The 110,507-nt window shown below is 43.1% G+C and overlaps 2 protein-coding genes across 3 annotated transcripts; both read left to right on the forward strand.

Annotated features, from left to right (window-relative positions):
- Positions 1-28,867: 28,867 nt before the first annotated feature.
- On the forward strand, positions 28,868-36,568 carry LOC112264908 (oocyte zinc finger protein XlCOF28). Its single transcript, XM_024441827.1, has 5 exons — positions 28,868-28,952; positions 30,555-30,677; positions 30,937-31,052; positions 31,311-31,454; positions 34,824-36,568. Exons 2-5 carry the CDS (start codon positions 30,563-30,565, stop codon positions 35,532-35,534), a joined length of 1,086 nt encoding a protein of 361 aa, XP_024297595.1. The 5' UTR covers positions 28,868-28,952; positions 30,555-30,562; the 3' UTR covers positions 35,535-36,568.
- A 997-nt stretch (positions 36,569-37,565) lies between these two features.
- Positions 37,566-109,569, forward strand: LOC112264909 (histone-lysine N-methyltransferase 2B). 2 transcript variants are annotated; one of them, XM_024441828.2, is made up of 37 exons: positions 37,566-37,935; positions 50,736-50,802; positions 51,002-52,597; positions 58,575-58,813; positions 59,099-59,176; positions 59,452-59,608; positions 59,778-60,024; positions 60,167-60,228; positions 60,899-61,171; positions 61,541-61,632; positions 62,381-62,776; positions 62,957-63,070; positions 63,295-63,441; positions 63,537-63,629; positions 64,862-64,979; positions 70,174-70,287; positions 70,669-70,853; positions 71,048-71,152; positions 75,426-75,536; positions 75,784-75,860; positions 82,572-82,756; positions 84,328-84,425; positions 97,469-97,603; positions 97,955-98,113; positions 98,337-98,454; positions 99,921-99,999; positions 100,246-100,409; positions 100,648-100,806; positions 101,063-103,508; positions 103,669-103,776; positions 104,816-104,949; positions 105,116-105,247; positions 105,471-105,723; positions 105,948-106,061; positions 106,164-106,247; positions 106,348-106,477; positions 106,768-109,569. In XM_024441828.2, the coding sequence occupies exons 1-37, from the start codon at positions 37,633-37,635 to the stop codon at positions 107,041-107,043; spliced, it is 9,348 nt and encodes a 3,115-aa protein (XP_024297596.1). In that variant the 5' UTR covers positions 37,566-37,632; the 3' UTR covers positions 107,044-109,569. The 2 variants fall into 2 exon arrangements, with proteins under 2 accessions (XP_024297596.1, XP_024297597.1); XM_024441829.2 differs by having other exon boundaries at positions 37,567-37,935; positions 62,669-62,776.
- The last annotated feature ends 938 nt before the right edge of the window (positions 109,570-110,507 follow it).

The raw sequence follows: 110,507 nt of genomic DNA on the forward strand, positions 1-110,507 counted from the left end.
AAAACTTAAAAAGCGGTCTCTCATGTTTTCAAGGTTCGACATGACTTAGTCGTTTGTCGGTGATGATGAATGAGACGTTTTTCATATAGTGATTGGCCAACATTTGCATGTAGTTTACATATTGTTATTTGACGCGTCAAATTGTGTTATTTTACATGTCAAATAGTGTTATTATAGTGGTTTCTTTTTGACACGCAAAGACCCAAACGGCGTTCCATAGAATAGGCTAACTTTCTGGAATTTAGTGTTTCTTCAATATTTATTTTTTAGAGTCACGGTTGGTCCAAGACTAACACAAATGTTGAATTAAGCATACAAACCTAATGCTAAATCACTAGCTGTTCAGCCTATGCAGGGATTCAATATATAGTGCAGCACACTGGTAAACTGACGATGCAGCGTTTAAATTAATTTTCCTCGATGTACGCAGAGATCTAATTAACAATAAATTCTGCAGATGAATCCTCAATTGGAAATTACATTTAGATGTCAAGCGTGTTTAAGGGGATTGAATCCCAGCCTAAATCCACTTTGGCCTGAAACATGAGATAAGGACCAAGTTCGCCTAACCCTTAGTCGGAACAGTCCTTCTGAGATACTGTATCTACCACTACGCTAGAGTTATCTGCAGTCGGATTCAATGTGTAAATACCATTCATTTAAGTGATCAAAAATTGATGGAAATGTCCTACTATATAAAAAAATGTATTCCATGTTTAATCTGTGACAGGTAGGACTAGCTCAAGCCAGAGCAAGGGCCTCTTGTAACAAGGGAATATTCTCAATTGGGAAAAAGTCTGTCCTCTCCTTGACTTCTCTTCTTTTTTTTATCTCTCCAATTTCCTGGTATCCAATTGGTAGTAGTTACAGTCTTGTCTCATCGCTGCAACTCCCGTACTGACTTGGAAGAGGCGTAGGTCGAGAGCCATGCGTCCTCCGAAACACAACCCAACCTAGCCACACTGCTTCTTGACACAATGCACATCCAACCCAATGTGTCGGAGGAAACACCGTACACCTGGCGACCTGGTCAGCGTGCACTGCGCCCGGCCCGCCACTGGAGTCATGAGTGCACGATGAGACCAGGATATCCCTGCCGGCTAAGCCCTCCCTAACCCGGGCGACGCTGGGCCAATTGTGCATCGCCCCATGGGCCTCCCGGTCGCGGCCGGCTGCGACAGAGCTTGGGCTCGAACCCAGAATTTCTGGTGGCCTTCAACCACTGCGCCACCCGGTAGGCCAACTTCTCCTTCCTCCTCTCATCTGTGACCATGAATACCGTTAGGGCTATCGACAACTTCCTGTGAAATTGGAGGGCGCATAATTCAAATAAATAACCATAAAAGTTATGGATATTAAACATTTAGGTACATACAAGTGTCTTATATTGGTTAAAAGCTTATAAAGTCTTGTTCATCTAACTGCATTGTCCGATTTACAATAGGCTATACAGCGAAAGCATGCCATGCGATTGTTTGAGGACGGCGCCCCACATCAAAATATTTTTTAACCATAAAAATTCATAAAATCACAGATTGTGATTAAATATTCACAAACTCTTTGAACATTTCTCTGATTTGCAATCCAAAGTGTCCCAGCTACAACATACATGGTCATTTTGTTAGATGAAATCCTACTTTATATCCCTAAAAGTCTGTTTAGTTGGCGCCATCGATTTGCGTTATCCACTCGTTCAACATGCAGAGAAATTAATCCAAATAGCTACCGCTAAACTTTGTTAAAACAAGTCAAAATACGTTTCTATTTAATCCTTATGTGACGACCCTCCCACTCGGTCTGCCGAATTCTTTCTCTTTGCTCTTGTTTTCCTTAATAGAATGTCGGTGGGCGGAGCCAGGAGGGTCGTCAGTGAAATGGGACACAATCCTGGGATCGGGTGTGTCCCAGGATAAATGCACCTCTTCTCCATTCATTGAGGAGACTCTCCATGCAGACACTGATAGATTTTGGTTGTGGCCTTCTGTTTGTTTGCTTTGGCACCTTTCAACACCCCGCGTTATCACATTTATGCATGCAAACACTACTGATTACACACACCATTGTTAATTGTATTTAGTTTACTTTATTTAATAAATATATTTTGTTATTCCTTGTCTCCACGTTGTCTCCCTTTTGTTACGAACTTTGAGCCGGTTTGTGACACTCAGGTACCGTAAAATGTAATTAAACTATAATATTTCATACGGAAAGAAGTATGTTCAATAGAAAAGCAAAATTAGCAGGTGCGCGTCACGCGCACAGACTGATTTCCAACTCTTGACTCCCAGTACTAAAACTCAAAATTCTTCCTCACTTGGGAAGAAACAAGACTGAAATCTTGAACAAAGACTGTTGACATCTAGTGGAAGCCATAGGAATTGCAATCTGGGAGCTGGATTTGGATATGACCCTATACGTTCCATTGGAAGAGCCCAGGCTCTGTCGTAACCGGCCGCGACCAGGAGGTCCGTGGGGCGACGCACAATTGGCCTAGCGTCGTCCGGGTTAGGGAGGGCTTGGCCGGTAGGGATATCCTTGTCTCATCGCGCACCAGTGACTCCTGTGGCGGGCCGGGCGCAGTGCACGCTAACCAAGGTTGCCAGGTGCACAGTGTTTCCTCCGACACATTGGTGCGGCTGGCTTCCAGGTTGGATGCATTGCTGTGTTAAGAAGCAGTGCGGCTTGGTTGGGTTGTGTATCGGAGGACGCATGACTTTCAACCTTCGTCTCTCTCGAGCCCGTACGGGAGTTGTAGTGATGAGACAAGATAGTAGCTACTAAAACAATTGGATACCATGAAATTGGGGAGAAAAAGGGGTAAAAAAAAGTATTGTTAATCTAACTGCACTGTCCAATTTACAGTAGGTATTACAGTAAAAGAATACCAATCTATTTGTTTGAGAAGAGTGCACAATGTATTGCTAAACCAATTAGGCACATTTGGGCAGTCTTGATACAACATTATGAACAGATATACTGTACAATGGTTCATTGGATTAGTCTTAAACGTTGCACTGACACTGCTGCCATGGCCAAAATCGAAATTGCTCCTGGGCTGGAATAATATGTTATAGCCTTTCTCTTGCATTTCAAAGATGATGGTACAAAATAAACACACAAAAACACGTTATTTTCTATGTATTATCGTTTACCAGATTTAATGTGTTATATTCTCCTACATTAATTTAACTTTCCACAAACTTCAGTGTTTCCTTTCACATGGTATCAAGAATATGCTTCATGTCATGAGCTACAGGCAGCTAAATTAGGGTATGTCATTTTGGGTGAAAATTGAAAGTTCCGATCCTTAACTTCTTGGATATAGGGGGCGCTCTTTTAATTTATGGATTAAAAAACGTGCCCCTTTTTAAGCGCGATATTTTGTCACGAAAAGATGCTCGACTATGCATATAATTGGCAGCTTTGGAAAGAAAACACTCTAACGTTTCCAAAACTGCAAAGATATTATCTGTGAGTGCCACAGAACTCATGCTACAGGCGAAACCAAGATGAAACTTCAACCAGGAAATGGGCAGAATTTTTGAGGCTCTGTTTTCCATTGTCTCCTTATATGGCTGTGAATGCGCCGGGAATGAGCCTGCCCTTTCTATCGTTTCTCCAAGGTGTCAGCAGCATTGTGACGTATTTGTAGGCATATCATTGGAAGATTGGCCATAAGAGACTACATTTGCCAGGGGTCCGTCCTTTGTCTAAATTGGTGCGTAATCTTCAACTGGAGGCATTTTCCATTGAGATTCAGAGGAGAACGCATACTTCCATGAACGATATATCATCGAAGAGATATGTGAAAAACACGTTGAGGATTGATTCTAAACAACGTTTACCGTGTTTCAGTCGATATCATGGAGTTAATTTGGAAAAAAAGTTCGACGTTTTGATGACTGAATTTTCGTTTTTTTTTGGTAGCCAAACGTGACGCACCAAACGGAGCGATTTCTCCTAAACAAATAATCTTTCAGGAAAAACTGAACATTTGCTATCTAACTGAGAGTCTCCTCATTGAAAACATCCGAAGTTCTTCAAAGGTAAATGATTTATTTGAATGTTTTTCTGGTTTTTGTGAAAATGTTGCCTGCTGATGCTAACGCTAAATGCTACGCTAGCTGCGCTAGCTATCAATACTGTTACACAAATGCTTGTTTTGCTATGGTTGAGAAGCATATTTTGAAAATCTGAGATGACAGTGTTGTTAACAAAAGGCTAACCTTGAGAGCTAGCAAATTAATTTCATTTCATTTGCGATTTTCATGAATAGTTAACGTTGTGTTATGCTAATGAGCTGCGGGGATAATTACACTCCTGGATACAGGTTTTTTTCGTAGCTAAACATGATGAACAAAACAGAGCGATTTGTCCTAAACAAATCATCTTTTTGGAAAAACTGAACATTTGCTATCTAACTGAGAGTCTCCTCATTGAAAACATCTGAAGTTCTTCAAAGGTAAATGATTTTATTTGAATGCTTTTCTTGTTTTTGTGAAAACATTATCCAAGCCTCAAAATGAGAAGATTGAAATACTGCTAGTTTTTAATTAACTGCCTTTTTCATCAGCATGCTAGGTTATTCCACAACACTTCCGGCAGCAACTCACCCCAACGCTAGACGTCACATTTGAATGGAATCACATTTTTTTGTTATGTCTTATACTTCCTTGTGTTGTGTACTTCTTATTTTACCATTGCGTTATTTCGATTATTTTTAGCCATTGGTGGAGAGGTACTGTCTACTGATGTGTGCTAGCCTTTGGGGAGTAACAAGTCATTTATAAACATTTATAAAGTATATATAGTGAACACTTTAGATTAGGGGCTATTAGTGAGGCACTGAGGTATTCGTAAGTACATGTACTCACATTCATAAATGCACTCATTAATAAATACACCATTTGTGACATTTATAAATACATTTATAAATATGTATATAAATGGTGAGTCAAACCATTAATCAACCATTAACAAATGCCTTGACAGTAACTCCTTTATAACTGGTTTATAGTACATTAGTAGTACATTATTAATCATTTACAAATTGTGAACATACTATGATCAAACACCTCATGAACAAATCATTTAAAATAGCGTTTTTAAATGTGTAAATAACTATTTATAGATTTCTTATTGACATTTACAAATGTAGGAATAATGATTTATAAATGGTAAGTAAACTCTTTACAAACAGTTTATAAATGGTATATTAAGGGACCTTAATATAAAGTCTTACCGAACATTTTGATCCATCGATGAGACTTCATCAATACAATCCATTATCATTCATCTCCTAACTCATGTATCTCTATGACATATAACTGATGTGCTCTGTTTTTCCTTCCTCAGCCACCGTAACGCTGCGGTGAGGAGCTGCACTGCTCAGCACCTGGAGAGACTGGCTGAGGTCATGGGGACGGCTCGTCTCCTGTCGGGGAAGAAAGACCTCACTGACCGTTTCTTGATTGCCGTCAGTAAACTGGCTGTGGACCCTTCACAGGAAGTCAGGTGGGAAGTTCCTCCTGTAAAGTAGCTTGCTTCAACATAACAGTTAAGGCCGGGATTCAATCCATGGCTCGCTATAGCACTAGATCGCCGAAAATGCAGCTTTTAAAGGTAATTTAGTCTTGAGTCAACATCTGCAGCGTTTACCACGAATACAAATTGAAATTGCCTTTAAAAGCCACATTGTCGTCTGTCTACAGCATCTATGCTAAAGGGTGTCATGGATTGAATTGCGGATTTTAGGTATTCCAAAACAACCACAGGTTCTCTTGGAGGGGAATAGTAATTGAAAACAAAAAGGAAAAATTATAAACACAAATAAGTGCTACGTGGCATAGGCCAATCCAAGTCCAGGCACCCATGTGGGTTTGAAAGTTAAAAAGCCAAAAGCTTAGCCGGGATGTTTGGCCGGCAGGGATGTTCTTCTCCCATCGCCAACTAGCGACCTCCTGTGGTGGGCGGGGTGCAATGCACGGACACGGTCGCCAGGTGTATGGTGTTTCCTCCGACACATTGGTGCTTCCAGGTTAAGCGGGCATTGTGTCAAGAAGCAGTGCGGCTTGGCTGGGTTGTGTTTCGGAGGACGCACGGCTCTCGACCTTCGCCTCTCCAGAGTCTTTACGGGAGTTGCAGCGATGGGCAAAGATTGTAACTACCTATTGGATACCACGAAATTGGGGTAAAAATTACAAATGTAAATGAGTCCAAATAGTCAGTACCTGATTCAGTTTCCTTCCATCTGTTTGGTGCCTAATGAAGACAACCCTACTTGATTGGGGGTTTCACAATGGGTTGTGGCTGAGCCAAGTGCTGTGCAGATTTGCTGATTAAGATTTTCATAATAACAAGACAGGCTGTTAGGTTTTCGGTTAACCCAGTTGTTATATTGTTGAGATGATTTGTAGATCAGGTAATGCGGTACATTGCTCAAACTGACCCTCTTGCAAATTCTACCTAATGTATGTCTTATTTTTTCTCAGGTTGCCATCAATTGAGTACTGTTTTTAATCACAGACAGCAGAAATGATTTGATATGTTGCACGTTTAAGATGATATTCATATCTTTTGTCCACAGGCATCATGGTCGCAATATCTTGAGCAACATGGCCACCAATGGCGACTTTCCTAAAATGTGGGACAAATTCGCTCCGAGGAAAGAGAGAGAATCCTTGAGGGAGGTCATCTCAAAGGTTAACCTCAAAGAAAGGTACATTCTCTCTGGATGATTAGAAGAAGTGTAACAAATGAGCTGATATGATTACAGAAATCCAATCCCACTGGGCACAGACATCAGATCCATGTCTAGTTTGATTTAAATTTGGGAACTCAACAAAATGTGAAATCAACCAAAAATGCTGGTTAAAAGTTGGGTGAAAAAAATCCAATTGAGTTTTCAGCGTTGATTCACCGTCATCACATAGATTTTCTTGTTGTTGAAATGAGGTGGAAAAGTTTATTCAACCAGTTTTGGCCCAAAGGGATGAATTTAATATACTTGTCACAACTCTTACCGAAGGTGGCTCCCCTTCCTTCCCGTTCGGGTGGCGCTCGGCGGTCGTCGTCACCGGCCTACTAGCTGCCACTGATTCTTTCCTCCCCCTCCTTGTCTGTTTATTGGTTACACCTGTTGTGTATTTGCTGATTAGTTGGGCTTTATTAGCCAGCCGGCCCGCCTGCTCTTTGTGTGGGATTGTTTTGTGTAACTTGTGTGCACGTCTGTGGGTTACATGTTTCCCGTGGGTTTTGCTGGACAGTTTAAGTCCCCGTGTTTGGGGCGTTGTTTTGTTGTACGCCCTGTGTTTTCGTGGGGTTGGCTTATGTTCGCCGTTTTGTGCATTAAATTAGCACTACCCTGAACTCTCTGCTTCCTGCGCCTGACTTCTCACCCACTACACCCAGAACGTTACAATACTGTAAGATTATATCTTTCTGTCTTTTCTCTTTTTCAACAGGAATATCTGAATCATCCCCAACTTGACTATATATTTGTATGTAAATATTTGCACATTTCCCAACTTGACTATTATCCCCTCCAGCCCCCAAACTCCAATATTTCCTCTCATTCTAAGAAATTTGACACTATCATCCAACCCCCATGTAAATGCATCTTTAAACTGCATTGACTCCTTGTCCAAGTCCTGAATCCACTATAAGGCCATATGAACCACATTCAAAGCACTAAATTACCTTTCCTCGAAGCTCCTATCTGATCTACCAGCTCAATAGTGGTCTACTGAAACCATACTCACCATCTCAGGGGGTGCTCAGATCATCAACCACTGACCTCCACACCATCCTCAAAACCAGCAGTCCTCTTTTGGAGACAGATTGGTCAGTGCTCCTGTATGGCACCAACATTGTGGATTTTCATCCAATACTTCTGGACTATGGGAACATTCTTTGGACAATAAAATGAGGTAAAATGGAAGCTGGCTACAGTCAGTTTTATCCTCCAAGACAGTTTGAGGATGTGTAACAACAATACCTGTGGTTTAACTTGATGATCAGGGCCAGATTACCGAATGGGCACGCAGGGCACCTGCCCTGTGGGCCCCGACCTCCAGGGAATATCATCATAACATCCAAAACTAAAAAAATTGTGGATGTATATTACAGTACGTGGACGTTTTACATTTCGTGAGCTCGTTTCATAGTTTGTAGCCATGTTATATATAAATTTGTGCATATTTTGTAGAAATTCCTGAGCATTTAAACATTTTTAGTGGGGATGTGTGATCTTCCTGTCTGGGTTGGCACGCCCCCTTGGGTTGTGCCGTGGCGGAGATCTTTGTGGGCTATACTCGGCCTTGTCTCAGGATGGTAAGTTGGTGGTTGAAGATATCCCTCTAGTGGTGTGGGGGCTGTGCTTTGGCAAAGTGGGTAGGTTTATATCCTGCCTGTTTGGCCCTGTCCGGGGGTATCGTCGGATGGGGCCACAGTGTCTCCCGACCTTTCCTGTCTCAGCCTCCAGTATTTATGCTGTGGTAGTTTGTATGTCGGGGGGCTAGGGTTAGTCTGTTATATCTGGAGTATTTCTCCTGTCTTATCCGGTGTCCTGTGTGAATTCAAGTATGCTGTCTCTAATTCTCTCGTTCTCTCTTTCTCTCGTTCTCTCTTTCTTTCCCTCTCTCGGAGGACCTGAGCCCTAGGACCATACCTCAGGACTACCTGGCCTGATGACTCCGTGCTGTCCACAGTCCACCTGGCTGTGCTGCTGCTCCAGTTTCAACTGTTCTGCCTGCAGCTATGGAACCCTGACCTGTTCACCGGACGTGCAACCTGTCCCAGACCTGTTGTTTTCAACTCTCTAGAGACAGCAGGAGCGGTAGAGATACTCTGACTGATCGGCTATGAAAAGCCAACTGACATTTAATCCTGAGGTGCTGACCTGTTGCACCCTCGACAACCACTGTGATTATTATTATTTGACCCTGCTGGTCATCTATGAACATTTGAACATCTTGGCCATGTTCTGTTATAATCTCCACCCGGCACAGCCAGAAGAGGACTGGCCACCCCTCATTTGGGGTTTTAGGCTGGGTTTCTGTACAGCATTTTGAGATATCAGCTGATGTACGAAGGGCTATATAAATACATTTGATTTGATTTTGATTTGATTTAAGGCAATTTAGTGCTAAAGATGGCAGCGGTGTTACATCCCTTGTATGAATATCATAATGCTGCCAAAGTTTGACCAAAGAGATGACAATCATGAAGACTTGCACAAACAACAAGAAGGAAGACAGCAGTGCGATTCAAACCCACGCCTCCAGAGAGACTGGAGCCTAAATCCAGCACCTTAGACCACTCAGCCACTCTACCCTGTGCTGTCAACAACCCCACAATTTGTCACCTGTTACCTAAGCCTGCTAAGTGCCCATTGATTTCAGTCTCTTCTTTTTCCATTTTTCGTTTGTATTCTTCATTTATATCATGTTGCTTTTTCTTCCTGTGTCAACACACCATTTGTTTTTGCTGCTTTATCTGAAGAGCACGTTTATTTATTTTATTTTTTAAAAAGTACCCCTTTTTTCTCCCCAATTTCATGGTATCCAATTGTTGTAGTAGCTACTATCTTGTCTCATCGCTACAACTCCCGTACGGGCTCGGGAGAGACGAAGGTTGAAAGGTTGAAAGTCATGCGTCCATTTACACCTGACACAACCCAACCAGCCGTACTGCTTCTTAACACAGCGCGCACCCAACCCGGAAGCCAGCCGCACCAATGTGTCGGAGGGTACACCGTGCACCTGGCAACCTTGGTTAGTGCTCACTGTGCCCGGCCTGCCACAGGTGCGCGATGAGACAAGGACATCCCTACCGACCAAGCCCTCCCTAACCCGGACGGCGCTAGGCCAATTGTGCATCGTCCCATGGACCTCCCAGTCGCGGCCGGTTACAACAGAGCCTGGGCGCGAACCCAGGGACTCTGATGGCACAGCTGGCGCTGCAGTATAGCACCCTTAACCACTGCGCCACCCGGGAGGCCTTTGTAGAGCCCTTTAACAAGCTCAGAAAGGTGGCTCTTGGCCACCTTTCTGAGCGCGAACCCAGGGACTCTGATGGCACAGCTGGCGCTGCAGTACAGCACCCTTAACCACTGCGCCACCCGGGAGGCCTTTGTAGAGCCCTTTAACAAGCTCAGAAAGGTGGAGGGGCTGCTATAGAACAGGACGAGGTACTTTGTCCTGGAATCACATAGCTCATACATTTACACCTGACGATGGTAACCCATGGCATTTTTCTTCAGGAACCTGTCCTGGAATCACATAGCTCATACATTTACACCTGACGATGGTAACCCATGGCATTTTTCTTCAGGACCCTGTCCTGGAATCACATAGCTCATACATTTACACCTGACGATGGCAACCCATGGCATTTTTCTTCAGGACCCTGTCCTGGAATCACATAGCTCATACATTTACACCTGACGATGGTAACCCATGGCATATTTCTTCAGGACCCTGTCCTGGAATTACATAGCTCATACATTTACACCTGACGATGATAACCCATGGCATATTTCTTCAGGACCGTGTCCTGGAATCACATAGCTCTTACATTTACACCTGACGATGGTAACCCATGGAATATTTCTTCAGGACCCTGTCCTGGAATCACATAGCTCATACATTTACACCTGACGATGGTAACCCATGGCATATTTCTTCAGGACCCTGTCCTGGAATCACATAGCTCATACATTTACACCTGACGATGGTAACCCATGGTATATTTCTTCAGGACTTTGTCCTGGAATCACATAGCTCATACATTTACACCTGACGATGGTAACCCATGGCATATTTCTTCAGGACTTTGTCTTGGAATCACATAGCTCATACATTTACACCTGACGATGGTAACCCATGGCATATTTCTTCAGGACCCTGTCCTGGAATCACATAGCTCATACATTTACACCTGACGATGATAACCCATGGCATATTTCTTCAGGACCGTGTCCTGGAATCACATAGCTCATACATTTACACCTGACGATGGTAACCCATGGCATATTTCTTCAGGACCCTGTCCTGGAATCACATAGCTCATACATTTACACCTGACAATGGTAACCCATGGCATATTTCTTCAGGACCCTGTCCTGGAATCACATAGCTCATACATTTACACCTGACGATGGTAACCCATTGCATTTTTCTTCAGGACCCTGTCCTGGAATCACATAGCTCATACATTTACACCTGACGATGGTAACCCATGGCATATTTCTTCAGGACCCTGTCCTGGAATCACATAGCTCATACATTTACACCTGACGATGATAACCCATGGCATATTTCTTCAGGACCTTGTCCTGGAATCACATAGCTCATACATTTACACCTGACGATGGTAACCCATGGCATATTTCTTCAGGACCCTGTCCTGGAATCACATAGCTCATACATTTACACCTGCCGATAGTAACCCATGGCATATTTCTTCAGGACTTAGTCCTGGAATCACATAGCTCATACATTTACACCTGACGATGGTAACCCATGGCATATTTCTTCAGGACTTTGTCCTGGAATCACATAGCTCATACATTTACACCTGACGATGGTAACCCATGGCATATTTCTTCAGGACCCTGTCCTGGAATCACATAGCTCATACATTTACACCTGACGATGATAACCCATGGCATATTTCTTCAGTACCATGTCCTGGAATCACATGGCTCATACATTTACACCTGACGATGGTAACCCATGGCATATTTCTTCAGGACTTAGTCCTGGTATCACTATAGTACCTCAGGATCTTATTCTGGAATTGCTTTCATAAGGACTCTCTCCTGGCTTCTCTTACACAAATCACATTTTATTTGTCGCATGCGCAGAATACAACAGGTGTAGACCTTACAGTGAAATGCTTACTTACAAGCCCTTAACCAACAATGCAGTTTTTAGAAAATACCAACAACAAAAAAGGATGAGATAAGAACAACAAATTAAAGATCACCAGTAAATAACAATAGCAGAGGGTAACAATACAGGGGGTACTGGTACAGAGTTGATGTCGGGGACACCGGTGTCGAGGTAATTGAGGTAATATTAAAACGTAGGTAGAGTTATTAAAGTGATAACAAGAGAGAGTAGTAGCAGCAGCGTAGTAAGGTGGGGAGTGGGCAATTCAAATAATCTGGGTAGCCATTTGATTAGCTAATCCCCAATTTGAGTCTCATGGCTTGGGGGTAGAAGCTGTTTAGAAGCCTCATGGACCTAGGCTTGGTGCTCCGGTACCTCTTGCTGTGCGGTAGCAGAGAGAACAGTCCATGACTAGGGTGGCTGGAGTCTGACAATTTTTAGGGCCTTCCTCTGACACCGCCTGGTATAGAGATCCTGGATGGCAGGAAGCTTGGCCCTGGTGATGTGCTGGACCATACGCACTACCCTCTGTAGTGCCTTGCGAGGCCGAGCAGTTGCCATGCCATGCAGTGACACAACCCAGCAGGATGCTCTCGGTGGTGCAGTTGTAAAACATTTTGAGGATCTGAGAACCCATGCCAAACCTTTTCTCCTGAGGGTTAATAGGCATTGTCATGCCCTCTTCACGACTGTCTTGATGTGCTTGGACCATGTTAATTTGTCGGTGATGTGGATGCCAAGGAACTTGAAGCTCTCAACCTGCTCCACTACAGCCCCGCCGATGAGAATGGGGACGTGCTCGTTGCTCCTTTTCCTGTAGTCCACAATCATCTCCTTAGTCTTGGTTTACGTTGAGGGATAGTTTGTTATTCAGGCACCACCCGGCCAGGTCTCTGACCTCCCTATAGGCTGTCTCATCGTTGTCGGTGATCAGGCCTACCACTGTTGTCATCAGCAAACTTAATGAGTGAACAGGGAGTACAGGATGGGACTGAGCATGCACCCCTGAGGGGCCCCTGTGTTGAGGATCAGCGTGGTGGATGTGTTGTTGCCTACCTTCCCCACCCGGGGGTGGCCTGTCAGGAAGTCCAGGATCCAGTTGCAGAGGAAGGTGTTTAGTCCCAGTATCCTTAGCTTAGTGATCAGCTTTGACGGCACTATGGTGTTGAACGCTGAGCTGTAGTCAATGAATAGCATTTTTGCATAGGGTGTTCCTTTTGTCTAGGTGTGAAAGGGCAGTGTGGAGTGCAATCTGTGGATCTGTTGGGGTGGTATGCAAATTGGAGTGGGTCTAGGGTTTCTGGGATAATGGTGTTGATGTGAGCCATGACCAGCCTTTCAAAGCATTTCACGGCTACAGACGTGAGTGCTACGGGTCGGTATTTATTTAGGCAGGTTACCTTAGTGTTCTTGGGCACAGGGACTATGGTGGTCTGCTTGAAACATGTTGGTATTACAGACTCGGTCAGGGACAGGTTGAAAATGTCAATGAAGACACTTGCCAGTTGGTCAGCACTTGCTCGTCCTGATAATCCGTCTGGCCCTGCGGCCTTGTGAATGTTGACCTGTTTAAAGGTCTTACATCGGCTGCGGAGAGTGTGATCACACAGTCGTCCGGAACAGCTGATGCTCTCATGCATGTTTCAGTGTTACTTACCTCGAAGCAAGAATATAAGTTATTTAGCTTGTCTGGTAGGCTCATCTCACTGGGCAGCTCTCGGCTGTGCTTCACTTTGTAGTCTATAATAGTTTGCAAGCCCTGCCACAGCCGTTGAGCATCGGAGCCGGTGTAGTACGATTAGATCTTAGTCCTGTATTGACGCTTTGCCTGTTTGATGGTTCATCGGTGGGAATAGCGGGATTTCTTATAAGCTTCTGGGTTAGAGTTCCGCTTCTTGAAAGCAGCAGCTCTACCTTTTTAGCTCAGTGCAAATGTTGTCTGTTATCCACGGCTTCTGGTTGGGGTATGTACGTACAGTCACTGTGGGGACGACGTACATACGTCATCCCTCGGGTCTCCCCGGGAGCAATCAGCAAGCGGAGTTGCCATCCCTCCTCGTCGCCAAATTGTGTTAGCAATTATATAGGAAGAGAGAGACTGACTCTTTCAAACAACAATTTTATAAGATTTACAAAAACGAAGCCATCAACCATCACCAATAATGGCTCAGAGTTGAAAGCTTAACATAGTCGGGTCCTTGCTTTATTGAGAAAATACAACCCATTTCTGTATACGTGGCAGTCAGCAGATAGTATGTAAAAGGTAATTAGTTGTCCGTGCAGACTTAATATAGACGGTTGAGCCCTCGGGCTATCAAGCTTGTGCTAACTGCATTCAAAAGAACAAACACTATGTACTCCTTTCTGCAAGTTTCCATACATGTGACTTTCTGTAGATGGTAAACCTACGGGATGTCTGTCACATTCTGCAGTTGCACCCAAACGGCTCTTAGTCATAAGACAGGGCTTACAGCTACTGTTGAAGTCGGAAGTTTACATATACTTAGGTTGGAGACATTAAAACTAGTTTTTCAACCACTCCACAAATTTCTTGTTAACAAACTATAGTTTTGGCAAGTCGGTTAGGACATCTACTTCAAATCAAATGTATTTGTCACATACACATGGTTAGCAGATGTTAATGCGAGTGTAGCGAAATGCTTGTGCTTCTAGTTCCGACCATGCAGTAATATCTAACAAGTAATTTAACTTAACACTTTCACAACAACTACATCTTATACACAAAGGAATGGATACGAATATGTACCAAAAAATACATGAATGAGTGATGCCCGAACGGCATAGGCAAGATGCAGTAGATGGTATAGAGTACAGTATATACATATGAGATGAGTAATGTAGGATATGAAAACATTATATAGAGTGGCATTGTTTAAAGTGGATAGTGATACATTTAATTACATCAAGGTGGCAAGATGCTTTGTGCATAACACAAGTCATTTTTCAAAAAATTTACAGAGATTATTTCACTTATAATTCACTGTGTTACAATTCCAGTGGATCAAGATGACATACACTAAGTTGACTATGCCTTTAAGGCAATGTAGTGCTAATTCAATGTGTTCTGCACTCGTGGGTTTGACGACACACAACATTTCTTACAATATTGTAAGAATATTGAAATGCTGCAAAAGTATGGATTGAGTAAAGAGATACCCACACTGAAGCCTTGCACAAACATTGACAACATCAAAGATGGCAGCATTGTGATACAAAGCCAATCCTCCAGAGAGACTTGAGCCTAAATCCAGTGCCTTAGACCACTCTGCCACGCTACCCAGCCTCTTCCACAAAGCCAAACGTTCTCATCTGTTACCTAGGCTTGCTAAGCTCCCATTAATTTCAAAAACAGTGTCTCCCGTCATGCCGAACTTGAGGCATGACTGATAGGGACAACTAGCAGAATGCCGAATAGGGCCTAAAAAAAGTTTTTCATCCTGGAAAGTGCTGGAAAATATGTTTCAATTTCGTGACCAAGAAACGGTGTCTCCTGTCATGATGGACTAGCGGCATTCCAGATAGCGCCAACAAACTAGTGGCATAACGGTTAGAAAACAAGATTTTCGTCCTTTTAATTTAAAAAGTGCTGAAAAATATGTTTCAAATTCGTGACCTAAAAACAGTGTCCCCGTCATGCCGAACTAGCGGCATTTTGGATAGGGACAACAAACTAGTGGCATAACGGTTAGTGCCTTAAACAACATTTTCGTCCTTTTTATTTAAAAATTTTAGGCATTGTTCATGAAAGTGTGTTGAAAAAAATGTTTCAAATTCGTGACCCAGAAACAGTGTATCACATCATGCCGAACTAGAGGCATGACGGATAGGGACAACTAGCAGAATGCCAGATAGGGCCTAAAAAAGGTTTTGCGTCCTTGTTCATGAAAAAGTGCTGAAAAATATGTTTGTAATTCGCTATCAAGAAACGGTGTCTCCTGTCATGCTGAACTAGCGGCATGCCGGACAACGACAACAAAAATGATTTTAGTTTATGTTCATGAAAGTGCGCTGAAAAATATGATTCAAATTCGTGACCCAGAAACGATGTCTCCCGTCATGCCGACCTAGAGGCATGCCGGATAGGGACAACATGTAAGGGTTTTCTGGTGAAAGAGAGGCGGACCAAAATGCAGCGTGGTGGTTATTCATGTTTTTAATAAAGACGACTATACATGAACAGACTATACAAAACAAGAAAAGTGAAAACCTAAACAGTCCTATCTGGTGCAAACACAGAGACAGGAACAATCACCCACAAAACCCAACACAAAACAGGCTACCTAAATATGGTTCCCAATCAGAGACAATGACTAACACCTGCCTCTGATTGAGAACCATATCAGGCCAAACATAGAAATAGACAAACCAGACACACAACATAGAATGCCCACCCAGCTCACGTCCTGACCAACACTAAAACAAGGAAAACACATACGAACGATGGCCAGAACGTGACAGAACCCCCCCCCAAGGTGCAGACTCCGAACGCACAACCTAAACCTGTAGGGGAGGGTCTGGGTGGGCATCTGTCCGAGGTGGCGGCTCTGGCGCTGGACCCCACTCCATAATTGTCTTAGTCCACCTCCTTAGTGTCCCTTGAGTGGCGACCCTCGCCGCTAACCTTGGCCTAGGAAACCTAACGGGCCCCACTGGACTGAGGAAGCTCGGGACCGAGGGGAAGCTCTGGACCGAGGGGAAGCTCGGGAGTGAGAGGAAGCTCGGGCAGGTTGATGGATCTACCAGATCCTGGCTGGCTGGTGGTTCCGGCAGATCCTGGCTGACTGGCACTTCTGGCAGATCCTGGCTGACTGGTGGATCCTGGCAGACTGGCGGATCCTGGCTGAATGGCCGACTGGCAGATCCTGGCCGACTGGCGGATCCTGGCCGACCGGCGGATCCTGGCCGACCGGCGGATCCTGGCCGACCGGCGGATCCTGGCCGACCCTGGCTGACTGGCGGATCCTGGCAGACTGGTAGTTCTGGCGGATCCTGGCTGACTGGCGGATCCTGGCAGACTGGCGGATCCTGGCTGAATGGCGGATCCTGGCTGAATGGCGGATCTAACTGATCCTGGCAGACTGGTGGATCCTGGCAGACTGGCAGATCCTGGCTGATCCCGGCCGACTGGCAGTTCTGGCAGATCCCGGCCGACTGGCGGATCTGGAAGAGTCTGGTTGACTGGCGGATCTGGAAGAGTCTGGTTGACTGGCGGATCTGGAAGAGTCTGGCTGACCTGGAAGAGTCTGGCTGACTGGCGGATCTGGAAGAGTCTGGCTGACCTGGAAGAGTCTGGCTGACTGGCGGATCTGGAAGAGTCTGGCTGATCTGGCGGATCTGGCTGACTGGCGGATCTGGAAGAGTCTGGCTGAGTCTGGCGGATCTGGAAGAGTCTGGCTGACTGGCGGATCTGGAAGAGTCTGGCTGACTGGCGGATCTGGAAGAGTCTGGCTGACTGGCGGATCTGGATCTGGAAGAGTCTGGCTGACCTGGAAGAGTCTGGCTGACTGGCGGATCTGGAAGAGTCTGGCTGACTGGCGGATCTGGAAGAGTCTGGCTGACCTGGAAGAGTCTGGCTGACTGGCGGATCTGGAAGAGTCTGGCTGACTGGCGGATCTGGAAGAGTCTGGCTGACTGGCGGATCTGGAAGAGTCTGGCGGATCTGGAAGAGTCTGGCTGACTGCCGGATCTGGAAGAGTCTGGCAGATCTGGAAGAGTCTGGCCGACTGGCGGATCCTGGCAGACTGAAAGATCTGGCTGCTCCATGCTGACTGGCGGCTCTGGCTGCTCCATGTAGGCTGACAGCTCTGGCGGCTTCTTACAGACTGGCAGCTCTGGCGGCTCCGTGCAGACTGGCAGCTCCTTGCAGACTGGCAGCTCCTTACAGACTGGCAGCTCCTTACAGACTGGCAGCTCCTTACAGACTGGCAGCTCCTTAGGCTGGCAGCTCCGTGCAGGCTGGCAGCTCCGGCTGCTCCGTGCAGGCTGGCAGCTCTGGCTGCTCCGTGCAGGCTGGCAGCTCTGGCTGCTCCGTGCAGGCTGGCAGCTCTGTGCAGGCTGGCAGCTCTGGCTGCTCCGTGCAGGCTGGCAGCTCTGGCTGCCCCATGCAGGCTGGCAGCTCTATGCAGGCTGGCAGCTCTGGCTGCGCTGAACAGGCGGGAGACTCCGGCCGCGCAGGAGAGGAGAAAGGCTCTGGCTGCGCTGAACAGGCAGGAGACTCCAGCAGCGCTGTAGAGGAGAAAGGCTCCGGCTGCGCTGAACAGGCGGGAGACTCCAGCAGCGCTGTAGAGGAGAAAGGCTCCGGCAGCGTTGAACAGGTGGGACGCACTGTAGGCCTGATGCGTGGTGCTGGCACTGGTATGCCGTGCATACTATGCCAAGCCAACAGCTTTCTTTCTACTCTGTCCAATACATCCTCCACACTCTCAGACTCAGAACTCTGCTTCGCCGACAGCTCCAATTCCATCCATGGCTCTGCCCAGGGTCCTTGTCCGTCAAGGATCTCCTTCCAAGTCCATTTATCCAAAGAGTGCAGCCTCTCCCACTGCTGCTTCTGTTGCTTCTCCTGCTGCTGCCTTTGCTGCTGCTGCTGTTGCTCCTGCTGCACCTGTCGCTTCTCCTGCTGCTGCTGTTGCCTCTGTTTACCACACCGCTTTGTCCTTGGTTGGTGGGTGATTCTGTAAGGGTTTTCTTCTGGTGAAAGAGAGGCGGACCAAAATGCAGCGTGGTGGTTATTCATGTTTTTAATAAAGACGACTATACATGAACAGACTATACAAAACAAGAAAAGTGAAAACCTAAACAGTCCTATCTGGTGCAAACACAGAGACAGGAACAATCACCCACAAAACCCAACACAAAACAGGCTACCTAAATATGGTTCCCAATCAGAGACAATGACTAACACCTGCCTCTGATTGAGAACCATATCAGGCCAAACATAGAAATAGACAAACCAGACACACAACATAGAATGCCCACCCAGCTCACGTCCTGACCAACACTAAAACAAGGAAAACACATACGAACGATGGACAGAACGTGACACAACAAAACTGGTTTGCATAACGGTTAGGGCCTAAAACAAGAATTTTGTCATTTGTCTTTAAAAAGTGCTGAAAAACATGTTTCAAATTCAGCATAGGTCTGGCCTGGTGTTCTGCCCTTAACCCTGTATTGCTTCTCCCCCACCTCACAGACATTAGGAGAGAGAAGATAGACAACTTATAAGATACAGAAAATAATAAAAGACCACATTATGTATTTTTGTAATATCACAAACCTGTATTCCTCACTATTTTACCTGCTCAATGTCAGATTGAGTTGACAATGCTCTCCTGGGCCAGAAAACATGAGCGCCGAGTTGACCTTCTGACGTTGCCCAGCGGGCCAAGGGCATTTTCAGAAGGTCAAAATAACGCAGGGAGATTGAACGCTTTTGTCCTCTGGAGGATTTTATCCTTAAGGACCCGCATTGCTGCCTCAACAAAGTTATGTGTTGTTCCCTCGAGTTGGCAGCTTCTCCCGATAGTTGAGTGCCCAACACTCTCGACGACTGAACAGTCGATCTAAATAAGACGTGAATTTCTTCTACCTGTAATTAGGGTAAAATATGTACTTGAACAATGTCTTGTACTATAACATATTGGTTACAAAATATTGGGAAAATGTATCCAAAATAACAACATATTCCAAACATGGACTGGGCAAATGTCTTTGAGAAAAGACTAAAACTGATCAGCAGGTTCTGGTTTTATCGTAAAAAAGTTAATGAGAATAAAGCATAGGATAATAGATTGCACATCATTATACTGTTATACTACACTAACCTGGCTACAACTGGGTTTTGTTTGGCCTGCTGATAGAGGGGCTCAGCCATCTCTTCCCTGGAATACATGACGTCTTTGACAGTGAAGGGGTTCTGCCTGTCTCTCAGGTCTACTCCACAGCCACCTCCACACTGCCTGGAGTAGGTGGAAGGTGCAAACGCTCAGTTTGGCTCCTGGAAATGCCCTCCCTCCGTCCCTTCTCTGCCTTGCAGTTATCTGTAATGATGATGCGAGGACCAGCCTGACCTCTCCCTGCAAAGGCGTCCTCCCTCAGTATGTCCTTCAAGAAATAATCTCTGTGGCCGACGTGAGTAAGACGTTTAAGCGTGTTTACCCTTGCGGGCCAGACAGCATCCCTTGCCGTGTCCTCAGGGTATGCGGATACCAGCTAGCTTTAGTGTTTACTGACATATTCAATCTCTCCCTATCCCAGTCTGCTGTCAACACTTGCTTCAAGATGTCCACCATTGTTCCTGTACCCAAGAAAGCAAAGGTAACTGAACTAAATGACTTCTGTCATCATGAAGTGCTTTGAGAGACTAATCAAGGATCATATCACCTCCACCTTACCTGACACCCTAGACCCACTTCAATTTGCTTACTGCCCCAATAGATCCACAGACGATGCAATTGCCATCGCACTGCACACTGCCCTATCCCTTCTGGACAAGAGGAATACCTACAGTGGGGCAAAAAAGTATTTAGTCAGCCACCAATTGTGCATGTTCTCCCACTTAAAAAGATGAGAGAGGCCTGTAATTTTCATCATAGGTACACTTCAACTATGACAGACAAAATGAGAAAAAAAATCCAGAAAATCACACTGTAGGATTTTAAATGAATTTATTTGCAAATTATGGTGGAAAATAAGTATTTGATCACCTACAAACAAGCAAGATTTCTGGCTCTCACAGACCTGTAACTTCTTCTTTAAGAGGCTCCTCTGTCCTCCACTCGTTTCCTGTATTAATGGCACCTGTTTGAACTTGTTATCAGTATAAAAGCCACCTGTCCACAATCTCAAACAGTCACACTCCAAACTCCACTATGGCCAAGACCAAAGAGCTGTCAAAGGACACCAGAAACAAAATTGTAGACCTGCACCAGGCTGGGAAGCCTGAATCTGCAATAGGCAAGCAGCTTGGTTTGAAAAAATCAACTGTGGGAGCAATTATTAGGAAATGGAAAACATACAAGACCACTGATAATCTCCCTCGATCTGGGGCTCCACGCAAGATCTCACCCCGTGAGGTCAAAATGATCACAAGAACGGTGAGCAAAAATCCCAGAACCACACGGGGGGACCTAGTAAATGACCTGCAGAGAGCTGGGACCAAAGTAACAAACCCTACCATCACTAACACACTACGCCGCCAGGGACTCAAATCCTGCAGTGCCAGACGTGTCCCCCTGCTTAAGCCAGTACATGTCCAGGCCCGTCTGAAGTTTGCTAGAGAGCATTTGGATGATCCAGAAGAAGATTGGGAGAATGCCATGAAACCAAAATAGAACTTTATGGTAAAGACTCGTCGTGTTTGGAGGACAAAGAATGCTGAGTTGCATCCAAAGAACACCATACCTACTGTGAAGCATGGGGGTGGAAACATGCTTTGGGGCTGTTTTTCTGCAAAGGGACCAGGACGACTGATCCGTGTAAAGGAAAGAATGGATGGGGCCATGTAACGTGAGATTTTGAGTGAAAACCTCCTTCCATCAGGAAGGGCATTGAAGATGAAACGTGGCAGGGTCTTTCAGCTTGACAATGATCCCAAACACACCGCCCGGGCAACGAAGGAGTGGCTTCGTAAGAAGATCCAAGATGGCGTAGCAGTCAAGACGTGTTTGTCCTGTCGTGTCCCTTGTATATATCGTTTTACATATTTTTCGTCGCATATCCTTTCAAATATTTTGCTAAACCTCATCATCTATATACTCTACTGCAACCCGCCTCACCCAATGTGGCGTGGATCTGCTTTTTTTCCTAAAGTATTTATATTTACTTCGGATCTGGAATCCCTCAACGGAAGCTAGCCAGCTAACTACCAGATATTAGTCAGCAAACCATTGCCAGCGGTCATCAGCTAAAATTCAGCTCGGAAAGCTCTTGCCAGTTCGAACAACGTGACTCTAACCAGAGCATAATGGACCTGTTATTTTTATCCCTACCGCAAACTGAACATTTTCATCTGGATCTTCACAACTAGCTAACCGCAATCCCGGATGACTACTCCTGGCTAGCGTTTCCATCCCAGAGCAAGCACCAATTTAGCTTGAAGCTAGCCCGGCCAGGATTCCTGTGCTACCACCGAAGCATACTCCTGGGCTACAATATCGGCCTGCTAGCTACCTAGAGCTACTTGGAACCCTACTAATTCCACGACTGGTCTATCGACGTCACCGCACGAAGAGGCAAAAATAGACTTACCCCCATCGCAAAGTCCTCCCCCCAAAGGCTAGCTTTCTAGCCCCTGCTATCTGCTTGCTTGCTAACCTGGTCTGCTAACTGCTAAACTGACGGGCCCTGGTCTGCTAACTGCTAGCTTGCCTGCCTGGTCTGCTAACTGCTAGTTCTTGCTAACTGCTTGCTTGCTAACCTGGTCTGCTAACTGCTAGCTTGCCCTGGTCTACTAACTGCTAGCCCATGCTAACTGCTTGCTTGCTAACCCATCCTGCTAACTGCTAGCTTGCCTTGGTCTACTAGCTGCTAGCTTGATTAGCTCCGGCCTACTAACTGTTAGCTTGTTAGCCTGCTAACTGTCTGAATCGCCGTGTCCCCAGCTAGCCCAACCACTCACTGGACCCATATGTTCACTTGGCTACGCATGCCTCTCTCTAATATCAATATGCCTTGTCTATTACTGTCATGGTTAGTGATTACTGACTTATTTCAATGTAGAGCCTCTAGCCCTGCTCAATATGCCTTAACCAACCATGTTGTTCCACCTCCTACATATGCGATGACATCACCTGGTTTAAACATCTCTAGAGACTATATCTCTCTCTTCATTACTCAATGCCTAGGTTTACCTCCAATGTACTCACATCCTACCTTACCTTTGTCTGTACACTATGCCTTGAATCTATGCTATCGTGCCCAGAAACCTGCTCCTTTTACTCTCTGTTCTGAACGTGCTAGACGGCTAGTTTGTATAGTTTTTAGCCGTACCCTTATCCTACTTCTCCTCTGTTCCTCTGGTGATGTGGAGGTTAATCCAGGTCCTGCAGTGCCTAGCTCCACTCCCACCCCCCAGGTGCTCTCATTTGTTGACTTCTGTAAACATAAAAGCCTTGATTTCATGCATGTTAACATTAGAAGCCTACTCCCCAAGTTTGTTTTACTCACTGCTTTAGCACACTCTGCCAACCCAGATGTCTTAGCCGTGTCTGAAACCACCAAAAACCCTGAAATCTCCATTGCTAACTATAACGTTTTCTGTGACCAAACCACCACCCCTCATCACTGTCAAACGCTCCCTGAAACACTTCTGCGAGCAGGCCTTTCTATTCGACCTGGCCGGGTTATCCTGGAATCACATTGACCTCATCCCGTAAGTAGACGATGCCTGGCTATTCTTTAAAAGTGCCTTCCTCACCATCTTAAATAAGCATGCCCCTCTCAAAAAATGTCAAACTAGGAATAGATATAGTCCTTGGTTCACGCCAGACCTGTCTGCCTTTGACCAGCACAAAAACATCCTGTGGCGTTCTGCATTAGCATCGAATAGCCCCCGTGATATGCAACTTTTCAGGGAAGTTAGGAACAAATATACACAGGCAGTTAGGAAAGCTAAGGCTAGCTTTTTTCAAGCAGAAATTTGCATCCTGTAGTACTAACTCAAAAAAGTTCTGGGACACTGTAAAGTCCATGGAGAATAAGAGCACCTCCTCCCAGCTGCCCACTGCTCTGAGGCTAGGAAACATTGTCACCACCGATAAATCAGCTATAATTGAGAATTTCAATAAGCATTTCTCTACGGCTGGCCATGCTTTCCACATCGCTACCCCTACCCCGGTCAACTGCCCGGCACCCTCCACAGCAACCCGCCAAAGCCCCCACCATTTCCCCTTTACCCAAATCCAGATAGCCGATGTTCAGAAAGAGCTGCAAAATCTGGACCCCTACAAATCAGCCGGGCTAGACAATCTGGACCCTCTCTTTCTAAAATTATCTGCCGAAATTGTTGCAACCCCTATTACTAGCCTGTTCAACCTCTCTTTCGTATCGTCTGAGATTCACAAAGATTGGAAAGCTGCCACGGTCATCCCCCTCTTCAAAGGGGGTGACACTCTAGACCCAAACTGCTACAGACCTATATCTATCCTACCCTGTCTTTCTAAGGCCTTCGAAAGCCAAGTTGACAAACAGATTACTGACCATTTCGAATCCCACCATACCTTCTCCGGTATGCAATCTGGTTTCAGAGCTGGTCATGGGTGCACCTCAGCCATGCTCAAGGTTCTAAACGACATCATAACCGCCATCGATAAGAGACATTACTGTGCAGCCGTATTCATCGACCTGGCCAAAGCTTTCGACTCTGTCAATCACAACATTCTTATTGGCAGACTCGACCGCCTTGGTTTCTCAAATGATTGCCTCGCCTGGTTTACCAACTACTTCTCTGATAGAGTTCAGTTTGTCAAATCGGAGGGCCTGTTGTCTGGACCTCTGACAGTCTCTATGGGTGTGCCACAGGGTTCAATTCTCAGGCCGACTCTCTTTTCTGTATACATCAATGATGTTGCTCTTGCTGGTGGTGATTCTCTGATCCACCTCTACGCAGACGACACTATTCTGTATACTTCTGGCCCCTCCTTGGACACTGTGTTAACTAACCTCCAGACAAGTTTCAATGCCATACAACTCTCCTTTCCCGTGGCCTACAACTACTCTTAAACGCAAGTAAAACTAAATGCATGCTTTTCAATCGATCGCTGCCCGCACCGGCTCGCCCGTCCAGCATCACTACTCTGGACGGCTCTGACTTCGAATACGTGGACAACTGGGCGTCTGGTTAGACTGTAAACTCTCCTTCCAGACTCACATTAAGCATCTCCAATCCAAAATTAAATCTAGACTCGGCTTCCTATATCGCAACAAAGCATCCTTCACTCATGCTGCCAAACATACCTTCGTAAAACTGACCATCCTACCGATCCTCGACTTCGGTGATGTCATCTATAAAATAGCCTCTAACACTCTACTCAACAAACTGGATGCAGTCTATCACAGTGCCATCCGTTTTGTCACCAAAGCCCCATACACTACCCACCATTGCGACCTGTACGCTCTCGTTGGTTGGCCCTCGCTTTATACTCGTCGCCAAACCCACTGGCTACAGGTTATCTACAAGTCTCTGCTAGGTAAAGCCCCGCCTTATCTCAGCTCACTGGTCACCATAGCAGCACCCACTCGTAGCACGCGCTCCAGCAGGTATATCTCACTGGTCACCCCCAAAGCCATTTCCTCCTTTGGTCGTCTTTCCTTCCAGTTCTCTGCTGCCCTTGACTGGAACGAATTGCAAAAATGTATGAAGCTGGAGTTTCACATCTCCCTCACTATCTTTAAGCACCAGCTGTCAGAGCATTTTACAGATCACTGCACCTGTACTTAGCCTATCTGTAAACAGCTCATCTATCTACCTACCTCATCCCCATACTGGTATTTATTTATTTAGCTCCTTTGCACCCCAGTATCTCTACCTGCACATTCATCTTCTGCCGATCTACCATTCCAGTGTTTAATTGCTATATTGTAATTACTTCGCCACCATGGCCTATTTATTTTCTTAACTTACCTCATTTGCACTCACTGTATATAGACTTTTTTGTTTTCTTTTGTTCTACTGTATTATTGACTGTATGTTTTGTTTATTCCATGTGTAACTCTGTGTTGTTGTATGTGTCAAATTGCTATGCTTTATCTTGGCCAGGTCGCAGTTGCAAATGAGAACTTGTTCTCAACTAGCCTACCTGGTTAAATAAAGGTGAAAAATAAATAAATAAATACATTTCAAGGTCCTGGAGTGGCCATTCTCCAGATCTCAACTCCATAGAAAATCTTTGGAGGGAGATCCACGCCAAAGTCCGTGTTGCCCAGGAACAGCCCCAAAACATCACTGCTCTAGAGGAGCTTCTATCTCAAGGCCATCAGACTGTTAAACAGCCACCATTAGCATTGAGTGGCTGCTGCCAACACACTGACTCAACTCCAGCCACTTTAATAATGGGAATTGATGTAAAATATATCACTAGTCACTTTAAACAATGCTACTGAATATAATGTTTACATACCCTACATTATTCATCTCATATGTATATGTATATACTGTACTCTATAGCATCTACTGCATCTTTATGTAATACATGTATCACTAGCCACTTTAAACTATGCCACTTTGTTTACATACCCTACATTACTCATCTCATATGTATATACTATACTCGATACCATCTACTGCATCTTGCCTATGCCGTTCTGCACCATCACTCATTCATATCTTTATGTACATATTCTTTATCCCTTTACACTTGTGTGTATAAGGTAGTAGTTTTGGAATTGTTAGGTTAGATTACTCGTTGGTTATTACTGCATTGTCGGAACTAGAAGCATAAGCATTTCGCTACACTCGCATTAACATCTGCTAACCATGTGTATGTGACAAATACATTTGATTTGATTTGAGATCTGCATGGAGGAATGGACCAAAATACCAGCAACAGTGTGTGAAAACCTTGTGAAGACTTACAGAAAATGTTTGACCTCGGTCATTGCCAACAAATGGTATATAACAAGATAAACTTTTGTTATTGACCAAATACTTATTTTCCACCATAATTTGCAAATAAATTCATTAAAAATCCTACAATGTGATTTTCCGGATTTTTTCCGCTCATTTTGTCCCTCATAGTTGAAGAGTACCTGTGATGAAAATTACAGGCCTCTCTCATCTTTTTAAGTGGGAGAACTTGCACAATTGGTGGCTGACCAAATACCCCCCCCACTGTATGCAAGAATGCTGTTCATTGACTATAGCTCAGCCTTCAACACCATAGTAACCTCCAATCTCATCATTAAGCTTGGGGGCCCTGGGTCTGAACCCCACCCTGTGCAACTGCGTCCTGGACTTCTTGACGGGCCGCCCCCAGGTGGTTAAGGTAGGAAACAACACCTCCACTTCACTGATCCTCAACACAGGGGCCCCACAAGGGTGCGTGCTCAGCCCCCTCCTGTACTCCCTATTCACCCATGACTGCGTGGACACCCACGCCTCCAACTCAATCATCAAGTTTGCAGACGACACAACAATAGTAAGCCTGATTACCAACAATGACGAGACAGCCTACAGGGAGGAGGTAAGGGCCCTGGCGGAGTGGTGCCAGGAAAATAACCACTCCCTCAACGTCAACAAAATGAAGGAGCTTCAGCTTGGCCCCACAAACTTTTACAGATGCACAATTGAGAGCATCCTGGTGGGCTGTATCGCCGCCTGGTATGGCAAGTGCACCGCCCACAACCGCAAGGCTCTCCAGAGGGTGATTCGGTCTGCCCAACGCATCACCGGGGGCACACTGTCTGCCCACCAGGACATCTACAGCACCCGGTATCAAAGGAAGGCCAAAAAGATCATCAAGGACATCAATGACCCGAGCCAAGGCCAGAAGGCGAAGTCAGTAAATGTGCATCAAAGCTGGGACCTAGAGACTGAAAAACAGCTTCTATCTTAAGGCCATCAGACTATTAAATAGCCATCACTAGCCCATTTGAGGCTGATGCCTGTATACATAGACTTGGAATCACTGGCCACTTTAATAATGGAACACTTGTCACTTTAATAATTTTTCAATCATGTTTAGATACTGCTTTTCTCATCTCATATATACATACTGTATTCCATTCTACTGTATGTTAGTCAATGCCACCTTGAAATTGTTCAATCTAATATTTATACATTTCTTAATTCCATTTTTTAAAAACTTTTACATTTCTGTGTATTGTTGTGAATCATTTTTAGATACCACTGTACTGTAAGATACAACGGCACAGTTGGAGCTAGGAACACAAGCACTTCGCTACAACCGCAATAACATCTGCTAAATATGTGTATATGACCAATAACATTTGAATTGATTTGAAAAGTAATGTTCACTAGATCGCTATCATGGTAACAACAGTAATACAAATAACAAAAAATGATTTAATGCTCCTATTAATAATAATAGTAATAACAATATTAATACTAATATTATAATGACAATAATCCATTTCAGAAAACTTTAAAATCCAATTGTTAATTAGTCCATTCGTATTGCACGATGTTCAGTACGTTTTCCATATTGGACATGCTGCACCGTAGTATACAATTTCCTGTACATTGTGTTGCAGTAAGATGGGGGTCTATTCTACTCAGGAGCACCTCTATTTTCCAAATCCAAAGTTTACAACTCAAGGAGCATCACCGCTCTTTCTGCTGCCCTTAACTAAAGACTGGCCTTTCAGCTTAAATCCAGTCAGTTTTTGATATTGGACATACATTCTGCACCGTACCACAGGGGTGCAACTTTCACTGGTGATGGGGGGGGGGACATGTCCCCCTTCACATTCTGAAATTGCATTTTTGTCTCCCTATTTTTATCATTGGAATGTGATGCAAAACAAGGCAAATATGTGCTTTAGGACCATGCGGACGCCTCCGAGTGGTCCAGTAGGCTATTTGGAGTGTTTATCCGACTGGATGAAAAAAAATATATATATAGATGTTATGCCCCCACCCTTCTAAAACCAAAGTTGCGCCCCTTCCCTGTACATCGTGTCGCAGTAAAAGGGGTGTCCATTTTAATCAGGAGCACCTCTAGTTTCCAAATCCACAGTATACAACCCAAGGAGCATCGCTACTCATTCTGCTGCCCTTAAAGGCTAATCAGCTAAATGGTCAACAATATTTTTTGTTTGTGTACTCCTATAATTTATTGCACCATACTCAATATGTATGTCCAATATGAAAAATAAATAAAAATGAATGACATATCTTATAGAAATACTTGTAATTATTATGTGTTTATTAACTAGTATAAAATCGTTCGATAGTTCCTTCATTGCCCTAATTATTATTTTACAACGTATAGAGGACAGCACTTTTATTCTGAAGGATTCCAAAAATTCGTGACCTGGAAGTACTTAACAGCAGTGCATCGTTGGATACTTTCAAAGGTAAGCAACGGTTGTAGCTCGTTATAAGTATACATTTGTACATTTATTTTTACCTCGGCTTTTCATGTTCATACCCAAATGATTTAAAAAAACACTTTCATGAACACCTAAGACAACATTATCATACTATTTTAGCATGGTCTCGGAAAATGTCTGCTATCTTATTTTTTCCCCCCTCGCGTTTGTTTTGTCTGCAATTGCTTGACTAAAGTTTTAGCTACTTTGCTTGTTATATACCGAGTTTCTGGTTAGTTGTCATTGCCCTTTTCTTTACTGTTCTGTAAAACATATAGTGAATGTTTGTTAGGTAACTGAATATCTGATTTGTTGTACCTCTCTTGCCCTCATAATTCCGCGATGGCAAAGCCCGCCAGCCTTCCCAGCTAGCACGCTAAATCATAATTAAGTTCCCCAATAATTTGAGCCACGGCGCATTTTTATTAAATTAGTTATAGCTGGGTAGTTATTGAAACAAATACCCAAAGGTTAATTTGCTAGCTATTAGTTTCCAATTAACATTACGGGTGGGTTCGTAAATTAACTCTGGCTATAAAGTCTGAGTGCCATAGCGCAGAATACTTGATGAATTTATGAACGGCCAGAGCGCACTCCAGATTGAATTTACGAACACACTGGACTGTGTGGACCTCAGTTCGTCGTTCAATCACCCACGTGGGTATGTGATCCTTAACACCAATGAGGAGATGGGAGAGGCGGGACTTGCAACGCTTTACGCGTCACAATAGAACCAAGTTCTGTTTTAGCGCCTGGCTACACAGATGCGCGTGAGCAGTGTAGGTGCAATCAACAAGGCAGGTTTTGTCGCACCTGGACTATTGTTCAGTCATGTTATCAGGTGCCACAAAAAGGGACTAAGGAAAATTGCATTTGGCTCAGAACAGTTGGATGTACACAGAGAGCTACTATTAATGTCAATCTCTCCTGGCTCAAAGTGGAGGAGGTTGAATGCACAGAGCTGTCTGTTTGAACTACTGGCGTACAGCTCTGACACCCATGCTACAATAGGTCTTTTCACAGTCTGCAAGTCCAGAACAGACTATGGGAGGTGCACAGTACTACACAGATCCATGACTACATGGAATTATATCCCACATCAAGTAACTGATGCAGTAAAATTTGATTAAAATGACCAGATAAAAATACACCTTATGGAACAGCAGGGACTGTGAAGCAACACAAACATGGGCACAGACACATGCATTCACACACACAATAACATACACACGTACACATGGATTTTGTACTGCAGATCTGTGGTAGTGGTGAAGTAGGGGCCTGGGCACACAGTGTGTTGTGAAATCTGTTAATGTATTGTAATGTTTTTAAAATTGTATAAACTGCCTTAATTTAGCTGGAACCTTGGAAGAGTAGCTGCAGCAGCTAATGGGGATCCATAAATACAAATGATTGAATAACATGTATGTGTAAATGTATTTTGCAACGCTCGCGCACGTGACGTGGCCAGTGTGGTAAGCATGTAAGAGTAAAATAAGACCAGGCTGCAGATATGAATGTATTCCCGTATATGATTCCTATATTTTGGTTACAGCTAAACTTTTTTGTTTTGCTGGGTGGATTCAGGTGTCAAAATGGAGTTCGATAACGTTATGTTGGATATAGAGCAGGTTGTTCTGGGGGAAGAGGTGATGACCAGTACCACAGCATCCATCATCAAACCACAGACTGTCCCTGCTCTCCAACCCTGTAAGCACTCATTTTATTATTTCAGATCGTTGTTCATATGTATGAATTTCAGGTGCAGTATTGGTGCGGCAGGTAGCCTAGTGGTTAGAGCGTTGGGCCAGTAATTGGTAAGGTTGCTAGATCGAATCCCCGAGCTGACAAGGTAAAAATCAAGGCAGTTAACCCACTGTTCCTAGGCCGTCATTGTAAATAATAATTTGTTCTTAACTGACTTGCCTAGTTAATAAAGATTAAATAAGTAAATCTCCTCTTATTGCAGATCAGCATGACAGCGTACAGTGCTTTCAGTGCTTCATTACATTCTGTAATGCCAAGTCCAAGGAGAGACACATGAGGAAGAGCCATCGTGAGGAATACAAGCAGTCGCTCCAGCAGGTATGGAACGGAGAAAATAAATGCAAGAGTAGGGTGAAGTTGCCCCTAGATGCTGGTTTTGGGTGAGTTTAGCGTTTTCCTCAGTAGTGATTAAGTTTAAGATTTTGGGGGTAGGGGGAGCTGATTCTACAACTGTACGATGTACCTAGGGGAAACTTCACCCCGTAGCTGCAAAGCACACAGCAAAATGCTGTAGGCCTATATGCACAGCATAACTAAGACACTGTTAATTATTTGCTGTTTTATGTTATTCTGCAGACAGATACGCTGTTCACCTGTTATGTGTGCGATCGTACCTTCTCCTCCTCTGAGGAGCTGACGCAGCACCAGGCGTCACACAGCCTGGAAGACAAGCCCTTCTGCTGCACCCACTGCCAGGGAAGCTTCCGGACTTTCTCTCAGGTGAGAGTGGTCTTTCAATGGAAGGTGTAAAGTTTTAGTCTGTAATGACTTTTAGTTAAGTGTAAGTGCCCCAGTAATCTCATTTAACCCAGAACTAAAATCTTGCGTAATTTAAGTAATTTCAATGGGGCTTTATCCAATCTGATTTTTTTGAATGCAATTTCAAACCAAAATAATTTATCAAATTCTGCATTTCCTGCACTTTTGTTATCATTTACGCATTGCCACGCAGGGTTGCATGATATTGGCAAAAAATCTAGGCCTAGTTAATTGGTGAACTGTTGGAATCATGGAAATATAATGAGTATAGTGAGCACCACCTTGAATACATAGTTTGACATGGCAACAAATGAATAAGTCGGGGAGTTATTATTGACAGGGTAGGGACTAAAGTGTTGCTTAGTTTTTCCATGGGACCCTAATTAGATGGTACATTACAGGTTTTCTTACCTCATGTAGTTAGCTAGCTAACATATTCATGCTTCACCAATATAATTCCTATCTGATTTAAAAGATACTGTTGGAAAAACAACATATCTTGGCATACACCAGCACTGGTACTAACTAGGCTATATTAGCTAGTTACGTTTGCTCTGACTCTTAGTACATTTAGCCAGCTAACTAGCGATTAACATTAGCGGCTAGTGATTTATTTACAACTTGCTAAGACAAACTACCAGACAGTAGTTTGCAGAAAGTAAGATACACACACACAAACCAATAGTGTAATTATAGAACGCTTGTGGAAAGCACCATTGTTCTCACCAACATATTTTTGCATCTATCTGACCATGCAGGCGTCAGAGTGAACAGCAAGAAAGTACTCATGACTCCATGGTGGAGCAACTGCTCTCTCATTGAGTGATTGGGCGGGGCTAGGTGTGTGAAGCGGCATGCAGCAGGAGGAGTGGGAGAAAGGCAACTCAAGTAGCAAATGGAGTAAACTACAATAACGGACATCATACATTCCGGAGTTGCGTATCACATTTAAAAACCAAGCATGGAAATACCATTTATAGAAGGTCAAGTAAATCTCTGTAGTGCATCTACCTTCTGTTGTCCATTGGTGCCTCTGTCTCCATGTTTGTTTCCTCAAGGTGGCCTGAGCCCAGGATTTCTGTTAGCCAGTAATAGCCAACTTTTGGCTGCGTAAAAAAAAAAGCAGATAAGTAAATTTCCCGGTCAATTGTCCGAAAAAATAAATAAATCCATTGCTAAATGATGCATTTTAGCCTATTCATTGATTGAAATACCAGTTGATGTAGTGTGAGAGCTCAAACAACTTTGTTGCTGTTGGATTGAAACGTGCTTTAATATGCCCAATCATTGTGCAACAATTCTAAAGGTAAAAAAAATCCAACAACAAAAACAATGGCCACGATTAAACATGTATTTATTTTATTTCTCAAATGGTAATTGAAGCATGCTTCTCATTCACCATTCAAGTGCATAGACACCTAGTTAGGCTTCAGTGCACCACACACCACTTTGCAATGGGCTGGAGGCAGTATGCATTTTAAAAAGATATACTTAATTGTGTGAAACCTGAACATTTTACTACATATTATGAGGCATGTCTTACCTTGCTTCAATGTAGCCAAGCCAAAATCCAATAAAACGTGCGGACAATTATTTTATAGTCCTCCACATTGTAGCCTTTTTCTCTCATGTTCTACTGGTTTTCAAATAAACGTTCTTTCATTGTTCAGTATCCAAAGTCACAATCCTATTCATATTAGCTACTCATGCTAGTTGTTGCGTATTTAGATCTTCTCTCTTTCTAAATTTCGAACAGATATTTTCATCTCTGTCGCATGATGGGCATAGCCCATCTGTAAATAGCCCGTCCAATTACCTCATCCCCATACTGTATTTATTTATCTTGCTCCTTTGCACCCCAGTATCTCTATAAGGCACATTCATCTTCTGCACATCTATCACTCCAGTGTTTAATTGGTATATTGTAAATACTTGTAAGATAGCCATGGCCTACTATTCCTAGTTTTCATAGTCATATTTTTTGTCTAGAAGTATAACTCAATCATTGTTTAGAGTAGGCCTAGACTATAGGCCAGTGGTTCTCAGCTGGTTTTGCCTCGGGACCCAAATTGAACCAGGTAGTCTGCCACGACCGAATATTTGCTTTGCGAAAAAGAATCGCCAATATAGAATCTGGAAAACTATTTTTAATTCTGTATTGATAGTAAATGTAGCAATTTTATGACAGGAGAACAACATTCCCACCATTTTCAAGAATACAATTTTGACAATATTATTGATGAAGAATGTTGTTAAACTCACTGGCTTGAGACCACAAAAATATTGCTGCTAATAACTCTATACTGAAAATACTGTGATTGTGACCCTTTATATGACTGGAGACATGAGCAGAATCTTCTTTAATATGACACAAATTACAGGGTAACCTTCTCTGCTGACACTAACAAACAGATCAATAAAAACAACATTGTCCAAGTCATATATTAGGCCTATGAAAAGGAGAGACACAAATACAATTTGACATCCATCTAACCTGAAGGAGAAATTATTGTATTAAACAAGAAGTTGCACTAACCCAATGATAAAGACAGTAAATATGGACACTTACTGAGGACATGGCCAATATTCTTTGCTGGTGCCAATAAGATAGGCTACTCTTTGCTTAATTAAGTTTAACATTTTCATAACTAAAAGACAGATTGGAGACTTTTAATTGTCTTCTCTTTACAGCAATAGCCATTTGTTTTCCAAACAGTTTTTCTGCAATTGTATTTTTAAATATTATGGTATGCCTGGCTGGGTCTCTATGCTTTTCACTGACAGTCTCAACTTGTCAATCACCCAAATTGCGGGCCCTTCCGACTGTAGGCTATGTCATTTTAAACAATCAACAGCTTTTGATTTTTAAATAAGTTAATGATCCTCTATGGCAAAATCATGCTTTCTGGTGTAGTAGCCTATTTTGAATCATTGAATGTATTTCTGTATAGCCAGTATGCTAATTAGGATGTATCATTTTGGAAATTCAATTAACTTTTGGTAAAGCTCAGCTTCCCCGAGCCTTATGGATGCGCCGTCTATGTATTCTAATATCTTCAGATTGCTCATGGGAGTTCGGTAAGAATGAGGCACCCCGTTGCATGTTCTGTTAAGATGAATTACCATAAACTAAATGTGTTTTCTGTCATTCTAAGAATCGTAGGTGGAAGCCCTAATCATATTACCCAACCAATGCATATGGGTCCGGTACCTTTTTTAAATGTCGGGTAAATTAAAATGCTGCCAGGCGAATGTCTGGCGCTACATGTTCATAACGGAAACCCTGCCTGAACCTCTTTGTAATTTTTTGTCTCTTGATGTCACTCACAGTTGACAGTCCACCGGCGACAGCTGTGCAAGGAGCGTCAGTGTGCGTGCAAGAACTGTGGCATGGTATTGCGTGGCCCAAACCAGTTACACACCCACTGCCTCACCCAGCACCCCCAGCTGATGGAAGAGGAGGATGATGACACCAAGACTCATCGTTGTGGCAAGTGCGGCCGCAGGTTTGAGATGGAGGTGGAGCTTGTGCTGCACCAGGAGAACTTTGTGGGTCATCGGCATTGCGACGCAAAAGTCCCAGACAAAAAACGCGGACGCCCTCCCAAGAAAGTGTCTGTGGCTGAGCCAAAGTCTGCTGAGCGAGAGGCAGCTAATGGAGAGAAGAGTGGGAAAGCTGACGATGGGGGAGAGGAGCTTGTGGCAAAAGGAGGGAAACGACCAGGTCTACCCCATAAGGAGGAGCTCCAAATTCCCTGTCCTGTAGCTGAGTGTGACCTCATGTTCTCCTCTGTTGCCCTTCTCCGGGCCCACAAGAAGGAGAAGCACAGGCGGCCACCTCTCAAGACTCACCCCTGCTCTGAGTGTGAAGAGAGCTATATTCGACCGGAGCAGCTCAAAGCCCACATGGCCATGGCTCACGGCTACGGCCAACACAACTGCCCCACCTGCGGCAAGACCTTTGGCCGGGAGAGCAACCTAAAGGCACACCAGAAGACCCACACTGAGGGAGAAGAGGCAACAGACAAAGAAAATAGATAATCTGGGGAAAGGGGAATGTCATCATGGACAATTTATGTAATGGTTATAGGTGCATTATGCAGAAATTGCTTACCATTTTCTGGTTGCTAAAATTCTAATAGTTTGCCTAATTTTAGTTTGTGACAAAACAAGCAATGTATAGCATAGATAATCATTCTACCATTTAAACCACTGTGAAATATATTGTCAGCTGTTTGAAACTGGTGTACAAACCCAAAAGTAAAAGCCACAAAATGAAACTTAATGGAGTCATAGAAATAGCGCACATAGAACATATCTACTGCTTCTTAGACTTGCTTTCGATGAGTTGCTTGCTTTCTATAACTCATATTTCTATGTGGATTTGGTCGGGTTACCTAAAAAGTTACATGCTGCAGCTTTTAAGGGTTTGGAAAACATAATTTGGTTAAAACAGGCATTGATGTGGGTGGGTTTTTTATGTTCAAGATGGGTGTTTGGAGTATGTGACATACCATTATGGATAAGCACTCGGTTGGATCATTAGCTTGTTCCTGGTTGCTCCCACGGATTATTTTGAAATGCTTTTAGAAACCTCTAATGATGTGTACATGATCGTGAATTTCAACTGCCAGCTCCCTTCCAGGGTAGGAATCTATTTCCATATTACCTCAAATGTGAGCAGATTTAGTAACTTATCATATTGATTTTAGTAGGAAATCAATGGGTTTTATGGTTTGCATTTTAGTCATTTAGCAGATGCGCTTATCCAGAGCAACTTACAGGAGCAATTAGGGTTAAGTTCTTTGCTCAAGGGCACATCAACAGATTTGTCAGCTCGGGATTCGACCTTTCAGTTACTGGCCCATCGCTCTTAATCGCTGGGCAACCTACCGCCTTCAACATTCCACTCATCATTTAGTTTACGTTCCTGTCAAGGCATCTTCTGATCATGTAAATGTATATATATATTGGTCCGGAGAATATATGGTTCTGTGAAGGATGTCGTTGTTGTGATATGATCTTGTACTTTTTTCATCCATAATTAAAGAGTAAGGAGTGATTTTTAAATTGCAGTCTGTAATTTATGTGAATTTGAGGTTATGGGAAACTAGTGTGTGAACCTGAAATTAATGGAAAAGATGAGTACTGAGTAAGATTGTATGGTGCCTGTCTTTTCCATTTATTGTGGCTGTGGCAGAAGGAGCTAGTGAGGATGGAGAATGAGGAGGGAATCAAAAGGCAGAAAAAGGAAAAGATCAAGGGTGAATGAAGGTTAAAAAAAAAGAAGCCTAAAATAAGGCAACTGCTTGTAGTTGAGAATGGGAAAGAGGAGAATAACACCTGGAACCAGCTAAGGAGTGAGCTAGAGATTAACCTGGCTAAGAGGAGTGGGGGAGAAAAGGAGATGAGCTAAGGAGGGATGGGTCCAGGTCAAAACCATTCTGGAGAAGAGCAGCAGAGAAACAGGAAAGAGGGATGGTGCTGTGGAGGAGGAAAAGAGTAGATAGGTTTACGAGGGATTGGTCGAGAAGCAGTAGAAACAGGATATATAAGGGTGGTGCTGTTGAAGGAGATGGATGCTCTGAGAGTCACCATATAAAAATACTGGCAGGTGTTGAGCCAAATGTAAATGAGTATCATGGAGAAGGAATGCAGAGAGAGATGGAATGACATCGATTTTGAGGGGTATTTTATATTGCTGTGATCAACACTTAAGATCCTCATTACAAATAAGAATCTGTGTGGTTACCTGCACAACAATATATACATATTATGGTAAAAAGGAGAGGAACAAGTGGGCAGAAGGAATAAAAAGGTTAAAAGTTGCGAACATTTACTGCAAGTGGACTGAATACTGAATAATAATGTATTTTACTATACATGTATGTTTATGTTATTTTATTTCCTTTTAATACTTTTTTACTTAATGGAAATATAAAACACGAATAAAACAAAATGTATATGTACTCCACATTCATAAACACTCAAAAAGAATGCGGAGAATTCTGAAACGCAACAAACTCGTTTTCCCATGATGCAACGGTATTTCCTTCCTATCTCGCGCCTTTCCATCTTGTTTCACCAGAAGCGCTACAGACACAGCGCACCACCACCGTTGTTGTTATAGTAGTGAATAATGGCGGCAGCGGGAGGGGGATTATCATCTCCCGCTAATGGCGCTTGTTCCAGCACGCCGGCCGTAGCCCGGGCCCGTTTCCCGGGCCGGCCATGGACATCTCGTATTCGTCTACGATCGGAGAAACGTCCGCAGCGGGGAAGGTTGGGCTCGGAAAGTGGAGGGATAGTCACTGGAGGCCGGAGGCCCATCAACATTGGACTAACGTTGAGCGAGGACCCGTCACTGCTGCGTTTACTCGGGATTGCTGATAAACATAGGCGCCAGAGAGACGCGGGTTTCTACTCAAGCGGGAGTGGAGAGGTGAGTTTCCAAGCCGTGCAACAGACCCAATTAACACGTGTATGTTCCACAGCCTTCGCGGTGTAATATAGATTATATTGAGAATCAAGTGTCTGACAACGTTCGTTACCTGGCTACAGTAGGTATCCAGCTATACAATTGTTCAAACTTGAATTCTTGCTGAACCAGAATCTGGGTTTACAGGTGACGTTCTAGCCGTATTCAACGCCTCTTTATAAATCCAGATTGTGGTTCAGATGTTTGCTAGTTACTGTACCAATCCACTGTACTCGGAGAAAAGTACACGTTAGTAGCTAACAGTGAAAACATCTCCTGACAGCCTCTTAGACTGACATTAACGTTACCAGGATCTTTGATAATCTCTGATTTTAGGCGGTGAAATTGGCGGTAGCCAACATTACTATGTCTGGATACAAGTTTTTCTGCCAATTTAACTAACTATACTAAAACAATGTATTTAGCAAGTGATGCTATCTAGTTAGCAACTTTTGCAACAGTCACATTTTCACACATCCACCATCACTCTACGTAGTATCAACACATAACATCTTTGGTATCGACGTAGCCCATGTTCAGTCAGATTATGCCAGATCAGTCAGATCTGTCATTTGGTCCACTCCCGACAGCCCCCATCGTTCGTGAAAGATGTCTGGCCTGTGGAACAGAAACGATTTTGAGACATTCCACTGCATGCTTTAAGTTGGCTACACCAAAAGCTTGGCCCGTGTGTCATTTAAACTACGAGCAGTTTGTTCTAGCTTATATTTAACTTAACTTCTCACACCATAGCCTACTAGTATTGACAGTTATCTTTAATGTGAGCTTGTCTTCGCATTCTCAATCGAATTGGCGCTCATGCCATGCTCACAACAACTAGGCTAATTGCTGCGTGACATGCCCCATTCGGCAAGCAATGTAGAACTAGTCTACTGAGACCAGTGGTCACCAACCATTTCTGAGTGAAGATCACTTTTGAGTCAAAATGCAAGCCAAGATCTACCAATCAGAATACATTTTTTACATGACTTAAAAAACGTAAGCCTATGCAACATTAACGTATTAAAAGCATTACTCTAGAAATGAGGTTTGTGAATCTAATAGGAACCATTATGATGTGTTGCTAATATGACTAGGATTGTGCCTTTGGATTTCTGGACAATGAAAGAGTTGATATGAAAATAGAACAGGAGAGAAATGCTGGTTAATTGCATGAAGAAGTCTTCATAAAATGCCTCCACGTTTCTGCTGATGTATTTTTGCAAGGCAACTTTGAAGCAAGGTAAAACGGGCCTCATTATTCAAATCAAGTCAAATGTTATTTGTCACATGTAAGGTCTACAGCAGGTGTACATTTCACCTTTCAGTGAAATGCTTACTTACAAGCCCTTAACCAACAATGCAGTTTTAAGGAAATCTCTAAAAAAGCAAGAGATAGAATAACAAACAATTAAAGAGCAGCAGTAAATAACAATAGCGGGGCAATATACAGGGGATACCGGTACAGAGTTTGTGTCAAAGTGCGGGGACACTGGTGTTGAGGTAAATATGTACATGTAGGTGGAGTGATTAAAGTGGCTATGCATAGATAATAACAGAGAGTAGCAGCCGTATGGGGTTGGGTTGGGGGGGGCGGCAATGCAAATAGTCTGGGTAGCCATTTTATTAGCTGTTCAGGACTGTTATGGCTTGGGGGTAGAAGTTGTTTAGAAGCCTCTTGGACCTAGACCTGGTGCTCCGGTACCGCTTGCCGTGCGATAGCAGAGAGAACAGTCTATGACTAGAGTGGCTGGAGTCTTTAATTTTTTTTAGGGCCTTCCTCTGACACCACCTGGTATAGAGGTCCTGGATGGCAGGAGTCTTGGCCCCGGTGATGTACTGGGCCTTACGCACTACCCTCTGTAGTGTCTTGCGGTCGGAGGCCGAGCTGTTGCCATGCCAGGCAATGATGCAACCAGTCAGGGGTGCTCTCAATGGTGCAGCTGTAAAACCTTTTTAGGATCTGAGGACCCATGCTAAATATTTTCAGTCTCTTGAGGGGCAATAGGTTTTGTCGTGCTATCTTCACAACTGTCTTGGTGTGCTTGGACCATGTTAGTTTGTTGGTGAACGTGGCGGATGTGTTGTTACCTACCCTTACCACCTTGGGGCGGCCCGTCAGGAAGTCCAGGATCCAGTTGCAGAGGGAGGTGTTTAGTCCCAGGGTCCTTAGCTTAGTGATGAGCTTTGAGAGCACTATGGTGTTGAAGGCTGAGCTGTAGTCAATGAATAGCATTCTCACATAGGTGTTCCTTTTGTCCAGGTGTGAAATGACAGTGTGGAGTGCAATAGAGATTGCATCATCTGTGGATCTGAAGGTGCGTGGGTTATGCGAATTGGAGTGGGTCGAAGTCAAGTAAAACATTTAGGATTAAAAAAATGATACTGGCTCAAGCTCACATTGCAAAGTGGTAAGTGTCGTGCTTATAGTCAGGCTATAGTATTGACAGTTCTCTTTTTTTTTGTGAGCTTGTCATCGTATCGTCAATCAAATTGGCGCCCATGCCATTCTCACAACTAAGCTAATATCTGCTTGACATGCCCAATTCTGCAAGGAATTTAGAACTAGTCTATTGAGACCCGTGGTCACCAACCATTTCTGAGTGAAGATCACTTTGAGTCAAAATGCAAGCCAAGATCTACCGATCGGAATACTTTTTTTATTTTTTACATTACTTAAAAAACGTACGCCTATGCAATTATAACGTATTATAAACAGTACTATAGAAATTAAGTTTGTGCAGTAGGCTATAGGCCCAATTAGGGATGCACATTTTGGCAAATTTTGCTGCCGACTAACTGACCCTCATTTACCTGTCAACAAACAGTTAAATTGTTTCCAAACAGTAAAATGAAGTGTCCAACAGAAAATACTATTCAAGATCTGTATATAATGGCGAGATGCTTATGTTTCCGTCCTAACAATTGGAGTCAGCCCAATGCGGGAAGGCAAGCGACAAGTTTAGACCCAAAATAAGCCCATATTAACATATTGGTCTTATTTTGGACATATTTTTGCGAAAGTGAAACCTCTCACTTTGCCACTTCCACACTGAATACTGTGCATGCATACAAGGACTGGAACTTTTTCAGGAAGAGCTTAATGGAAACATGCAACAATAGTAAACTTATCATCCTACAGTTCAAAAGGCTATAGTCTATTATTGAACATGCAACTCCTGTAATGAAGTGGCTAATAAAACGTCATTTGCCAAAATGCAATTAGCGGAGAACACCATTCTAAACCTAATGCGAACAGTTGTGACAGAGATAAAAATCTCCTTTAGAACGTAGAAAGATGGTGAATCTAATAGCAACAATTATGATGTGTTGCTCCTATGACTAGGATTTTGCCTGTGGATTCCTGGACAATGAAAGAAAGTTGATATGAAAATAGAATAGGAGAGAAATGTTGGTTAATTGCATGAGGAAGTCTTCATAAAATTATTGCCTCCACGTTTCTACGGATGGATTTTCGCAAGGCAACTTTGAAGCAAGGTAAAATAGGCTTCATTATTTGAATTAAAGTAAAACGTTCAGGTTTTAAAGAGTTATACTACCTCAAGTTCACATTGCAAAGTGGTGGGTGACTGATAGTCAATGGTAGGCAGGCTATAGCCTATACGGGTGGTTCCCAACCCTTTTCGGGTATTGTACCACCAACTGAATTTCGCTCTGCCCGGAGTACCCCTGAAGTACCCCTTGTGCATTTTACCAGTAGGCCTATGGTCTCATGAGTCTTCTCACGTCCCCCCTGTGGATAGGCCAAGTACCCCTAGGGGTCCTAGTACCCATGGTTTGGAACAACTGGCCTATACACCTGAATGGCGAATGGGAGGCAAACCGGTAGTAGATCAGTTGTTGTAATACTTGTGTTGTATTACTTGTGAACAGCTGAGTGAGCATTCATTTGAATATTTTACTGGGCTGATGGTGCCTTCATCTGATGGTCAGTCTCAGTCTCCTCCTGCTCTCTCCCTCCGCTAAGGTTCACCTTTCAATGTCCCGCTACTCTCCCTTTCCTCCACTGACCGAAAAGGGACACTGTCTTCCAGCTGATGGCACACTTGAGTCGCACCGCATTATTTCTTCCTCATACAGAAATTCATGTTGCTACTCCTATGAACAGAGAAAGTTATATATTTCTACATATAAAAAAAAAAAGACCTAAGACGCTAATAATGATGCAAGCCTATCAATACACTTTCCTACTCATTCATTACAGCTGCAGTATTGGTTGCAGTGGAAGTAGGAAGAATGCACATTTTAATAGCATATAAAAGGGTTGACAGTGCTAAGTAAGAACTTAAACTCATAAAAACAGCAGCTCTTTTCTGTGTTCATTGACAGTCTCTCGGTTCATGGTTTTAAAAGTTTTGAAATCTCACAGTATCAACTTTGTGCTAGCTTTCTTTTACGGCTGCTATGTTACTGCAGACATGGTAGTCTAAGCCATCCGATTGGCCAGCGTTAGGCCTATTGTGCACTTGATTTGTTCTCTAGGCCCGCCGGGAAGGCCAAATTTGTTACTTCAGACACGTGAAATGGTTCAAAATGGGAACACTGAGCCTTTCCGGTGTGCAGTACAGCAGTGGCATGGTTTCTCTGACAGGGATTTATTCATTCTGATTAATTTACATTTTAGTCATTTAGCAGACTCTCTTATCCAGAGCGACTTAAAGGAGCAATTAGGGTTAAGTCGACATATTTCACTTAGCCAGCTCTGAAATTCGAACCAGCAACCTTTCGGTTATTGGTGCAATGCTCTTACCCGCTAGGCTACCTGCCACCCCTGAATTAGAGGTTGACCGATTTATGATTTTTCAACGCCGATACCGATTATCGGAGGACCAAAAAAAGCCGATACAGATTAATCGGACAATTTTTATGTATATATAATAATTACAATTACAACAATACTGAATGAACACTTTTATTTTAACTTAATGTAATACATCAATAAAATCAATTTAGTCTCAAATAAATAATGAAACATGTTCAATTTGGTTTAAATAATGCAAAAACAAAGTGTTGGAGAAGAAAGTAAAAGTCCAATATGTGCTATGTAAGGAAGCTAACGTTTCAGTTCCTTGCTCAGAACATGAGAACATATGAAAGCTGGTGGTTCCTTTTAACATGAGTCTTCAATAGGGTGTAGTTCTTATAGGACTTTCTCTCTATACCATTTGTATTTCATAGACCTTTGACTATTGGATGTTCTTATAGGTAATTTAGTATTGCCAGCCTAATCTCGGGAGTTGATAGGCATGAAGTCATGAACATGGCTGTGCTTCAAGCATTGCGAAGAGCAGGAAAGTCCTGTTTGAATGAATGCTTACGAGCCTGCTGCTGCCTACCACCGCTCAGTCAGACTGCTCTATCAAATCATAGACTTAATTATAATATAATAACACACAGAAATACGAGCCTTAGGTCATTAATATGTTCAAATCTGTAAACTATCATTTCGAAAACAAAACGTTTATTTTTTCAGTGAAATACGGAACCGTTCCGTATTTTATCTAACGGATGGCATCCATAAGTCTAAATATTGCTGTTACATTGCACAACCTTCAATGTTATGTCATAATTACGTAGAATTCTGGCAAATTAATTTGCAACGAGCCAGGCGGCCCAAACTGTTGCATATACCCTGACTCTGCCTGTAATGAACGCAAGAGAAGTGACACAATTTCCCTAGTTTAATATTGCCTGCTAACATGAATTTCTTTGAACTAAATATGCAGGTTTAAATAAATATATTTCTGTGTATTGATTTTAAGAAAGGCATTGATGTTTATGGTTAGGTACGTTTATGGTTAGGTACATTCGTGCAACGATTGTGCTTTTCTTCCAAATGCTCTTTTGTCAAATCATCCCCCGTTTGGCGAAGGTTGCTGTTTTTGTTAGAAAGTCTTCACAAAGTTCGCAACGATCCAGGCGGCCCAAACTGCTGCATATACCCTGACTCTGTTGCACAGAACGCAAGAGAAGTGACACAATTTCCCTAGTTAAAAGAAATTCATGTTAGCAGGCAATATGAACTAAATATGCAGGTTTAAAAAAGATATACTTGTGTATTGATTTTAAGAAAGGCGTTGATGTTTATGGTTAGGTTCACATTACTGCAACGATAGTGCTTTTTTCGCGAACGCGCTTGTTAAATCACCCGGCACCGCATCAATTATATGCAACGCAGGACAAGCTGGATTAACTAGTAATATCATCAACCATGTGTAGTTAACTGGTGGTAATGTTAAGATTGATTGTTTTTTTATAAGATACGTTTAATGCTAGCTAGCACCTTACCTTGGCTTCTTGCTGCCCTTGTATATCAGGTAGTCAGCCTGTCACACAGTCTTCTTGTGGATTGCAATGTAATCGTCTGTGATCGGTGTCCCAAAATGCTGATTACCGATTGTTATGAAAACTTGAAATCGTCCATTCCGATTAATCGGTCGACCTCTACACTGAATGAGATTTACCATTAGCAGAATGTGAACATAGATGTGTGTATAAAATATGCCAAAACGCACCTGTGCACTCTCAGTGAAGTTTATATACTGGTTGGTAAATGTTTGCCTACATTAATTGATTTGTGTTAGATATGTTGCAACTTCTTCTTAAATGTGAATTATTTTTAGTCAAGCTTCAGTGAGATCTTTTACTTTAAAATGGCCTGCCTGGATTAATTGATATTTGTTACATTGTAAATATAGCAATTCACATGTTCGATTGATTGCTGAATGCTGACTATATTTATGTTCAGGAAATGTTATGTAGGCTATTCACTGATTCAGAGGTATAGTTAGAGGAAACTCACCTTTTTTACTATTTTCTACATTGCAGAATAATAGTGAAGACACAAAAACAATGAAATAACACATGGAATCATGTAGTAACCAAAAAAGTTTTAAAGAAATCAAAATATTTTATATTTGAAAATTCAAAGTAGCCACCCTTTGCCTTGACAGCTTTGCACACTCTTGGCATTCTCTCAACCAGCTTCACCAGGAATGCTTATCCGAAAGTCTTGAAGGAGTTCCCACTTTTGCTGAGCACTTGTTGGCTGCTTTCCCTTCACTGTGCGATCCAACTCATCCCAAACTATCTCAATTGGGTTGAGGTCGGATGACCGTGGAGGCCAGGTCATCTGATGCAGCGCTCCATCACTTTCCTCCTTGGTCAAATAGCCCTTACAAAGCCTGGAGGTGTGTTGGGTCATTGTCCGGTAAAAAACAAATGATAGTCCTACTAAGCGTAAACCAGGTGGGATGGTGTATTGCTGCAGAATGCTGCGGTAGCCATGCTGGTTAAGTGTGCCTTGGATTCTAAATAAATCACTGACAGTGTCACCAGCAAAGCACCATCACACCTCCCCCCTCCATGCTTCATGGTGGGAACCACACATGCGGAGATCATCCGTTCACCTTCTCTGCGTCTCACAAAGACACGGGGGTTAAAACCAAAAATCTCAATTTTGGACTCATCGGACCATAGGACAGATTTCCACAAGTCTAATCTCCATTGCTCTTGTTTCTTTGCCCAAGCAAGTCTCTTATTATTATTGGTGTCCTTTAGTAGTGGTTTCTTTGCAGCAATTTGACAATGAGGGCCTCATTCACGCAGTTGATATTGAGACGTGTCTGTTACTTGAACTCTGTGAAGCATTTATTTGGGCTGCGTTTCTGAGGTGCAGTGAATGCTAATGAACTTATCCTATGCAGCAGAGGTAACTCTGGGTCTTCCTTTCTTGTGGCGGTCTTCATGAGAGCCGGTTTCATTATAGTGCTTCATGGTTTTTGCAACTGCACTTGAAGAAACTTTCAAAGTTGTTGACATTTTCCGGATTGATTGACCTTCATGTCGTAAAGTAATGATAGACTATTGTTTCTCTTTGCTTATTTGAGCTGCTGTTGCCATAATATGGACTTGGTCTTTTACCAAATAGGTTTATCTATTGTATACCACCCCTATCTTGTCACAACACAACTGGTTGATTCAAATGCATTAAGAAGGAAAAAAATTCCACAAAATAACTTTGAACAAGACACATCTGTTAATTGAAATGCATTCCAGGTGACTACCTCATGAAGCTGGTTGAGAGAATTCCAAGTGTTTGCGAAGCTGTCATCAAGGCATAGGGTGGCTACTTTGAAGAATCTCAAATATATATTTAGATTTAAAAAAAAAAAGCTTTTTTGGTTACTACATGTTTCCATGTGTTATTTCATAGTTTTGATGTCTTCACTATTATTCTACAATGGGGAAAATAGTAAAATAAGAATAACCTTTGGTACTGTATCTTAGGGAAGTGCAAACCTACTAATGTGTTGAGTTTGAATATTAAACTAAATTGTCTGACGGAGAACCTTGAATCAGTAGTCTTTTGCATGCATACAAATTTTAATGTGAGTAAATTTTCAGTAATGAACTAGATGAGAAACTTCCAACCTAATTGATGGGTATTTTAATTTATTGTACAAAAACTAGTGTGCAAATGGATAACATCATTGCAGCACAATAGCCTATAGGAGGAGCCAAAATACGACAGAGGATTTTATCACATTTTAAAGTCAGCTATTGGAACTTTTAACTCAATCAACATCAATATGTTATTTTATATTCACTCACAAATCTGGCATCACAATTTGTGTATATCAACACAATTGTTATTGTGGCAAAGTTGAAGGAAATGAACAAAGTACGTTCAAGAAGATGAAACTAGCAAATTGATTGGAGAAGTGGAAATATCAGCAAGATGTATCCTATATTCATGTGCTCTTTTGGTCTGCAATTTTGTGGTCATCCAGTGTAGTTTGTTGATGATAGGTTTGTAACCAGGAGCAAGACTCTTCCTCAGTCCTGTGGCTCTGCTCTTGTGAATACAGCCATGTAATTCTGGGCCTGTATTAAAAAACCCCATCTCAGAGTAGTAGACAGAGTGCTGATCTAGCATCAGCTTTTCCTTTTAGAACATAATGAATAAGCTTATGGAGGGGTAGGGTTGCAAAGGGTCGGAAGCTTTCTGCTAAATTTCCGGAATTGTTCTGGAAATATTCCATGTGAGGTTAAGCCCAGGAAGATAATTTTGCTTAAATTCATCCAAAATGTTTTTTTTTTTGTGGGATACACATAAGGCAATTCTAGGTCCTGTGGCATATTTTGGTTAAACTATCCCCAATTCTATGGAATTGCAACCCTCTGCATGCACAGTGCACTCTTCCATTACATGTAAAGCTGATTGTCAAGATCTTGCACACTAATGAGATGCTATTGATCCCACACCACTATATTGAGCCCACACTACTGAGCCCAGGACTACATGCTTTCTGGTATGTTCCGATTACAATACTGGGTGGGGTGAATATATTTTATATGACATACATGCTTTTTTGTTAACTAGTAAATAGTATCCTACAGCAAAGTGTGTTTAAATCATTTCTAACGTAACAATTTCTGCTTGTTGTTTTTGCTACCATGTGGGTTTCTATACATATTTCATTTTAAAACATTTATCTTACAAATAGAGTTTAACTGCTTAGAAATGTATTTGTGTGTGTGTGTGTGTATGTGTATATATATATGTGTGTATGTGTATATATATGTGTGTATGTGTATATATATATTATTTTACAGGAAAATGCTACGGGCACAATCTGATGTGTGGAGGCATTTCACTGTAGCTAATGTAGAAGGAAAAGCTGTGTACATTTGCAAGTACTGTGCCAAAATCATATGTGAAGAATGCAACAAAGATGCAGAATCATCTGGCCAAGTGCATAAAGTTCCCTCAGCGCTCACAACAAGCAACCTCTCACAAAAGTCCCTCTACTTCTATTTGAGGTGAAAATGATGAATCAGGCACCTTATCGATGGCAACAGCTCATGGTCCTCCTGGAATCAGAAGGTTTTTTGACTCAATGGAGAAACGTAGTCAGAGAAATGCTGATGAATGTCTTGCTCGAGCTGTTAATGCAACTGGTTCACCTCGGATGCTCATAGGCAATGTGTATTGGAAGAGATTTCTGAATGTTCTTCTCCCAGCATACACCCCTCCAACCAGACATGCTTTATCTACTCATTTACTGGATGCACAGTTCAACAGAGTTCAAGTGAAGGTCAAGCAAATCATAGAGAAAGCAGACTGTATTGCAATCATCTCTGATGGGTGGTCGATTGTTTGTGGGCAAGGAATAATTAACTACATCTCCACGCCTCAACCAGTATTCTACAAGAGCACAGACACAAGGGACAAGACACAACGGTCTCTTCATTGCAGATGAGCTGAAGGCAGTCATCTGTGGCCCAAGGTCAGTGAAGGTATTTGCACTGGTGACAGACAATGCTGCGAACATGAAGGCGGCTTGGTCTAAAGTGGAGTCCTGCCCTCACATCACACCCATTGGCTGTGTTGCTCATGCATTGAATCTGCTCCTCAAGGACATCATGGAACTGAAAACAATGTATACACTCTACAAGAGAGCCAATGAAATGGTTAGGTATGTGAAGGGTCATGAAGTTATAGCAGCAATCTACCTCACCAAGCAAAGTGAGAAGAATGAGAGCACCACATTGAAGCTGCCCAGCAACACCCATGTCATCATGTTTGACAGTCTCTTGGAGGGGAAGGAGTTTCCAAGAAATGGCCAAATCAGTCTGTCGATATGGACAGCCCCATCAAGAGGATCCTCCTGGATGATGTATTTTGGGAGAGAGTGGTAAAGCAGCCTGAAACTCCTGAAACCAATAGCAGTAGCCATTCCACGGATTGATGGAGACAATGCCATCTTGCCTGATGTTCAGACTCTGCTTGCGGATGTAAGAGAAGAAATCCGTACTGCCCTGCCCACTTCACTGTTGCTCTAAGCAGAGAACACTACAGTACTGAAATACATCAAAAAGCGTGAAGACTTCTGCCTGAAGCGGATACACGCAGCAGAGTACGTGTTGGACCCCAAGTATGCTGGCAAGGGCATCCTGTCTGGAGTAAAGATCAACAAGGCCTATGGTGTCATCGTCTTACCACCTTGTTCTGGATGAGGCAAGGTTCTTGGCACTCTGGCGAAGTTCACTTCCAAGCAAGGGCTTTGGGGTGGAGAAGTAATATGGCATTTGTGCCAACATATCTCATCAGCCACCTGGTGGAAGGGACTTTGACAATCTGAGGCTCTTTCTGCTGTTGCCTCCATCATCCTCAAAATCCTACCAACATCAGCCGCCTCTGAGCACAACTGGTCCTTGTTTGGGAACACACACACGAAAGCACGCAACAGACTGACCAAAACAAGGGTTGAAAAATTGGTGGCCATCCGGGGAAATTTGAGGCCTTTTGAGCCTGACAATGAGCCATCCTCAGCAAGTTTGGAAAGTGACAGTGAAGATGAGGCCTCAGACTCTGATGTTTAAGAGGTGGACATTGAGGAGGTCCAGGGAGAAGACATGGATGCCTGAGAGGATGACAACCAAAGCTTTAGTTTCTCGACTTTCACTTTACAGATGTATGTTGAAAGCGTTTTTTTGGAGATGCGATGGATCATTGGGATCATTCAATATTCCCCTTTGTTGTTCAGTGAAATCATCCCATGTGAAGAGTCAACTCATTTAAATAAAGTTCAATTTGTAACAAAATTTTGATTTCTATTGGAAGGATTTAATCATTTGCAATTGTCTACTTTTGATAAGGTAAAAAGGTGTATGTTTCTGTCTCCATATGATATGGTAAATATATCCAATGCAAAAAACATCTACGTTTAAATGGTATTAATATTAATTTGCATATATTTCTGTAATTCCCATATTCCTTTTAATTCCCAAGGAAGGTTTCCGCCTCTGAATGTTCCCCAAAATGTGCATCCTATGGAGGGGGGGGGGACCTGATCCTAGATGTTTTGTGTTTGCTGGCCCAGGTCCCCCTGTCAATTCATTATGATCTAAAAGGCAAAACTGATCTTAGATCAGCACTCCTACTCTGAGACGCTTTCTGAATACAGGCTGCAACAGGCAGCTCTGCATATAACTTTATATAAACTCGGCTAGTCCTGCGAGTGTGTCTTGTCTTTTCACAAATAAAGTTCCCTTTGTCACCCTGGTCTTTCTATATCCAATCCAATTTTACTTCCAGTAAAAAGGTAGTCTCCGGCCCCTATATCATCTTTGCAGTTTCTTTTGTCACACTTGACTGACTGCATAAAACTGGGACAGATTGCATGGTCGTAGGTTGCTCTCTCGGATAGTGAGATGCTAGCTAAATTTAGCCTATTAAGCTGATGCAGTTTTAGTCTAGATCAATTTTTGCCTTGTTATTTTTTATTGTTCCTTTTCTTACACATCCTCATCTTCCGGCAATGTGGAAAAATAGTATTCAGATCAGTATTTGTGAACATTGTACATTTCATGATGGTGTATGTTTTCTGTGGAAAGTAGAGTTTGATCAATGTTCACACTTTGCATTTGCAATAGCCTAGACCTAATTGAAATTACACATTTGCAGTTATACCCCACTACATTTTGAAGCCTGATCTCTCAAATCAGTTCAGTGTGACTGTTTGTAACCAGATATCAGCTGGGTTGCTGCCCATGGTTTCATCTGATCCCACCCCTTACCAACCCTGTGATGAGATCGAGTTGGCCTTCTGTAGTATACATGCAAAGTATTACATTCTGGTTGTTATTATGTATTATATATATTTTTGCTGAACACAGTGTGATGTGTGAACATTAAATTATGCATTGTGTTCCTACCCTGGGTTTTTGTGTTTTAGGATGAGGATTTCCCTGGGTTTGGGACTGAATACCGGCCAACACTCTCAGCACACAATATCTCTGAAAGTAAGTAGGCTAATGATGAACAATAATGTGAGATATCAATTGTGCTCAGGAATTCTCACATTTCCTAGCAGAAATATGCAGTAGCCTTCATGTTTGGGATTTATAGCTTTGGTAGCATACCTTATAATATGCATCAACTTATTGTCTGACATTGGTCTATTCGTATTAAGACACTTATGTTTCCCTGTCTTGTTTCTAGGCAGGCCTCTCCAATTATCATTTTTGAAGCCAGAAAATCCTCCCCCAGCTCCAGAACTTACAGCAAAGCTTGAGAAAAGTGGAGTGAAGGGCTCCAAAGAAGACCCTAAAGTTGGAGAGGGTCAGGAAGATGAAAACGCTGTGAAACCCAAAATAATTGCCAAACTGTCAGCCCAAAAAATGTCTCCCAGTTCTGGGATTAAATCTAGAGGAAAGCAGGCTACTGGGACAAAGGCCTCAAAAGGCAAGGGCAGTGCAAAATCAAATGGTTCCAACAGGAAAAGGGGAAGGAAGGTGGTGGAATCGTCTTCAACAGCCAGAAAGAGGAACAGGCAAGACGAAACAACAAAGGTGGGCAGGGGAGGCTCAGGGTCCAGCACAGCCCGACCCCAAACCAGCAGAGACAAGCAGGGAAAACTGGTGTGGACCCTGACAGTGGTCAAGGGCAAAGGGAAGGCCTCCAAGAGCAAAGAGGCCAGGGAGGTAACAGCAGGCAAAACCGAACCAGACCAATCTGAGCCACAGATGTCTGGGAAGAGAAGAGGATCTCAGCAAGACCAAACAGACCAAACTGGTGTGGACCCTGACATTGGTCAAGGGCAAAGGGAAGCACTGTCCCCTAAACCTGTGAATAAGCAGCAGCAGAGGAGGAGAGTGTCCAAGGGAACAGGGGAATCCCTTGAGGCTGGAGCTGAGATGGAGCAGAATCCAGCAATGTCACTGGAAAGAAAGAAACCAGCACAGTGTAAGCGCAAGTCCATATTTGGCCACAGGAGGAAGCCCGGGAATGTGCAGAGGCTTAGTACGCCAGAATCTGTTGTGAAACGCTTTCGTCGTAAGTTTGTATTCTACACCTACGTGCCAGAGTACCTCCCAGACCCAGTGAAGCAGGAGGGAAAGGAGCAGCAGCCGCAGGGGGAGAGCACCAGGACAGAGGGCGAGCCTCTCCTGTCCCCTGGAGAGCTCGAGCAGGGAGCCAGCAGTAACTTCTCCTCGCCTGTGGTGAGTGCCAGATCTTCACGTGTCATCAAGGCACCCAAGAGGTTCCTCAATGACGAGATAATATCCTGGCACAGGGGCTCCCTGAAAAAGAATAGCCAAGGCAAGGTGAAGGTGAAGGAGGAGGATGCCATGAGCCTATCCTTCTATGATTCAGACAATGATGACATTGACCACTTGTCTCGAACTCCAGGACAAAATGAGTTCAAACCTAAAGTTTTGGGCTCAACTGGTAAAAAACCACTTCAGACCAGCCTGTCCTCAACCCTGTCTGTGAAGGACCCGACGCTCAGCCCAGGCTCATCCCACCTCGAGGTCTACGAGAGACTCAAGAAGCTGACCCTCAGCCTGGCCCAGAAGAAGAAAGGCCTTGGTGCTGCTGAGGGTGAAACGGCAGAAGAAGAAGAAGCCCAGGAGGACCGGAGTTTGACCTCGCCGGTTAGGAAGAGAGGGAGGTCCAAGCTGAAAATGGAGGACCTCAACTCTCCTGGGGTTGTGAGGAAGCTGGCTGTGCAGGTCCGTAATGCTGCCGCTGCATCCCAAGCTGCATCATCTGTGACTATGGAGGAGGCAGCAAACGACACAGAACATTTCCAAGGTAAGGCATTTTGTGTGCTCCGTTACATACAGTTGAAATCGGAAGTTTACATACACTTAGGTTGGGGTCATTAAAACTCGTTTTTCAACCACTCCACAAATTTCTTGTTAACAAACTATAGTTTAGCGAAGTCGGTTAGGATATCTACTTTGTGCATGACACAAGTAATTTTTCCAACAATTGTTTACAGACGGTGAATTAGTGAAATAATCACCATTCCAGTGGGTCATAAGTTTACATTCACTAAGTTGACTGTGCCTTTAAACCGCTTAGAAAATTCCAGAAAATGGTTTCATGGCTTTAGAAGCTTCTGATCGGCTAATTGACATAATTTGAGTCAATTGGAGGTGTACCTGTGGATGTATTTCAAGTCCTACCTTCAAACTCGGTGCCTCTTTGCTTGACATCATGGGAACATCAAAAGAAATCAGTCAAGTCCTCAGAAAGATAATTGTAGACTTCCACAAGTCTGGTTAATCCTTGGGAGCAATTTCCAAACACCTGAAGGTACCACGTTCATATGTACAAACAATAGTACGCAAGTATAAAGACCATGGGACCACACAGCCACCATACCGCTCAGGAAGGAGGCACGTTCTGTCCCCTAGAGATGAACCTACTTTAGTGTGAAAAGTGCAAATCAAATCCCAGAACAGCAAAGGACCTTGTGAAGATGCTAGAGGAAACAGGTACAAAAGTATCTATATCCATCGTAAAACTAGTCTTATATCGACAGAACCTGAAGGGCCCAAAACCACTTAAGCCTGAACTGCTCCAAAACCGCTTAAAAAAAGCCAGACTAAAAAAGCCAGACTACAGTTTGCAACTGCACATGGGGACAAAGATTGTACTTTTTGGAGAAATGTTCTCTGGTCTAGAACTGTTTGGCCATAATGACCATCGTTATGTTTGGAGGAAAAAGGGGGAGGCTTGCAAGCCGAAGAACACCGTCCCAACCATGAAGCACGGTGGTGGCAGCATCATGTTGTGGGGGTGCTTTGCTGCAGGAGGGACTGGTGCACTTCACAAAATAGATGGCTTCATAAGGAAGGACAATTATGTGGATATATTGAAGCAATGTCTCAAGACATCAGTCAGGAAGTTAAAGCTTGGTCGCAAATTGTCCATTTGGAAGACCAATGACCCCAAGCATACTTCCAAAGGCTTAAGGACAACAAAGTCAAGGTATTGGAGTGGCCATCACAAAGCCCTGACCTCAATCCCATAGATCATTTGTGGGCAGAACTGAAAAAGCGTGTGCTAGCAAGGAGGCCTACCAACCTGACTCAGTTACACCAGCTCTGTCTGGAGGAATGGGACAAAATTCACCCAACTTATTGTTGGAAGCTTGGGGAAGGCTACCGTAAACGTTTGACCCAAGTCAAACAATTTAAAGGCAATGCTACCAAATATTAATTGAGTGTATGTAAACTTCTGACCCACTGGGAATGTGATGAAAGAAGTAAAAGCTGAAATAAGTATTTCTCTCTACTATTATTCTGACAGTTCACATTCTTAAAATAAAGTGGTGATCCTAACTGACCTAAGACAGGGAATTTTTACTAGGATTAAATATCAGAAATTGTGAAACAGAGTTTAAATGTATTTGGCTAAAGTTTATGTAAACTTCTGACTTCAACTGTATATGTGTGTGTGTAATATATATTTTGCTTAATGGATATTTAGGAACTAACTATTTCTTTATTCCAAAAAATGATTTGGGCTTTTGTGATAAAAGTATTATTCTTCAATGTTTTAGTGCATTTAGGAAACCACATTTTACCATAGGTTTGAGCAGTATAGCTTGCCAGAAGGCTCTGGTCAAAAGTAGTGCACTATCCTCCTGATTCTTGCTATCCTCCTGTTTCCTGCTTACAAGTAAAAACTAAAGCAGGAAGTACCAGTGACTCGCTTAATACGGAAGTGGTCAGATGCGCGGGTGCTGCGCTACAGGACTGTTTTTCTGTAATAGACTCGAATTTGTCCTGGGATTCATCCAATGGTATACCATCTCAGTCACCGGCTTCATCAATAAGTGCATTGGCAACGTACGTAAATTTCCTAACCGGGAGCCATGGATTACAGGTAACATCCGCACCAAGCTAAAGGCTAGAGCTGCCAATTTCAAGAAGCGGGACACTAATCCGCACGCTTATAAGAAATCCCGCTGTGCCCTCAGACGAACCATCAAACAGGAAAAGCGTCAATACAGGACTAAGATTGAATCCGACTACACAACTTGTCGTATGTGGCAGGGCTTGAAAAATATTACAGATTACAAAGTGAAAACCCAGCCACAAGCTGCCCAGTGACGCGAGTCTACCAGATGAGAGAGATGCGTTTTATGCTGCTTCTAGGAAAGCAACACTGAAGCATGCATGAGAACACCAGCTGTTCTGGATGACTGTGTGATCACGCTCTCCGTAGCTGATGTGAGCAAGACCTTTAAACAGGTCAAAATTCACAGCTGCGGGACCATACGGATTACCAGGATGTGTACTCAAAGCATGGGCGGACCAACGGACAAGTGTCTTCACTGACATTTTCAACCTCTCTCTGACCGAGTCTGTTATACCTACATGTTTCAAACAGACCAACAAAGTCCCTGTGTCCGAGAAAGCGAAGGTAACCTACCTAAATTATTACCGCCCCGTAGCACTCAAACACTTCATGGCTACTGACGTGAAAGGCTGGTCGTGGCTCACATCAACAACATCATGCCGGAAACCCTAGACCCACTCCAATTCGCATACCAACCCAACAGATCCATAGATGACACAATCTCTATTGCACTCCACACTGCCCTTTCCCACTTTGACAAAAATGACACCTATGTCAATCAATCACATATTTTTTATAAAGCCCTTTTTACATCAGCTGATGTCACAAAGTGCTGTACAGAAACCCAGCCTAAAACCCCCAACAGCAAGCAAAAACTCACTAGAAAGGTCAGAACCTAGGAAGAAACCTAGAGAGGAACCAGGCTCTGAGGGGTGGCCAGTCCTCTTCTGGCTGTGCCGGGTGGTGATTATAACGGAACATGGCCAAGATGTTCAAATGTTCATAGATGACCAGCAGGATCAAATAATAATAATCACAGTGGTTGTCGAGGGTGCAGCAGGTCAGCACCTCAGGAGTAAATGTCAGCTGGCTTTTCATAGCCGAGCATTCAGAGTATCTCTACTTCTCCTGCTGTCTCTAGAGACTTTAAAACAGCAGGTCTGGGACAAGGTAGCACGTCCGGTGAACAGGTCAGGGTTCCGTAGCCGCACCTATGTGAGAATGCTGTTCATTGACTACAGCTCAGCGTTCAACACCATAGTCCACACAAAGCTCATCACTAAGCTAAGGACCCTGGGACTGAACACCTCCCTCTGCAACTGGATCCTGGACTTCCTGATGGGCTGCCCCCAGGTGGTAAGGTTAGGTAACAACACATCTGCCTCGCTGATCTTCAACACTGGGGCCCCTCAGAAGTGTGTTCTTAGTCCCCGCCTGTACTTCCTGTTCACCCACGACTTACGTGGCCAACAGTGGTAGGCCTGATCACCGACAACGATTAGACAGCCTATAGGGAGGAGACCTGGCAGTGTGGTGCCAGGACAACAACCTCTCCCTCAATGTGAGCAAGACAAATGAGCTGATCGTGGACTATAGGAAAAAGAGGGCCGAACAGGCCCCCATTAACATTGGCTGAAGTGGAGCGGGTCGAGAGTTAAGTTCCTTGGTGTCCAAATCAACAAACTATCATGGTCAAAACACACCGACAGTTGTGACGAGAGTACGGCAGCATCTTTTCTCCCTTGGGAGACTGAAAAGATTTGGCATGGGTCCCCTGATCCTCAAAGTTCTACAGCTGCACCATCAAGAGTATCCTGACGGGTTGCATCACTGCCTGGTATGGGAACTGCTCGGCATCTGACCATAAGGCGCTACAGAGGGTAGTGCGTACTGCTCAGTACATCACTGGCGCCAAGCTTCCTCACATCCAAGACCTTATATATATATATATATATATATATATATATCCATCCATCCATCCATCCATCCATCCAGTGGGGCAAAAAAGTATTTAGTCAGCCACCAATTGTGCAAGTTCTCCCACTTAAAAAGATGAGAGGCCTGTAATATTCATCATAGGTACACTTCAACTATTACAGACAAAATGAGAAGAAAAGAAATCCAGAAAATCACATTGTAGGATTTTTTATGAATTTATTTGCAAATTATGGTGGAAAAAAACTTTTGTTATTGACCAAATACTTAATCTCAATACTTTGTTATATACCCTTTGTTGGCAATGACAGAGGTCAAACGCTTTCTGTAAGTCTTCACAAGGTTTTCACACACTGTTGCTGGTATTTTGGCCCATTCCTCCATGCAGATCTCCTCTAGAGCAGTGATGTTTTGGGGCTGTTGCTGGGCAACACAGACTTTCAACTCCCTCCAAAGATTTTCTATGTGGTTGAGATCTGGAGACTGGCTAGGCCACTCCAGGACCTTGAAATGCTTCTTACGAAGCCACTCCTTCGTTGCCCGGGCGGTGTGTTTGGGATCATTGTCATGCTGAAAGACCCAGCCATGTTTCATCTTCAATGCCCTTGCTGATGGAAGGAAGTTTTCACTCAAAATCTCACGATACATTGCCCCATTCATTCTTTCCTTTACAGGGATCAGTCGTCCTGGTCCCTTTGCAGAAAAACAGCCCCAAAGCATGATGTTTCTACCCCCATGCTTCACAGTAGGTATGGTGTTCTTTGGATGCAACTCAGCATTCTTTGTCCTCCAAACACGACGAGTTGAGTTTTTACCAAAAAGTTATATTTTTGGTTTCATCTGACCATATGACATTCTCCCAATCTTCTTCTGGATCATCCAAATGCTCTCTAGCAGACTTCAGACGGGCCTAGACATGTACTGGCTTAAGCAGGGGGACCGGTCTGGCACTGCAGGATTTGAGTCCCTGGCGGCGTAGTGTGTTACTGATGGTAGGCTTTGTTACTTTGGTCCAAGCTCTCTGCAGGTCATTCACTAGGTCCCCCCGTGTGGTTCTGGGATTTTTGCTCACCGTTCTTGTGATCATTTTGACCCCACGGGGTGAGATCTTGCGTGGAGCCCCAGATCGAGGGAGATTATCAGTGGTCTTGTATGTCTTCCATTTCCTAATAATTGCTCCCACAGTTGATTTCTTCAAACCAAGCTGCTTACCTATTGCAGATTCAGGCTTCCCAGCCTGGTGCAGGTCTACAATTTTGTTTCTGGTGTCCTTTGACAGCTCTTTGGTCTTGGCCATAGTGGAGTTTGGAGTGTGACTGTTTGAGGTTGTGGACAGGTGTCTTTTATACTGATAACAAGTTCAAACAGGTGCCATTAATACAGGTAACGAGTGGAGGACAGAGGAGCCTCTTAAAGAAGAAGTTACAGGTCTGTGAGAGCCAGAAATCCTGCTTGTTTGTAGGTAACCAAATACTTATTTTCCACCATAATTTTCATTAATAATCCTACAATGTGATTTTCTGGATTTTTTTTCTCCTTTTGTCTGTCATAGTTGAAGTGTACCTATGATGAAAATTACAGGCCTCATCTTTTTAAGTGGGAGAACTTGCACAATTGGTGGCTGACTAAATACTTTTTTGCCCCACTGTATATATTAAGAGGTGTCAGAAGGCCCCCAAAAAAGTACCTTGACTCACCTGTACCCCTGCACATTGACTCGCTGCCGTACCCCCTGTATATTGCCTCATTATTGTTATATAATTTTCTTGTAACTTTTTTATTTATTTATTAAATATTTTCTTAGCTCTTTTTCTTCAACTGCATTGTTGGTTAAGGGCTTGTAAGTAAGCATTTCACGGTAAGGTCTACACCTGTTGTATTTGGCGCATGTGACAAATACAATTTGATATACAGGCTGTCTCAAGTTTGACACAGTCAGCCTTTTGGAAGTTAGTGACAGTTGACTGATTCTTCTCCCCAGGGGCAGAGTCCGCTCCTGAAGGAGTTTACGAAGGAGTGAGCCAGGCTAATGGAGGTGATGATGGGGTGGTGGTGGAACAGGGGGGCACCAGCCATCGTATCAACCTCACCGGCACCAACAAGAGGATGTTCCATCTGCTGAAGAGGGCCAAGGTTCAGCTCATTAAGATCGACCAGCTGAAGAGAGCCAAGCTACAGCTGGTGAAGATTGACCAGCAAAGGCCGATGAAGTCATCACAGGTCAGAATCGGTGACCTTGATTGACCCTGTCTGCATCCCAAATGGCGCACACTTCCCTGTGGTGTGCCCTAGGGGGTTTGGTTAAAAGTAGTGCACAACATAGGGAATAGGGTTCCATTTTGGACGCTACCATTGATTTACCCTGAATTAGCAGGGCTGTTGGTAACAGTTGAATGTCGGCTTACAGTGTATGAATTTGGCATAGATTTGTTGGATTAAAACCAATTTCAATTATTTGGCGGTTTCATTAATATAATTTCACTTTTATACCCTTGTTTCTTTCAGCTCCTGTCTGGATCTGTAAAACTCAGTCCCAGAGATTTAAGAATTGGAGGGGGGAGGAGGATAGGAGGCTCTGCTCAGGTGAGCCCCTGTTTCCTGACCCTGGCTGTGTTTTTTGTCTTTGTCTGTTTCCATCTCTTTTCTTTCCTCTCTGTTTTTAGGTTTTGTGGTTTTAACATTTCTGTATTGTTGATGTTTGTAGTACAGTGTTTTGTTAGTGGCCTGTCTAGGGTTTCTCTTGAAAATGCTTAGGCCATTTGTGCGGGGGCTGCATTTTGGTGTCTGTCTTTAGAGTGGAGTTTCATTGTAATAGTTTAATTTATGACCGTGTTCCCCACATAATCCTTTTCCCATAGGACCAGCTCCTTGGTGGTCCACGCATCAAGCATGTCTGTCGGGCAGCAGCGGTGGCGTTGGGGCAACCCCGTGCCATGGTGCCTGACGATATCCCCAGGCTTAGCGCTCTGCCCCTCCATGAGAGAGAGGGCATCACCACCTCACCAGCTGTAGAAGGTAACCTTTATGTTTATGAAGCACACTGCTAAGAACTGTAGTTACCACTTGTTTTCTTTTTCTGGTGTTTAGCTTTCTGTCGATTTCAGGTATGTGACCTTAGCTCAGTCACCTATGTTAACAAATAATTTTTTAATCTCTCTCTCCCACGCTCTCTCTTTGTTTTTAGACATTGCTGATGACCCCTCTGATCAGGAAATCGAGCACACTCATGAGCACAAGAGGACAAGACAGAAGCACAAGTACAGCAAGCAGCGCAAGTTAAAGCGGAACTATAGCGAGGTTGGTCCTGGGGGTCGTGCCACCCGCTGTGGGTCCTGCCAGGGCTGCCTCCATGAGGGCGACTGCGGCACCTGCTTCAACTGCCTGGACAAGCCCAAGTTCGGAGGGCCCAACACCAGACGCCAGTGCTGCGTGTAAGTGCTCCTACTTTTCATCCACTATTATTCATCTACTCATGGACAAACACACACTGTATTTTTTCCTTGGTTGTTTTGTGTACAAATTGAACATGATACCCGTTTTAAAATGATAATAAATATTTCTCTGTGCCACCAGGTTAAAGCGATGTGTTCGGATTGAGGCGAGGAAAGTAAAGCGTGGCATGAAGGCATTCACAGGTTTGTTGGAGTTATGTTTAATACATCTGTATTTATATAATTTTACATTTGAGTCATTTAGCAGACTCTTGTCCAGAGCATCTTACAATTGGTGCATTCATCTTAAGATAGCTAGTTGAGACGACAACATCACAATCGTATCAAGTACATTTTTCATCAACAACGTATTTATCAGCAAAGTCAGTGTTAGTAGGACAAGCCAATTGCCTTTTTTCAGGATGGGGGCTCTTTAAAAAAAATGTAATGTACTCTTCAAAGAGGCAGGATGATTTCGGAAGATTGGCAGGGACACCGCTGTCCTGACTTTAAGGGGAAGCGTTGGGGTGCTAGGAAAGAGAAGAGCTTTGACTGGGCTGAGCGGGAGCTGCCCTGCTATAGGTGGAGGAACGGAGTGCATGGGTTGGGATGTAGGGTTTGAGCATAGCCTGAAGGTAAGGAGGGCCAGTTCCCCTGGCTGCTCCGTTGGCAAGCACCAGGGTCTCGAAGACTTCAACTGGAAGCCAGTGGATCAATTACTAATGACTACAAGCCACTTGTGTGTTTTTGCTGTTATTACCAATTACATTGACACCTTTAACTGAAAACCACATGAACACGGTGGTCTGCCTCATGGCCCAAAAATTCAGCCAATGATTTCAGTGTTACCATTGGGCTTCAATTTGTTGTGCAGTCCTTTCGAGGCGGCGACGCAGGTCATCAGCCAATGTGTTTAAGTCCAATGATGACGAGGGGTCGGTGTCCTGGGAGGAGGGAGAGGCAGAGGAGGGGTTGGACCCGGCAACCCCTGGAAACTGCCTGAGCCTTTCCACCAGAAAGCAGCCAAGGCGGAACGTGACACCTCGCTCCTACAGCAGCCTGCTGAAGTCCGACTCGGACGAGGACATGGGCGCAGAAGCAGCAGTCAAGAGTCCTGTAAAGAATCCTGTCGCCCCAAGCAACCAAGGTAATGCCGTACACAGGGATAGGAGCCTTAGTGTATGATGAAAATATAGGTCAATGCATATTTGTGCCTCACCTTTTGAGTTGCACCACAACACGATCCATTGAACTCCATCTTTGAAATGGAGTGATTTGACAGATAGTTGAAGGATTTATAGCCTTTAGTCAGGCAGATCAGAAGAAAAGGGGTGGATGTTAGGCACCATAGTGATTTGAGATTGAGGATGACTGTGTTTTGAGGATAGACTTGCATTTCAGAAATGCCAAAATACCATTGAGTGGTTTCAGGGTATTGGTTTGAGTAGAGAGTTTGTTATGTTTTAAAACCCATTTGCTCTCTGACTGACTGATGCTGCTCCCTCTGATCTCCTAGCTCCAGAGGAGGGCCCAGTGCCCAGTGAAGTTGTAAGGCACCGCAGACCTGGGCCACCCAAAGGACTGCTGGGCCGACGCAGAGCCGACAAGGTAATTACCCGTAGAACTGTCTCTGCCTGACATTACTCATGTGAGTGAGTAAATTAACTGATTAACTGATCAGTCTCTCACACTCTAACCTCGTCCTCTGTGTGCAGGAGTGAGCAGCTCCAATAACCACTTCCATCAAAATGCACTGTTTATTTTCTAGTGTGGTCCCCTTCTTTTTGGTGCTGAAGCTTAAAATGTCTGATGTTGGGAAAAGCTTTCACATTAATCGCCGACGCATGCATTATACTTTCATTCAAAAACCTCTGGATCCTCTGCAATCTTGCTTAATTTTTCTGGAATTTAATCGTTTGGAATCCAAAGATGCCGTGACTCAATGTTTCTTTTGACAGGCATGATGTCGCTCACTCTCACCCACTCACAGTTTACTGTGGGTAATGGGTCGTCCTCTTTCTGGTTTGACTAGGCATGCTTTAACAATGATTAGCTAATCTAACCCTCTCTTACCTCCTCTCACAGTTAACTACTGTGGTAATGGGTCCTCTTTCTTTCTTTGTTTCTGCTTTGACTAGGCATGCTTTAACAATGATTAGCTTATCTAACCCTCTCTTACCTCCTCTCCTTCACTCCTCCTAGCTAGACTTTTCTCTCAAAGCCAAAGGTAGTTTTGGTGGCTCTCCTCTTTCCTCTACCTTGCTGACGCTACCCGCCACCTAGCATGTGACCGTGGTCGTGCCGTAACGCTGGTCCCCCTCTTTTGCTTAAGCATTCCCCCCCTTCACATGCACAGGGGAGCAACTCAGAGGAGCACCATCCAGGGCTGCTGGTCACAGAGAGCCACATAACAAGGAGCCCCAGCGAGCCGTGCCCACCCAGGATCCCACCGTTGCGGTTACAGTGGCGACTGCAGGTGCAGCTGCAACGGTTGCCCCCATGTGTGGTGCAGTCGGTCATGCAGGAGGAGGAGGAGGAGCCAGAGGAGAAGGAGTCTTCACAGGAAGAGGAGGAGACTATTGTTAAAGAGGCTGTGCTGCAACATAATCCCAGAATTGATCCCCACTATGTCCTTCGTTCCCAGAATGCTGCAGAACACACACCAACTAACATCCTCGCCACGCTAATCAATGGACTCCCCCAAAAGGGCCACTTGAAGACCGGGACGCACAGGATCCGCGTAGACTTTAAGGTGAGGGTCTCTCTCATTCAGATTATTTTATTGGTTTGAAATACCATTTGTAAATATTGCCAAAGCAGTATAATGGCATAGCATTTCATTAAATACAGTACTTGCTCTCTATCTCCCTCCCATACAAACATTCATTAAGTCACACCATTATTGTGTTTCTTTCTCTCGTCTTTCTCCCAGGAGGACTGTGCCGTCCAGAACGTGTGGTTGATGGGCGGTCTGAGTATCCTCACCTCCATCCCAGTCACCCCTCATCCTGTCTGCCTGCTCTGTGCCAGCAAAGGACACCATGAGGTAACTATGGAAATGCATTTACAGAATATTCTGTCCCGGTGTTTGCCATATTATCATTCAAATAATTACATTTCATTGTAGATAAGTATTACTGTTTTGAGGAAAACTAGGAGGCTGCTTAGGCTTAATGAAGAGCTACCCTGGGTTATCTGGAAAACAGTAGGTTTTGTGCAATATGTGTTCTCCTGATGCTGACTGCCTTCTGCCTTACCACCTCCCCTCAGATGATCTACTGCCAGGTGTGCTGCGAGCCCTTCCACAGCTTCTGCCTCTGGCCTGAAGAGCGACCCCAGGAGGAGAACAAAGAGAACTGGTGCTGCCGCCGCTGCAAGTTCTGCCATGTGTGCGGCCGCAAGCACAAGAACAACAAGGTGTGCATGTCAGCAGGATCCTCAAAAGTGAATTGAGATTTGGTAGTGTTTTCACCCCAACTTTCACATTTTAAATGTACTGTTTCTTCCTTTAGCCTGTGTTGCAGTGCAGGAGGTGTCAGAACTGCTACCACCCCTCATGTCTGGGACCCACCTACCCAAAGCCCATCAACTGTAACATGCCCTGGGTAAGTACCAGGAATGTATTATTTATATTTCTGTTGAACTTTTTCTTCTCTCATCCCCATTCCGATTTACGACCATGTTTTTAACCTCTCCATGGGGTGTGTGACGCTACTGTCCCACCTGGCCAACATCCAGTGAAATTGCAGTGTCAAATTCAAAACAGAAATACTCATAAAAATTCATAAAACATACAAGTGTTATACATCGGTTTAAAGATTAACTTCTTGTTAATCCAACCACAATGTCAGATTTCAAAAAGGCTTTACGCCGAAAGCATACCATGTGATTATCTGAGAACAGCGCCCAGCAGACAAATCATTACAAACAGTTACCAGCCAAGTAGAGGAGTTACACAAGTCAGAAATAGTGATAAAATTAATCACATACCTTTGATCTTCATATGGTTGCACTCACAGGACTCCCATTTACTCAAATGTTTGTTTTGTTCGATAACGTGCCTCTTTATATCCAAAAAACTATTTTTTTTGTTCGCATTTTGTTCAGTAATCCACAGGCTCAAAGGCAGTCACAACAGACAGACGAGAAATCTGACAAGTATCAGTAAAGTTCGTAGAAAAGTGTCAAACGATATTTAGAATCAATCCTCTGGTTGTTTTTAGTCATAATAATCAATGACATTTCAACCGGACAAAAGCTTCGTCAATATAAAAGGAAAACAAGAAAGGTGTGCTCTCGGTTGCGCGCATGAAAAACCTCTGGGACAGTGAATGGTCCACTCATTCTGACTGGTCCCTCATTTTTCAGAATACAAGCCTGAAACAATTTCTAAAGACGGTTGACATCTAGTGGAAGGCATAGGAAGTGCAATTTGAGTCCTAAGTCAATGGATACTGTAATGGCATTCATTAGAAAACTACACAAATAAATCCACCCAGGAAGTGAGATTTTTTTTCTCAGGTTTTTGCCTGCTGTATCAGTTCTGTTATACTCACAGATATTATTTGAACAGTTTTGGAAACTTTAGAGTGTTTTCTATCCAAATATGCCAATTATATGCATATCCTAGCTTCTGGGCTAGGATTTTTTTGGAATGAAGTACCTTGCTCAAGGGTACAACAATGGTGGATATGCTAGTAATGATCTGAAACCAGCAACCCTCAGTTCTTAGCCAATTCAGTTCCCACTTTTCTTCGCCCTACCCTGGACTTGAACCAGCGACCTTCCGGATACTTGTCCATCTCTCTAACCTTTGGGCTACCTGCCCCCGTCCCAGGTGTGTATGACGTGTATCCGGTGTAAGAGCTGTGGAGTGACCCCAGGGAAGACCTGGGACATGGCCTGGAACCACGAGCAGGACCTCTGTCCCGACTGCAGCACCCTCCACCTCAAAGGTAGGACCTCAGCGAAACATTACAATCTGTGTATTACTAGTAAGACGTGATGTGGTATTAACCAGAATATTACAGATGAGACAAAAATGTTCACCTGGCCCTTTAACCTCTTGATGCTACCCATCCCGGATCCGGGATCGTGACTACGGCTCAAGCTCATTAGCATAACGCAAAATGTGAAAAAATATTCTTAGACATATTTAACCTCCACACCTACACAAGTCCAATAGCTCAAATGAAAGATAAACACCTTGTTCATCTACCCAGCAAGTCAGATTTCTAAAATGTTTTACGGCGAAAACATAGCCACATTTATATTAGACCACCACCGAAACAAAATGCAAGCGGCGGCCATTTTGTCCCAGAAAATATAAAATTTAAAAGTAGGATTAAAAAATAAATAATTCACTAACCTTTTGAAAATCTTCATCAGATGACAGTAATATTACATGTTACACAGTACATTTTTTTTTTCAATAATATGCCATTAATATCCATAAATCTCTGTTTACAATGACGACATTTCAAAAATGCTACTCAAAATGTCCGGAGAAATTATGATAGCTCGGACAGATAACGTCAGATAACAAGCAATAAACATGACTAAATATACATGTTCTACATATAGTTACAAAGATACACTTCTTCTTAATACAACCGCTGTGTTACATTTATTTTTAACGTTACAGAATTCGTTCACTAGTCTATGCTATGAGTCGGCGCTCAGATATTAGCAGTGTCTCCTCTACGTTTGGAGTCCACAGAAACCCAAAATAACCACATAAATATTCCCTTACCTTTGATGTTCTTCGATCAGAAGACGTAGAAGGAGTCATACTTACCCAATACATCGTTTGGTTTCAAGTTGTGCGTCTTTGTATTAGCATATGCTAACAGCTTCAGCTGAAATGCACCCAAAATAACTTCTGCTCCTTCTGGTCCCGCACTCTTGCGCAATCAAACTTCAAAATTACATATTATATGTTGACTAAACTGGTCAAACTAAGTGCAGAATCGAGCAAAATGATGTTTTTATCATGTAAAACAATGATCATCGCGAACAAACGAACCGGCTTCAACTGGTGTCTAATGGAAAAGAACGTTCTCCAAATCGGCCGCGCGCAATAGAGTGCATGTATGTGAGAGTGAACCGGGCATTTTCGCCCGCCAAAGGATGAGGGAGCGCGAAATTCAAACAATGAACGTGCCAATTGAAAGCAGACATCGCGCTGAACAAATACATACTGTTCCCAGATCGGTAGCTGCCTGGGAAGGGTGGGGGCGATGACGTCAAAGTTGACCCAACTTTTCTCTTGACAAGAGAGAGTTTGGGAGAAAGGCTGCCCTGAGAGTTCTGCTTTACATACAGACATAATTTAAACGGTTTTAGAAACTTTAGAGTGTTTTCTATTCAATAATTATTATTATATGCATATATTAGCAATTTTGGAAAAAAATATTTTCAGTTTACTATGGGCACGCACTTCCTCCAACGGGGCAGTATTGAGCCATAAGCTCAAGAGGTTAAGGGCAGGATGTTACCATGGTAATGTGACTTGTTCGTACCTGTGAGATTGAGTCTGGCTAGTAGAATCGCTGCCTTCTCTTCCCAAGCAGTTGAAACTCAAACATTGAAAAACAACCTAGCTTGTGAACAAAACATTGTACATTTCCAAGAAACACTTCATTAGACTTTCATTTCAAGTAAATTAGAACAACTTTTATGCCAGGCAACAGCGTTTCTAAAAAGGTATCTTTCACTCAGCTCTTCACGTGCGCACAGCCCCCCAGCCAGGCGGGGTTGCAGCACCAGGTGGGATAGGTTATATAGGATTCGTAGTCCTTTGACTGTGTGTGATAAATTTGACCAGCTATGGAAAAAATATAGAATAATCACCTAGCAGCATTTATTTTACTATAAATGTGATTATACTGGACTATTTTTATTTACAAATGTGTCCTGAAATGCTTGCGCTGTCGAGCCCTGAACAGCCGCCAACATGGCTGGTGATATAGACCTCTAACTACAACATTTTCAGACAAGATAGAACTGCCAAAGGGGGCGGTGTTGCAATCTACTGCAAAGATAGCCTGCAGAGTTCTGTCCTACTATCCAGGTCTGTACCCAAACAATTTGAACTTCTACTTTAAAAAATCCACCTCTCTAAAAACAAGTCTCTCACCGTTGCTGCCTGCTATAGACCACCCTCTGCCCCCAGCTGTGCTCTGGACACCATATGTGAACTGATTGCCCCCCATCTATCTTCAGAGCTCGTGCTGCTAGGCGACCTAAACTGGAACATGCTTAACACCCCAGCCATCCTACAATCTAAACTTGATGCCCTCAATCTCACACAAATTATCAATGAACCTACCAGGTACCTCCCCAAAGCCTTAAACACAGGCACCCTCATAGATATCATCCTAACCAACTTCCCCTCTAAATACACCTCTGCTGTCTTCAACCAAGATCTCAGCGATCACTGCCTCATTGCCTGCATCCGTAATGGGTCAGCGGTCAAACGACCTCCACTCATCACTGTAAAACGCTCCCTGAAACACTTCAGCGAGCAGGCCTTTCTAATCGACCTGGCCGGGGTATCCTGGAAGGATATTGATCTCATCCCGCCAGTAGAGGATGCCTGGATATTTTTTTAAATGCCTTCCTAACCATCTTAAATAAACATGCCCCATTCAAGAAATGTAGAACCAGGAACAGATATAGCCCTTGGTTCTCCCCAGACCTGACTGCCCTTAACCAACACAAAAACATCCTATGGCGTTCTGCATTAGCATCGAACGGCCCCGTGATATGCAGCTGTTCAGGGAAACTAGAAAACCGTTAAACACAGGCAGTTAGAAAAGCCAAGGCTAGCTTTTTCAAGCAGAAATTTGCTTCCTGCAACACTAACTCAAAAAGTTCTGGGACACTGTAAAGTCCATGGAGAATAAGAACACCTCCTCCCAGCTGCCCACTGCACTGAAGATAGGAAACACTGTCACCACTGATAAATCCACCATAATTGAGAATTTCAATAAGCATTTTTCTACGGCTGGCCATGCTTTCCACCTGTCTACTCCTACCCCGGTCAACAGCACTGCACCCCCAACAGCAACTCGCCGAAGCCTTCCCCATTTCTCCTTCTCCCAAATCCATTCAGCTGATGTTCTGAAAGAGCTGCAAAATCTGGACCCCTACAAATCAGCCGGGCTAGACAATCTGGACCCTTTCTTTAAAATTATCTGCCGAAATTGTTGCCACACCTATTACTAGCCTGTTCAACCTCTCTTTCGTGTCGTCTGAGATTCCCAAAGATTGGAAAGCAGCTGCGGTCATCCCCCTCTTCAAAGGGGGACACTCTTGACCCAAACTGCTACAGACCTATATCTATCCTACCGTGCCTTTCTAAGGTCTTGAAAGCCAAGTCAACAAACAGATTACCGACCATTTCGAATCTCACCATACCTTCTCTGCTATGCAATCTGGTTTCAGAGCTGGTCATGGGTGCACCTCAGCCACGCTCAAGGTCCTAAACGATATCTTAACCGCCATCGATAAGAAACATTACTGTGCAGCCGTATTCATTGATCTGGCCAAGGCTTTCGACTCTGTCAATCACCACATCCTCATCGGCAGGCTCGACAGCCTTGGTTTCTCAAATGATTGCCTCGCCTGGTTCACCAACTACTTCTCTGATAGAGTTCAGTGTGTCAAATCGGAGGGTCTGCTGTCCGGACCTCTGGCAGTCTCTATGGGGGTGCCACAGGGTTCAATTCTTGGACCGACTCTCTTCTCTGTATACATCAATGAGGTCGCTCTTGCTGCTGGTGAGTCTCTGATCCACCTCTACGCAGACGACACCATTCTGTATACTTCCGGCCCTTCTTTGGACATTGTGTTAACAACCCTCCAGGCAAGCTTCAATGCCATACAACTCTCCTTCCGTGGCCTCCAATTGCTCTTAAATACAAGTAAAACTAAATGCATGCTCTTCAACCGATCGCTACCTGCACCTACCCGCCTGTCCAACATCACTACTCTGGACGGCTCTGACTTAGAATACGTGGACAACTACAAATACTTAGGTGTCTGGTTAGACTGTAAACTCTCCTTCCAGACCCATATCAAACATCTCCAATCCAAAGTTAAATCTAGAATTGGCTTCCTGTTTCGCAACAAAGCATCCTTCACTCATGCTGCCAAACATACCCTTGTAAAACTGACCATCCTACCAATCCTCGACTTTGGCGATGTCATTTACAAAATAGCCTCGTTGGCTGGCCCTCGCTTCATACTCGTCGCCAAACCCACTGGCTCCATGTCATCTACAAGACCCTGCTAGGTAAAGTCCCCCCTTATCTCAGCTCGCTGGTCACCATAGCATCTCCCACCTGTAGCACACGCTCCAGCAGGTATATCTCTCTAGTCACCCCCAAAACCAATTCTTTCTTTGGCCGCCTCTCCTTCCAGTTCTCAGCTAGCATTGACTGGAACAAACTAAAAAATCTCTGAAACTGGAAACACTTATCTCCCTCACTAGCTTTAAGCACCAACTGTCAGAGCAGCTCACAGATTACTGCACCTGTACATAGCCCACCTATAATTTAGCCCAAACAACTACCTCTTTCCCAACTGTATTTAATTAATTTATTTATTTTGCTCCTTTGCACCCCATTATTTTTATTTCTACTTTGCACATTCTTCCATTGCAAATCTACCATTCCAGTGTTTTACTTGCTATATTGTATTTACTTTGCCACCATGGCCTTTTTGCCTTTACCTCCCTTCTCACCTCATTTGCTCACATTGTATATAGACTTGTTTATACTGTATTATTGACTGTATGTTTGTTTTACTCCATGTGTAACTCTGTGTCGTTGTATCTGTCGAACTGCTTTGCTTTATCTTGGCCAGGTCGCAATTGTAAATGAGAACTTGTTCTCAACTTGCCTACCTGGTTAAATAAAGGTAAAATAAATAAATAAATCTTACCTGCCAATGACAAAATCGACCCGCAGCTGGTGGGTGTTAATTTCATGCCCTGACGGTATAGACAAACTCCAGGAACAGTCCAAGAAGACCGGGATGAGAGCAGTTGTATAGCTGGACTGATACTTTGTCAGGACCTTCTTGTCATGTATTTGTTTAATTTAACCATTGATTACTGTCGTACATCTGATTTTGTTTTACAAGGGAACTTCTGCACTATCTGCTCCAAGTGTTACGAGGAGAACGACCACAACAGCCAGATGATGGAGTGCTCCAGGTGTAGCCACTGGGTACATTCTAAATGTGAAGGACTCTCTGGTGAGTGGGACTAATATTTATGCCTCAGGACTGTCTTTATCAAGGGGATGTACAGCAGGGGTGGCCAACACTCATCTTAGCGGGTTTCTGGTTGGTATGCAGTCTTTTGCTTCAGCCCTACACACACACACACACACACACACCTGATCCAGCTATCACACACACTTGACCCAGAATCAGGTGTGTTAGAGATGAGGGCTGCAACAAAATCCTGCAAGAGGGTAGCTCTCCAGGCAAAGGGGTGACCACCGCTGTTAACAGGATGTAGGGGAAGATGCCACCTCAATCAAAATATAGGCCCTAACTTGAGGGATCAGAACAACTCTCTCACTATAAATCCACTCCATGACATTGAAATTATTCCTCTCTTCTGTCTGTCAGATGACCTATATGAGATCATGTCCAACCTGTCAGAGAGCGTAGTGTACTCCTGTACACCCTGCAGCCAATCACAGCCCAGCTCCTGGAAGGGTGAGCTGAAGGACAGGCTGAGGGCGGGGCTAGAGAAGGTGCTGGCCAACCTCCTTTCTGACTCCTCTGCCCAGCACCTGATCACCTGCAGGGAGGTACGGACTGCCTCCATCACAGTAGAGACATCAAGTTGTCACGAGTCCGACTTAATCTCTCACTTTCGCAACATGGCTTTGCTCTGTATCCAAAAACAATTAAAATGTTTAGACTGTCTTATCTATTGTATATCCCTCAACACAGACCCTCTGACAGCAGTCTCCATGTACTATGCTGTTTCTTCCCCCTGTAGTGTGAGGAATCCACAGAACCAGATGCTTTCAGGGACAAACACCAGCCCATCTGCGACCTACATGCCGTGGGTCAAAAATTTGAAGGGCACCAGTACACTTCACTGGTGAGATAACTCAATCCTTTTTAAACATTTGAATTATGCCACATGAAAACTATTTAGAGGTGGTCTATTTTGCTCTCAGGGCATCAATATTCAACTCTGAATCATGTATGTCTTTTCAGACCACATTCTGGTCACTTTCTACAGTCAGAGCCTTCAGAAAGTTTTCACACTCCTTTACTTTTTCCACATTTTGTTGTTACAGCCTGAATTTACCATTTATTAAATAGAGCTTTTGTGTCATTAATCTACACACAAATCCACATAATGTCAAAGTGGAATTTTGTTTGTAGAAAACTCTAGAAATTATTAAAGAATTAAAAGCTGAGATGTTTTGAGTCAATAAGTATTGACTTTGTTATTGCAAGCCTAAATAAGTTCAGGAGTAAAAATGTGCTTAACAAATCACATAAGTTGCATGGACTCATTCTGTGTTCAATAATAGTGGTTAACATGATTTTTACCCCACACACATCTGTAAGGTCTCTCAATCGAGTAGTGAATTTAAAGCACTGATTCAACCACAAAGGCCAGCGAGGTGTTATGTTTTAAATTAACAGAGTAAAAACTCGCGGACGATTGTTAAAGCTCAAACCAAATTTATTCCCCCAAAGGGTCAGACAGCTGATCAGACAAAGACATGTTTTCACCAGCACAAGTGTGTATATATACCCCAATTTGGGTGCAGTCTCCTCCTTCCCTCTAAACATTACCTCTTTATTGCTAGGCAGGAAGTTAAGTGGTGCGGGCAGTAAACTGTTCCTTCTCCCTTAATCTGACCAGACCTCAGCCCCCATTCCTCACTAATCCATGTCTCTCCATCCTTATCAGTGACTGACTGAAACCACCTTTCTTTCAGTATATTCCAAGCTTAATTGCCTCCACCATATACATTCCTCCTACAGATAACCATTCATTTCTGGTATAGAAACCACACTATGGCACTCTTAATTTCCATAGGATACGTGATGATAAACAATATTTCAAGTTTAGGAGTCAGAACGCGTCAGTTGTTTTTTCAAAACCTCGCAAAATAGGGCACCGATTGGTAGCTGTGTAAAATTTTTAAAAAGCAGACGCTGAATTTCAAATAAAATGGTATTTGTCACATGCCCTGAATACAACCATTGTAGACCTTACTGTGAAATGCTTACTTATGAGCCCTTAATCAACAATACAGAGTTAAAAAAAAAAAAAACGATAGGAAAAATACTACCAATAAAATAACAAGGCTATATGCGAGGGGTGCCGGTACCGAGTTAATGTTCCGGTGTACGATTTAGTCGAGGTACTTGAGATAATATGTAGGCAGGGGTGAAGTAACGATGCATATATAATAGAGTAGCAGCAGCATGTTTGAAGGAATGTTTGTGCATCCGCTTCATCTGAACACTTCCATATTGAGCGCGTCACTGGTACTCTTGGAAGCAGGAATCAGGAGGTTCGACTTGCTGGTAGAAATGAGGTAAAGGGGATTTCAGTTTCCCTGTATTAAAGTCCCCTGGCACGAGGAGCACTGCCTCTGGGTGAGCATTTTCTTATTTGTTTATGACCCTATACAGCTCGTTGAGTGCGGCCTTAGTGCCAGCATTGGTTTGTTGTGGTAAATGATGGGGATATGGGCATGGTCCGGGGAAGAGCAGTATATCGTTCACGTCTGACTCATTAAATAAAAAAATCATCATCCTGTTCGAGGTGAGAAATCGCTGTTCTGATGTCCAGAAGCTCTTTTCGGTCATAGGAAACGATGGCGGAAACATTATTATTCCTAACTCGGTTACCAGAGAGGAAGGAAACTGCTCAAGGATTTTGCCATGAGGCCAATGGTGACTTTAAAACAAAACTAGAACTGAGGATGGATCACCAACATTGTAGTTACTTCACAATAATAACAAAATAAAATAATATTGTATGTATAGAATACATAAAATAAAATGGGATATAATACAAATATCCCAAAACATGCATCCTGTTTGCAACAACGCACTAAAGTAATACTGCAAAAAAGATTGCATAGAAATGAACTTTTTTCCTGAATACAAAGTGTTTTGTTTGGGGCAAATCCAACAACACATCACTGAGTACTACTCTTCATATTTTCAAGCATGGTGGTGGCTGCATCATGTTATGGGCTTCTCATCGGTGTTGGAGTAGAGTTTTTTCCTTCAGGATAAAAATAAACTGAGTACAGCTATAAGCGCAGGTAAAATCCTAGAAAACCTGGTTCATAAAACACAAGGCCAAATCTACGCTGGAGTTGCTTACCAAGGCTACTTTGAATGTTCATGCGTGGCCTAGTTAGTTTTGACTTAAATCTGCTTGAAAATCTATGGCAAGACTTAAATGGATGTATAGTGGTGATCAGCAATCAACTTTTTAAAATAATAATGGTCAAGTATTGTACAATCCAGGTATGCAAAGCTCTTAGAGACTTACCCAAAAAGACATCGCTGTAATCGCTGCCAAAGGTGCTCTACAAAGTATTGACTTGGGTGTGAATACTTATGTAAATTGGATATTTCTGTATTTCCTTTTCAATGAATTTGCTAACATTTATATAAATGTTTTTACTTGGTATTGTGGGTGAAAATAATTATATATTTAAGCCATTTTGAGTTCAGATTTAACAACGATGTGGAATAAGTCACATTGTTTTTATAGTCTGAAGGCACTGTTGACATTTTGGTCATTTAGCAGATGCTCTTATAGCTCATATAGACACACTAATAGTACAGTAAATGGAATCCTGTGTGTTGTGATAATTGCGTTGTTTGCTCTATAACCTGTTAATTAATATGCCTTGCGACTGTGATATATAGGCTTAAAGGCAGAGACAATAAGAAGACAGTGGCAGAATCGCACCTTTTTGTTTTATCACAAAACCGTATAGCAACCTCTGTCCACAAAGCATATTGCATGTACTGTAGCAGACAGTTACATGACCTACAGCATGGTCAAGCAAGTTACTATTTCCGAGATTTTCGGACCACTAAGCAACTATTGATTTAGAACCACAGAGAGTTACCGCAAGTCACAAAGAAAACAGGAGCTGCCTCCACTATTCCAGCACCATTTCCACTTCAACATTTCAACATCATCAAATCACCTCTGCTTAGTCTAATACACTGACAGCTAAAAGATAGCAAAAATATTTAGTCAATCAGCATAAGCTGTGGCTGTCGATGGTTCTGATTTGTGTGTGTGCACGTTCATGCAAGTAGAAAAACAGGACTCTCTACTTGTAGAGAAATTGCCATCCTCCTCTTTCGTGTTGAAGAAGCGGTCTAACTCTGTCATACAGTACACAGTTTTTTAAACATTTTTTGTTGTCCTAGGCTATCTGGCCAAAATGCTTCCATTAATGGGTAACGTTAGCTCGTTAACATTACCCTTCTACATCTAGCTACATATTGAACTTCCAGCGTCTCAGGCCAGAGGCACAACAATAAATTAGTTAATGGTTGGATTAGAATTGCCGTTATAGTCATTGGCTAGTACGGAGAATTAAGTAAAACCACACATCCAAATCCCTGTTTCCATCCATGGCTAATTTAGGAAAGGGCACATTTTAGCTAAGTGACGTATGCTCTCAATGGAATTTGATAGGATGCCTATCATTTAAATTGTTTTATTATTTGTCAAGGGAGGTCAGATGCTCACTGGCTTCCCTTGCCTTGAATGCTACGGGCGGCAACAATGTCATACTCATTTGGACCGGACAGCATCAGAAAGATGGCCCACACGTAGAGAGACAGAGGGGCGCTGCTTTTCCCTGTGAAATACATTCAGCCTCTTGTGAATTGAAGAAACATTATGAAACACAGAGATATATATATATATATATATATGTATTTTTTTTTTTTTGATTGGGCCATTTTTGGGGGAAGTCTGGCTCACCTTGGCATCCATGAATACACACCACTGCATCCATCTCCTAAAGTTGACACCGTTTTTCCTTTTCTTTTGCACCCCAGTATCTCTACTTGCACATCATCATCTGCACATCTATCACTCCAGTGATAATGCTAAATTGTAATTATTTCACCTCTATGGCCTATTTATTGCCCTACCTCCCTAATCTTACTACATTTGCACACACTGTACATAGACTTTTTCTATTGTGTTATTGTTTGTAATTTGTTTGTAATTCTGTGTTTTTGTCGCGCTGCTTTGCTTTATCTTGGCCAGGTCGCAGTTGTAAATGAGAACTTGTTCTCAACTGGTTAAATAAAGGTGAAATAAAAAAATATATTTCCTGCCTTTGTCAACCAATCAGAAATCATTCCATGAGGATGTTGTCATGGTGATGAGGAAGTGGTTGAAGGAGGAGGAGTCTCTCCCTGAGGGCCTGAGTCCCACCTGTTTGGCCAGGTCTCACTACCTGAAGGTTAGTAGAAAGACCTTTCCTCCATTAATGCTATATACATTGTTAGGGGCCATACTTGGCCAAATCATTGTTTGTTTGCCTATGTACTCAGACTAGTATTCAAAAAATAGGTTTTCATTTTTATTAATTTCCTCAATTAATAAAACAGCATAAAATAACTCTGAAAGTTTCTCTAGTGGAACTTTTGCTTATTGACTCCCCTTAATGATGTACAGAGATCACTCACTGAGTATATCTGTCCTTTCAGTTGCTGGAGGAGACTTTCAGTTGGTTTCATAGCCAAGATCAGAAAATGTGGGACCCACTCTCCAAAGATTTCCCAAGGTAAATGGATACGCTATGTGTAGACAGTATGACTGTGTATGTTATACATTTTGACTGACTTTCTCACATTTCCACCAAGAAGATAAGAGAATCTCCCTGAACAAATCCACTATGACAAGAAATAGTTTTTCCTACAGATAAAAAGCAAGCATATAATACTTGTTTTTAAAAAGCTAGCAAAGAATACTACTTTAATCCCCTAGAGTGGATGTCCGCACACCCATGGAAGTCTTATTAGCATAATATCCACATGGCCGATTCATTTGGGCCAATTTCATTTGGGCCAATTTCAAGTTTTCATAGCAATATGGATTACATTAATCGAGGAGACTGCGTCAGGCTTTTGGCAGCAAGGAGCCGATTATGACTGATTGTATCTTATAAAAACAATCAATCTTAACATTATCACTAGTTAACTCAGTGCAAGCAGAGTCAGCCTACTTACTCCAAACGGATATATGCAGCAGTTTGTGCCTCCTGGCTCTTAAAATTACACAGAAGTATATTTTTTTAAACTGTTCTTCCTTACAAAGACCAGAGTCAGGATATATAATTTGCCAGAACTGTTCTTTTACAAAGACCGTAATTTTTTTTACATGTTCTTGACACAACATTGAAGGTTGTTTAATGTTACAGCAATATTTAGACTTAGAATTGCCACCCGTTCGATAAAATACAGAACGGTTCTGTATTTCACTGAAAGAATAAACGTTTTGTTTTCAAAATGATCGTTTCCGGATTTGACCATATTAATGACCTAAGGCTTGTATTTCTGTGTTTATTTTATTATAATTAAGTCTATGATTTGATATTTGATAGAGCAGTCTGACTGAGCGCTGGTAGGCAGCAGCAGCCTCGTAAGCATTCATTCAAACAGCACTTTCCTGCATTTGCCAGCAGCTCTTCGCAATGCTTGAAGCACAGCGCTGTTCATGACTTCAAGCCTATCAACTCCCGAGATTAGGCTGGCAATACTAAATTACCTATAAGAACATCCGATAGTCAAAGGTCTATGAAATACAAATGGTATAGAGAGAAATAGTCCTATAATTCCTATAATAACTAAAACTTCTTAACTGGGAATATTGAAGACTCATGCTAAAAGGAACTACCAGCTTTCTCATGTTCTGAGCAAGGAACTTAAACATTAGCTTTTTACACGGCGCATATTGCACTTTAACTTTCTTCTTCAAATTGAACATGTTTCATTATTTATGTGAGGCTAAATTGATTATATTTTTGTATTATATTAAGTTAAAATTAAAGTTAATTCAGTATTGTTGTAATTGTCATTATTACAAATATATATATACATACACTGCAGATGCGACATTGGCGCATGCGGTGGATTGAGACGTATACAATGCAACAAAAAGAACATCTGTAGCTTAAACTAGAGGTCGACCGATTATGATTTTTCAACGCCCGATACCGATAATTGGAAGACTAAAAAAAGCCTAAACAGATTAATATAAATCTGCCAATTAATCTGTTTAGGCTTTTTTCGGTCTTCCAATTATCGGTATCGGCGTTGAAAAATCATAATCGGTCGACCTCTAGTTTAAGCTACAGATGTTCTTTTTGTTGCATTGTATACGTCTCAATCCACCGCATGCGCCAATGTCGCATCTGCAGTGTTTGTCAGACCATGAGACATCTCAAAAATCAGTCTTCTCACAAAGTCGTCTGTCGTGTCCGAACAGTTTGGCATACAAAGTATTGTGACCATGGAGAGATGAGACTCTCACAAACACAATGGTATTCATCTTCGGACTCCTCTGACGCCCAGACAGCCAATCTGCCAACTTTGTCTGTAGCGTCCCAACAGTTTGGGCTACACACTAATATGACCCCTTGTGGAAAGGTGAGACTTTCTAGAACACGTACATGTTGTGTTGCTCTAGGACACCCACAGGCCTCGCAAGACTCATCTGAAGCTCCCCCGTACCAGTTGAAAAAAAATGTATGGAAGTGTGTATATATACAGTTGTAGTCTGAAGTTTACATACACTTAGGTTGGAGTCATTATAACTCATTTTTCAACCACTCCACAAATTTCTTGTTAACAAACTATAGTTTTTCCAAGTCGGTTAGGATATCTGCTTTTTGCATGACACAAGTAATTTTCCCAACAATTGTTTACAGACAGATTATTTCACTAATAATTCACTGTATCTACATTCACTAAGTTGACTGTGCCTTTAAACAGCTTGGAAAATTCCAGAAAATATCGTCATGGCTTTAGAAGCTTCTGATAGGCTAATTGACATCATTTGAGTCAATTGGATGAGTACCTGTGGATGTATTAAGACCTACCTTCAATCTCAGTGCCTTTTTGCTTGTCATCATGGGGAAATCAAAAGAAATCAGCCAAGAACTCAGAAAAAAAGTGGTAGACCTCCACATGTCTGGTTCATACTTGGGAGCGATTTCCAAACTCCTGAAGGTACCACGTTCATCTGTACAAACAATAGTATGCAATTATAAACACGATGGGACCACGCAGCCGTCATACCGCTCAGGAAGGAGACGCGTTCTGTCTCCTAGAGATGAATGTACTTTGGTGCGAAAAGTGCAAATCAATCCCAGAACAACAGCAAAGGACCATGTGAAGATGCTAGAGGAAACGGGTACAAAAGTATCTATATCCACAGTAAAATGATTCAACATATCAACATAACCTGAAAGGCCGCTCAGCAAGGAGAAAGTCACTGCTCCAAAACCGCCATAAAAAAGCCAAACTACAGTTTGCAATTACACATGGGGACAAAGATTGTACTTTTTGGAGAAATGTCCTCTGGTCTGATAAAACAAAAATAGAACTGTTTGGCCATAATGACCACCGTTATGTTTGGAGGAAAAGGGGGGAGGCTTGCAAGCTGAAGAACACCATCCCAACCGTGAAGCACGGTGGTGGCAGCATCGTGTTGTGGGGATGCTTTGCTGCAGGAGGGACTGGTGCATGTCTCAAAATAGATGGCATCACGAGGAAGAAAATTATGTGGATATATTGAAGCAACATCTCAACACATCAGTCAGGAAGTTGAACTTGGGCAAATGGGTCTTCCAAATGGATAATGACCCCAAGCATCTTCAAACAAAGTTGTGCAAAATGGCTTAAGGACAACAAAGTCAAGGGGAGTGGCCATCACAAAGCCCTGACATCAATCCTATAGAAAATCTGTGGGCAGAACTGAAAAGGTGTGTGAGAGTCTGTCTCCTACAAATGACTGTTACACCAGCTCTGTCAGGAGAAATGGGCCAAAATTCACCCAACTTATTGTGGGAAGCTTGTGGAAGGCTAGAGGAAACGTTTGACCCAAGTTAAACAATTTAACCTATGACACCCCATCCAGTAACGGGAATGATTGACACTAATTAGCATAACGCAACAGACATAAATCTTCCTAGAAAATATTCCTATTCATGAAAATCACAAGTGAAATATATTGGAACACAGCTTAGCTTTTTGTTAATCACCCTGTCATCTCAGATTTTCAAAATATGCTTTACAGCCAACGCTAGACAAGCATTTTGTAAGTTTATCATAGCCTAGCATAGCATTATGTTTAGCAGCAGGCAACCATGTCACGGAAATCAGAAAAGCAATCAAATTAAACGTTTACCTTTGATGAACCGGATGTTTTCAAGCACGAGACTCCCAGGTAGACAGCCAAAGTTCATTTTTTCCCAAAATATTGTTTTTTATGCGAAATAGCTCCGTTTGTTCTTCACGTTTGTCTGAGAAATCGCCCGGAAATTGCGGTCACCACAACGCCGAAAAATATTCCAAATTAGCTCCATAATATCGACAGAAACATGACAAACGTTGTTTAGAATCGATCCTCAAGGTGTTTTGCTAATATCTATTCGATAATATATCCGTCGGGACAATTAGTTTTTCACTAGGACCGGTTGGAGTAATGGCTACCTCCTGTATTTTACGCGAGAATTTCTCTCTGAGCCACCATGTGACCACTTACGCAATGTGGCCGCCTACGGCTATTCTTCAACAGAAATGCGTAAAACTACATCACAATGCTGTAGATACTTTGGGGAATACGTACAAAGCGTAAGCTCGTTGATGGTACATTCATAGCTGAATAGGGAGTCATTGGAACGCAGCGCTTTCAAAACCTGGGGCACTTCCGGATTGGATTTTCTCAGGCTTTCGCCTGCAACATCAGTTCTGTTATACTCACAGACAATATCTTTACAGTTTTGGAAACGTTAGTGTTTTCTATCCAAAGCTGTCAATTATATGCATATTCTAGCATCTTTTGCTGACAAAATATCCCGTTTAAAACGGGAACGTTTTTTTCCCCAAAAATGAAAATACTGCCCCCTAACACCAAGAGGTTATAGGCAATGCTACCAAATACGAATTGAGTGTATGTAAACTTCTGACCCACTGGGAATGTGATGAAAGAAATAAAAGCTGAAATAAATCATTCTCTCTCCTATTATTCTGACACTTCAGTCTTAAAATACGGTGGTGATCCTAACTGACCCAAGACAGAAAATCTTTACTAGGATTAAATGTCAGGAATTGTGAAACTGAGTTTAAATGTATTTGGCTGAGGTGTATGTAAACTTCCGACTTCAACTGTGTATATGCATAAGTGTGTGTGTATAACACTGTTTACTGCCAAAAATAAGGGGTTAAGTACATGTAATAAAAAATAAATAATTGTTTCCTGATCTTTCTTATACTGTATCACCCAGATATACGGTGCAGTCAAAGTATTCAGGCCTCTTCACTTTTTCCACATTTTGTTACATTGCAACCTTGTTCTAAATGTATATTTGAATTGAGACTCAAAATTGAGCTCAGGTGCATCCTGTTAACATTGCGCATCCTTGAGATGTTTCTACAACTTGTAGTCGGCCTGTGGTAAATTAAATTGATTAGACACGATTTAGAAAGGCACAAATCTGTCTATATAAGGTCCCATAATTGACGGTGCATTTCAGAGCAAAAACCAAACCATGAGGTCGAAGGAATTGTCCATAGAGCTCCGAGACAGGATTGTGTCGAGGCACAGATCTGGGGAAGGGTAACAAAAAATGTCTGCAGCACTGAAGGTCCCCAAGAACACAGTGGCCTCCATCATCCAATCGGTGGAGAAGGGTGTTGGTCATGAAGGTTACCAAGAAGCTGATGGTCACTCTGACAATGCTTCCGGAGTTCCTCTGTGGAGATGGTTGTGCTTCTGGAAGGTGCTCCCATCTCTGCAACTCTCCACCAGTATGGTAGAGTGGCCAGACAGAAGCCGCCACAAAATAAAAGGCACATGACAGACCGCTTGGAGTTTGCCAAAATGCACCTAAAGGACTCTTAGATTCTCTGGTCTGGTGTAAACAAGATTGAACTCTTTGGCCTGAATGCGAAGGGTCATGTCTGGATGAAACCAGGCAAACCTGGAAGCATCCCTACTGTGAAGCATGGTGGTGGCAGAATCATGCTGTGGGGATGTTTTAGTAGCAAGGACTAGGAGACTAGTCAGGATCGAGGGAAAGATGAACTGAGCAAAGGACAGAGATCCTTGATGAAAACCTGCTCCAGAGCGCTCAGTACCTCAGACTGGGGTGAAGTTTCACCTTCCAACAGGACAACGTCCCTAAGCACACAGCCAAGACAACACCTTTGGGATGAATTGGAATTGCCCAACCTCACTAATGATTTTGTGACTGAATGGAATCAAGTCTCCGCTGCAATGTTCCCAACATCTAGTGGAAAGCCTTCCCATAAGAGTGTTATAGCAGCAATGTTCCCAACATCTAGTGGAAAGCCTTCCCATAAGAGTGTTATAGCAGCAATGTTCCCAACATCTAGTGGAAAGCCTTCCCATAAGAGAGTTATAGCAGCAATGTTCCCAATATCTAGTGGAAAGCCTTCCCATAAGAGTGTTATAGCAGCAATGTTCCCAACATCTAGTGGAAAGCCTTCCCATAAGAGTGTTATAGCATGATTTTGAGTGTTATAGCATGATAATGCTCATGATTTTGGAATGAGGTGTTTGACGAGCAGGTGTCCACATATTTCTGGTCATGTAGTGTAGCTTAGTAGAAACCCCCTCACTTTTCAGGCTTAGACTGTTTAGTGCCAAAAATAAAGGGTTAAATACAAATGTTTCCTGATCTTTCTTAAATCGTGCATTTTTTTGATATTTAAAATTATTTCACCTTTTATTTAACTAGGCAAGTCAGTTAAGAACAAATTCTTATTTACAATGACGGCCGACACCGGCCAAACCCGGACGACGCTGGGCCAATTGAGCCACCCTATGGGACTCCCAATCACGGCCGGTTGTGATACAGACTGGATTCGAACCAGGGTGTCTGTAGTGACGCCTCTAGCACTGAGACACAGTGCCTTAGATATAGCATACACTTCCAAACAAACTTCCTTTTTAGAATATCTTTTTGTGTGTGGGGGTGGATAGACTCTACTGAATCTGTTATTCGTTGTGTTTGTATGTGCTAATAGCAGTAAGGCAAAATACTATTTTTCTTATATATGTTTGCTACTTAAAGGGATCGTAAAATTCCAAGTCAAATAGCTAAATGATCCTTGGTATGACCTTAAAACAATTTCATATAGCTTGCAGCTACCCCCTCACCCCCTTCCCCTGACTTAGACAGGACTTAGACTCTTATGGGTTAAAAATTCTCTGTTGCTGAGCAAGTCTCCCCCCTCTTCTGTCTCAGTGGTATGCTCCCCGAGGCAGTTCTTCCTCCATCTATGGAGCACAGCTATGCACAGTGGCTGGAGAGGACGTACCAAGTTACCACTGGTTCAGGCTTTCTCCAGCAGGGGAACAGCGTCCCTCCCCCATCCTCAGGTACCACCCATCAGCCCTGGGCGCTGGAGGGCCTCCCACTCAAATCCCAAGGTATGTAGTCTATGGCTGTTTCCCAAATAGGGAGTCTGGTCATAGCCCTATGCCTATGGTCAACTGTAGCACACTACACAGCTCTGTAAATGAAGAGACCACTGCAAAATTATCAGTTTTACTATTTATAGGTACTTGTTTAGGTAAAATTAACATTTTAGTTTTATTCTATAAATTACTGACAACATTTATCCCAAATTCCGAATATAAATATTGTCATTTAGAGCATTTATTTGCAGAAAATGACAACTGGTCAAAATAACAAAAAAGATGCAGTGTTGTCAGACCTCAAATAATGCAAAGAAAATAAGTTCATATTCATTGTTAAACACAATAATGTTTCAACTTAGGAAATCAATATTTGGTGGAATAACCCTGATTTTCAATCACAGCTTTCATGCATCTTGGCAGTCTTTCACATTGATGTTGGGTCACTTTATGCCACTCCTGGCACAAAAATCTAAGCAGCTCGGCTTTGTTTGATGGCTTGTGATCATCCATCTTCCTCTTGATCATATTCCAGAGGTTTTCAATGGGGTTCAGGTCTGGAGATTGGGCTGGCCATGACAGGGTCTTGATCTGGTGGTCCTCCATCCACACCTTGATTGACCTGGCTGTGTGGCATGGAGCATTGTCCTGCTGGAAAAACCAATCCTCAGAGTTGGGGAACATTGTCAGACTAGAAAGAAGAAAGTTTTCTTCCAGGACAACCTTGTAACGTGGCTTGATTTATGCTTCCTTCACAAAGACAAATCTGCCCAAATCCAGCCTTGCTGAGCACCCCCAGATCATCACCGATCCTCCACCAAATTTCCATTGTACGTGGCTAGTTGGCATTTCCAGGTCTCGCAACCACTGAAATTTGGTTGAGGATCGGAAGGCTGGAATCAGGCAGATGTCTTTGTAAAGGACACATGAATCAAGCCACGTACAGTGTTGTCCTGGAAGAAAACTTGCTTCTTTCTACTCTGGCAATGTTCCCCAACTCTGAGGATTGTTTTTTCCAGCAGGACAATGCTCCATGCCAAGACGCATGAAAGCTGTGATGGAAAATCAGAGTTATTCCACGAAATATTGATTTCTGAATACTTCCTAAGTTTAAACAACACGATACTAGTGTTTTAACGAATATGAACTAATTGTCTTTGCATTATTTGAGGTCTGACAACACTGCATCTTTTTGTTATTTTGGCCAGCTGTCATTTTCTGCAAATAAATGATCTAAAAATGTTAATTTGGAATTTGGGAGAAATGTTGTCAGTAGTTTATAGAATAAAACCAAAATGTTAATTTTACCCAGACACATACCTATAAATAGTAAAACCAGAGAAACTGCTAATTTTACAATGGTCTCCTCATTTTTTTCCAGAGCTGTGTTAGGAATAGGGTGCCATTTGGGGCAAAGCTTATGTCTGCTTTAAGACTAGGACATGTAACCCCATTCACCAGCACAAGAAGATCTTTGTTGTGGGTAAAGAAATTGAGTGCAATGACTGATTTTGCATTTCCCTTGATCCTAACAATGTGAATGGTCAATTAAATAATTAATGTGTTTGGTGTATCTTGTCTAGGTACAAATGGTGCTGTAACCGGGGCCCTGGAACTCGACCGGACCAAAGATGAGAGACAGTGTGCACTCTGCCAACAGTGTGGTGACGCCACACCCAACGTGAGTTCTTCTGCCCACCTCTGAACATATCCCACTCAGTAAAACCGGATATCATACATAGGTCATTCGGAAAGTTTTCAGACCCCTTAATATTTTGTTACGTTACAGCTTTATTCTAAAATGGATTAAAAAAGTCTCATCAATCTACACACAATACCAATAATGACAAAGCAAAAACTGGTTTTTAAAAATGAAATATCACAGTATTCAGACCCTTTACTCAGTAATTTATTGAAGCACCTTTGGCAGAGATTACAGCCTTGAGTCTTCTTGGGTATGACAATCTTGGCACACCTGTATTTGGGGAGTTTCTCTCATTCTTCTCTGCAGATCCTCCCAAGCTCTGTCAGGCTGGGGAGCGTTGCTGCACAGCTATTTTCAGGTTTCTCCAGAGATGTTCGATCGGGTTCAAGTCCGGGCTCTGGCTGGGCCCCTCAAGGACATTCAGAGACTTGTTCCGAAGCCACTACTGCGTTGTCTTGGCTGTGTACTTAGGGTCGTTGTCCTGTTGAAAGGTGAACGTTCGTCTCAGTCAGGTCCTGAGTGCCCTGGAGAAGATTTTTTTCGCGAATCGCTCTGTACTTTGCTTTGTTCATCTTTCCCTTGATCCTGACTAGTCTCCCATTCCCTGACACTGAAAAACAACCCAACAGCATGATGATGCTGCCACCACCATGCTTCACTGTAGGGATTGTGCCAGGTTTCCTCCAGACGTGTGACGCTTGGCATCCAGGCCAAAGAGTTCAATTTTGGTTTCATCAGACAAGAGAATCTTGTTTCTCATGGTCTGAGAGTCCTGAGGTGCCTTTTGGCAAACTCCAAGCGGGGTGTCATGTGCCTTTTTACTGAGGAGTGGCTTCTGTCTGGCCACTCTACTATAAAGGCCTGATTGGTGGAGTGCTGCAGAGATGGTTGTCCTACTGGAAGGTTCTCCCATCTCCATAAAAGAACTCTGCTGCTCTGTCAGAGTGACCATCAGGACCTTCGTCACCTCCCTGACCAGGGTCCCTTTCCCCCAATTGCTCAGTTTGGCTGGGCGGCCAGCTGTAGGAAGTGTCTTGGTCATTCCAAACTTCTTCCATTTAAGAATGATGGAGGCCACTGTGTTCTTGGGGACCTTCAATGCTGCAGACATTTTTTTTTGTGACATCCCCCAGATCTGTGCCTCGACTTGATCCTGTCTCGGAGCTCTACGGACAATTCCTTCGACCTCATGGTTTGGTTTTTGCTCTGACATGCACTGTCAACTGTGGGACCTTTTATATAGACATATATTTATTTCCAAATCATGTCCAATCAATTGAATGTACCACAGGTGGACTCCAAGTTGTAGAAACATCTCAAGGATGATCAATGGAAACAGGATGCACCTGAGCTGAGTTTCGAGTCTCATAGCAAAGGGTCTGAATACTTAGTTGAAGTCAGAAGTTTACATACACTTAGGTTGGAGTCATTAAAACTAGTTTTAAAACCACTCCACAAATTTCTTGTTATCAAACTATAGTTTTGGCAAGTCGGTTAGGACATCTACTTTGTGCATGACACAAGTCATTTTTCCAACAATTGTTTACAGACAGGTTATTTCACTTATAATTCACTGTATCACAATTCCAGTGGGTCATAAGTTTACATTCACTAAGTTGACTGCCTTTAAACAGCTTGAAAAATTCCAGAAAATTATATCATGGCTTTAGAGGCTTCTGATAGGCTAATTGACATCATTTGAGTCAATTGGAGGTGTACTTGTTGATGTATTTCAAGGCCTACCTTCAATCTCAGTGCCTTTTTGCTTGATATCATGGGAAAATCAAAAGAAATCAGCCCAGACCTCAGAAAAACAATTGTAGACCACCACAAGTCTGGTTCATCCTTGGGAGCAATTTCCAAACGCCTGGAGGTACCACGTGCCCTATTGTTTGTACAGATGAACAAGTATAAACACCTTGGGACCACGCAGCTGTCTCCTAGAGATGAACATACTGTAATTTCCGGACTATATGCCGCTACTTTATTCCCACGCTTTGAACCTCGCGGTTTATACAATGACGCCGCTATTCATGCTGCCAAAAAACTGAGCACCGTCACATAATGTGACATAAATCGAGGGCGCTCAAACTTCCCATCATTCTGATTACGGTAGTAATTTTGTCACCCTCATCATGGCAAAGACACGGAGAAATGCATATGATGCTGATTTCAAGTTGAAGGCGATCGATCTGGCTGTTAGAAAAGGAAATAGAGCTGCTGCACGGGAGCTTGGCCTTAATGAGTCGATGATAAGACATTGGAAACAGCAGCGTGAGGAACTGACTCAGTGCAAAAAGACAACAAAAGTTTTCAGAGGGAAGAAAAGCAGATGGCCCAAAGTATTTGCAGCCACTCGACATCAGTGTAAATCGTGCATTTAAGGTGGCGTTCAGTGGGAGGCTTGGATGACAAGTGGGGAGAAATCCTTCACTAAAACGGGCTGCATGCGAAGAGCAACTTATGGTCAAGTCTGCCAGTGGGTCCTGACAGCGTGGAGCATTGTCAAAAAATCCACTATCATCAACGGGTTTCGAAAGGCTGGACTGCTGCGTGTTGAAGGGGCAGCATGAGCTCAGCGGGGAATTTGCCTCCGGATGAAAGTGACGAGAGCGACAATGAAAACGATCCAACATCGGATGAAGCAATTCTGAGGCTATTCCATTCCGACACCGAAGGAGATGACTTCAGTGGTTTCAGTGCACAGGAGGAGGAAGATAGTGACCAATGACTTTCTTGGTAGGCTACTGTTATTTTTTCACATTTTTGTTACAAGCCGTGTTTCGTTAAAGCCTATTTATTTTTGTTACAAGCCGTGTTTCGTTAAAGCCTATTTATTTTTGTTACAAGCCGGGTTTCAGGTAAAGGCTGTGTAAAGTTCATTTGTTTCAATGTACCGGTAGGCACCTGCGGCTTATAGACGTGCGGCTTATTTATGTACAAAATACATATTTTTTAAAATAATTCAGTGGGTGCGGTTTATGTTGAGGTCCGCTTAATAGTCCAGAAATTACGGTACTTTGGTGCAAAAAGTGCAAATCAATATCCAGAACAACCGCAAAGAACCTTGTGAAGATGCTGGAGTAAACAGGTACAAAAGTATCTATATCCACAGTAAAATGGGTCCTATATCGACATAACCTGAAGGATCGCTCAGCAAGGAGGAAGCCACTGCTCCAAAACCGCCATAAAAAAAAGCCAGACTACTGCACATGCGTACAACGATTGTACTTTTTGGAGAAATGTCCTCTAGTCTGATGAAACAAAAATAGAACGGTTTGGCCATAATGACCATCGTTATGTTTGGTGGAAAAAGGGGGTGGATTGCAAGCCGAAGAACACCATCCCAACCGTGAAGCACGGTGGGGACAGCATCATGTTGTGGGGATGCTTTACTGCAGGAGGGACTGGTGCACCTCACAAAATAGATGGCATCATGAGGAAGAAAATTATGTGGATATATTGAAGCAACATCTCAAGACATCAGTAGGGAAGTTAAAGCTTGGTTGCAAATGGGTCTTCCAAATGGTCAATGACCCCAAGCATACTTCCAAAGTTGTGGCAAAATGGCTTAAGGACAACAAAGTCATGGTATTGGAGTGGCCATCACAAAGCCCTGACATCAATCCTATAGAAAATTTGTGGGCAGAACTGAAAAAGCGTGTGCGAGCAAGGAGGCCGACAAACCTGACTCAGTTACACCAGCTCTGTCAGGAAGAATGGGTCAAAATTCACCAATGTATTGTGGGAAGCTTGTGGAAGGCTTCCCAAAACATTTGACCCAAGATAAACAATTGAATGGCAATGCTACCGAATACTAATTGAGTGTATGTAAACTTCTGACCCACTGGGATTGTGATGAAAGAAATAAAAGCTGAAATAAATCGTTCTCTCTACTATTATTCTGACGTTTCACATTCTTAAAATGAAGTGGTGATCCTAACTGACCTAAGACAGGGATTTTTTACTTGGATTAAATGTCAGGAATTGTGAAAACTGAGTTTAAATGTATTTGGCTAAGTTGTATGTAAACTTCCGACTTCAACTGTATGTAAATAAGGTATTTCTATTTTTTTTATTTTGAATACATTTTTGAAAGTTACAAATGTTTTCACTTTATCATTATGGTTTATTGTGTGTAGTTTTGTGAGGATATATGTATATATTTTTAAATAAAACTAATGTAACAACGTGGAAAAAGGGAAGGGGTCTGAATACCCTCCGAATGCACTGTATTAGTGTTCCTCCAACTGACCGTAATATTGTGATGATAACTACTGTTCCCTGAAGGAGGGAAACGACGTACTATGGGGGAGTCGTGCTCTCGTAACATCGGCAGAAGTATCTAAAATTACGCCTGACAAGGCCAATGAAATGTACGCCTTGCTGGAAGCCCCGCATTCCACAGTTGATAAGCGTGAGATTCGTATATCCTTACATTGATAAAGCCTCACAAAAGTATGTGATGATGCCCGACTCGCCGCAGCACAAATATCTCCTGCAGTCAACTCTTTAAACAACGCCAGACCACTGGTGGTGTGGGCATGTACACTGCTAGGTAACCCTTGCTTCTTGCTGCAATATTTCAGGGAGAAAGCCTCCACAATCCAGTGGGAGAGACGCTGCTTGGTAACATACAGTGCCTTCAGAAAGTATTCACAGCTAGGGCTGTGGAGGTCACGAAATTTTGTCCGCTGGTGGTTGTCAAACAAATAACTGTCAGTCTCACAGTAATTTACTGTTTAATTAACACACACACATTTAGCATTTCCTGGCTTCTAGACATAGTCTACAAGCCACTGATCCAGACCTTTGGAACATCTACCTTTAAAAAAAAAAGTCTAATAAATCCATGTAATATAGCCTACACCGTCACAATAAATCCATTTATTTTAGACAGGTCTAAAGAAGCATGATTTGAAGAAAATGTAGTCTTATTTCAGAACAGAATTTGCATACTCTGAGTTGTCCCTATGCTAGGTCCTGATCTGGCTATGCCAAATGGCTGTGGGCTACACTAGTTCATTTAGCAGACAAGTTTTGCTTAGAATTCCGTGGCATTATTTTATAGTATGAAGAATACAATTGAATAAAGCTGAATAAAATAGAAAGGATATTTTCTCCGAACGATTTTGACGGATTGCACACGTGTGAGCGGTTAACAAATAAATTATTATTTCTATATTCTTTAGAGTTACATTAACCTTAGTTGTTCTACAAACGTTGGGCTGTATGTTTAGAATTTTTAATACATTGTAATGCTGCATGATGTGACTCTATGATTTGAAAAAAGGTAGATTTATTTCACCTTTATTTAACCACTTAGACCTGGCCAAGATAAAGCAAAGCAGTGCGACACAAACTACACAGTTACACATGGAATAAACAAACGTACAGACACAATAGAAAAGTCTATATACTGTGTGTGCAAATGAGGTAAAATTAGGGAGGTAAGGCAATAAATAGGCTATAGTGGTGAAGTAATTACAATTGAGCAATTAAACACTGGAGTGATAGATGTGCAGAAGATGAATGTGCAAGTAGAGATACTGCGGTGCAAGGGAGCAAAAAAAACATAACAATATGTGGATGAGGTAGTTGGATGGGCTATTTACAGATGGGCTATGTACAGGTGCAATGATCTGTAAGCTGCTCTGACAGCTGATGCTTAAAGTTAGTGAGGGAGAAATGAGTCTCCAGCTTCAGCAATTTTTTGCAATTCGTTCCAGTCATTGGCAGCAGAGAACTGGAAGGAAAGGCAGCCAAAGGAGGAATTGGCTTTGGGGGTGACCAGTGAAATATACCTGCTGGAGTGCGTGCTACGGGTGGGTGCTGCTATGGTGACCACTGAACTGAGATAAGGTGGGGCTTTACCTAGCAAAGACTTATCGATGACCTGGAGCCAGTGGGTTTGGTGACGAATATGAAGCGAGGGCCAGCCAACGAAAGCATACAGGTCGCAGTGGTGGGTAGTATATGGAGCTTTGGTGACAAAACGGATGGCACTGTGATAGACTGCATCCAATTAGCTTGAAAGGCATGAGCTCTGCTCTGTTTTTTTGCACAGGCTGTACACACTTCATCAGTCACTCATTCACTATTTGACAAGTACTTCACTGCGGCATTCCGAGGTATATGTTGAAGATATTGGAGGAACTGTCCACATTTACTTTTCATCAGCCATCAAGATGAGTAGGCCTAACAAACAGCAAAATCACTAGTTTATGTCAATCTACTATCCCTCATAATAAAAAAGTAGGCCCAAATTAATACAACCATTTTTTGCGCAATGTGGCTGATGCAACGGATCAGAACGTTTACCTTAAAATGTTGATCAACAATTAAAGCTATTTCTTCACATTATAAGATCACTAATAATCTCCCTCGATCTGGGGCTCCACGCAAGTTCTCACCCTGTGGGGTAAAATTATCACAAGAACAGTGAGCAAAAATCCCAGAAGCACACGGGGTACCTAGTGAATGACCTGCAGAGAGCTTGGACCAAAGTAACAAAGCCTACCATCAGTAACACACTACGCCGCCAGGGACTCAAATCCTGCAGTGCCAGACGTGTCCCCCTGCTTAAGCCAGTACAGGCCCGTCTGAAGTTTGCTAGAGAGCATTTGGATGATCCAGAAGAAGATTGGGAGAATGTCATATGGTCAGATGAAACCAAAATATAACTTTTTGGTAAAAACTCAACTCGTCGTGTTTGGAGGACAAAGAATGCTTAGTTGCATCCAAAGAACACCATACCTACTGTGAAGCACGGGGGTGAAAACATCATGCTTTGGTGCTGTTTTTCTGCAAAGGGACCAGGACGACTGATCTGTGTAAAGGAAAGAATGAATGGGGCCATGTATCGTGAGATTTTGAGTGTGAACCTCCTTCCATCAGCAAGGGCATTGAAGATGAAACGTGGCTGGGTCTTTCAGCATGACAATGATCCCAAACACACCGCCCGGGCAACGAAGGAGTGGCTTCGTAAGAAGCATTTCAAGGTCCTGGAGTGGCCTAGCCAGTCTCCAGATCTCAACCCCAAAGAAAATCTTTGGAGGGAGTTGAAAGTCCGTGTTGCCCGGCAACAGCCCCAAAACATCACTGCTCTAGAGGAGATATGCATGGAGGAGTGGGCCAAAATACCAGCAACAGTGTGTGAAAACCTTGTGAAGACTTACAGAAAACGTTTGACCTCTGTCATTGCCAACAAAGGGTATATAACAAATTATTGAGAAACTTTTGTTATTGACCAAATACTTATTTTCCACCACAATTTGCAAATAAATAAATAAAAAATCCTACAATGTGATTTTCTGTTTTTTTTCTCATTTTGTCTGTCATAGTTGATACCTATGATAAAAATTTGAGGCCTCGTCTTTTTAAGTGGGAGAACTTGCACAATTGGTGGCTGACTAAATACTTTTTTGCCCCACTGTATGCCAGTTAGGCTCTACACCCCTTGCCAAGTGGATTGTGCATAATTTTAAGAAGTTATTTGTCCGCTTTAGTTGTGATACAAACCTTAACACATACAGTGCCTTGCGAAAGTATTCGGCCCCCTTGAACTTTGCGACCTTTTGCCACATTTCAGGCTTCAAACATAAAGATATAAAACTGTATTTTTTTGTGAAGAATCAACAACAAGTGGGACGACATTTATTGGATATTTCAAACTTTTTTAACAAATCAAAAACTGAAATTGGGCGTGCAAAATTATTCAGCCCCCTTAAGTTAATACTTTGTAGCGCCACCTTTTGCTGCGATTACAGCTGTAAGTCGCTTGAGGGTATGTCTCTATCAGCTTTGCACATCGAGAGACCGACATTTTTTCCCATTCCTCCTTGCAAAACAGCTCGAGCTCAGTGAGGTTGGATGGAGAGCATTTGTGAACAGCAGTTTTCAGTTCTTTCCACAGATTCTCGATTGGATTCAGGTCTGGACTTTGACTTGGCCATTCTAACACCTGGATATGTTTATTTTTGAACCATTCCATTGTAGATTTTGCTTTATGTTTTGGATCATTGTCTTGTTGGAAGACAAATCTCCGTCCCAGTCTCAGGTCTTTTGCAGACTCCATCAGGTTTTCTTCCAGAATGGTCCTGTATTTGGCTCCATCCATCTTCCCATCAATTTTAACCATCTTCCCTGTCCCTGCTGAAGAAAAGCAGGCCCAAACCATGATGCTGCCACCACCATGTTTGACAGTGGGGATGGTGTGTTCAGGGTGATGAGCTGTGTTGCTTTTACACCAAACATAACGTTTTGCATTGTTGCCAAAAAGTTCAATTTTGGTTTCATCTGACCAGAGCACCTTCTTCCACATGTTTGGTGTGTCTTCCAGGTGGCTTGTGGCAAACTTTAAACGACACTTTTTATGGATATCTTTAAGAAATGGCTTTATTCTTGCCACTCTTCCATAAAGGCCAGATTTGTGCAACATACGACTGATTGTTGTCCTATGGACAGAGTCTCCCACCTCAGCTGTAGATCTCTGCAGTTCATCCAGAGTGATCATGGGCCTCTTGGCTGCATCTCTGATCAGTCTTTTCCTTGTATGAGCTGAAAGTTTAGAGGGACGGCCAGGTCTTGGTAGATCTTTTTGTATCCAAATCCGGCTTTAAATTTCTTCACAACAGTATCTCGGACCTGCCTGGTGTGTTCCTTGTTCTTCATGATGCTCTCTGCGCTTTTAACGGACCTCTGAGACTATCACAGTGCAGGTGCATTTATACGGGGACTTGATTACACACAGGTGGATTGTATTTATCATCATTAGTCATTTAGGTCAACATTGGATCATTCAGAGATCCTCACTGAACTTCTGGAGAGAGTTTGCTGCACTGAAAGTAAAGGGGCTGAATAATTTTGCACGCCCAATTTTTCAGTTTTTGATTTGTTAAAAAAGTTTGAAATATCCAATAAATGTCGTTCCACTTCATGATTGTGTCCCACTTGTTGTTGATTCTTCACAAAAAAATACAGTTTTATATCTTTATGTTTGAAGCCTGAAATGTGGCAAAAGGTCGCAAAGTTCAAGGGGGCCGAATACTTTCGCAAGGCACTGTATATGCCTATCGGAGAGGTTACATGAGGTGTGTGACAATGATTAGAAAAAGTGGCAGCAAAAAGGCATTCACAAGTGATAGGCCAATATTAGCACTCTTCAGACTATTCTTGATTTAATCTTGTCTTTACATATACTAAATAATATATGTGTGAAATGTTTTATTTAGAATTAAGCGTTATCATGCACCTGTATCACAACAGGGACAGCGGTAAAAAAGATACATGTCATCTATGCACTTAAAATAGTGAATGGATGACGCTTTCCCCGTGGTTCATTTTCATGCAAGCCAAGTAGGCTATACTCCTGTTGTAAAGATAAACAACGTGCTTAATATTAGGAAAGTTGAGAAATAAATATAGTAGGCCTATAGAAAGCTGATGGCCTCTACTAAAAAGAGGACTCCATCACTCTGTTTTCTCCCTCATAGCCTATGGAAATGTTGCGCAACATGAGCTCATGGGCTCTCATGAAGTGTTTGATTAGATTTTCGATGACATTTGTATCAATGTCAGACTGATTTAGAGGGACAATAGAGTGCTGAGTACCAGGCAGTTAGCAAGTTTGGCAGGCTACTATATGACCAGCAGCAGCATCAGAGCTTGGAGAAGCCTAATTACACTGACTAAATGATCACGTGGACTCAGACACTGCAACAGCCCCATTCACACCCCTTTACTTTTTCCAATTTTAGTTGTATTTTTTTTAAATCGGTTTAAAAAAAATTGGTCACTGGCCTACACACAATACCCCATAATGTCCAAGTGGAATGATGTTTTTAGGACATATTTACAAAGGATTAAAACATTTTAAAGCTGAGATGTCTTGAGTTCAAGATTAAAAAAGATTAAAACTTGTTCTGTGTGCAATAATGCTGTTTAACATGATTTTTGAATGACTACCTCATCTCTGTACCCCAGACATACAATTATCTGGAAGGTCCCTCAGTCATGCAGTGAATTTCAAACACAGATTCACCCACAAATACCAGGGAGGTTTTCCAATTACATGTTGGATGCTGTATCAATACACCCAGTCACTACAACAATACAAAACCGTTAACAGCTTAATGACTGTGATAGAACTGAAGATGGATCAACAACATTGGTTGGAGCCGACAGCGAGCCTCCTGTCAAGTGTAGTCTAGGAGATATTGGTTATTTTTCCCTTTCCACCGCTCTCAACCACCACGTGTATAAATGTGGAGAAGGGACATTTTTCATTGTACCCACACGTGAGAGATGCAACACTTTTGTCACCTGTGAACATTATGGAACTTTCGTTTGACACAACTGTTTGTGCCAAGGTTTGCCTGAAGCCCGGTCCACTCTGGGTTCAGGGGCTCTGGCAATCAGTGAAGTACCCCGATTTGCAGTGCCCCTTGGGGGTACTTGTGTCACAACGAGCGTCAGTCGATTTAGGCGGTAAGATGCGTCCCAATAACCTGCTGGCACCCAGCACTTTACAGCTCCCATTAAACATTTACCCAGGAGAAAATCGTGATCATGATGGTTGTCATAGATACTGGTGCAACAGCACCTTGTAACCCAGCTGGAAAAGGGACAGACTGCTCTGAAAAACAGATCGCTTCTGTGGTAAGACAAGTGATTTGTAATTGAATTTAATTCACAGGGATGCAACCAATTGCTTATAGAACCTATAACCTGTATCACTAAGCATCTCATAGGGACTTGTGAGCTACAGGCAGGAATCAGCAATGAATCCCAGTAGTGAGCCACCTATGGGTGAGTGCCCCTTGTGGACTGAGAGTGAATCGCCCAATTTATAATTCTCACCCTGGGAGATTGATATAACCCTTGAACCCTGTGGAACCCAAGGAACGCAGGATAATCTTTTGGGCACGGGCTGAGCGATAGGGCTTAAAAATCTTTTTTTTTAAAACATTTTTTTTTGGTGTATGAGCTATTCACGATATACATCTAGATTTGTTTGTTTTCTCTTAAGCTTTGTTGTTATTTTCAAGGTCATATGCACCGCATATCGACCAGTCGTCAATGATCAAATTAATTTAAGGCTTGTGAAATTATACCTAGACTAAATAAAAAAATATATAAGCTTTCCACAACCATAAGACCCACTAATGTAATTATTTTATCAAAATACACTGAACAAAAATATAAATGCAAATTGCAACAATTTCAAAGACATTTTCAGCTTCCAGGAATTGTGTACAGATCCTTGCGACATGGGGTTGTGCATTATCATGCTGAAACATGGGGCGATGGCAGCGGATGAATGTCACGACAGTAGGCCTCAGGATCTCATCACGGTATCTCTGTGCATTCATATTGCTATTGATAAAATGCAATTGTGTTTGTTGTGCGTAGCTTATGCCTGCCCATACCATAACCCCACCGCCACCATGGGGCACTCTGTTCACAACGTTGACATCAGCAAACCGCTCGCCACACAACGCCATCTACCCGGTATAGTTGAAACCGTGATTCATCCTTGAAGAGCACACTTCTCTAGGGTGCCAGTTGCCCACTGAAGTTGGTTAAGACTCCGAACTGCAGTCCGATCAAGATCCTGGAGAGGACGACAAGCACGCAGATGAGTCTCCCTGAGATGGTTTTGACAGCCAAAATGATTTCATTGTGCAAACCCACCGTTTCATTAGCCTTCCAATGATCCCACAATTGAAGAAGCTGGATGTTGACATCTGTGGCATTGTGTTGTGTGACACAACTGCACGTTTTAGAGTGGCCTTTTATTGTCAACAGTACAAGGTGTGTAATGATCATGCTGTTTAATCAGCTTCATGGAATGCTGCACCTGTCAGGGGGAAGGTTTATCTTGGTAAAGGAGAAATGCTCACAAACGGGGATGTAAACAAATTTGTGTACAAAATTTGATAGAATGGAAAATTGGGAATGCTTATGAAACATTTCTGGGATCTTTTATTTCAGTTCATGGGACCAGCACTTTACATGTTGTGTTTATATTTTTGTTCAGCATAATTCAATCTATCGCCCAGCCCTACACAATGGGCTCTGGCAATGGCTGACGAAGCACCCTGTTTGGCCGTAACCAAACGACCCAATCCATCTCCACGTCCTGTAGCCAAGCTACAGGCACCCGGGAGAGGAAGTCATTATCGTAAACACCAAGCCCCTTAAAGAATGCTACACGATTGTCAAGAGAACCTGTGCTGCGAACTAGTAGGGGAACTGTGCAAGCCGTCTTCTAATCTCGCACACAAACTGATTCAAGTGAGGGCAGCCTGAGCATGCGCTGAGACACACAAGACTACAAACATGAGTATATTTGAATTCATTGGGTCATGGTTGGGAACCTGAACCCGGCTTGTTGGCTTCTTTTTTTTTTAGTTTCGGACTCGTTAGTCATCTTATGTATTGCTATAGCCAGGCCTAGGAGTCTGAAGAATAACTAATTGTTTGTGATTGAATGGTTCTCATAAAGTTTCCCAAACTTCAACACACAACGTCCAGGGGGAGACCACACTCTACCACTAAGGGAGAGTTTAGTTGGCACAACGTAAGATTGTCTCGTGTTCCAATTGTTTGTTTTAGTAGCACGAAACGTTCCTGTTCACACCAAGGTGAAGAGCGGAATCTTACGCTTATCACCTGTGGAAGGAAGGTCTTTCAGCGAGGCGCAGATTTCATTGGCCTTGTCAGGTGTAATTGTAGATCCTTCAACCGAAGATGTGAGAGTGCAACTCCCCTATAGTATGCTGTACTGAAGTTAACTGACTGAATGAAAGGCAACACATTTCAACTAGTCATCAAGCACTTGACTAGTTGAATTACGTGTGCTTTTATGCAGCGACAACAAAAATGTATTATATTTGGGAGTACTCAAGGACTGGAGTTGTGAAACAAATCTATCGTACATCATTCCCACAGTAATGGTATTACAAGCTATTGTCTCAGGTCCACTCTAAATCTGAACGTCCTCGTCTTTATTTTAGGACGCGGGCAGACTGCTGTACCTGGGGCAGAACGAGTGGGCCCACGTTAACTGCTGCCTGTGGTCCGCTGAGGTGTACGAAGACAACGGAGCTCTGCTCCAAGTACACAGTGCTGTCTCCAGGGGGCGCCATATGGTAGGAATGCATAGAAATTCATCATAGTTGCATCTCAAATGGCAACATGTTCCCTATAAACTGCACTTATTTTGACCAGGTCCCATAGTGCACTGTGTAGGGAATAGGGTGACATTTGAGACACCTCCCACATATCAAGGCTGTAGTACATCCTTACTCGATAGGCTTTGTATTCAGGCATAACTATTCAATTGCCCGTTTGTAACATTGTCATAAGATAACTTTATTGTTCCAAAGAGAATTGTCAAGTCTGCTATTTAGTTAAAATGATCATGTTTACTCTTCAGGGTCTTTCTCATTCATTGATTTCTTTCCTATCCTTGCACTCATTCCACCTTTTCTTCCCTACAGCGCTGTGAGCGTTGTGGCCAGGCGGGGGCGACGGTGGGCTGCTGTCTCTCATCCTGTCAGAGTAACTACCACTTCATGTGCGCCCGCGCCCGCAACTGTTTCTTCCAGGAGGACAGGAAGGTCTTCTGCTCCAGGCACCACGACCTCGTCAGTGAGAAGGTGAACCTTTTGTATATGGGCTAATGAGGGACACACACACACATAAACAAACATATAGTTGTCTTTCCAACCTTGAGCACCACCACTTTCACTGTGACTTGTCAGCAGCATTCAAACTTCACACCTGGTCACTTACTGTGTAGCATTAGGGCCAATGTTATGTCTTAGGACACACACATACACCTACTGCACAGGATTTACACCCGTTTCCCCTCTTCTCCAGATGGTGTCTGGGAATGGGTTTGAAGTTCTCCGGCGGGTCTACGTGGACTTCGAAGGGATCAGCCTCCGTAGGAAGTTTCTGACTGGCCTGGAACCAGAGTCTATAAATATGACCATCGGTGTGTATAGTACATCCCCAACGGCACCCTATTCTCTATGTAGTGGGAATTGGCCTATATGGAATTGGCCTATGTGGATGGGGATAAATTGAAATATTTTTTTACTTACTGAAGAAATATGGAAAGCATATGCATAATCATGGTAGCAATTAAAACGGAACAGTTTGGATATTATGGGCAAATTATTAGACTAAAGGTGAGAACACAACAGTTCACCTAACACAAGACTGAATCCAAACATTACACTGTTCATTTTATGTGCATTTTACATTTACTGTACTTTTTGCCACATTTGTTGATAACAAAATCTGAAAATACTATGGATACATTCAGTAACTTAATATGAATATTCTTGAAAAATTTGGGTTAGGTTCAATTTACTAAGGAACTGTGTACACTTTGGAGGTGTGGCCACTTGGAGATACCAGTTTGACCTCACTCAAACCCGTGGCATTTTTTTGGTATGAGGTCAAACTGGTATCTCCAAGTGGCCACAGTTCCTTGGCACATTTATGACTTAAAGAAGAGTCTTCAACTATAACGTGCTTTTGTGAGCTCTCCTAGCTGTGCCGTTGAGGAACTACAGCAAGCACACTTGTTTTGTTTGGAACACAGCTCTGCATCCCTGCCATCACACAGTTACTGTTGTTTATCCAAAAACTGTCCATTTATAAATTGCCATCTGGGTCAGGTGGGCATCATTTGAAAGCTTGTTTTGTTACCAACATGACTAGCTAGATCTTGGTGTTAAGCTTTCACAAGGCAACTCAGAGAAGCAGTGCATTTTGGTGAACAGAATGGAATCAGGAGTGCATTCAGAATCATGGTCTGCTGCAAATTTGCTTCACAATACAGAAAACATCTCATTTGGTTAAGGACCACCCAGGGTAAAACACCATGTCATCTTGTAACTATACATCAAACATAGTGATTGTAAACGTTGACTCTGTAAATTACATGAGTTTTGTATGGAAATGCGAAGTGCACATTTAAGACTTGCTTTGTATGACACAAAACCGGTATTTATTATAATCCTCTACGTCTCACCTTTCAAAACAGATAGTCCTCTTAATTTAGAGCAAAACCTCTTGTTGCATGCAGTGCTCAAGTTCAGAACTGCTGTCAAGTCAAAACCTGTAAAGCGAAGACCCTGAGCTCTGACGTATAGCATGGAACTGTGTAGCCACTGCAGGAACATATCAGTGTCCAAATCTGCCATTGTCAACCCGTATACGGGTATGAGTGTAAAGGGTTAACAAGAGCCCCGGGCTCTGGTCAAAAGTAGTGCACTACATAGGGAATAGGGTGCCATTGGGAACAAAGCCTCCCTGCTTTTTATTTGGAAGGTGTGACCCATATGCTCTAAAAGTATGGCCAGTAAGGGATTTATATTACCGCCAACAATCATTCCCTTTTTTACATGTGAAACCCTCTGAAACCATCCATCTGTCTCCTTCTATATCCAGGCTCTCTGCAGATCAACAGGCTGGGTGTGCTGACTGAACTATCAGCCAATGGAGCGAGGTTGTGTCCTGTGGGCTATCAGTAAGTGACCAATAATCCACGTGACCAGACATCGACAGCATCCATTTTGATTCCTGTTGAATAATCAATTTCTGAATGATTTAATCAGGGTTGTCATTGTCTAATTTAATATACTGTTAATATAAGAAATGAATGGCCGTATAAAACTCCTGAGTTACTTTGTAGGATAGCTTCCCTCGAGTTCATTTTAGAATATTGTGTTTATATATTTTACTTTACTCACCTTTTTCCTCTTCCTCCGTCCAGGTGCTCTCGGCTGTACTGGAGCACAGTGGACCCTCGTCGGCGCTGTAAGTACACCTTTAAGGTGACAGAGGTGTGTTCTCCACTCGAAGAGAAGCCAGGGGAACCACTGTGGTGGGACCAGGAGGAGAACCGAACCATAGCCCACAGCCCCAGCTACTATCAAGGTCAGGAAACCCATACCTGCCCCTATCTGGTAGTAGGGTGGAGCACTTCAATGGATAACCTTGATGTCCCCTATTTTATATTTGTTTATGTTCTATTGAAATAAATAACGGAAGGATAAGTATAACAACTTAAGTACATGGGGATCATACAATCTTTTCTATTGATAAGGGACAATCTACTAATTCTCAAAATGGACTCTTCAAAGTAAATAATGCTCCTTTCTTGTTCCTTGACCAGAAATGGAGATTCCAGAGGCTGTGTTGAGTCCTCCGCCCATTGAGGTATCTCCCAGCACCACCCAGTCTCCCCTGAAACAGGAGACTGGGGCCAAAACCCCTGGTTACACACAAACCAGGAGACCAGCAGGAGGAACATCTCGACCTCTTCCCTCCCCAGGTAACACCACTCCCTTAGACATTAAGTTTGATATCAATACCAGTTTATATTAGTTTCATATCTAAATCATTTATAAGTGAAATATCTGCTTTATTGAGGAAAGTTTTTACTCGATATGATATGTTGTCTTACCTAGCAACCTTACATTGAATAAACTAAGTCCCTTAGGATAAGAGAGTTTGCTAAATGACCTCAATATAAAATGTTAATATCACTTTTCTGCCATGACACTGACTGGTGATCCTCTTCTCTCTAGGGAGTGCCATGTCCAAATCCCACCACATCTTGACTCTCAGAGACCTGGACGATACCCGCCGGCCGCGTCGCCTGTCTCTGAGCTGCCACTCAGGGGACTCCTCCTCCCCCACCGACGGCCTCGCGGGACCAATGACACTCCGTTCAGGGGGCACCCTCCACCCCAGGTCCCTCCCCTTCAGTTCCCCTCCCAGAACCAGCGAAAACCTCCTGAGTTCCCCTCGGCAAGTACGACCTCTTGCTGGCTCCTCCAGCTGGGGTTCCCCTCCCTTGTCCCCCTCCAGTCTTACCCACCCTTTCTCCCTGCGGCCTGGCGCCGCCGGCAGCCCCCCCTCCAACCTCCATCTGGCCTTCCGCCACTCCTCCAGGATCAGACAGCCATTCAAAATCCGAACTCCAGTGTCCGCTGACGTGCCACAGTACTTCTTAGCTTCATCCGAGCCAGAGAAAGCAGAGGTGGCGCCCTCAAACGGGATCACATTGACAGCAAATAACATGGAGGAAGACACAGACGTCAGCCCCCTGATGTCGGATCAGGACTTGCCCTTCACAACATTCGAAGTGGCGGACGCAGACGTTGCGGTGGCCTCGGTGCTAAATGCCAAACTGGAGTTTGACGAGGCCTTGCTGAACGAGACTGTGGCGCTTCACTGTGGAGGGTCCCATACAGGTGGAGTAGATATGGAAGAGGAGGAGGCACTAGAGGAGGAGACCCAGACTCAGGGTAGGGACAATATGGATGCCAACAAGGCCTCAGTATTCACCAAAGACATGGCCTCTAAAGATGATCTGGAGAACGGTTCCTCAGACGAAGACCTGGATCACTACTTGAAGTTCTCTCGTACGGTGGTGGTGTGTGAAGCCTCCAAGGACTCAGGGCAGGAAGGTCTCCCTCTCACCCCACCACTTCCTACGTCTCAGTCCATTGCTCAGCTTGACGGAGCGGATAATGGCTCTGAGAGTGACTCGAGTGAGGCTACTGGCAATCAGGAAGAAACTCAGGAAGAGGGGAAGAGTGGGGAAGCTCAGGGGGCTGACAGTCAAGAAGTGTTTGAAACCTGTGACCCAACTAGCGACATGATGTCTATTGAAGAGGAGGTTCTGATGGACTCTGACCAAACAAAATCCCAGAATGAGGTTCTTCTGGACCCAAGTAGTGGCCATTTTGTTTCAGCTGACGACGGCACCAGAGTGTACCTGGCCAATAATAAAAAAGCAGCTCTTGATGACAGCGATAGTGACAGCTCTGGCTCCTCTACAGATTCTCTCATTGGAGTGGACGACGAAATGGGAGACCCAGACTTTGAGCCGGAACCCAAACCCAAACCCAACCCAAAACATCTTGTAAAAACCATCAAAGTCATGCAACGCCCTAGTCCTGTGAGCATGAAAACTATTCCTCCTAAACCCACACCAACACAGAAGAAAATCATCAGGGTGTCCCTACCTTCTGCACCTGCTCTGCCTCTGAATGTAGCCTCCTCTTCCCCACCCATCATTGTTCGAAGCGTTCCAAGGACAGTCCCCTCCACCGCTTTTCCGACCCCGTTTGTAATAAACGGCATGAACTCTATACCCTTCCAGACAGGGGCCACTAGGGGCAGAGCTATCGCTATCCGCCTGGCCAGCCCCAGACAAGAAGCTCAGCAGCAGCTGACGGCCACTATTCTGTCTGGTGCCTCCAACTCAGCCCCGTCCCCGCAAGTTCTGCTAGTCAACCGTCAAGGTCAGATTCTGATGAAAGATCCAAATACCAACACTTTCCAGACGGTCAGCACCAGTTCTCCGTCCTACAGCCGCATCAGCCAGATCGCCAAGATGATCCACAGCAGTGGTGCCCTGCCACGGGCAGTTCCCCAGGTTGTGGTCGTACCCTCTACGTCAACACCCTCACCACGGACAGCAGTCTTCCATAGTTCACATCTCATCACCACTAACAGAAACAACACCACCACATCAACCACCATCTCTAACAGAAACATCACACCAGCAAGCAACACCAACCTCCTGATCAGGGCCCCACAGAGTTTGCATGATGGGCGAGTGCTGGTCCAAGCCATGCCCGTGACGAGTGGAGCAAAACCAGTGAGGGTCAAGTGCGTCTCTTTGCCTGGCAACCAGGCCCAAGCTATTTTAGACAGAGCCATGGCTACTCATCGCGAGCCCTCTCGGATACGGCCTAATATCCTCAGGGTGAGCCCATCTCAGCTGAGCCCATCCCAGTTTCAGGTCCACCCCTTCCTCAACAAACTCCAGTCCCCTGTAGCCATTTCTGCCGCTCCTGGACAGATGCTCCGTCACGAGCCGGCCATCGTACCCGAGTCTCAGTCCCAGGTCCGCGTTAAGAGAGTGTCCTCCGTCGCTGAGCGTCCCGGCAAGAAGAAATGCAAGACTGATTTCCTCCCGCAGTTGCCCTCTAGTGACGTGGATGACCTAGATAGCAGCAGGTAAGGCAGAGTACCATATCTACGATATGAGATTTATTGTTTCTTCTTTAACTTTTTAATGTTGGAACCCTGACTGCACTACACATTTTCCAAGTTGGACAATTAAAGATATTGATTGATAGATTTTTACAGACTAAGAGTCACTGTTTTCTTCACACAGAAATAGTGGTGTTCGAATCAAAGCCCCAACAATGAAAGATGTGCTGGATCTGGACCAGGAGAAGGTTGAGCTCAAGGTCATCCCACCACCACAACCTGAGAATATCAGGTTAGTTTCTTCTCAAATGTGACCATAGCAAGATGGATGCCAGAAATACACACTGCAAGGTTCATTTTAAATCCCTCAAATAATGTTATAATGCGTAGGTACGGAGAGCCTTAGTGGTCATGGTGAAGGAAAAGTACAGCTAGACTAACCCGTTCCCTCTGGGATTTTTATTCCTTCCCTATTTTTTTTTCTCCCTGAATATCAAAACTCGATCCCTCAATTGTATTAATCCATTCCCTCAATTTATTAATTTGTCTCCCCTGCAGATTCGAGCACATGTCCTTATCGTGAATTGATCAGAGTTCATTGAATTCTACTTCAATCTGGGCTTGAAATGAATCTAATCAAAGTTTATTAGTTGCGTAAACAGATTTGCAGATGCTATTTTCTTCTTGTTTGAATATGTTATTGAGAACCTCACTCTTTCACTGCCTTTTTAGTCTATACTCCGGCAGAGTTCGTTTGCTACTTATCCTATCCTGTCATCGCAACAAATCAAATAGCTATCAGTTTTAGTACGAACATAGATGGTTTAAAGCGGCTCTGGCTCTATCTGTGCCTGGTTGGTTAAGTCGCTATACAGCTATAGCGAGCAAGATGCCTAGCTAGCAGCTAAATTAGTTAAGTCTCACATACGCATGCAAACACACACGCAGCAGCATGTTTCTGAATTTCTGGGAAAGGAGTGTAGAGGGCGACAGAATGCCGATTCAGAGGACAATTACATGATTGAGGGAACAAATTCCTAAATTAAGGGAATGGATTAATAAAATTGAGGGAACTAATGAAAAAACATATTAGCCTAGCTGTTATTTTTGTCTCCACCATGACCCATAAGGCTACTCTTTTATTGCTCTTTTATTAATACAAAAAAAGCTGCCGTCTTTTGACTTCAGTTGGTCCGCCATCACATTTCTTTTTTGCAATGACTCAACCCAGATGAGCACCCCTTTCCATAGAAAGGCACATCAGTATCTAAACTATTTTACACCTTAGTTTGAATTCATATAACACCATGTCTGTGTGTCTTGTCTTATAGACCCCCTCCCATACCTCAGATGGAGCGTCAGCCCAACAGCAGCACCACTCAGAGTAGCAGCAACATCCATGGGAAAACCCATGTGTGGGTCAGCGCACGCCATGGAGATCTCTCTGACTGGGGCCCCTACTCAGGTGGGCAACCTTGAGCGGTTATACATATGATTGTTTAAGATTTGTCCCCATTCAACCAAAACCCATATTTAAAAAGTGTGTTATGAATGTTAAAAAATATTTATAATTTCTGACAAATAAAATCTGACTTAACCTTCCTATTCTTAACACACTTAAAACCGCTCAGGTTTTAGCTCAGACGAGGACATGCCGCCACCTAAACAGGACAAGACCATGTTCGCCCACAGGAACCAGCCCCACCTGCGCTTTGAAATCACCAGCGACGATGGCTTCCATGTACAGGCAGACAGCATAGAGGGTGAGAATCTCAGCCTAACTACGGAAACACTAGCTATAACTTACATAGGTGTAGCTATTCCTTTTTGTATATAAAAGCGTTCTCTATGCAGAATCTGTTTGTACTGGCTTTTAACTCCAAGACTAGGCTTAGTCTGAGTCCAGTAAAACGACCCTATGCAGTATCATTCTAATACTTTCTTATTCATATCCTTTTCTTTCTTTCTTGCCTCTCCCTCCCTCAGTGGCATGGCGAGCGGTGATTGACGGCGTCCTGGAGGCCCGAGCAGGGTTCCACCTGAAGGCGTTGCCCCTCGGCGGGGTGAGCGGGGCGCGCGTTCTGGGCCTGCTCCACGACGCTGTCATCTTCCTACTGGAGCAGCTGCAGGGCGCCGCAGGGTGCAAGCAACACCGCTTTCGCTTCCACCGCTACGACACCCCTGACGACGAGCTGCCCATCAACCCCAGTGGCTGTGCCCGCGCTGAGGTCTACTCACGGTAAGAACCAAGCACTGATGTCTGTGGTTAAAATAGGTATGTTGACGACCGAGCCATCTCGCCATAAGGGCGCCATAACTTTATCCCTTTATAGAATGTAGAAGTGATATATATTTTGAAGCTTACTGTCAGATTTGTAAAGTCATTGAATCTAAATGTTATAGCCCGAATCCTACATCTCCTGCATTTAAACAAATTCCCTCTCTGCCCATGTCCCCTCACAGGAAGTCAACCTTCGACATGTTCAACTTCTTGGCATCTCAACACAGACAGCTGCCTGACATCATGTCGACGCCATGTGACGAGGAGGATGATGACTTCCCATTGAAATCCACTAGGTTAGACAACTCCACAATTACCATTGAGTTTATGCTGTCATTTAATTGTTCTGAGTGAGAGAAGTTCTAACCTACTGGATTCTCCATGTTCCCATCTCATAGACGAGCCACCAGCACAGAGCTTCCCATGGCCATGCGCTTCAGACACCTGGAGAAGACCTCCAAGGAAGCAGTGGGGGTTTACAGGTCACTAAGAAACTATTTTTAAACGTTCTGATATTATTACTATTATGATTACTTACTACTTTTAATTTTCACTCTATATTTGATCTTTTCCTTGTCCTAGGTCTGAAATTCATGGACGCGGTCTGTTCTGCAAGAGGAACATTGAGGCAGGGGAGATGGTGATCGAGTACGCAGGCAACGTCATCCGTGCTGTTCTCACAGACAAGAAAGAGAAATACTATGACAGCAAGGTTGGTCAACAACAATCAATGGAGCGATCATACAGAGGAAAATACATTTGAGAAAATACACCAAAGCAAAATATACAGCAATGCATCTAATTTCATTCAGTAACTAAGTATATTTTTACCATTCGCAATGATACATTTTAATCTACGCACTTAGATTTTTAACTTGTATTCATGGTGTGCGGCTTTTAGTGTGTGTCTTTTGTGTATTGGTGTTTTAATAGCTGGTGCAAACATTTCCCCTTTGGGTTTTCAATAAAGTACTATCTAAAACCCTCTTATCTCCTCGTCAGGGCATCGGCTGTTACATGTTCCGCATTGATGACTTTGATGTGGTCGACGCCACCATGCACGGCAACGCCGCCCGTTTCATCAACCACTCGTGCGAGCCCAACTGCTATTCACGCGTCATCCTCGTGGACAGCCACAAGCACATCGTCATCTTCGCCCTGCGTAAGATCTACCGCGGCGAGGAGCTCACCTACGACTACAAGTTCCCCATTGAGGATGATGGCAGCAAGCTGCACTGCAACTGTGCCGCCAGGCGCTGCCGCCGCTTCCTCAACTAAAAGACCAGCCAAACACACCACGTTGGAGGAGTACTTGAATTCATAGAGGAATATGGACCAGGAGACGAGGGAAAATGCAATGATATGGCGATAGGAGTGTTGCCAATAAGTACTGATGAATTGGAGCCTCCTCCGTAGTTAGTTTAATTTAAAGTCTGACTGATATGACACATTTTAATTTAAAGACTGACTGGTGGACATTTTGGGGTTCTATCCTACAGCAGGGTTTCCCAAACTCGGTCCTGGGGCCCCCTGGATGCACATTTTGGTTTTTGCCCCAGCTCTACACAGCTGATTCAAATTAATCAAAGCTTGGTGATAAATTGGTTATTTGAATCTGCTGTGTAGTGCTAGGGCAAAAACAAAAACGTGCACCCAGGGGGAGCCCCAGGACCGAGTTTGGAAAAACACCCTGTCCTAGAGGGCTTCCCTCTGTCGAAGAAACCAAAAAGGGCGCCAATGATACAACACGTTTGTGGTATGAAGAGCTATCAGTGTTTGTGAGACAAAATGTCTACAGCTACAGGCATTTATTCTAGGCCTGCAAGTCAACCCAGTTGATTCAGACCTCAGTAATTTCGTACACTGGTGACATTACGCAATCTCATGGTCAACTCGCTTGGTTTGTCTACGTTCTTGACTCAGTCGCCAATGGCCTCTAATAAAAATGGAGCTAAATATCCCACAGTTGTGGTGCTGATCACTTGGACCAGAGATGTGGTTGGTTATGTACTTCATTTCAGTTGTTTCTCATCTGTCAATTACTCTGTTTTAAAGAGGAATTCCATGTTATTGTAGCTATGACAATAGAAGGCTACATTCAAGTGGAGGCAACTGATTTTAGCACCTTATTTTCCATGGTCATAAGCGCAAGCATTGCTGTACATAAAAGGCAATGCTGACCTGTAAATTGGACGAAGAAAAGCCTGTTTTATTTTTTTACTTTGACCCAAGCCACCTCCAGTATACATTTTTAGAGCAGCTATATTTTAATTGTCCATTTTGATATTATGGAGACCATAATAACAGTCTGCATCCCAAATTCCCTACATAGTGCACTACTTTTGTCCAGGGCCCATAGGGAAAAAAGGTAACATACAAGACAGAACTCTTATGAGCATGGGGCAAGTTCAGATTGTTGCTCTTTTATGAAGGTGCTGATGAAAACTACCCAAAAGATTTGCTTTCACCTATGTTTTTAATGAAATCCCTACATGATTAAAGGTACACTCAGCGAAATGACGTTGCCACGAATAGCAAGACTTCAATCTAACAAAGTGTCTGCACATGTGCAGTTCACAAGGTTACAGCGTGTTAGCAAGGGCACCAAAACAGTGGCGAAGCTGAACCTCGTTCTTAAGTGTTCTAGTTGTTGCGGAAATTGACCCACTATGCTGTTTACTTTCTGCATCTACATCATATCGCTGAGTCTACCTTTAAACATGTTCTTCACTCATTTCTCCCCTGTACTTGAAATTAGAATGTCATGCTTTAGATCTGTGAAAACATATCTTGTGACGCACCCCTCTAGAAAGAAATAATGAAACATGTTTTTAGTCTGCCAGGTATACTTTTTTTTCACTATTGTTTTTGTGCTGTTTTGTTCATGATCTTCCAGACTTTAATATTGGGGAAAGTAATATGGTTTGGGGTGAGGGAAAAAAATGCTTTGATAGTACTCTACTCCCTCCCTATCATTTTACAACCCAATTTGTATATGTATTGTTGTATATTGGTATAAATGAATAATCAAAATGCTAATGAAAATAAATAAATATGTGTTGTCAAATATTAACCTGGTTTATATTCGCTACTGAACACCCACTAATTTTAAACAGGGGCATGAAACTTACAGTACAATACCTGGTCGAAGCCTATGTTCAGTTAGTCGTCCTTTATCTTCTCTGTTTTCCCCTTCTACTTACCTGACGGTGACACTCCTCTCCCCTGTCTCTTGCGGGTGTACTACCTCTGTGGCTCACCATGACATAAACAAGAGAAGATAATGACTGTTACAGTAACTACTTCAGCCAGTGCTTGAGGTGCTGGAACTCAGTTTCTGTTTGTTCCAGCCCAAGTCAAGCATTGACTGTAGCATACCACTTAGAATGCATGGCCAATCCAGCTTTGTTCTAAGTGATATGCTAATATGGATATTGTAACTTGCTCTTGGTTTCCAACTGGTGCTGTGCTGGCTCGAATGTGCAACCCAATTTAGGGCACTGAGCTGGCTGTGCATGCATCAAAGGACACAATCTACATGTTTCGGATTTTAGTTGGGGTTTGGAGGGGTCTCTGTCCCAGAGTAATGAATAAATGCAGTTTGTTATTTCTGTAGGATTATTTAAATATTTAAAATAAAAATGAATCTCTCATTGCGTGTTGAACATGGTTCTGTTACCTTGGCACAAAGCGAACTTTGTCTGTACATAGTTGTATACAACATTTCTAAACCTGTTACATCTTTTCTACGCACTTTTTATTTTATTCTTGATGTTCTTGGCTTAATAAAGATCTTGAAAGGTTTGAAGAAATGTTACTGAGGGATTTGTTTTTGATTTGATTCAATAGAACTTTAAATGATGATTGTTATAAACTCTACTCTCTGTCTTGATGTACACTTTGTGATTGTGTTAGGTAACAGGGTGGGGTTGGGGGAGAAATTAGTGGGAGCATGATTGAGCTCACAGTGCACCAGATAAGACAGGCTGACCCTAGCCCCCTGGTACATACAAGCTGTTGCAGCATACATACTGGGGACTGAAACGGGGGTCGCGAGACACCGTGGTTCACCAGTAGTCAGTAATGCGTTGATTAATTGACTGGCTGTTTTGACACTTTAGTGTACTTCAAAATGTGGTTGAGCATCAGCAGTTTCTCTTGTTTTGTCACTGATAGTCACTCAATTAGCCATGTCAGCTAACCATTTTTAGATTGGTAAATGAATCTATCCAGTTATCTAAACTTATAGTAATCATGGCCGAATACCGACCCGGGGGCCCTGACCTCCAGGGGGCACCCATTGATTTTGTTAGTCACTCTCACTCAGATATCATTAAGGTGACATAAGCAGTGGTGGAAAAAGTATCCAATTATCATACTTGAGTAAAAGTAAAGGGTAACACTTTACTTGACATGTCATTTGACATAAAAGCTGACAACTTGTCATTGTAATGACATATTTAGACCTGTTGTGGCATATTTGTGTTATTTTATGGCTGTTATGACACCTACATAAATGTCAAAACATTCCATTACACCATAGCCTACATGTTAACAGTATGTTTATGTTAACTTTTATTTTATTGACCATATTCATTATTGTAATTGCATACACATTGCTGTCAGACATGTGCCTGCCCCAATGCTCTGTTGCTGATGAATGCAGGAGAAGACACCCTCTTTTTTTTCACTGATGACTGATATAAGGGCATGTACATGATAACCCTATCTGGCTTATATGA

Source organism: Oncorhynchus tshawytscha, linkage group LG13, assembly GCF_018296145.1.
Source record: "Oncorhynchus tshawytscha isolate Ot180627B linkage group LG13, Otsh_v2.0, whole genome shotgun sequence".
In the NCBI taxonomy this organism is placed as follows: domain Eukaryota; kingdom Metazoa; phylum Chordata; class Actinopteri; order Salmoniformes; family Salmonidae; genus Oncorhynchus; species Oncorhynchus tshawytscha.

Excerpts from the sequence above, each read along its gene's own strand:
- LOC112264908 (XM_024441827.1), top strand. The coding sequence starts at position 30,563 with ATGGAGTTCGATAACGTTATGTTGGATATAGAGCAGGTTGTTCTGGGG. Across the intron at positions 31,053-31,310 it reads ACAAGCAGTCGCTCCAGCAG|ACAGATACGCTGTTCACCTG; the intron begins GTATGGAACGGA and ends GTTATTCTGCAG. Across the intron at positions 31,455-34,823 it reads GCTTCCGGACTTTCTCTCAG|TTGACAGTCCACCGGCGACA; the intron begins GTGAGAGTGGTC and ends TGTCACTCACAG.
- LOC112264909 (XM_024441828.2), top strand. The coding sequence starts at position 37,633 with ATGGCGGCAGCGGGAGGGGGATTATCATCTCCCGCTAATGGCGCTTGT. Across the intron at positions 59,609-59,777 it reads CACCTCACCAGCTGTAGAAG|ACATTGCTGATGACCCCTCT; the intron begins GTAACCTTTATG and ends CTTTGTTTTTAG. Across the intron at positions 75,537-75,783 it reads CCAGGTCTCACTACCTGAAG|TTGCTGGAGGAGACTTTCAG; the intron begins GTTAGTAGAAAG and ends CTGTCCTTTCAG.